The sequence below is a fragment of the Coregonus lavaretus genome (genome assembly GCF_964263955.1).
Source record: "Coregonus lavaretus genome assembly, chromosome: 19".
Taxonomy (NCBI): domain Eukaryota; kingdom Metazoa; phylum Chordata; class Actinopteri; order Salmoniformes; family Salmonidae; genus Coregonus; species Coregonus lavaretus.
In genome coordinates this window covers 19,264,309-19,376,318 of record NC_140006.1, presented here as the reverse complement: position 1 = coordinate 19,376,318, position 112,010 = coordinate 19,264,309, and the positions used below count along the sequence as shown (strand labels likewise).

At 42.3% G+C, this 112,010-nt stretch overlaps 1 protein-coding gene and 1 pseudogene across 2 annotated transcripts; both read right to left on the bottom strand.

The window, feature by feature from the left end:
• Nucleotides 1-752: 752 nt before the first annotated feature.
• Nucleotides 753-58,905, bottom strand: LOC311147237 (kelch-like protein 14; the record flags this gene model as incomplete). Its single annotated transcript, XM_084183899.1, has 8 exons — nucleotides 753-893; nucleotides 2,499-2,656; nucleotides 7,316-7,474; nucleotides 7,815-8,005; nucleotides 21,285-21,363; nucleotides 21,535-21,624; nucleotides 54,112-54,233; nucleotides 58,025-58,905. The coding sequence occupies 8 exons, from the start codon at nucleotides 58,903-58,905 to the stop codon at nucleotides 753-755; spliced, it is 1,821 nt and encodes a 606-aa protein (XP_084040025.1).
• Nucleotides 58,906-96,404: 37,499 nt separating this feature from the next.
• LOC311146994 lies at nucleotides 96,405-109,238 on the bottom strand (annotated as a pseudogene). Its single transcript has 7 exons — nucleotides 109,176-109,238; nucleotides 103,253-103,348; nucleotides 103,014-103,150; nucleotides 102,619-102,802; nucleotides 102,216-102,273; nucleotides 101,902-102,054; nucleotides 96,405-96,563 (listed from the first exon to the last, which is right to left on the bottom strand). The product of its transcript is annotated as an uncharacterized misc_RNA (transcript).
• Nucleotides 109,239-112,010: the final 2,772 nt, after the last annotated feature.

The following is a 112,010-nucleotide window of genomic DNA, read 5'->3' as shown; positions in this document are numbered from 1 at the left end:
AAAATTGCTACCCATGTATACCAATGGCTAGCAATGAATAATAATCATTTGATTGTACCATCCTTAAATAATCATATCAGTTTTTAGTGCCGTTTTTACAAAGATCAGAATCGATGTTGAATGTAAAAATTGTTCTAGCTTGCAGCTTAAAGAATGATTAATTTGCTGCAGATGAACAGTTAGTCTCTGGTTAATAATATACTGTACACAGAATCATGATTTGGTTGAAAAAAGATGAGCATATTAACCAGAGCTCAGTTTCAGTGTGATTTGGTCGACAGACAGGTTGTTTCCAGTGTCAATTATTTTTAACAGCACTGCGTTCTGTTTTGATTGATGTCTCCTACTAATAACAAGATACAAATTGATTTTTTTAAAGCTATAACAATTCAGTTCAACACTATGCGTGCTATATCAAGATAAGCCAAAAACACTTACTATCGATTAAAGAAAAAATCTGATATGAAATGTGACTATTGTCTGGAAGAAGTTCAACACAGATGGGGGTTTAAATACATGAAATACATGATTACTCACTTTTTCAAACCTTCAGTAGGCAATAATAACGAAAGTGCTCTTTTGTCAAACCTGTAAAAAAATAATTTATACACATCCCATCGGCTGATTGGAGTACTTCATCACAAAATTGGTTTACAAATGTTCGTTTATCGATGGTCCTTTTCCCCATCACTCCATCCCCCCATCCTCTTCCTCACCTATTTTCCTCATCCTCATCTGTACCTAGTGATGTGTTATTTGTTGAAGGGCAGACAGGCAGGCAGTGTGACAGTGGAGCAGGATGGGCCTGCTAAGGGCTCGGCCACCTCTCCCTCCAGCTCTGTCCAGGTCCCCTTCTCTGGGCTGTAGCAGATTGTGGAAGACTTGTAGGCTCCCTGCAATATAATAATATTAACAATAATAATTTATTCACTGTTGATAGCGATATTCATTACATAAAGATATCTCAAAGCGCTGTTAAGCAACAACAACAACAACATCATTAATCTTTATGATTAGATCAACGGTCATGAGACTGAAGGTTGAGAAAGTTCATGGCTTGATTTTATACAGTACCAGTCAAAAGTTTGGACACATCTACTCAATCCAGGGTTTTTCTTTATTTTTACTATTTTCTACATTGTAGAATAATAGGGAAGACATCAAAACTATGAAATATGGCAAGAACAGCTCAAATAAGCAAAGAGAAACGACAGTCCATCATTAATTTAAGACATGAAGGTCAGTCAATCCGGCAAATTTCAAGAACTTTGAAAGTTTCTTAAATTGCAGTCGTAAAAACCATCAAGCGCTATGATGAAATTGGCTCTCATGAGGACCGCCACAGGAAAGGAAGACCCAGATTTACCTCCGCTGCAGAGGATAAGTTCATTAGTTACCAGCCTCAGAAATTGCAGCCCAAATAAATGCTTCACAGAGTTCAAGTAACAGACACATCTCAACATCAACTGTTCAGAGGAGACTGCGTAAATCAGGCCTTCATGGTCGAATTGCTGCAAAGAAACCACTACTAAAGGACACCAATAAGAAGAAGAGACTTGCTTGGCCCAAGAAACACGAGCAATGGACATTAGACCGGTGGAAATCTGTCCTTTGGTCTGATGAGTTCAAATGTGAGATTATTGGTTCCAACCGCCATGGCTTTGTGAGACGCAGAGTAGGTGAATGGATGATCTCCGCATGTGTGGTTCCCACCGTGAAGCATGGAGGAGGAGGTGTGATGGTGTGGGGGTGCTTTGCTGGGGACACTGTCAGTGATTTATTTAGAATTCAAGGCACACTTAACCAGCATGGCTACCACAGCATTCTGCAGCGATACGTAAATGAATCACTAAACACATGAAATTAATAATAATCTTCAAAAAACAAGTTTGTCAAAGCAACAAAATAACTAAGGCTTTACAATGATGGTGAAACTTGGAGACATTTTTGTATTAAGTGGGTTGAAAACTTCCCTTTAAGTGATACAGGGTTGATGGAGGGACATGTCAAAATGCAAAAAAATTAATCAGATTTATTGAATTATCCATGTGGTCTATATTAAAGGGCACTTAATTTAAATGGATACTTTGGGATTTTGGCAATGACGCCCTTTATCTACTTCCTCAGAGTCAGTTTAACTCATGGATACCATTTTTATGTCTCTGTGTCCAGTATGAAGGAAGTTAAAGGTAGTTTCTCGACCCAATGCTAACTAGCGTTTGCACAATGACTGGAAGTCTATGGGTATCTACTAGCAGATACCCATGGACTTCCAGTCATTGTGCTAACGTTAGGGAAGTAGATAAAGGACCTCATTGCCAAAATCCCAAAGTATCCCACTAATATAGCAGGTTTTTAAAATGCAATATTGCTGCACAATTTCTACTTAAAATATTAAAGGGACGCAAAAGGCACTCTTTTCGTGAAACGACCTACCTAGGATTGCCGTGAATGTAGTGAATGAATAACATCAAGCTGATAGTGAGATGCGTCTTTACCATGCTCCAGCTGTATCCACCCACTAGGAAGATACTGTCGTCCAGGATGCAACAGCCGGGGCCACTGCGGCCCTCCAGGATGGGCGTCTGGAGGATGTTCCACTGGTCTGCTTTGGGGTCATAACACTCCACCAGCATCACATCCAAGTGAGAGAACCCTGAGCACAAAATAACAGTTAATGATACATGTGATTGTAAAGGGGATTTTCAAGGTGAATAAAAAAGAAGAGCATTCGCAGATAAAGTCAATCAAAATCGATTTGGTTTAATACAAGTTGCAACCTCAGCACAGAAGAAATGTCTAACGGGCCTTTTCTGAGAAGGCACTTATATTAATCACACCGCACTTAATGTTCTGTAAACACCAGCCCGAGAGGCTTGTAGGAAGTCACAACATCAGCTGCTACAGAATCACTTAGTGTCACAGATATATTATCAGTGTGCCCTCGACTCAACATGGCATCAAACTTCAACCATAACATTCAACACCAGCAGACATTTGATACTGGCAGTTAAACAGGTCAAAGGTAGGAACATCAGTACTTAGTTACAACAGATAATTGTAGACTAAGAAGAGAAAAATCAAATACAATTTGATTTGTCACATGCTTCGTAAACAACAGTGAAATGCTTACTTATGATATGTACTTTCTAACACTGCAGAGAGAAAAATAGAAAAATAATAGAAAGATAATAACACAAGGAATAAATACACAATGAGTAACGATAACTTGGCTATATACACTGGGTACCAGTACCGAGTTGATGTGTATGGGGTATGTGGTAATTGAGGTAGATATGTACAGTGGGGGAAAAAAAAGTATTTAGTCAGCCACCAATTGTGCAAGTTCTCCCACTTAAAAAGATGAGAGAGGCCTGTAATTTTCATCATAGGTACACGTCAACTATGACAGACAAACTGAGGAAAAAAATCCAGAAAATCACATTGTAGGATTTTTTATGAATTTATTTGCAAATTATGGTGGAAAATAAGTATTTGATCAATAACAAAAGTTTCTCAATACTTTGTTACATACCATTTGTTGGCAATGACACAGGTCAAACGTTTTCTGTAAGTCTTCACAAGGTTTTCACACACTGTTGCTGGTATTTTGGCCCATTCCTCCATGCAGATCTCCTCTAGAGCAGTGATGTTTTGGGGCTGTCGCTGGGCAACACGGACTTTCAACTCCCTCCAAAGATTTTCTATGGGGTTGAGATCTGGAGACTGGCTAGGCCACTCCAGGACCTTGAAATGCTTCTTACGAAGCCACTCCTTCGTTGCCCGGGCGGTGTGTTTGGGATCATTGTCATGCTGAAAGACCCAGCCACGTTTCATCTTCAATGCCCTTGCTGATGGAAGGAGGTTTTCACTCAAAATCTCACGATACATGGCCCCATTAATTCTTTCCTTTACACGGATCAGTCGTCCTGGTCCCTTTGCAGAAAAACAGCCCCAAAGCATGATGTTTCCACCCCCATGCTTCACAGTAGGTATGGTGTTCTTTGGATGCAACTCAGCATTCTTTATCCTCCAAACACGACGAGTTGAGTTTTTACCAAAAAGTTATATTTTGGTTTCATCTGACCAAATGACATTCTCCCAATCCTCTTCTGGATCATCCAAATGCACTCTAGCAAACTTCAGATGGGCCTGGACATGTACTGGCTTAAGCAGGGGGACATGGCTGGCACTGCAGGATTTGAGTCCCTGGCGGCGTAGTGTGTTACTGATGGTAGGCTTTGTTACTTTGGTCCCAGCTCTCTGCAGGTCATTCACTAGGTCCCCCCGTGTGGTTCTGGGATTTTTGCTCACCGTTCTTGTGATCATTTTGACCCCACGGGGTGAGATCTTGCGTGGAGCCCCAGATCGAGGGAGATTATCAGTGGTCTTGTATGTCTTCCATTTCCTAATAATTGCTCCAACATTTGATTTCTTCAAACCAAGCTGCTTACCTATTGCAGATTCAGTCTTCCCAGCCTGGTGCAGGTCTACAATTTTGTTTCTGGTGTCCTTTGACAGCTCTTTGGTCTTGGCCATAGTGGAGTTTGGAGTGTGACTGTTTGAGGTTGTGGACAGGTGTCTTTTATACTGATAACAAGTTCAAACAGGTGCCATTAATACAGGTAACGAGTGGAGGACAGAGGAGCCTCTTAAAGAAGAAGTTACAGGTCTGTGAGAGCCAGAAATCTTGCTTGTTTGTAGGTGACCAAATACTTATTTTCCACCATAATTTGCAAATAAATTCATTAAAAATCCTACAATGTGATTTTCTGGAGAAAAAAAATCTCAATTTGTCTGTCATAGTTGACGTGTACAGTGGGGAAAAAAAGTATTTAGTCAGCCACCAATTGTGCAAGTTCTCCCACTTAAAAAGATGAGAGAGGCCTGTAATTTTCATCATAGGTACACGTCAACTATGACAGACAAAATGAGAAAAAAAAATCCAGAAAATCACATTGTAGGATTTTTTATGAATTTATTGGCATATGATGGTGGAAAATAAGTATTTGGTCAATAACAAAAGTTTCTCAATACTTTGTTATTTACCCTTTGTTGGAAATGACACAGGTCAAACGTTTTCTGTAAGTCTTCACAAGGTTTTCACACACTGTTGCTGGTATTTTGGCCCATTCCTCCATGCAGATCTCCTCTAGAGCAGTGATGTTTTGGGGCTGTCGCTGGGCAACACAGACTTTCAACTCCCTCCAAAGATTTTCTATGGGGTTGAGATCTGGTGACTGGCTAGGCCACTCCAGGACCTTGAAATGCTTCTTACGAAGCCACTCCTTCGTTGCCCGGGCGGTGTGTTTGGGATCATTGTCATGCTGAAAGACCCAGCCACGTTTCATCTTCAATGCCCTTGCTGATGGAAGGAGGTTTTCTCTCAAAATCTCACGATACATGGCCCCATTCATTCTTTCCTTTACACGGATCAGTCGTCCTGGTCCCTTTGCAGAAAAACAGCCCCAAAGCATGATGTTTCCAACCCCATGCTTCACAGTAGGTATGGTGTTCTTTGGATGCAACTCAGCATTCTTTGTCCTCCAAACATGACGAGTTGAGTTTTTACCAAAATATAATATATTTTGGTTTCATCTGACCATATGACATTCTCCCAATCCTCTTCTGGATCATCCAAATGCATTTCAGACGGGCCTGGACATGTACTGGCTTAAGCAGGGGGACACGTCTCGCACTGCAGGATTTGAGTCCCTGGCGGCGTAGTGTGTTACTGATGGTTGGCTTTGTTACTTTGGTCCCAGCTCTCTGCAGGTCATTCACTAGGTCCCCCCGTGTGGTTCTGGGATTTTTGCTCACCGTTCTTGTGATCATTTTGACCCCACGGGGTGAGATCTTGCGTGGAGCCCCAGATCGAGGGAGATTATCAGTGGTCTTGTATGTCTTCCATTTCCTAATAATTGCTCCCACAGTTGATTTCTTCAAACCAAGCTGCTTACCTATTGCATATTCAGTCTTCCCAGCCTGGTGCAGGTCTACAATTTTGTTTTTGGTGTCCTTTGACAGCTATTTGGTCTTGGCCATAGTGGAGTTTGGAGTGTGACTGTTTGAGGTTGTGGACAGGTGTCTTTTATGCTGATAACAAGTTCAAACAGGTGCCATTAATACAGGTAACGAGTGGAGGACAGAGGAGCCTCTTAAAGAAGAAGTTACAGGTCCGTGAGAGCCAGAAATCTTGCTTGTTTGTAGTTGACCAAATACTTATTTTCCACCATAATTTGCAAATAAATTCATTAAAAATCCTACAATGGGATTTTCTGGATTTTTTTTTCTCAATTTGTCTGTCATAGTTGACGTGTACCTATGATGAAAATTACAGGCCTCTCTCATCTTTTTAAGTGGGAGAACTTGCACAATTGGTGGCTGACTAAATACTTTTTTCCCCCACTGTACCTATGATGAAAATTACAGGCCTCTCTCATCTTTTTAAGTGGGAGAACTTGCACAATTGGTGGCTGACTAAATACTTTTTTCCCCCACTGTACATTATCTCCCAGACTCATGGATAGAAAGTTTGGAGCATAGCATAAGGTAACCAGTCCATCCAGTATGCATAATAATACAGTCCACATTCAAAGGCGATTACTAGAATTAGTTTAATTTTGGAGTATAGGCTAAACTAATTATGTACCAAAGTTATCTTAAAAAATTTTTTTAAAATGTTTTTCTGCCATGCGTAACATGTGGTAGGCTATGTATTGTATAACGGCACAATCATTATTTTAATTCCGTATTTTTTTCGGGCTTGGGTTCATATATAGGCCTATGCCTATGCATAATATGCATATAGGTGTTTTGAATTAATAATCATCATAGAAAGCACTGTCCATTTAGTTGTGTTAGGCTTTGAAACAACATCCACAACGACTATGTTTCCCACTCAGTTTCAACCTGTTGTTGAACTTCTTTCTTCAAATTGATCAATCACAGTGAGGTGAGTTTTAAAAGCACATACTGTTTTGATGCTGTGTTTGATGTGATTTTCGATTGCATTTGCATTGATGTCAGAGTGGTTAGCGGGACAATAGAGCCTTAGGTACCAGGCCATTAGCGACCTGATGATCGTTAGCGAGTTGGGTACCACCAACGCATGTCCAGAGTGCATAAAAGGAGATTACCTTGACTCAACGGTCACATAGAACTTTAATGCAGTCATGACTCCTGACTGCCGTTGTGGCGGTAATATGCTCACCGCAACAGCCCTAAGTACAACTATTCAAAAAAATATATCTTGTATTCCACATAGTCTATTCTGCACAGTAAAGTAGAGTAGCTGAGACATGCCAGTCCTTACCTTTCAGATGGTTGCCCCCGATAGCGTAGAGGCGGTCGTTCATCCCAGCCAGGGCATGAATAGCTCTCTTTGTGTTCATATCCTGTTTCCTGGCCCATACATCCATGATGGGGTCGTAGCAATACAGCCAGGATACGTACTCTCCATTGTGGACTCCTCCTATAGTGGTATGGCAGATACACACATAAAGACCTGTTATTATTAGCTGTGAATGGCAGGATCAGGATCCATAGACACATCACTCTGCTTTTGGAAAGTCTGTGTATGAAATGATAGGTGATATTTAGCAGTCCTGCACTCATCACAATACTACAGATCAGTAGATTTTGTACTTTCATTTTTACTGTCTGAGTGAGTAATTTTTCAGCTTTTAATTTCCAACATGAACTCATTTTCCATTAATAAGATGATCAGTGGGTCTCCCTTGAAAAATAGGTATTTTGACCTCAATGGGACAACCTTGTAAAATAAAGGTTATATAAAATGAGTGAGGTCTGACCTGAGATGTATATTTTCCCATTGTGCACTGCTCCAGCATGTGCGGCCAGAGGTTGGGGCAGGGAGGACACGTAGTTCCACTCGTTAGTCTCTAGGTTGTAGGACTCCACGCTGGAGAGGTAGCCTGACTCGTTCCTCCCGCCAATCACATACAGGTGCTTATCCAGGCAGCAGGCGAAGAAACTGGCTCTCCTGAGCAGGAGGTGTCAACCAGACAACATAATTAAAACAAGCAGGACAGTGTGTGTGTGTGTCAGTGGCGCAGCGCAGTTTCGCGGGTCCCATTTTTATAAGTTTTTTGCCATGTGGCAGAGAGAAAAATGTGCAGTTTTATAGCTAATCTCATGCTATTTTACACATTTTGCCATGAGGCTGAGAGAAAATGTTGGTGTTATATAGCACATTTCCTGCTATTCTACACATTTTGCCGTGAGGATGAGAGAACATTTTGCAGTTCTAAAGCAAATTTCCTGTAATAAAAAACATTTGACAGTACCAGTCAAAAGATTGGACACACCTACTCACTCAAGGGTTTTTCTATATTTTTACTATATTCTACATTGTAGAATAATAGTGAAGACATCAAAACTATGAAATAACACATATGGAATCATGTAGTAACCAAAAAAGTGTTAAACAATCGATCAATAATATAATAATACTTTTAGCAAAGATGTTTTTTTTCAATTCACAAACTGTAGAAACAATGAGAATAGAAAGGTTCAGAACTTTTGTAAAACATCACAGTACAGTTGAAAAAATGTATGGCAAGTATGGATGGTGTTGGGAGATAGATGGGAGGTGTTGAATGGAGCTGAAGGATGGGACTAATGGCAACAACTAATAACAACAAGATAACTAGTGTAAGACATGCTGTGTCCATAATAAGTATATAGGTTATATATTGTGAGCTTTTGTGAAAGAGCACAGTTAGAAAGATATGGCATACAGAAGCATACCAGATGGACATCATGAAAATGATCGGAGGAAGTTCAGGAGTAAAAACAAACAAAATATAATTAGTGACTTGTGTCCATAAAATGTACACTGCTCAAAAAAATAAAGGGAACACTTAAACAACACAATGTAACTCCAAGTCAATCACACTTCTGTGAAATCAAACTGTCCACTTAGGAAGCAACACTGATTGACAATACATTTCACATGCTGTTGTGCAAATGGAATAGACAACAGGTGGAAATTATAGGCAATTAGCAAGACACCCCCAATAAAGGACTGGTTTTGCAGGTGGTGACCACAGACCACTTCTCAGTTCCTATGCTTCCTGGCTGATGTTTTGGTCACTTTTGAATGCTGGCGGTGCTTTCACTCTAGTGGTAGCATGAGACGGAGTCTACAACCCACACAAGTGGCTCAGGTAGTGCAGCTCATCCAGGATGGCACATCAATGCGAGCTGTGGCAAGAAGGTTTGCTGTGTCCGTCAGCGTAGTGTCCAGAGCATGGAGGCGCTACCAGGAGACAGGCCAGTACATCAGGAGACGTGGAGGAGGCCGTAGGAGGGCAACAACCCAGCAGCAGGACTGCTACCTCCGCCTTTGTGCAAGGAGGAGCAGGAGGAGCACTGCCAGAGCCCTGCAAAATGACCTCCAGCAGGCCACAAATGTGCATGTGTCTGCTCAAACGGTCAGAAACAGACTCCATGAGGGTGGTATGAGGGCCCGACGTCCACAGGTGGGGGTTGTGCTTACAGCCCAACACCGTGCAGGACATTTGGCATTTGCCAGAGAACACCAAGATTGGCAAATTCGCCACTGGCGCCCTGTGCTCTTCACAGATGAAAGCAGGTTCACACTGAGCACGTGACAGACATGACAGAGTCTGGAGACGCCGTGGAGAACGTTCTGCTGCCTGCAACATCCTCCAGCATGACCAGTTTGGCGGTGGGTCAGTCATGGTGTGGGGTGGCATTTCTTTGGGGGGCCGCACAGCCCTCCATGTGCTCGCCAGAGGTAGCCTGACTGCCATTAGGTACCGAGATGAGATCCTCAGACCCCTTGTGAGACCATATGCTGGTGCGGTTGGCCTTGGGTTCCTCCTAATGCAAGACAATGCTAGACCTCATGTGGCTGGAGTGTGTCAGCAGTTCCTGCAAGAGGAAGGCATTGATGCTATGGACTGGCCCGCCCGTTCCCCAGACCTGAATCCAATTGAGCACATCTGGGACATCATGTCTCGCTCCATCCACCAATGTCACGTTGCACCACAGACTGTCCAGGAGTTGGCGGATGCTTTAGTCCAGGTCTGGGAGGAGATCCCTCAGGAGACCATCCGCCACCTCATCAGGAGCATGCCCAGGCGTTGTAGGGAGGTCATACAGGCACGTGGAGGCCACACACACTACTGAGCCTCATTTTGACTTGTTTTAAGGACATTACATCAAAGTTGGATCAGCCTGTAGTGTGGTTTTCCACTTTAATTTTGAGGGTGACTCCAAATCCAGACCTCCATGGGTTGATACATTTGATTTCCATTGATAATTTTTGTGTGATTTTGTTGTCAGCACATTCAACTATGTTGTCACGGATTCTGCCGAGGCTGCTCCTCCTCCTAGTTCGGGCAGGCTTCGGCGTTCGTCGTCCCCGGAGTACTAGCTGCCACCGTTGAATGTTTCTATGTTTGATTGCTTTTGTCTGTCTATTACACCTGTGTCCGTTTGTGTCTGATTACGTGTTCTATAAGTTGCCTGTTTTGTATTGGTTAGGTTGTGTGTTGTTTTTCGCCTGTCCGTAGTGCTGCGTGTTTTTTCTCTGTTTTGTTGTTTTATTGTTTTACGCATAGTTTGCGTAATTGCTCGCCTCTGTTTTGTTTTGAGGCCGATCATTGTATCTTTGCCTTGTGGTTCACAAGTAAACTTTGTTGGACTAAGCTTCGGTGTCCTGCGCCTGACTCCCACACCACATACACCTCAGCCTTGACAGAACAACACACCAGTATGGAGTCAGCAGGAGCAGCAGCGGCACCCAAGTCGCTGGAGGATCGGATCAGCGACCAAGACACCATGATCCGGCAACTTGGGGCCGCCATGAACGAGGTGTCCAACACTCTGCGCCGGTTGGTTACGGGAGAGGTGCCCACGCCTTCTCACACCATACCATCACCAACGGCCAGTCCTCCTCTCCCAGCACCGGAACCCAGTGGCATTCGGCTCTCGCTCCCGAGGGCATATGATGGTTCTGCAGCCGGGTGTCAGGGGTTCCTCCTGCAGGTGGAACTCTACCTGGCCACCATACACCCAGCGCCCTCGGGATACGAGAGCGTCTCCGCCCTCATCTCCTGTCTATCCGGCAAATGGAGGGGAATAGACGCCGCTACTATCACCTACGCGGAGTTCTCCCGCCGCTTCAAGGCTGTGTTCGATCATCCACCTGAGGGAAAGGCGGCGGGGGAGCGTCTGTTCCACCTCCGACAGGGGAAGACGAGCGCACAGGAGTTCGCCCTGGAGTTCCGGACTCTAGCGGCGGATGCGGGGTGGAATGAGAGGGCCCTCATCGACCATTACCGGTGTAGCCTACGAGAGGACGTTCGTCGTGAGCTGGCCTGCAGGGACACCAACCTATCCTTCGACCAGTTGGTGGACATCTCCATCCGTCTCGACACCCTGCTGGCTACCCGCGGACGACCCGAGTGGGGGTCGTCCATTCCACCCTCCAGCACCTCCGAGCCGATTCCCATGGAGCTCGGAGGTGCTGGCGCTAGAGAGAGGAGGAGAGAGAACCCGAGGGGGGCCATCCCCTGCACCAACTGTGGCCGTGGAGGACACACTGCGGCCAGGTGCTGGGGAGGGTCTCCTGGGAGAGGGGACAACAGGTCACGCACTGGGGAGTCATTTCAGGTGAGTAGGCGCCCCACTTACCCAGAGCTCTCTGTTGGTCACATGTGTATACCTGTGAGATTTCCACAGGTGGCACCTCATTCCCAGCATAAGGCGCTAGTAGATTCAGGCGCAGCTGGGAATTTTGTTGATCGTGAATTTTGTTATAGGTTAGGAATTCCCCTTCGGCCGGTAGAAGCCCCCTTTCCTGTTCATGCCCTAGACAGCCGGCCGTTGGGGTCGGGATTGATCAGAGATGTCACAGCACCACTTAAGATGACGACGCAGGGGGGTCATGAGGAGATCATTCAGTTTTATCTGATTGACTCTCCTGCGTATCCCGTGGTGCTGGGGCTTTCCTGGTTAAGCGCCCATGATCCTACCATAGCGTGGCAACAGAGGGCTCTTATGGAGTGGTCTGCCCAGTGTGTAGGGAGATGTCTAGGTGTTTCCTTAGGGGCGACCTCGGTAGAGAGTCCAAACCAAGTGCCCGCAATGCGCATTCCCCCTGAATATGAGGATTTAGCACTTGTGTTCAGCAAAACGAGGGCAACACGGCTACCACCTCATAGACAGGGGGATTGTGCGATAGATCTCCAAACAGGAGCGGCACTTCCGCGGAGCCGTGTGTATCCCCTGTCTCAAGAGGAGACAGCGGCTATGGAGACTTACATAGCCGAGTCCTTGGCACAGGGATACATACGGTCCTCCACTTCCCCGGTTTCCTCGAGTTTCTTCTTTGTGAAGAAGAAGGACGGGGGTTTGCACCCGTGTATTGATTACCGTAGTCTCAATCAGATCGCGGTTAAGTACAGTTACCCTCTTCCACTGATTGCGACTATGACAGAGTCATTACGCGGAGCGCGGTTCTTCACAAAGTTGGATCTCAGGAGCGCGTACAATCTGGTGCGCATTAGGGAGGGGGATGAATGGAAAACAGCATTTAGCACCACCTCGGGTCATTACGAGTATCTCGTCATGCCATACGGGTTAATGAATGCTCCTTCAGTCTTCCAATCCTTTGTTGACGAGATTTTCCGGGACATGCATGGGCAGGGTGTGGTAGTATACATCGACGACATCCTAGTGTACTCTTCTACACGAGCCGAGCATGTAGCCCTGGTGCGCCGAGTGTTGAGGAGACTGTTGGAGCATGACTTGTATGTCAAGGCAGAAAAATGCTTGTTCTTCCAGGAGTCCGTCTCCTTTTTGGGTTATCGGTTGTCCGCGTCTGGTGTGAAGATAGAGTTTGACCGTGTGTCGGCCGTGCGTAATTGGCAAACTCCAACCACTGTAATAGAGGTGCAGCAGTTTTTGGGTTTTGCTAATTACTACCGGAGGTTTATCCGGGGCTTTGGACAGGTTGCAGCTCCCATTACGTCCCTGCTAAAGGGGGGTCTGGTTCGTTTGCAGTGGTCAGCTGAGGCGGACAGGGCATTTGTCAAACTGAAGAACCTGTTCACCTCGGCTCCGGTGCTGGCGCATCCGGATCCCTCTTTACCATTCCAAGTAGAGGTAGACGCGTCCGAGGCCGGTATTGGGGCAGTCCTGTCGCAACGGTCCGGCACGCCACCTAAGCTCCGCCCCTGTGCGTTCTATTCTAAGAAGCTCAACTCGGCGGAGCGTAATTATGACGTAGGGGACAGGGAGCTGTTAGCTGTAGTCCAGGCCCTAAAGGTGTGGAGGCATTGGCTTGAGGGGGCTCAACACCCTTTCCTCATTCTGACTGACCATCGTAACCTGGAGTACATCCGGGCAGCTAGGAGATTGAGCCCTCGTCAGGCTAGGTGGAACATGTTCCTGACCCGGTTTGTTTTTAAGATCACATACATCCCAGGGTCCCAGAACGGTAAGGCAGACGCCCTGTCCCGGCGGTATGACACAGAGGAGAGGTCCATTGAGCCTACTCCCATACTGCCGGAGTCTTGTCTGGTGGCTCCGGTGGTGTGGGAGGTCGATGCGGAGATCGAGCGGGCACTGCGTACCGACCCTACTCCCCCCGAGTGTCCTGTGGGGCGGACGTACGTTCCGCTCGAGGTTCGTGACCGCCTTATTTATTGGGCTCATACATCACCCTCCTCTGGACATCCAGGTATTGGCCGGACAGTGCACTGCCTTAGCGTGAAATACTGGTGGCCAACGTTAGCTAGGGATGTGAGGGTTTATGTCTCCTCCTGCTCGGTGTGCGCCCAGTGTAAGGCGCCTAGACATTTGCCCAGGGGAAAGTTACATCCCCTGCCCGTTCCACAACGACCATGGTCCCACCTCTCGGTGGATTTTGTGACCGACCTACCCCCCTCCCAGGGGAATACCACCATTTTGGTCGTTGTGGATCGGTTTTCCAAGGCCTGTTGTCTCCTCCCAATGCCGGGTCTCCCTACTGCCCTACAGACCGCTGAGGCCCTATTTACCCACGTGTTCTGGCACTATGGGGTCCCCGAGGATATTGTGTCTGACCGAGGTCCCCAGTTCACCTCCAGAGTCTGGGGGGCGTTCATGGAACGCTTGGGGGTCTCGGTGAGCCTTACCTCGGGGTACCACCCAGAGAGTAATGGGCAAGTTGAACGAGTCAACCAGGATGTGGGTAGGTTTCTAAGGTCCTATTGCCAGGTATATCCCCTGGGCAGAGATGGCCCAGAACTCTCTCCACCACTCCTCCACCAATTTAACACATTTCCAGTGTGTTTTAGGGTATCAGCCGGTCCTGGCACCATGGCACGAGAGCCAGATCGAGGCCCCTGCGGTGGATGAGTGGATTCGGCGCTCGGAGGAGATGTGGGACGCTGCCCATGTCCATCTGCAGCGGGCCATCCGTCGACAAAAGGCGAGCGCCGATCGCCACCGCAGTGAGGGACCGGTATACGCACCGGGAGATCGAGTCTGGCTCTCGACTCGAAACCTGCCCCTCCGCCTGCCCTGCCGGAAGCTGGGTCGGCGGTTTGTGGGGCCCTTTAAAGTCCTGAGAAGATTGAACGAGGTGTGTTACAGGTTACAACTGCCTATTGATTACAAGAATATTAACCCCTCGTTCCATGTGTCTCTTCTCAGGCCGGTGGTAGCTGGCCCACTCCAAGAAGATGAGATAGGAGAGACCCCTCCGCCCCCTTTGGACATCGAGGGGGCCCCGGCGTACAGGGTCCGGACCATCTTGGACTCGCCGGATGAGTGGTCTCCAGTATCTCGTGGAGTGGGAGGGGTACGGTCCGGAGGAACGGTGCTGGGTGCCTAGTAGGGACATCCTAGATCCATCCCTCCTGACTGAGTTCCACCGTGGGCATCCCACGCGCCCGGGTCCGCGTCCTCCTGGCCGTCCCCGAGGCCGGGGTCGGCGCACGGCTGGAGCCGCGCGTCAAGGGGGGGGTACTGTCACGGATTCTGCCGAGGCTGCTCCTCCTCCTAGTTCGGGCAGGCTTCGGCGTTCGTCGTCCCCGGAGTACTAGCTGCCACCGTTGAATGTTTCTATGTTTGATTGCTTTTGTCTGTCTATTACACCTGTGTCCGTTTGTGTCTGATTACGTGTTCTATAAGTTGCCTGTTTTGTATTGGTTAGGTTGTGTGTTGTTTTTCGCCTGTCCGTAGTGCTGCGTGTTTTTTCTCTGTTTTGTTGTTTTATTGTTTTACGCATAGTTTGCGTAATTGCTCGCCTCTGTTTTGTTTTGAGGCCGATCATTGTATCTTTGCCTTGTGGTTCACAAGTAAACTTTGTTGGACTAAGCTTCGGTGTCCCGCGCTTGACTCCCACACCACATACACCTCAGCCTTGACATATGTAAAGAAAAAAGTATTTAATAAGATTATTTCATTCATTCAGATCTAGGATGTGTTATTTTAGTGTTCCCTTTATTTTTTTGAGCAGTGTATATAGTATGTATAAGCATGAAGTAGAGGCCTAAGCATTGTTGTTCACTAGTTTACTCCAATTAGGGAGGGGATGGTGGGGTTGGAAAGTAATAAAGGGAAATAGATATATTTTTAAAGGATATGTATGTATGTATATATGTATGTATGTGTGTATATATATATATATGTGTATGTATATATATATATATATATATATATATATATATATATATGTGAGAAAATTACATATGCAGACAATTACATTGATGGAAGTTACAATCTATCTGCAATATTAAAACTGATCTACCCCCTAAAAAAATAAAAAATGAGAGGATTGCTTTATATATTCTGCACAGGAATGCATGCTTATGATTGGACAAAACAGATGAAAAGGGGTTTCATGTCAAATGGAATGACCATTAGTCTCACGTGGAATTCTCATCTCGTTACCTTTTCATAAACTAAAATGAAAAGTAATTGGTAATAGTTATCTATTTTTCAGGGCATCTTGTCTCGTTATCGTCATTAGTTTTCGTCAGGAAAAATAGTTTGTTGAAAAGTATTTTTCATCATAGTTATTGTTGACGACATTAACACTGATGTGTGTGTGTGAGTGTGTGCATGTGTGTAGGGCTGTTACGGTGACCGTATTACCGCCACACAGGCAGTCACGAGTCATCCGCATTCAAATTCCACGTGACCGTTTAGTCACGGTAATTAGGCTTCTCCAAGCTCTGATGTTGCTGATGGCCATTAGTAGTCTACCAAACTTGCTAACTGCCTGGTACTCAGCACTCTATTGTCCCTCTAATCACTCTGACATCAATGCAAATGTAATCGAAAATCTAATCAAACACTTAATGACAGCCCATGAGCTCATGTTGCACAACTTTTCTATTGGCTATGCGATTGCTATAGGCTATGCAATTGCATGAGAAAACAGAGTGATGGCCTCTATTAAAAAGGATCCCATCAGCTTTCTATAGGCTTACTATATATATTTCTCAACTTTCCTAATATTAAGCACATTGCTTCTCTTTACAACAGGTGTACACCCTACCTGGCTGGCATGAAAATGAACCACGGGAAAAGCGTCCTACATTCGCTATTTAAGTGCATAGATGACATGTATTTTTTTCTGCTGCCCCTGTTCCGAGACAGGTGCACGATAATGGTCCATTCTAAAACAAAACTAATTTCACACATATATTATTTAGTATATGTAAAGACAAGATTAAATCAAGAATAGTCTGATGGGTGACAATATTAGCCAATCACTTGTGAATTATATATTATCACTTGTGAATTATGCAAATAAGTGCAAATAGCGCATGCTTTTTTTTCCGACTTTGTATCACAACTAAAGTGGCCAAATAACTTCTTAAAATGAAGCACATTAATCCGCTTCACAACGGGTGTAGAGCCTAACTGGCATACATACGTAGCACATGAGTTTTAAGTTTGGGGAAGATCATTTTCACCATAAAAATGCACCTTTATAATAAAAGCATTACACGCATAATCGCATTTGTGGTCACTTTTGATAATGGTGTTTTCCTGCAAATGGAACATTCGAGCTTATAGCTTACTGCCATGTGCACATTGCTGCGCTTATAATGTGAAGAAATAGCCTAATAGTTTATCAACATTTTAAGCTCAATGTTCTCATCTGTTGCGTCAGGTTCATTGCTTAAAACAGGTTTTTTGATGCTAGTGGTTGTATTAATTTGGGATCTATCGCATCCCACAACTGTCCCAGACTATGTTTGGAATATTTATTTCTCGTACAAAATAGATGAAGTTAACTTTTGTACTATGGAGGATAGTAGATTGACATAGGGTAGTGCTTTGATGTTCGTTAGGCCTACTCATCTTGTTGGATGACGAAAAGTAAATGTGGACAATATGGGCCTCGGAATTGGATAAGTACACGCGCAGTTGCGTCCCCAATGTCTCTGTCTTCACTTGTAGCCTGTGAGAAAGACCCGATCACGTGACTGAGAGCCATGTGAGTGAGAGGTGCCTTGGCACGCAGCCGGGAGAAGGGAAGTATAATTATTATATTCAGCCCAAGGGCACAACGGCATGCAAAAGCATGGATTTTTTTAGGGAGCATTACGGCCACACAAAGGGGATGCAGCCGGGAAATTCGAGGCATTATCAAGTGCTTGTCAAAATGTGAATGAGAGACTGATAAAGTGTGTACAGCCTGCGCAAAAAACTATGCAGAGCTCATGCCATTCAAGCGACTTTTTTCAAATCAACATGCAGCCTTAGAATGTATTAAAAATCTAAACATATAGCCCAACGTTTGTAGAACAACTAAAGTTACATAAATAACTCTAAATTAAGCATATAGGAGTACCTGTTTCTTTGTTAACCGCTCAACACAGAATAGCCACATGTGCGCACTCCCTCAAATCGTTTGGAGAAAATATCCTTTCTATTTTATTCAGCTATGTTCAATTATATTCTTCATACTATTAAATAATATAAACTAAGGCCACTGAATTCTAAGCAAATCTTATATGTTAAATGAACTAGTGTAGCCCAGAGCTATATGGCACAGCTAGATCAGGGCCTAACATTTACATAAGGACACCTCAGGGAATGGTATTCTGTTCTTCTGAAATATACTACATTTTCTTCATATAATTTTTCTTTAGACCGGTTTTATTGTGATGGTGTAGGCTATATTTCATGGATTTATTCGACTTTTTAAAATGTAGATGTTCCAAAGGTCTGCATCAGTAGCTTGTAGGCTATGCGTTGAAGCCAGGATATGTTAAATGTGTTTATGTTCATTAATGGTCAATTACCGTGAGACCGGTAGTTATTTGCTTGACAATCACTGGCTGACAAAATGTTATGACCACCACAGCCCTACGTGTGTGTGCACCTTGGTGGAAGCCATGGTGGACAAAGTTATAACCTCTGTATTTACACTGTAAAAATAGAAAGACTCAAAACACCATGATTGTGTAACGAAACCATGAAAAGTAGTGCACCTAACCTGAGATCTGGCGTTTGAATGCCTTCGGAAAGTTTTCAGACCCTTTGACTTTTTCCACATTTTGTTAGATTACAGCCTTATTCTAAAATGGATTAAAAAATCTACACAAAATACCCCATAATAACAAAGCGAAAACAGGTTTTAATAAATTTTTGCAAATTTATATCAACAAAAAAAAGTATTCAGACCCTTTGCTATGAGACTCGAAATTGACCTCAGGTCGAAGGAATTGTCTGTAGAGCTCCGAGATAGGATTGTGTTGAGGCACAGATCTGGGGAACGGTACCAAAACTTTTCTGCAGCATTGAAGGTCCCCAAGGACACAGTGGCCACCATCATTATTAAATGGAAGAAGTTTGGAACCACCAAGACTCTTCCTAGAGCTGGCTGCCCGGCCAGACTGAGCAATCGGGGGAGAAGGGCCTTGGTCAGGGAGGTGACCAAGAACCCGATGGTCACTTTGACAGAGCTCTAGAGTTCCTCTGTGGAGATGGGAGAACCTTGCAGAAGGACAACCATCTCTGCAACGCTCCACCAATCAGGCCTTTATGGTAGAGTGGCCAGACGGAAGCCACTCCTCAGTAAAAGGAACATGACAGCCCGCTTGGAGTTTGCCAAAAGGCACCTAAAGACTCTCAGACCATGAGAAACAAGATACTCTGGTCTGATGAAACCAAGATTGAACTCTTTGGCCTGAATGCCAAGTGCCCCGTCTGGAGGAAACCTGGCACCATCCCTACGGTGAAGCATGGTGGTGGCAGCATAATTTTGTGGGGATGTTTTCAGCTGCAGGGACTGGGAGACTAGTCAGGATCGAGGCAAAGATAAACTGAGCAAAGTACAGAAAGATCCTTGATGAAAACCTGCTCCAGAGAGCTCAGGACCTCAGACTGGGGCAAAGGTTCACCTTCCAACAGGACAATGACCCTAAGCACACAGCCAAGACAACGCAGGAGTGGCTACGGGACAAGTCTCTGAATGTCCTTGAGTGGCCCAGCCAGAGCTCGAACATCTCTGGAGAGACCTGAAAATAGCTGTGCAGCAATGCTCCCCATCCAACCTGACAGAGCTTGAGAGGATCTGCAGAGAAGAATGGGAGAAACTCCCCAAATAAATAATAATAATAATAATATGCCATTTAGCAGACGCTTTTATCCAAAGCGACTTACAGTCATGCGTGCATACATTTTTTTGTGTATGGGTGGTCCCGGGGATCGAACCCACTACCTTTGGCGTTACAAGCGCCGTGCTCTACCAGCTGAGCTACAGAGGACCACAAATACAGGTGCGCCAAGCTTGTAGCGTCATACCCAAGAAGACTCAAGGCTGTAATCGCTGCCAAAGGTGCTTCAACAAAGTACTGAGTAAAGGGTCTGAATACTTACATAAATGTGATATTTCAGATATATATTTTTTTATACATTTTCAAAAATGTCTAAAAAACAGTTTTTGCTTTGTCATTATACGGTATTGTGTGTAGTTTGTTGAGAAAAAAACAAACAATTTAATCCATTTTAGAATAAGGATGTAACGTAACAAAATGTGGAAAATGTCAAGGGGTCTGAATACTTTCCGAATGCACTGTATAGCTAATGTAAGTGTTATGATACACAGAAAGTGTTTTAAAACAGAATAGAAGTACTCTGAAACACCCAAAGTGGTTATTCAATCTGAATATTGGTGTTTTTAAGAGAGCTGAACCCCTGACTTCTGGGACCGTAAAATGGTATATTTCATTGGAATTTTACACACTCAACCACACAGCTACACTCTAAAAAAAAAAAAAATCTGGGGTGAATTGAAATTGACTCAGAAAAAACCCTAAAAAACGAATGCTTAATAAAAATGTATGCCGTTAGAATTATTGTTAATTTCATTTTACCCCAAAAATTCGGAATCAATTCAACCTAATACGTTGCTCAAAATGTAAGTATCTTTTATGAGGATAACCAAAGATTGAGAACATTATGTGATTTAACTAATTGGAAGTCTGATTTTAATCTCCTTGCACTTCCTATCTTGCCACGTGGCTCTGTTTTTAGAGGATTGTGGGTAATTCAATTTTTTTAGACTTCATGATTCTTTTACACAATGTATGCATGTTTTTAAAAATAAAAGTGTACTTCTATATTAGTATTAAGCAGCTTGTCATGAGGTGTAATGGCCATGAGGTGTAATGGATCATGATGAACGGTCAATGATGAGACGACCCATTCCCACATATCCAACTTCTAATGGTAGAGGCAAATACAGTATCCTGCAACGCTTGCTGTAAAACCTCTGCTGGTGGATTGAGCACTGTGCTCATCAATGCCTGCCAAAATGCGTTAAACTGGCAAATAATCAGATACATGTAAATCAATATTAAATATGAAAATACTGCAGAACAAGTGATCTAATTCTGCACTAGACAGGATTTGAAACACCATTATAGTGTTTAGGAGCTTTAGAGAGGAAACGACAGCAAAAGAGAAAGTATCTAACTCTGCATTAAACAGAACTCGAAACACCAAAATAGTGTTTTCAACCTTTTGCAGTAACGTTCCCAGTCCCTGGCAAGGTGTTGCACAACACTTCATTAAGTGGTGTTACAACACACCATGTAATGTTTCAAAACGTCTCAGGATGATGTGTTTCTATACTCCAGAAAAGTTAAGATTTCTTCTCCTTAGCAGTGTAATGGTCACATACAGACACTGCAATCATTCAGTGTTAATAATTAGTGCAATAATTCACAAATCTATTGTATTGCATTACTTTGTCAATCTTGTTCGCATTGACTTACCTTTCCTGCATAGGCGGAAGTTGTATCCAACTGTTGAATCGTGGATCATAACGGCTGACATGATTGGTGCTGTGCTTTCCTGCAAAATACATCTCAGAATCAAGATCCATAAACAGTTAATATGGCCACACTTATCCAATCAAACAATGTTGATTGGAAATAAAGTGTGAATTATGAATATAAATACTAAACATTTATACTTGTTTTGTATTAGTACTAGTATTAGTAGTAGTATCAGTAGTGATGTTACCATTGGGGTTCCACTGGTCCTCTCCACCCAGCAGTAGTATGAAGTTTTCTACCTCCACCACACAGTGATGGGCACTGTTATAAGGCATTACTGGAAGACACAAGACAACATAGTGGAGGATGTCAGAAACTGGTTATGAGAGGACACAGAATGGTGCAGGACATGAGTCAGCAACTTAATAAGAAAACCTGGGATAATTGATAAATCATATGTTCGTAAACTGAGCATGCTCTTGCAGTTGAAATTCCAACATTAGCACAAAATCAACCAAAAGATCCAAAACAATTCATTGCTGTAACTTGTTCTGACATTGGTGTGTTGGAGTTCTTTATGAAAAGTCAACTGACATAGAATCTTGATACATTGAAGTGTTGCGCCCTCTATAGCCATCATGGTTATTATCTGACTCTGCTGGTCATCTATGAATGTTTGAACGTCTTGAAATGCCACATGTACTCATAAAATCTCTATCCGGTAAAGCCAGAAGAGGACTTCCTCTCTACAGCGCCTTGCAAAAGTATTCATCCCCCTTGGCGTTTTTTTCTATTTTGTTGCATTACAACCTGTAATTTAAATTGATTTTTTGGGGATTTCATGTAATGGACATACACAAAATTCTATAATATAAATAACGGAAAAGTGGTGCGTGCATATGTATTCACCCACTTTTCTATGAAGCCCCTAAATAAGATCTGGTGCAACCAATTACCTTCAGAAGTCACATAATGAGTTAAATGAAGTCCACCTGTGTGCAATCTAAGTGTCACATGATCTGTCACATGATCTCAGTATATATACACCTGTTCTGAAAGGCCCCAGAGTCTGCAACACCACTAAGCAAGGGGCACCACCAAGCAAGCGGCACCATGAAGACCAAGGAGCTCTCCAAACAGGTCATGGACAAAGTTGTGGAGAAGTACAGATCAGTGTTGGGTTATAAAAAAATATCAGAAACTTTGAACATCCCACGGAGCACCATTAAATCCATTATTAAAAAATTGAAAGACTATCGTACCACAACAAACCTGCAAAGAGTGGGCCGTCCACCAAAACTCACGGATCAGGCAAGGAGGGCATTAATCGGAGAGGCAACAAAGAGACCAAAGATAACCCTGAAGGAGCTGCAAAGCTCCACAGCGGAGATTGGAGTATCTGTCCATAGGACCACTTTAAGCCGTACACTCCACAGAGCTGGACTTTACGGAAGAGTGGCCAGAAAAAAGCCATTGCTTAAAGAAAAAAATAAGCAAACACGGTTTGGTGTTCGCCAAAAGGCATGTGGGAGACTCCCCAAACATATGGAAGAAGGTACTCTGGTCAGATTAGACTAAAATTGAGCTTTTTGGCCATCAAGGAAAACGCTATGTCTGGCGCAAACCCAACACCTCTCATCCCCCCGAGAACACCATCCCCACAGTGAAGCATGGTGGAGGCAGCATCATGCTGGGGGGATGTTTTTCATCGGCAGGGACTGGGAAACTGGTCAGAATTGAAGGAATGATGGATGGCGCTAAATACAGGGAAATACTTACATTTTACATTTTAGTCATTTAGCAGACGCTCTTATCCAGAGCGACTTACAGTTAGTGCATACATTTTTCATACTGTCCCCTTGTGGGAATCGAACCCACAACCCTGGCGTTGCAAGCGCCATGCTCTACCAACTGAGCTACATACTTGAGGGAAACATGTTTCAGTCTTCCAGAGATTTGAGACTGGGACGGAGGTTCACCTTCCAGCAGGACAACGACCCTAAGCATACTGCTAAAGCAACACTTGTGTGGTTTAAGTGGAAACATTTAAATGTCTTGGAATGGCCTAGTCAAAGCCCAGACCTCAATCCAATTGTTCTCTACCAATCAGACCTACAAATGACTGTAACGCAAGTACAGAGTCTGACTTTATTTGAATGCCTAGCGCCAAAAACAACTGCTCCTCATTCTGATATACAGGCCTCTCAAATCCTCCCTGTCTTACTCTCTGAGTTATCTGAAGTATTAACATTTTCTTGTTCCACATGCCCTGCCACAGTGCTGCTTGGGGACTTAAAGGGTTTTTATATATATAGAGTTGAAGTCGGAAGTTTACATACACTTAGGTTGGAGTCATTAAAACTCGTTATTCAACCACTCCACACATTTCTTGTTAACAAACTATAGTTTTGGCAAGTCGGTTAGGACATCTACTTTGTGCATGACACAAGTCATTTTTCCAACAATTGTTTAAAGACAGATTATTTCACTTATAATTCACTGTATCACAATTCCAGTGGGTCAGACGTTTACATACACTAAGTTGACTGTGCCTTTAAACAGCTTGGAAAATTCCAGAAAACGATGTCATGGCTTTAGAAGCTTCTGATAGGCTAATTGACATCATTTGAGTCAATTGGAGGTGTACCTGTGGATGTATTTCAAGGCCTACCTTCAAACTCAGTGCCTCTTTGCTTGACATCATGGGAAAATCAAAAGAAATCAGCCAAGACCTCCGAAAAAAATTGTAGGCCTCCACAAGTCTGGTTCATCCTTGTGAGCAATTTCCAAATGCCTGAAGGTACCACGTTCATCTATACAAACAATAGTACACAAGTATAAACACCATGGGACCACGCAGCCGTCATACCGCTCAGGAAGGAGACGCATTCTGTCTCCTAGAGATGAACGTACTTTGGTGCGAAAAGTGCAAATCAATCCCAGAACAACAGCAAAGGACCTTGTGAAGATGCTGGAGGAAACAGGTACAAAAGTATCTATATCCACAGTAAAACGAGTCCTATATCGGCCGCTCAGCCAGGAAGAAGCCACTGCTCCAAAACCGCCATAAAAAATCCAGACTACGGTTTGCAACTGCACATGGGGACAAAGATCGTACTTTTTGGAGAAATGTCCTCTGAAACACATATAGAACTGTTTGGCCATAATGACCATCGTTATGTTTGGAGGAAAAAGGGGGCCCTTGTAAGCCGAAGAAAACCATCCCAACCATGAAGCACGGGGGTGGCAGCATCATGCTGTGGGGGTGCTTTGCTGCAGGAGGGACTGGTGCACTTCACAAAATAGATGGTATCATGAGGAAGGAAAATTATGTGGATATATTGAAGCAACATCTCAAGACATCAGTCAGGAAGTTAAACCTTGGTTGCAAATGGGTCTTCCAAATGGACAATGACCCCAAGCATACTTCCAAAGTTGTGGCAAAATGGCTTAAGGACAGCAAAGTCAAGGTATTGGAGTGGCCACAAAGCCCTGACCTCAATCCTATAGAAAATGTGTGGGCAGAACTGAAAAAGCGTGTGCGAGCAAGGAGGCCTACACACCTACATTTTGCACACCTGACTCAGTTATACCAGCTCTGTCAGGAGGAATGGGCCAAAACTCACCCAACTTATTGTGGGAAGCTTGTGGAAGGCTACCCGAAACGTTTGACCCAAGTTAACCAATTTAAAGGCAACGCTACCAAATACTAATTGAGTGTATGTACATTTCTGACCCACTGGGAATGTGATGAAAGAAATAAAAGCTGAAATTAATCATTTTCTCTACTATTATTCTGACATTTCACATTCTTAAAATAAAGTGGTGATCCTAACTGACCTAAGACAGGGAATCTTTCCTAGGATTAAATGTCAGGAATTGTGAAAAACTGAGTTTAAATGTATTTGGCTAAGGTGTATGTAAACTTCCGACTTCAACTGTATATCCACATTATGAAGTTGGAATAATACTGTAAAATTGTGAAAATTATGATAATGCTCTTTTAGTGTAAGAGCTGTTTGAAAAGGCCGCCTGAATTTTCAGCCTGTTTTGGTTTGAAGGAGTTTTGGCCTGCCTGGTGACATCACCAGGTGGTAAATTAGACCAATTAGAAAGATAGTTCCGAATCTCTCTGCCAATAACAGCTAGTTTTCAGTTATCCCCTCCCCACTCAAGCCACTCCCAGACAGTCCTAGCAAAATTCTTGCTTGAGAAATTGCTCGTTGCTAAGAAGCTATTTATATTTTTTTAACCATTTTAATTGAAAAGAATCACAGTAAGGTACTTAAATATTACCCAGAAATGATTTGATATTCAGTTAAAAATGGCTGCATTGGACCTTTAAAGTGGAACTGACAGCATTTTAACTACTTTGCAGATATTAAACAAACAGACAATCATAATATCAGTCAAAAATATCAAATTCCTAGTTTATGCTTCAAAACCAACTTCATGAGAGGTTTTAAAAATAGGTTATATTTGACTCAAAATTCCATTGTTGGCAGAATAGATGGATGCAGTTCAATGCATGATTAATATAATTCACAAATACATTTCTTGGTAGTCCCAAAAATATTGCTATCAGGTTGTAAATCACAGCTGGCCTGGTACATTGTTTGCTACCTCCACCCATTCGGGATGCACTGTTTCAGTTTCAATGGCTCAATATTTTGGACAAAAACTGACGAATGTAACTAAGGCTGGGAATGACATTACAATCAAACTAGCAAGGGCATTGATCTAAAGTCACTCATAACGTGGCTAATAGGCTAGCGCACATGTGTCAAACACAAGGCCCGCGGGCCAAATAGGACACACAAGTGAGTATAAATTAGTCAACAGTTGAGTCATCTACTTTGTGAAATTACAGCCTGATGCACCAGTGAATTCAACTTCAATTGCGCTGCTTTTGTGTGTCCCGTTTACAGCGTGCAGCGGAGGGAAAGTGTACAGACACATGCCACAGTCCTAGCTAGGCTACTAAAATGTTGCAGTCTGGCTTCGGTTTTTAAAGCTTGACAATCAATAACAAAAACAAAACCTGGAACAAAACAACATGCAAAGGAGAAACATGTAGGCATATTACAGCAACATTTGAGCAAGTAGCCTAGGCTGGCTACCAGTGGTGGAAAAGGTACCCAATTGTCATACTTGAGTAAAAGTAAAGATACCTTAATAGAAAATGACTTAAGTAAAAGTGAAAGTCACCCAGTAAAATACTACTTGAGTAAAAGTCTAAAAGTATTTGGTTTAAATATACTTAAGTATCAAAAGTAAAAATATTTTCAAATTCCTTATATTAAGCAAACCAGACGGCACAATTTTATAGTTTTTTATTTATTTACGGATAGCCAGGGACACACTCCAACAATCAGACATCATTTACAAACGAAGCATTTGTGTTTAGTGAGTGTTTAGTGAGTACACCAGATCAGAGGCAGTAGGGATGACCAGGGATGTTCTCTTGATAAGTGTGTGAATTGGACAATTTTCTTGACCAAATGTAACTAGTACTTTTTGGTGTCAGGGAAAATATATGAAGTAAAAAGTACATTATTTTCTTTAGGAATGTAGTGAAGTAAAAGTAAAAGTTGGCAAAAATATACATAGTAAAGTAAAGTACAGATACCAAAAAAATTACTTAAGTAGTACTTTAAAGCATTTTTAGTTGCTGGCTACTTAACTACAATACATTTTGAGTGCACCATACAGCAATGCTGCATTCAATCGCACCGGTGATCCATGCAGTGCAAATTTTTTTTAAACATGTTTTAAGTTTAAATGTTACAACAACCTATAGCTAAGTTTTTGTTATTTGTAGTTATTAAGTACTTTTTGATTAGGGTATTATGCACATCTGCAAGCATAGCAGCAAAGGCTGGACAAATATTATTTATCTCTTCTTTTTTTATACGTAAAAATGCTATATACAGCATCCTGTACATAAGTGGACATTATTAAGGGCCATATTTTTTCAAACAATGGCCAGTTTGGGTCGCAGTTGCACATGGTTGTTTGATCAATAGGACTGTGAATTTCCCAAATGTAAGAGGACTCCCATGGTATTTACATATTTGCAGAAATCCATTCAGGTGTATTTTGTGGCTTTTGGCGAATGCGTTCTAATGATCTAAAGTTGTGTTGTTGCTACTGCCTGTAAACACACAGTCCAGTTCAAAGTGAATGATGGCAGGCCTGTGTGGCAAATGGCTTATTTGAATATAGGCCTACTGTAGCTCTGATTGGTAGACTCCGGTCCTGGACAAGACAGATGTTTTTTTGTTGGTTTTATTTACTGCAGTGTCTATTAATTGTACAAATGCACGGCCGCTTTCCCACTCTATATTGCTATAGAATTTGCACAAATGTCTTACTATACGTCATTCCCAAACATTCTATGAACTGATGAAAAGGTGAAAATGACCATATCTAAGTGCTCGCTTGTCAGAAAATGTAAAAAATTTGTCATATCCGTCCTGGGGGTGTATATGAACAGATTTTTATTAGGTTTCACGTTGCTAAAACGCTGTCAGTTCCACTTTAAACATCCATGTGGACTCCAGCACTTGTGAGTTTGTGGCAGATTTCGTTTCCCTGTTGGACTGTTTCAATTTCAATTTTAAGGCCACACCCTCGACCTGGTGTGCTCCACTGGCATAGCTCTCGCTGACCTGTATGGCCTGGACCGCACCATTTCTGACCACATAGCCGTCCTATTTAATCTTTCCATCCCCCTCCCCAAGCCCCTTACCAAATGCTCCATCACCCTCATAAACATCAAACCTGTCAACCCCCCCCCCCCCCCCCACACACCCTAATTGAACTGATTCAGTCCCATGAGAACCCCGAACCTCTCCTGACCCCTGTTGGTGACCTGGTTTCCAACAACAACAGAGTTCTCTCCTCTAATCTGGATCTACTGGCCCCTGTCAAATCCTGCATCTTCACCCTGGGATACACCCGAACCACGTACTAAGAAGGCTGCCAGCCGCTGTGTAAGAAAACAGAGCTCACAGTACATGCTGAGGCATATAAGGAACATGTCTCAAACTACAATGATGCTCTCCACAAGGCCAAGTCTACCCACTACTCAAACATCATCAGTAAAGGTCATAATAACCAGAGAGCTCTCTTCTCCACGATCAACAAGTTACAACAGCCACGTAACGACTCCCCCCTCACTGCTTCAGCTGACCTCAGTGATCAGTATCTGGACTTCTTCCAAAACAAAATAGACACAATATACTCACAGCTCCAACAAACCCACTCCCCCTCCCCCACCACAGCTCGACTCAGCAATCCTTTCCTCCCTCTCCGCCTCCTCCCCTGTTAATGCTGCATGTATCTCTGGTGTAGTCACCAAACCCAAAGCCTCAACCTGCTCACTTTGACCTTATGCCCACCTCCCTAGTTAAGACATGTCTTCCTGCACTCTCTCTCCTCATGGTTGACATTTTCAATGTGTCCCTCTGCTCTGGCACTTTACCCCTTGAATTCAAACTGGCTGCAATCACACCCATTCTAAAAAAGCAAGGACTTGACCCAGTTAACCTCAACAACTACAGGCCCATATCCAACCTTCCCTTCCTATCTAAAGTCATTGAGCTTCCCAACTCCAGCAGCACATGACTCCCATGACCTCTTTGAGCCTCTTCAAGCAGGGTTTAGGGCCAATCACAGCACGGAAACGACTCTCGTCAAAGTGGTCAATGAACTACTTCTAGCGGCTGATTTAGGCAATCTCAACCTCCTCATTCTACTGGACCTACTGTATCAGCTGCATTTGACACTGTTTGCCATTCCATCCTCCTTGAAAGAATGGAGAGGACCCTGGGAATCACTTGAACAGCCCTGGCCTGGTTCAGGTCCTACCTGTTGGACAGGCAGCAGTTTGTGACCCTGGGGTACTTCAAATCTGCCCACGCTCCTGTCTGCCAGGGGGTCCCCCAAGGCTCAATCCTAGGGCCTCTCCTTTTCATTACATCCTACCCCTCGGCCAAATCATCCGTCAACACGGTCTCCAAGTCCACTGCTACGCTGATGACACAGAAATCTATGTTCAGTCCAAACTCACCTCTGACCTCTCCCATCATCACTCATCAATTGCCTAAAATAAATAAAATCATGAATGAGGTCAAACTTTCTGAAGCTCAATGGCAATAAGACACAGGCCATGTTGGTGGCCCCCAGATCTCTCTTGAAGAAGGTGGAGCAGTTTGACCTCAGTTTCCACACTCTACTTTGATGCCCACATTAAAACCTTCACTAAATATGCCTTCTTCCATCTCAAGAACATTGCAGACTCAGCTGCTGAAACCCTTATACATGCCTTTATTACCTCACGCCTGGACTATTGCAATGTTCTTCTGTATGGACTCCCTGCCAGCTCCCTCAACAAATTTCAGTACATCCAAAACTCAGCTGCGAGACTCCTCACCCGCACCAAACCCTGGGAGCACATCACACCCACACTCCTCCACTGGTTTCCAATCAAATTCTAGATCAACTTTAAACTCATTCCGACAAATCCCTGCAAGGCTTGGCTCCCTCCTATCTCTCAGACATGCTACACCCCCACCCGCAGCATTCGATCCTCTGACTCTGGCCTACTGGTCACCCCCCTCACCAGACTACGCTCCATGGGGGATCGTGTCTTCATCTTTGCTGTGGGTATAACTGACGGTGGCTACCGATAAATACATTTAAAAAACTGTGAAAAGTCCGGACATATAATTTAAACATTCTAGAAATTATAAATTAACTCGGTAGGTTTAGCACTATACTGTCATTTGTGCATGGCTAGAGAAGCCTATAACTTGGGTCTCCAAATTTCATCCCAAGTTATAAGGCCAGCATTTCATAAACTTCACTGTGGAAAAGGTGATATGTTGATATGCTTCAGTTTGCTGCCATATGACTGGTTTCACAATTGTCATTTACAATCCCCTTATCCAAACGGCTTACTCATTTACCTAGCTTTTATCAATAGCTCTTATCAGTTTTAAAATGACAGTGCATGGAGAATGGTGTTATTTCTATCCGAAAAAAAGAAAGTAGATTTTGTTCCACTTGGAACCGACAGGTTGCTCGACCTTATTGATAATTTCATAGAGCGTAAAGGTGGTGGAATTATGAGGGAATTGAGTCAAGGTCAGAAAACGGCGTATCAGCAGACACACCTCCGCCACACCTTCATTTCTCTGATCTCCACCCCCAATGAATAGAGGGTGAATAGCGTGCTATTCTCATGCTTAAGTTCAAGGTCAGAATACGCGTAGAGAGAAAGGTGCATAAAAAGCTATTTACGTTCCATTTACAGTATGCGCGCTTAACTCTGGTCTCAATCGGGCCCTTTGCTGTTAGTATTGCCATGTTTATATTTGCTATTTTATGTTTTACTCTGTAAGTGTCCTTGTATATCTTGAAAGGCGCAAAAAAATGTATTATTATTATTATTATTAGGTTCCTGACTTCTAGGGAGTTTTTCCTAGCCACTGTGCTTCTGCTTTTGCCTCCGCATTTCTTGTACTTGGTGTTTAGGCTGGGTATCTGTAAAGTGCTGATGTAAAAAGGGCTTTATAAAATACATTTGATTGATTGTTGTTTTATATTTGACAACACTCGGCAGCTCACAGGGCCAAAAGACACCCCCCAACCTCCCTGCCTGTACACTGTCTATATGTTTCGGTTGTCTATATGTTTCGGTTGTCTATATGTTTCGGTTGTCTATATGTTTCGGTTGTCTATATGTTTAGGTTGTCCTCCCTATCCCTCTAATGCTCTCCTCTCCATCTTCCCCTGCTAAAGTGACCCACGTTGAGATGGAGAGAAATGGTCTTAGGTGACAGTCATAATGAACATGATCATGTTCACTCAATAAATCTAGGGGCCAGTGCCGTGCTTTTCAGCTTAAATCAGTGGAATGGTAAAGCCCACCTGTCTGTCTCCATCCGTCATTTCCACTGTCACCTCCCCGCTAGTCTGATGGATCGCAGTTGCTGTAAAATTAGACAGCCTTGAATCTAATTTATTTTCTTCTCTCCTCAGCTGCAATCTCAATAGCTGTGGCTGGCTGACATGCGGAAGTCTTCCATTCATTGAGGGGAGTCTAGCTCAGACAGATAGGGACTGACTAACACAGCTTTATCTTCTGTCTGTGTGTGTGTGTGTGTGTGTGTGTCTGTGTGTGTGTCTGTGTGTGTGTCTGTGTGTGTGTGTACTTGACATGCGGAGGTCTTCCATTGAGCCTCAGATAGATAGGGGAACTAACACAGCTTTATCTTGAATGAGGAAAAGGGATTATAGTCCCTGACTTCAGTGCATCACAATGGCAGGAGCGTGTAGGTGTCAGATTTCCTTAAATGCCTTAATATTTAACATTCAGTTGATGTTTAATGATTTGAACGAGTGATTATTTTAGTTAAAATCAAATCAAATTTTATTGATCGCATACACCGTTTAGCAGGTGTTATGGCGGGTGCAGCGAAATGCTTATGTTCCTAAACTCAGCAAAAAAAGAAACGTCCTGTCACGGTTTCGGCCGAGGCTGCTCCTCCTCCTTGTTCGGGCAGGCTTCGGCGGTCGTCGTCCCCAGAGTACTAGCTGCCACCGTTCGATGTTTCATGTTTGTTTGGTTTTGTCTGTTTGTACACCTGTCCCTTGTTAGTGTTTGATTTTGTTTCCTATTTAGTTATCGTGTGTTGGGTCAGGTGTTATGTGTGATTGTTATGTCAGCTGTTACTGTTGATGGGTTTTCTCTCTCGTATTGTTTGTTGTCGAGAGTCCGCACTGCGTGCGCCTTTTCTTGTTTTTACGCACTGTTGTGTGTGTGCGTAATTTGTTCTTGCCTCCCGGTTGGGTTGGCTATTTCACTTGTTTGGAGTTCTATTTTGGATTACTAAAGTCTGTTGACGAACACCTTTGTTCCTGCGCTTGATTCCCTGCACCACATCCACACTCAGCGTTCTGACACGTCCCTTTTTCAGGACCCTGTCTTTCAAAGATAATTAGTAAAAATCAAAATAACTTCACATATCTTCATTGTAAAGGGTTTCAACACTGTTTCCCATGCTTGTTCAATGAACCATAAACATTAATGAACATGCACCCGTAGAACGATCGTTAAGACACTAACAGCTTACAGATGGTAGGCAATTAAGGTCACAGTTATGAAAACTTAGGACACTAAAGGGGCCTTTCTACTGACTCTGAAAAACACCAAAAGAAAGATGCCCAGGGTCCCTGCTCATCTGCGTGAACGTGCCTTAGGCATGCTGCAAGGAGGCATGAGGACTGCAGATGTGGCCAGGGCAATAAATTGCAATGTCCGTACTGTGAGACCCCTAAGACAGCGCTACAGGGAGACAGGACGGACAGCTGATCGTCCTCGCAGTGGCACACCACGTGTAACAACACCTGCAAAGGATCGGTACATCCGAACATCACACCTGCGGGACAGGTACAGGATGGCAACAACAACTGCCCGAGTTACACCAGGAATGCACAATCCCTCCATCAGTGCTCAGACTGTCCGCAATAGGCTGAGAGGGGCTGGACTGAGGGCTTGTAGGCCTGTTGTAAGGCAGGTCCTGACCAGACATCATAGGCAACAACGTCGCCTATGGGCACAAACCCACCGTCGCTGGACCAGACAGGACTGGCAAAATGCTCTTCACTGAGGGGTGATGGTCGGATTCGCGTTTATCGTCGAAGGAATGAGCGTTACACCAAGGCCTGTACTCTGGAGAGGGATCGATTTGGAGGTGGCGGGTCCGTCATGGTCTGGGGCGGTGTGTCACAGCATCATCGGACTGAGCTTGTTGTCATTGCAGGCAATCTCAACGCTGTGCGTTACAGGGAAGACATCCTCCTCCCTCATGTGGTACCCTTCCTGCAGGCTCATCCTGACATGACCCTCCAGCATGACAATGCCACCAGCCATACTGCTCGTTCTGTGCGTGATTTCCTGCAAGACAGGAATGTCAGTGTTCTGCCATGGCCAGCGAAGAGCCCAGATCTCAATCCCAATGAGCACGTCTGGGACCTGTTGGATCGGAGGATGAGGGCTAGGGCCATTCCCCCCAGAAATGTCTGGGAACTTGCAGGTGCCTTGGTGGAAGAGTGGGGTAACATCTCACAGCAAGAACTGGCAAATCTGGTGCAGTCCATGAGGAGGAGATGCACTGCAGTACTTAATGCAGCTGGTGGCCACACCAGATACTGACTGTTACTTTTGATTTTGACCCCCCCTTTGTTCAGGGACACATTATTCCATTTCCGTTTGTCATATGTCTGTGGAACTTGTTCAGTTTATGTTTCAGTTGTTGAATCTGGTTATGTTCATACAAATATTTACACATGTTAAAAAAGTTTGCTGAAAATAAACGCAGTTGACAGTGAGAGGACGTTTCTTTTTTTGCTGACAGTAAATGTCAACAAGCACACAATAATCCAACATTTTAAAATAATAAAACATTTTGTACAGCAGTAGATATATAAATAGTATGTAAACATTATTAAAGTGACTAGTGTTCAATGACTATGTACATAGGGCAGAAGTCCCTAAGGTGCAGGGTATAGTACCCGGTGGTATCCGGCTAGTGACAGTGACTGAGGGGCATAGTAGGGTACAAGGCAGGGTATTGGGCGGAGGCCATCTAGTGGTGGCTGTTTAACAGTCTGATGGCTTGGGGATAGAAGCTGTTTATCAGTCTCTCTGCCCAGCTTTGATGCACTTGTACTGTCTCTGCCTTCTTCATATCATGGTAGTGGGGTGAACAGGCCGTGGCTCGGATGGCTGAGGTTCTTGGTGATCTTCTTGGGCTTCCTGTGACACCGGGTGCTGTAGATGTCCAGTAGGGCAGGCAGTGTGCCCCCGATGGTGCGTTGGGCTGACTGCACCACCCTCTGGAGAGCCCTGTGGTTGCGAACAGTACAATTGCCGTACAGCCTGACATGATGCTCTCAATGGTGCATCTGTAGAAGTTTGTGAAAGTTGTAGGGGCCAAATTTCTTCAGCCTCCTGTGGTTGAAGAGGCGCTGTTGCGCCTTCTTCACCACACTGTCAATGTGAAGGGACCATTTCACGCAGTCATGGGTAGTACAGGAGGGGACTACGCACGCACCCCTGTGGGGCCCCCATGTTGAGGATCAGCGTGGCGGAGGTGTTGTTACCTACCTTCACCACCTGGGGTCAGCCCGTCAGGAAGTCCAGGACCCAGTTGCACAGGGAGGGGTTCAAACCTAGGGCCCTATGGCTGAGCTGTAGTTGATGAACAGCATTCTAACATAGGTATTCCTCTTGTCCAGGTGGGATAGGGCAGTGTGCGTCATTCGTGGATCTATTGGGGCGGTATGCAAATTGTACTGGGTCTAGGGTGTCAGGTAAAATGGAGGCGATATAGTCCTTAACTAGCCTCTTAAAGCACTAAATGATTAGAGAAGTGAGTGCTACAGGGCAATAGTCATTTAGTTAAGTTACCTTCGCTTTCTTGGGTACAGGAACGATGGTGGACATCGGTGTCCGCGACGTGGCTGCCTTTCCCTTTATAATCCGTGATTGTCAGGATTCCCTGCCACATGCGTCTCGTGTCTGATCCGTTGAATTGTGACTCCACTTTGTCTCTGTACTAACGTTTTACCTCTTTGATTGCCTTACGGAGGTGATAGTTGGTTTGTTTGTACACACCCATGTTCCCAGTCGCCTTGCCGTGGTTAAGTGCAGTGATATACGCTTTCAGTTTTGCATGAACGCTGCCATATATCCACGGTTTCTGGTTTTGGGTAATGTCATAATTCCACTGTCCCGCAGACCATGCAGGAAATTCATAAACTTAATCTCCCTCGGGAAAAAAGTACCTACACATTATTTTTTCCATACTACTATTTGGTTTACAACAGTTGGGGGTTGTATAAACCTACCTGTCTGCCTCTACAACCTTGGCAGCAATGTATCATTTTACAAATGTGATCTCTCCCATGCTAGTAGGCTAGCTAGCCCAATAATGAACTTGAAACGAATAATTCACCATGGAAACCGTAAACAATTAGAATTGCATTAATTCATTAACCAGTGCAGTGCGGCCTATGTAGGCCTATTGGATATTTATGAAATCATTATTTATTGAAGTTCTTGTCTCTCATCATCATTGAATCTATGCTAGCTAGCTACATGCCAATGATTTGTTTAGCATAGCAACGTAGAATTAACAAATGGGTCAAAACATGAGAAAATAACTAACGACCAGCTCGCTTAGGTAGCAACTTCAGAATGCAAAAGTTATCCGATGCGGCCTTTAGGCAAGGGAAATAATGCCTGTGAGTGGTCATCGGTGTGAGAGCTCCCTCAATAGTTATTGGCAGCTCCTAACAAGGAGAACAGAAAGTGCTGGAGTGCCATTTTAGCTGCCAATGATGTGAGTAGGACGTCCCATTCTCTGCCAAAGAAGAGGCAAGCACTGGCTGTCACCAACCAGTGCCAGGACCATAAACAGTTCTTCCACTCATGTGCCCTCAACGGAAACGTCACTATTAACATCACCAACTAACTTGGTTAGCTCGGTCTCGCCAATGTGGCACCGTCATAGGATGCCACCTTTCCAACAAGTCAGTTCGTCAAATTTCTGCCCTGAGATAGCGGACTGAAGATGGACTGAAGATTGCAGTGCAGAGTGCCTCATGAGAAATCGCAATATTCAATTTCTCTAAAATGGACTAAATAGTAGCACTACACTGATTTAGAAGTTTATTAATAAATATTACGAACGCAACACTGTCGACAAAATAAAACTCGAACGTGTACACTGTTTCGGAAAGAAAGGACAGCGATACGAGCGCCCAATCGTTGCAAATTTTGCATTCTTTAAAGATAAAATAATGGTTAAAAGCCTAGGCAAAATACTTGCACGAGAATAGCATTAGAAGAAAGGATAATTATTGAATTACAGTTTTTTTCGATTGCTAACAAGCATTGTTCAATACTGCGGATACATGTGCAAAACTCTAAATACAGTTATCAAAACAACATGCAACTTGGCAATGCACATCCTACATGTCTCAAAAGCAAATATTTCTACCAATATATTACTACCAAATATTTCACGACATGCACACTTTGTCATTCATAGTATCATGACCTACAAAACTCTAAAAACAGCTACCACTTGAACATTTGTAAGTGTCTTTAATATCATAATATCAAACAGATATACAGTGGGGGAAAAAAGTATTTAGTCAGCCACCAATTGTGCAAGTTCTCCCACTTAAAAAGATGAGAGAGGCCTGTAATTTTCATCATAGGTACACGTCAACTATGACAGACAAAATGAGAAAAAAATCCAGAAAATCACATTGTAGGATTTTTTATGAATTGATTTGCAAATTATGGTGGAAAATAAGTATTTGGTCAGTAACAAAAGTTTCTCAATACTTTGTTATATACCCTTTGTTGGCAATGACACAGGTCAAACGTTTTCTGTAAGTCTTCACAAGGTTTTCACACACTGTTGCTGGTATTTTGGCCCATTCCTCCATGCAGATCTCCTCTAGAGCAGTGATGTTTTGGGGCTGTCGCTGGGCAACACGGACTTTCCACTCCCTCCAAAGATGTTCTATGGGGTTGAGATCTGGAGACTGGCTAGGCCACTACAGGACCTTGAAATGCTTCTTACGAAGCCACTCCTTCGTTGCCCGGGCGGTGTGTTTGGGATCATTGTCATGCTGAAAGACCCAGCCACGTTTCATCTTCAATGCCCTTGCTGATGGAAGGAGGTTTTCACTCAAAATCTCACAATACATGGCCCCATTCATTCTTTCCTTTACACGGATCAGTCGTCCTGGTCCCTTTGCAGAAAAACAGCCCCAAAGCATGATGTTTCCACCCCCATGCTTCACAGTAGGTATGGTGTTCTTTGGATGCAACTCAGCATTCTTTGTCCTCCAAACACGACGAGTTGAGTTTTTACCAAAAAGGTCTATTTTGGTTTCATCTGACCATATGACATTCTCCCAATCCTCTTCTGGATCTTCCAAATGCACTCTAGCAAACTTCAGACGGGCCTGGACATGTACTGGCTTAAGCAGGGGGACACGTCTGGCACTGCAGGATTTGAGTCCCTGGCGGCGTAGTGTGTTACTGATGGTAGGCTTTGTTACTTTGGTCCCAGCTCTCTGCAGGTCATTCACTAGGTCCCCCCATGTGGTTCTGGGATTTTTGCTCACCGTTCTTGTGATCATTTTGACCCCACGGGGTGAGATCTTGCGTGGAGCCCCAGATCGAGGGAGATTATCAGTGGTCTTGTATGTCTTCCATTTCCTAATAATTGCTCCCACAGTTGATTTCTTCAAACCAAGCTGCTTACCTATTGCAGATTCAGTCTTCCCAGCCTGGTGCAGGTCTACAATTTTGTTTCTGGTGTCCTTTGACAGCTCTTTGGTCTTGGCCATAGTGGAGTTTGGAGTGTGACTGTTTGAGGTTGTGGACAGGTGTCTTTTATACTGATAACAAGTTCAAACAGGTTCCATTAATACAGGTAACGAGTGGAGGACAGAGGAGCCTCTTAAAGAAGAAGTTACAGGTCTGTGAGAGCCAGAAATCTTGCTTGTTTGTAGGTGACCAAATACTTATTTTCCACCATAATTTGCAAATAAATTCATTAAAAATCCTACAATGTGATTTTCTGGGGAAAAAAATCTCAATTTGTCTGTCATAGTTGACGTGTACCTATGATGAAAATTACAGGCCTCTCTCATCTTTTTAAGTGGGAGAACTTGCACAATTGGTGGCAGACTAAATACTTTTTCCCCCCACTGTATAACAATGCTAGTCAACCCTGTCTGTTGCATTGGGCCACAAGTTATCATACACATCACACCGTATGGCCTCTCGCGCGATACACCTAGGAAATAATCTCTTTGCATGCCTGATCCATCCCTGGCAATCTTCTGCAGAGATATCCAGGCATCCTGCATTCATTGCATCCAAGAGTGACATTTCATCATGTGGATGGTGGACATAAACTTTCCACCTCCATGAGGAAAATAATTATTCTATGGGGTTGAGGAAGGGAAAGTAAGGGGGAGGAAAAGTGACACCATCCCGGGATGGGCTGCAAACCACTCTGTGACTGCATGGGAGTGGTGAAATGCCACATTGTCCCATACAATCACCCAGGTTTCCATATTCCTTCTGACTTGCCCTCGTTCTTCACCTGGCAAACGCCTTCCATAGAGGTCATCCATGAATGAAATGAGGCGCTCTGTGTTGTATGGCCCAATTAGTGGTTTATCTAACAGCAATCCTTCAGAGGATATTGCGGCACACATTGTGATGTTGGCACCCCTCTGGCTCGGGACATTCACTGTTGCTCTTTTCCCAATCACATTCCTTCCACGTCGGCGTGTTTTGGTCATGTTAAAACCAGTCTCATCCACAAAGACAAACATGTGGGGTGTTGGCTTCAAGCTCCATGACATTCTAAAATATTGTAAATCCACAGGGCAACATAACAATTATTCTATAACAGTAGTTTACATTACAGTATACTGTAACTGAAATCACTGCTGAGTGTGCAGCGCTCTGGTGGGTTTTGTTTACAGTAAAAACAGTACTGTATTACAGGATATAGACATCTTACCTGGACATATTGGTACCGGAGTTCCTTGACACGATCAGAGTTCCTCTCAAAGGAAACAGTGTACCCCTGCTTCATGCTGAAATGATGCTTTGTCAAGACTCTAGCAATGGTTGTCGTGCTTACACTTTCAACATTTTGAAATGTATTATTGTCTGCCAACACTCTCTCTTGAGTTTTATGGCATTGTTGCTAATGTCTACTCAGCTTCCTGCTGAGTAGAGAAAATCCTACCTCTCCCCCCTCCATTTGGTAACTGTTGGGTCCTAAAACAGAAATAAAATTACACATAAGCGGTTCAGAGAGCTTTTGTTCGATTTACTACTCTACAGTAATATTCAGTACAGCTAGATGCCCATGCAGAATGCGTATCTTACTTGTTAGTTTGCTGGAAGGTTCTTATAATAGATGACACAGTTGAGCGTTGCACATTTGGCTGCACTCTGAGACCAGCATCTCTCATTGATAGACCATGATTGACAACATGATCAATGATTGTAGCCCTAATCTCATCTGACACTACAACTCTGGGTCTTCTCCTCAGTCGTTTCCACCACAGACACGTAATCCTCTGCCTCTCCCGGCAACTCTTCCACCTCTGTTATCCACTACACGATCTCTGGCTGGGTCCATGTTTATGTAAAATATATTCCAAAGATGTCCCCTTTTGTAAAGATGGTAATGACATAAAAATGGAAAACACCTGGGTAGGTCTTCAGTTACGTAATGTAGAATGAAAATCAGCTGTGAATAATTAAGAGTTATTATTATTATTTTAATTGCAGTCTAATTCAATTTTCACTAGCTTTTGAACTTGAGTTTAACAGTTTTGATAAGGGTATCTTAACATTTGCAAAATGGTCTGTAGATACATAGAGTTTTGTTGGTGAATGTGTTTTTGTGAGACAAGTATTTATGTAATTTGAAAGATGTTGTCATTGAATGCATTTTGTGTCAAAGCAATGACAAATGATCCACAGGTTGCCACAGAGTGTTGTTGTGATAACTGTATTTAGAGTTTTGCACATGTATCCGCAGTATTGAACAATGCTTATTAGCAATCGAAAAAAACTGTAATACATCTTCAAATATAAGTAACTGGAACACAAAAGGACTTAAAAGCCAGAAATTAGGTAGGAATCAACATGGTAGGGATATAAACACAGCAAACCGAGGACATAAAAGGCACAGTATGTGGGTATGTGCAGGTGTATTGTGATGGAAGGTGGGATTAAGTGAGTGAAAAATGAAAATGGTTGCAAATGCCAGAGCCCACATCTGTGTGCAAAGCTGACATCAAGGCAAAGGGTGGCTATTTGAAGAATCTCAAATATAAAGTATATTTTGATTTGTTTAACACTTTTTTGGTTACTACATGATTCCATATGTGTTATTTCATAGTTTCTTCACTATTATTCTACAATATAAATTATTGTAAAAATAAAGAAAAACCATTGGATGAGCAGGTGTGTCCAAACTTTTTACTGGTACTGTAAGTATTCAGACCCTTTACTCAGTACTTTGTTGAAGAACATTTTGCAGCGATTACAGCTGTGAGTCTTCTTGGGTATGACGCTACAAGCTTGGCACACCTGTATTTGGGGAGTTTCTCCCATCCTTCTCTGCAGATCCTCTCAAGATCTGTTAGGTTGGATGGGGAGTGTCGCTGCACAGCTATTTTCAAGTCTATCCAGAGATGTTTGATCAGGTTCAAGGCCGCTCCTGCGTTGTCTTGGCTGTGAGCTTAGGGTCGTTGTCCTGTTGGAAGGTGAACCTTCACCTCAGTCTGAGGTCCTGAGCGCTCTGGAGCAGGTTTTCATCAAGGATCTCTCTCTACTTTGCTCTGTTAATCTTTCCCTCGATCCTGACTAGTCTCCCAGTCCCTGCTGCTGAAAAGCATTCCCACTGCATGATGCTGCCACCACCATGCTTCACCGTAGGGATGGTGCCAGGTTTCCTCCAGACGTGACGGTTGGCATTCAGGCCAAAGAGTTCAATCTTGGTTTCATCAGACCAGAGAATCTTGTGTCTCATGGTCTGAGAGTCCTTTAGGTGCCTTTTGGCAAACTCCAAGCGGGCTGTCATGTACCTTTTACTAAGGATGGCTTCCGTCTGGCCTCTCTACCATAGAGGCCTTATTGGTGGAGTGCTGCAGAGATGTTTGTCCTTCTGGAAGGTTCTCCCATTTCCACAGAGGAACTCTGGAGCTCTGTCACAGTGACCATCAGGTTCTTGGTCACCTCCCTGACCAAGGACCTTCTCCCCCGATTGCTCAGTTTGGCCGGGCGGCCAGCTCTCGGAAGAGCCTTGGTGGTTCCAAACTTCTTCCATTTAAGAATGATGGAGGCCACTGTGTTCTTGGGGACCTTCAATGCTGCAGAAATTTTTTGGCACCCTTCCCCAGATCTGTGCCCCGACACAATCCTGTCTCGGAACTCTACGGACAATTCCTTCAACCTTATGGCTTGGTTTTTGCTCTGACATGCACTGTCAACTGTGGGACCTTAAATAGACAGGTGTGTGCCTTTCCAAATCATGTCCAATCAATTGAATTTACCACAAGTGAACTCCAATCAAGTTGTAGAAACATCTCAAGGATGATCCATGAAAACAGGATGCACCTGAGCTCAATTTCGAGTCTCATAGCAAAGGGTCTGAATACTTATGTAAATAAAGTATTTCTGTTTTTTATTTTTATGAATTTGCAAACATTTCTAAAAACCTGTTTAAACTTTGTCATTATGGGGTATTGTGTGTAGATTAATAAGGGGAAAAAAGTATTTAATCAATTTTAGAATAAGGCTGTAACATAACAAAATGTGGAAAAAGTCAAGGGCTGAAAACTTTCCGAATGCACTGTATATATACAGTACCATTCAAAAGTTTGGACACACTGTCACAGATCCCCCTTGTACTGCTGCTCATTCCGTTCACCAGCTCTGGAGGTCTACGTCACCGGTCTTCAAGGCGTCACTGACCTGGATCATTACCACCAACCCCGGACTGTTTTGTCTCATTACGCACACCTGGTTCCCATTTCCCCTGATTAGTATGTGTATATATGTGCCCTCTGTTCCCCATTGTCCTTGTCGATTATTATCCCATGTCCGTTGGTCTCGTGAGTACCGTGTATTGTGCTCTTGTTATTACGGGTCTCGTCCCGTGTATTGTTTAGAGGTTTACACATCGCTCTTTGTTTTGGAACCATCCCTGTGTTATATATATACACGTGTTTGTTTCGGGCTTCGTCGCCGTCATTTTGTATGACGTACCTTGTGTTGGGTGGAGTAATAAAACCACCTAATATGTATTCTTGCGCCTGTCTTCTAATCATTATACAACATGACACACACCTACTCATTCAAGGGTTTTTCTTTATTTTTACTATTTTCTACATTGTAGAATAATAGTGAAGACATCAAAACTATGGAATAACACATCTGGAATCATGTAGTAACCAAAAAAGCATTCAACAAATCAAAATATATTTTATATTTGAGATTCTTCAAATAGCTACCCTTTGCCTTGATGACAGCTTTGCACACTCTTGGCATTCTCTCAACCAGCTTCACCTGGAATGCTTTTCCAACAGACCAGGCAAGGAGGGCATTAATCAGAGAGGCAACAAAGAGACCAAAGATAACCCTGAAGGAGCTGCAAAGCTCCACAGCGGAGATTGGAGTATCTGTCCATAGGACCACTTTAAGCCATACACTCCACAGAGCTGGACTTTACGGAAGAGTGGCCAGAAAAAAGCCATTGCTTAAAGAAAAAAATAAGTAAACACGTTTGGTGTTCGCCAAAAGCCATGTGGGAGACTCCCCAAACATATGGAAGAAGGTGCTCTGGTCAGATGAGACTAAAATTAAGCTTTTTGGCCATCAAGGAAAACACAAAGTCTGGCGCAAACCCAACACCTCTCATCACCCCAAGAACATCATCCCCACAGTGAAACATGGTGGTGGCAGCATCATGCTGTGGGGATGTTTTTCATCGGCAGAGACTGAGAAACTGGTCAGAATTGAAGGAATGATGGATGGCGCTAAATACAGGGAAATTCGTGAGGGAAACCTGTTTCAGTCTTCCAGAGATTTGAGACTGGGACGGAGGTTCACCTTCCAGCAGGACAATGACCCTAAGCATACTGCTAAAGCAACGCTTGAGTGGTTTAAGCTGAAACATTTAAATGTCTTGGAATGGCCTAGTCAAAGCCAGGACCTCAATCCAATTGAGAATCTGTGGTATGACTTAAAGATTGCTGTACACAAGCGGAACCCATCCAACTTGAAGGAGCTGGAGCAGTTTTGCCTTGAAGAATGGGCAAAAATCCCAGTTGCTAGATGTGCCAAGCTTATAGAGACATACCCCAAGAGACCTGCAGCTGTAATTGCTGCAAAAGGTGGCTCTACAAAGTATTGACTTTGGGGGGGGGGGGGGGTTCAGTTTTTTTGTCTTATTTCTTGTTTGTTTCACAAAAAAATTATTTTGCATCTTCAAAGTGGTAGGCATGTTGTGTAAATCAAATGATACAAACCCCCAAAAAATCTATTTTAATTCCAGGTTGTAAGGCAACAAAATAGGAAAAATGCCAAGGGGGGTGAATACTTTCGCAAGCCACTGTAGGTACAGCAGATGCCCTTATTGTATGTGACACTTTTAAATGTGCCTTTAGAGCCCATGCAATTCAATACTCATCTTTGAAAACAAAAGCAATTTAGGTCTAAATAATTCATATTAACAAAGTAAATAGAGTGACTAACTACTGATAGATAGCAATAAAAACTGTACCACAGAGGCACAGAATACATTAAAGGAAAAACTAAAAGAAATGGAGGAACTTTTTAAAGCGAACTGGATGGAATATGGGGGAAAATGCACCAAATTATTTTTTTATCTTCAACATAGAAATGCTACCAAAAAGAATTTGCTGAAACTTGTTACAAATGAAGGAGTCACCCGTGATTCACCAAACAATGTTTTGAAAGAGGAAGCAAAGTAGCATATGTTTTCGTTTCAGTCTCCTCCATCTCCACTAACCAAAGTTTTCTGTTAATAATGTTTCAGTTTACAGCTGTACAGAAAGACTCATGTGAAGGCCAAATCACATAGAAGGAACTTCTTGATGCAATTAAAGCCTTTAAGTCCGGGAAAACTCCAGGGCTGGATGGTATACCAGTTGAGGTATACCAAACCTTTTTTAATGTACTCAGAGGACCGTTATTAGCATGTTTTAACCACTCCTATAAAAATGGTCTGATTTCATTATTCCAGCACAGGACCCAAGTGGTAAAAATAAAAATCCAGACCCCTTACACTTCAGTGTTGTGATGCAGAAATTCGGATAGCGCATAGAATTAAAAAGGTATTGTCGGATATTATTCATACTAATCAGACAGGTTTTGTACATGGACGATACATTGGAGATAATATAAGACAAGTACTGGAAACAATAGAACACTATGAAAATCTGAGAAACCAGGCCTAGTATTCATAGCTGACTTTGAAAAGGCTTTTGATAAAGTACGACTGGAATTTATATATAAATGCCTGGAATATTTCAATTTTGAAGAATCTCTTATACAATGGGTTAATGTTATGTATAGTAACCCTAGGTGTAAAATAGTTTTAAAAAATGGCTACTTCTCAGAAAGTATTAAATGGTCAAGAGGAGTAAAACAAGGTTATCCACTATCGGCATATCAATTTATTATGGCCATCGAAACGTTAGCTATTAAAATCAGATGCAACAATAATATCAAGGGGCTAGAAATCCAGGGCTTAAAAACAAAGGTGTCATTGTACGCTGATTATTCATGTTTTCTTTTAAATCCACAATTTGGATCCTTCCACAGCCTCATAGAGGATCTAGATAATTTTTCTAACCTCTCTGGATTACAACGAAATTATGATCAGTGTACTATATTACGTATTGGATCACTAAAAAATACAACTTTTACATTATCGTGTAGTTTACCAATAAAATGGGCTGAAGGTGAAGTGGACAAACTCGGTATTCATATCCCGAAAGAAAGAAATGATCTCACTACATTTTTTTTTATAGAAAGTTAGCAAAAATAGATAAGATCTTGCTACCATGGAAAGGAAAATACAGTTGAAGTCGGAAGTTTACATACACCTTAGCCAAATACATTTAAACTCAGTTTTTCACAATTCCTGACATTTAATCCTAGTAAATATTCCCTGTCTTAGGTCAGTTAGGATCACCACTTTATTTTAAGAATGTGAATAATAGTAGAGAGAATGATTTATTTCAGCTTTATTTATTTCATAACATTCCCAGTGAGTCAGAAGTTTACATACACTCAATTAGTATTTGGTAGCATTGCCTTTAAATTGTTTAACTTGGGTCAAACGTTTCGGGTAGCCTTCCACAAGATTCCCACAATAAGTTGGGTGAATTTTGGACAATTCCTACTGACAGAGCTGGTGTAACTGAGTCAGGTTTGTAGGCCTCCTTGCTCGCACATGCTTTTTCAGTTCTGCCCACAAATGTTCTATAGGATTGAGGTCAGGGCTTTGTGATGGCCACTCCAATACCTTGACTTTGTTGTCCTTAAGCCATTTTGCTACAACTTTGGAAGTATGATTGGGGTCATTGTCCATTTACATTTACATTTTACATTTAAGTCATTTAGCAGACGCTCTTATCCAGAGCGACTTACATCAGCAATTAGGGTTAAGTGCCTTGCTTAAGGGCACATCGACAGATTTTTCACCTAGTCGGCTCGGGGATTAGAACCAGCGACCTTTCGGTTACTGGCACAACGCTCTTACCCACTAAGCTACCTGCCGCCCATTTGGAAGACCCATTTACGACCAAGCTTTAACTTCCTGACTGATGTCTTGTGATGTTTTCCTTCCGCATGATGCCATCAATATTGTGAAGTGCACCAGTCCCTCCTGCAGCAAAGCACCCCCACAGCATGATGCTGCCACCCCCGTGCTTCACGGTTGGGATGGTGTTCTTCGGCTTGCAAGGAACCCCCTTTTTCCTCCAAACATAACGATGGTCATTATGGCCAAACAGTTATATTTTTGTTTCATCAGACCAGAGGACATTTTCCATGAAGTACGATCTTTGTCCCCATGTGCAGTTGCAAACCGGAGTCTGGCTTTTTTATGGCGGTTTTGGAGCAGTGGCTTCTTCCTTGCTGAGCGGCCTTTCAGGTTATGTCGATATAGGACTCGTTTTACTGTGGATATAGATACTTTTGTACCTGTTTCCTCCAGCATCTTCACAAGGTCCTTTGCTGTTGTTCTGGGATTGATTTGCACTTTTCACACCAAAGTACGTTCCTCTCTAGGAGACAGAACGCGTCTCCTTCCTGAGCGGTATGACGGCTGTGTGGTCCCATGGTGTTTATACTTGCGTACTATTGTTTGTACAGATGAACGTGGTACCTTCAGGCGCTTGGAAATGGATGAACCAGACTTGTGGAGGTCTACAATTTATTTCCTGAGGTCTTGGCTGATTTCTTTTGATTTTCCCATGATGTCAAGCAAAGAGGCACTGAGTTTGAAGGTAGGCCTTGAAATACATCCACAGGTACACCTCCAATTGACTCAAATGATGTCAATTAGCCTATCAGAAGCTTCTAAAGCCATGACATAATTTTCTGGAATTTTCCAAGCTGTTTAAAGGCACAGTCAACTTAGTGTATGTAAACTTCTGACCCACTGGAATTGTGATACAGTGAATTATAAGTAAAATAATCTGTCTGTAAACAATTGTTGGAAAAATTACTTGTGTCATGCACAAAGTAGATGTCCTAACCGACTTGCCAAAACTATAGTTTGTTAACAAGACATTTGTGGAGTGGTTGAAAAACAAGTATTAATGACTCCAACTTAAGTGTATGTAAACTTCCGATTTCAACTGTACCTGTCTATTTGTGGAAAAATCACCCTGATTATCTCTTTAGTCATATCCCAGTATACCTATTTACTTATGGCCTTGCCTACACCTAGCGACTTGTTTTTTAGATGAGCAAAACATATTCCATTTTATTTGGAACCGCAAGCCAGACAAAATTTAACGGGCCTATTTATATAATGAACATGAATTCGGAGGGCAGAACTTATTAAATATTAAAGCATTAGACCTCTCACTAAAGGCTTCAATCATACAAAAGTTATACTTAAATCCAAACTGGTTCTCTAGAAGATTAGTAAGAATGTCTCACCCCATGTTCAAGAATTGCCTTTTTCCCTTTATTCAGATTACAACCTCTCACTTTCGGTTATTTGAAAATGAAATAATCTCCAAAATATCGCTATTTTAAAACAAGCCATAGAAGGTTGCAATTTCAGTTTAATCCACCAGAAAAGACAGAACAAATATTACAACAATTATTATGGTTAAACTCAAATATACTAATTGATAAAATAAAATAAATTAAACAGTATAATCTTTGTAAATTATATCATAAATAGGGCTGGTGGAGTTATGTCACACATGCAGCTAACAAAAATATATGGAAATGTCTGCTCTACTCAAAATTACAATCAACTAATTGCAGCATTACTGCAAAAATGAAAGAGGCAAGTGGAAGGGGGAGAAAGTAAGGAACCTTTCTGTCGGCCATGCATTAAAGAACATAATTGGTTAAAGAAAATTGTGATATATAGAAAAGTATACCAGTTTCATTTAAGGACCGAAAAATTGACAGATGAGCCATATAGATTGCAAAATAGTTGGGAAAATATTTTCGATGTACCGATTCCATGGCACATGGTTTATGAACTGATACACAAAACAACGCTTGATTCAAAACCTAGAGTTTTCTATACACAATTCTTGCAACCTATAGAATGTTATGTATATGGGGGATACAACCATCCCAGCTCTGCAGGTTTTGCTGCGAAGAGACAGAACCATTAGATCATTTGTTTTGGTACTGTCCATATGTAGCTTGATTTTGGTCACAGGTTCAGGAATGGCTGAAGAATTGCAACATTTACCTGGAGCTAACTCTGCAAATAGTACTAATGGGTGATTTAAAAAGTCATAGTCAATCGATCAATAATATAATAATACTCTTAGGAAAAAATAAAATAATTTACAATCTGTAAAAACTATGAGAATAGAAAGGTTCAGAACTTGTGAAACATCACAGCACAGTTGGAAAATACATGGCAAACAGAAATCAAAACTGGATGGTGTTCAGAGATAGATGGGAGGGGTTGAGTGGAGCTGAAGGATGGGACAAAAAATAACAAGATAACTAATGTAAAATATACTGTGTCTGTAAAATGTATATACTGTAGGTTCAGAACTTTTGTGAAACACCACAGTTGAAAAATATATGGCAAATAGAAATCAAAACTGGATGGTCTTCAGAGATAGATGGGAGAGTTTGAGGGTAGAAGAAGGATGGGACTAAAAACAAACAATAGATAACTATTGTAAAATATACTGTGTCCGTAACATTTATATAGTATGTATAAGCTGGAAGTAGAAGCCTAAATGTTGTTTTCCATTAGTTTACTCCAATTAGGGGAGGGGTGGTAGGGTTAGGGGAAAATAATAAAGTAAAATATATAAAACAATATACAGTTACAGCTTTATTCTAAAATGGATTACATAATTTTTCCCCATCATGAATCTACACACAATACCCCATAATGTCAAAGCGAAAATAGGTTTTTAGAAATTGTTGCTAATTTATTTATAAACAAAATCAGAAATACGTTATTTACATAAGTATTCAGACCCTTTGCTATGAGACTCCATTGATCATCCTTGAGATGTTTCTACAACTTGATTGGAGTCCACCTGTGGTCAATTCAATTGATTAGACATTATTTGGACAGGCACACACCTGTCTATATAAGGTTGACAGTGCATGTCAGAGCAAAAGCCAAGCCATGAGGTCAAAGGAATTGTCCGTAGAGCTCCAAGACAGGATTGTGTCGAGGCACAGATCTGGCGAAGGGTACCAAAAACAGTGACCTCCATCATTCTTAAATGGAAGAAGTTTGGAACCACCAGGACTCTTCCTAGAGCTGGCCGCCCGGGCAAACTGAGCAATCGGGGGAGATGGGCCTTGGTCAGGGAGGTGACCAAGAACCCGATGGTCACTCTGACAGAGCTCCAGAGTTCCTCTGTGGAGATGGGAGAACCTTCCAGAAAGACAACCATCTCTGCAGCACTCCACCAGTCAGGCCTTTATGGTAGTGGCCAGACAGAAGACACTCCTCAGTAAAAGGCACATGACAGCCCGCTTGGAATTTGCCAAAAGGCACCTAAAGGACTCTCAGACCATGAGAAACAAGATTCTCTGGTCTGATGAAACCAAGATATAACTCTTTGGCCTGAATGCAAGCGTCACGTATTGAGGAAACCTGGCACCATCCCTACGGTGAAGCATGGTGGTGGCAGCATCATGCTGTGAGAGATCCTTGATGAAAACCTACTCCAGAGCACTCAGGACCTCAGACTGGGGCGAAGGTTCACCTTCCAACAGGACAACGACCCTAAGCTCACAGCCAAGACAACGCAGGAGCGGCTTCAGGACAAGTCTCTGAATGTCCTTGAGTGGCCCAGCCAGAGCCCGGACCTGAACCTGATCTAACATTTCTGGAGAGACCTGAAAATATCTGTGCAGCAACGCTACCCATCCAATCTAACAGAGCTTGAGAGGATCTGCAGAGAAGGATGGGAGAAACTCCACAAATACAGGTGTGCCAAGCTTGTAGCGTCATACCCAAGAAGACTCGAGGCAGTAATCGCTGCCAAAGGTGCTTCAACAAAGTACTCAGTAAAGGGTCTGAATACATACGTAAATGTAATATTTCAGTTTATTATTATTAAGAAATTCCCCAAATTAACTTTTAAGAGGGCACACCTGTTAATTGAAATGCATTCCAGGTGAAGCTGGTTGAGAGAATGCCAAGAGTGTGCAAAGCTGTCATCAAGGCAAAGGGTGGCTATTTGAAGAATCTCAAATAGAAAATATATTTTGATTTGTTTAACACCTTTTTGGTTACTACATGATTCCATAAGTGTTATTTCATAGTTTTGATGTCTTCACTATTATTCTACAATGTAGAAAATAGTAAAAAAAATAAAGAAAGAAAAACCCTTGAATGAGTAGGTGTGTCCAAACTTTTGACTGGTACTGTATATTTACAACAAAAATATATGGGGGATTGGAAATGATGCAGACAATTACATTGATGGAAGCCACAATATATCTGCAATATTAAAGCTGATTTATGAGAAAATAACTAACGACCAGCCCGCTTGAGTAGCAATTTAAGAATGCAAAAAAACGAATTGACAAATTATTTGTATTCTGTCCCCAATTTCAATCTTGTCTCATCTCCATCCCCAACAGGCTTGGGAGGTGAAGGTCGAGTCATGCGTCCTCCGAAACATGACCCGCCAAACCACGCTTCTTAACACCCTCCCGCCTGCAGGCGCCCAGCTCGCCACAAGGAGTCACTATAGCACGATGTTCCAAGTAAAGCCCCCCCCCCGGCCAAACCCTCCCCTAACCCGGACGACGCTGGGCCAATTGTGCGCTGCACTATGGGACTCCCAATTGCGTCCGGTTGTGATACAGGCCGGGATCAAACCCGGGTCTGTAGTGACGCCTCTAGCACTGGCAATGCAGTGCCTTAGACAGCTGCGCCACTCGAGAGGCCACAAATTTACTTTAAAAATTATTATTATAATAATTTAATGAAAAAATGACAATATTTTTATAAATATGTTGGCAACCGTATTATAAAAGCAATAAGGCCCTCGAAGCCGTGGATTATCGTGTGATAACTCCCTCCTAAGCGCTGTTTCCCCGGCCCTCGGCTTAGTCGGGAGTTATCACACGATAATCCCCGGGTTCTCATGCCTTATTGCTTAAGTATACGTAGATTTTATTCCCAGTGGCGACCCAGAACATATCCCAGTCCGCGTGATCAAAACAATCTTGAAGCATAGATTCCTGCTTAAATTTCTTCCTATAGTTGTCTAGTGAGTTCTGCTCATAGTAAAAAAAACACCTGATACTGTAAAAAAACAAAAAAACAGTAATACATTGAGGGTAAATTAGACGGTACTTTGATGTGAAAGTGAGGATATCTTTACTGCCTCCATTAAGGGGTAAAGGTAATAACATACTCAAAACAGTGGTTTTACTATCCATAACACATGTTCAAGTTGGCTAATTAATTTGATCAGGGATCATGATGTTGATAGATGTTGATATCAAATTATTTTTCAATTAATTGTCCCCTAACTTACCACTGGAGCCTAAACAGTAAGACCACTATGGGGCAGAAACCCAGTCCCTTAGAATTGGCCTTGCCTTAGCTTTACAGTAAGCTCTCAGACTCACTAGAGGGAGTTAGATACCTCGCATAGAAACACGCTTGGTCGGGGTCGACTGAATAACTCAACGGCAACTGCATCAACCAACGTTGCGTTACTACTGCCATCTAACATCATTAGTGTTGCATCCCACCGAATTGCATTCTTTTGTTCAGTACTGTGCTTAGATAAATACTCATTTTTGAAGCCATGAGGTGTTAATGCAAGGTTGACTCAGGTACTGTAGAATCAGGCCGTGGACAGACAGTCACTACTTTAACTGAGCCACTGTCTTTGTCTTACTTTCTCTCCCTGCTTCTTCATGGTGCTATAGGTACACTAGATGGCAAGCAAGTGATCCTCTAGTTTCTAGAACAGACGAGCTGCAGTGATCTGACCCGATGAGAGGGATCAGATTCTCCTTAAATTGTGTTGATAAATGTCTTAATCAAACGCTGTCCTTCTCAGGCTTTGCCTTATTGAAAAGTTATGATTGAATGTTAATAATCCTCTTATTCCACATCCAATGTGTAGCAGCTCCATCAGGTGGCCATCGATGTGTTACGTTAAGGGGATGATTTTGCAGTTTTGTCCTTCACTCGGACATGGACCATTTGAGTGTTAACTTTTAGTTTTGAATAATGGTAATCCCCATTGACCTTTTAGTTGTTTTACACTGTTTTACATATCGATGAGTTTTAATGAAAAAAAAATGTAAACAGTGAAATATCAATTGGGCTGTAAGTCATTGTGTATGCATACCTGTTTTTCGATAACACGTATGACAAAATCAAAGGCAAATGTTAAAATACCATTAATATAACACTTAATAGAGCAGACATTTAACTTGTTGAGTATTGACAGACAGTAGACAGGTGGGTAATATTTGGAAACACTACTACAATTCTATCTAGCTACAGATGGTATGTGTTAAAATGGTATCATGTTACATGATCCTCGCACCACCAAACCAGGACCAGAAATAACTATGGGCACAAAGTGAGTGTTGTTTGTGTGTTGTCTGGGAAGGGAACCCAGAGAGCAGTTGTGACAAATAGACAATAAAGTTGTATTGTATTGTGAGAATAGAGAGTATACAGGGTCTGTGACAGCATAGGCCAGTTAATATATATGAATGGAGAGACATTAGTGAGAGATGCTCCCCGCCAGACAAGAGGACAACAACTCAATAGACACCGAAGATGATAATGATTATGATGACGATGATGATGCAAAGGACAGATAAGGTTTTCCATTAGCACTTGTTTGATCTTTGGAATGTAGCAAGAATATAGTGGTGTATCTCAAAAGGTCAACATAGTCAGGTGAGACAGAGCATATAACACTATATCTTGAGTCAAGTACTGTAATAGAAAGCTTGTTCTTTGTATTTGCAGAAAATCATTTGTTTGTGTTCTGTGCACATTATATATTCTGGTAGAGTTCTATCATCAACTATATGCCATAAAATCGATATAATTATGAATTGTCAATTATGAAATTCATTGTCAACGCTGCGGGAAATTTTTTATTAAAACATATTATTGGGCAAAAAATACCCACAAAATAATATTTTGCCTTTGCAAGGTTTTTCAAGATGTTCATGCATGTCCAACTACCAAATTGTTTTATCAGCTTGGAGGGATGTTTTCTCTTTCCATCTCTCTACTATCTATCAGGCATATTCAATATTTCATAATTATATATTATAACTTAATATTATTGTATTTTAAAGCAGCTGGACAGTGACATGTAATTCTATCATGTTAAATCTACACCCCACTAGATTATTAGATTAATATAAATCTGGCCATGCATCTTTGCCAAGAGATTTCAGCAAAAACAAGGGAACCCAGGCATGGTGGTGTGACTGTAAAGCCACGCTCTGTTTTAAAACCGTACATTAAAAGTGATAGTGATACATCATTACCTCTAGGATTTAAGGAACTCCTTTCTTCTTTCCCTCATTTTACCTGGAAATTAACCTGTGCTAAAGGCAAAACCTCAGGAACGTTCAACTTGAAATAAACCACTTCTTAAAATCTTGTCATTGATTTGTAGTTGAAATCTGGTTAACTTATTATGTTGATTACTTTTTGTGAATTCAACCCAAAAATCGATTAAAGGGACATTTCACAATTAAACAACTTAATGTTCATTATCGCCAGCACCACCACAACATCAACATATGTGAAAACTGTGTATTTCTATGTTTTGTTGTCAAAAAGATGCACATCAGATTATGTTAAAAAAAATACAAAAAATAAAAAAATTAGAAACATTTTTGATATAATCTGGTGTGCATCATGTGACTTTAACCAACTATAGGCAGGCAAAGGTTAGTAAAGTAAAAAGCATGAGCTTTTTTTGTAGAGGTTCTGACTAACAGAGAGTAAACAGTATAGAAGTAAAGAAAGAAAGTCGCAGTCTACAGCAGGGCTCTTCAACTCCGGTCCTGGAGGACTGAAACACTTCATCCTCTCCTAATTAGGGCTTGATTCAGACCAGGGACACCAGGTTAGTTAAATTAACTACCAGGTAGAAACAAAACACAAAAGTGTTTCGGCCCTCCAGGACAGGAGTTGAAGAGCCCTGCTCTACAGTATATATGCTCCCAACAATTTAATGGGTAAACCTAACCAACGCTGATGATGTCATCAGAAACACTTATCTTCCTCTATAATTTTGAATACAAAACATAGAAACCCTCCGTTTTCAAATATGTTAATGATGGGGTGGTGCTGGAGATGATGAATATGAAGTAGAAAAATGTGTATGTTGACACGTTGGTATGTTGATTCCTCTTTATTAAATAAGCTTATAACGGAAGGAGCATTGGGTAAAAGATAGGGTTCCTACTCACTTGTGAGGATCTTCCATGTCTTCTTCTCGTCATCGTAGTATTGGACCAGATTACTGGGGAGTCGATCGGGTCCAGGGGGCAAGCCACCCACCAACAACAGCATCCTCTTATTGGAACGAATCCTGGAGTAAAGTGGGTGTGGAGGTGTTGAGGGTTTGGGGTGTGGAGGGGGTTGGGGTGTGGAGGTGTTGGGGTATGGAGGGGGTGGAGGGGTTGTGGTGTGGAGGTGGGTTAGGGTATGGAGTGGGTTGGGTTGGGTTGGGGGGGACAAGAGCCGGGAAACAGATTACATAACAGATATAGAATAAATAAAACAACCACTTGCAAACATAAACACAGAGAGAACCCTTTTTGTTTAGTAGTAAGCCAACTGTAACTACTCCCAACAACTTCATTGTGTTGGTAGTCATTGAATTGTAGCCCATGTACAGTGCATTCGGAAAGTATTCAGACCCCTTCCATTTTTCCACATTTTGTTACGTTACAGCCTTATTTTGAAATTGATTCAATAAAAAAAGTCCTAATTAATCTACACACAATACCCCATAATGACAAAGCGAAAACACGTTTTTAGAAATGTTTGCAAATGTATTCAAAAGAAAAAACATTAATATTTTATTTACATAAGTATTCAGACCCTTTGCTATGAGACTCGAAATTGAGCTCAGGTGCATCCTGTTTCCATTGATCATCCTTGAGATGTTTCTACAACTTCATTGGAGTCCACCTATTGTAAATTCAATTGATTGTACAGGCACACACCTGTCTATATAAGGTCCCACAGTTGACATTGCATGTCAGAGCAAAAACCAAGCCATGAGGTCAAAATAATTGTCCATAGAACTCCGAGAGGATTGTGTCGAGGCACAGTTCTAGGGAAGGGTACCAAAAAATGTCTGCAGCATTAAAGGTCCCCAAGAACACAGTGGCCTCCATCATTCTTAAATGGAATAAGTTTGGAACCACCAAGACTCTTCCTAGAGCTGGCTGCCCGGCCAAACTGAGCAATCGGGGGAGAAGGGCCTTGGTCAGGGAGGTGACCAAGAACCCGATGGTCACTCTCACAGAGCTCCAGCGTTCCTTTGTGGAGATGGGAGAACCTTCCAGAAGGACAACCATCTCTGCAGCACTCCACCAATCAGGCCTTTATGGTAGAGTGGCCAGACGGAAGCCACTCCTTAGTAAAAGGCACATGAAAGCCCGCTTGGAGTTTGCCAAAATTCACCTAAAGGACCCTCAGACCATGAGAAACAAGATTCTCTGGTCTGATAAAACCAGGACTGAACTCTTTGGCCTGAATGCCAAGCGTCACGTCTGGAGGAAACCTGGCACCATCCCTACGGTGAAGCATGGTGGTGGCAGCATCATGCTGTGGGGATGTTTTTCAGCGGCAGGAACTGGGAGAATAGTCAGGATCGAGGGAAAGATAAACGGAGCAAAGTACAGAGAAATCCTTGATGAAAACCTGCTCCAGAGGGCTCAGGACCTCAGACTGGGGCGAAGGTTCACCTTCCAACAGGACAACGACCCTAAGCACACAGACAACGCAGGAGTGGCTTCTGGACAAGTCTCTGAATGTCCTTGAGTGGCCCAGCCAGAGGCCAAATTTGAACCCGATCGAACATCTCTGGAGAGACCTGAAAATAGCTTTGCAGCGACGCTCCCCCTCCAACCTGACAGAGCTTGAGAGGATCTGCAGAGAAGAATGGGAGAAACTCCCCAAATACAGGTGTGCCAAGCTTGTAGCGTCATACCCAAGAAGACTCGAGGCTGTAATCGCTGCCAAAGGTGCTTCAACAATGTACTGAGTAAAGGGTCTGAATACTTATGTAAATGTCATTATGCTTTGTCATTATGGGGTATTGTGTGTAGATTGATGAGGGGAAAAAATGATTTAATCAATTTTAGAATTAGGCTGTAACGTAACAAAATGTGGAAAAAGTCAAGGGGTCTGAATACTTTCCGAATGCCCTGTAACTGTATTCTATTTGGAAGATTTAGATAACAAAATAATGTTCCACATCATGGAGAAAAGTCCATATTGGCCAACACTATATGAGCTATATAGATCATAGCTGTAACATCTTAACGATCATGTGAATTTACATGATAATACTTCCTATGTATTTGGTAATAACATTGTTATTAATATTGTAACCTCTAAATACAGAAAATCGGCTTTGTAATATCACAGCTGTTTCTTATCTGAATTTATGATAAAGCTTTCAATGGCTTGTTTTTCATACGGTTTCTTTCTAAAGGGGGTTTACAGCTTAAAAATATCTGTTCAATTAGGTGTGAACTCATCAGAACTTTTCTACAGGGTGCCATACAGTGAGGCAAATAATATTATGACTGGGCAATACACAGTAGATCAACTACTACATAAAATGTTGCTATTCCATTGGCAAAGACTCTCCATGTGACAGTTCTGAGCCAATTGTGCAGCATATTCTTGAGCTGTGGGGTTGGTTTGTGAAACACGATTTCAGGGCCACATACTTTACTGTACATTGAGTCCAGTCATCTAATTAAGTTCAATGCAATTAAACAACTAACCACAAAGTAACAGTCGTTTTAACAACATGCCCATTAATTCCAGGCATTTGCATCATTCTCGTTTTACGATTGACTAAATGACCGCCCTCTCATGCATCCATTTGGATACTGGCCGACTCGTGTTTTGGGGGTTATTCTCATATGCAAATGGCCACTAGACATAGATAAGGCTAATTAATTGAGCGGAGAGAAACAGTGGATTGTGATATTAATGAGCAGTCTAGATCCTAGATCTGTGCTGTATCTGGACCCATCTATGGGTATCTCACTCTACTAGGCAATGGTTACATGCTACAGCACATGCAGGCCCTCTCCATTGCACATAACATTTTATTGGATTTCCACTTTATGTGCTCCATAAAGATATTGTGAGAAAGAAATAGTGAAATTACCCATGCCGTAAATTACACTGGTAAATAAATAATACCCCACAAGTGCAAGATAATTGTTGATTTCTATTTTCTACAATACTGTGAGAATATTTTTCCAATCATATAGCCTACTGTTTCTGAATGAAGCAGATAATGTTAGACAAATATAAAAGTCAAAATTGCTCCATAATATTTTAGACTTATAATAACTAAGTTGTTTTCTGTAAACAACAGCAGCATAAAGCCCTACCAATCAATCATCTTCCTGTCAACTCCTGTCCATTAACTATCTCTGAAAATGCTCATCATGACAAACAGACCATGACAAGCATCCCTGGCCATGCAGTACTGTATGTCCCATGGTTGTGTACTGTAGGTGAGGCAGACCAAGCAACTATCCTGAGTATGGATCACTCAGAACTATAACTCTATAACCCATGAGTTGTTTTCCTGTCCTTGCTAATAAATAAATATACCTACTGGTTGTGTATAAATAGGTTATACGTTATAGGTGATATCTACCCAGGTTATGTCAATAAAAATGTTCATGTGCTCTTATGTCATATTTTTATAAGTGTGCCTATGTTTAGTTATGAGTGACCTATATATTTTTGGAATAATGTGATAACTGTTATTTCAGAAGAAATGCCTGAATGTACTGTACAACTATCTGCCTATTGACTAAATGTATGTACCTCCATCTTTTCAGCACTTAAAACCTTTACAGAGAAAAAAACATTTTACAGAGAGTTAACTAAATTCTATAGTGTAGCGTTGGAATTGAGATGGTATGCAAAATAAGGTAGACCATTCTAAAGCATCCTCACTAACCCTAACCTTATGCAAGTATGCAGTATGTAGTACCTTTACTAACCTTTGTCCTATTCCAATGACTTCTTACACACCGCTCCTAACCCTTATTTGTGTGTGTGTGTGTGTGTGTGTGTGCGCGCGTGTGTGCGTGTGTGTGTGCGTGTCCTCACCTGCTGGCTGTGGTCTGCCTGCAGTGCTGTCTGAAGGGCATCAGGTGGTAGTTCATGGCGTCCATCAGCAACTTCTGGCACACCGGGTCACTCCTCATGAAGTCAACCGACTGCACCCTCTCCACCAGCTCTGGGGCCGGGATGAGGGCGAAGCGCAGCCTCTTCATCAGGTCCGGGGCGTAGTGCATGCGAGTCTCCCGGTCATGCTCCAGCCAGAGGACCGACATCTGGAAGAGGGCCAGCTCCGACTCCACCGGGGGCGGCAGAGCATCCAGCATGGCGCACATCTCCTCAAAGTTCAGCAGCAGCACATCTTCCACCAGGTACTTGTTGGCCAGCTTCTTGGTCTCGTCCAAGCCGTGCAGAGCCGCGATCTTGCAGATCTGCTTGTAGTTCTGCACAGAGATCTGGTCGTTGAGGAACTGCACGCTGAGCTTGGTGATCTGGGGGACATTGAGGATCTTGCTGACCGAGAGCACCTCTTCCACAGTGTCCAGGGAGAGAGTGACATTGGCAGTGTACAGGTACTCCAGCACTAGCCGTAGTCCGATGGAGGAGCAGCCCTGAAGGACCAGGTTGTTGATGGGCCGGGGGCTGGCCATCAGCTTGTCATCGGGGGAGGAAGACGGGGTACCACTGCTCCCCTGGTCTTTGTTGTTGTTGGTCCCCTCGTTGTTGAGCATATGACTGCTGGAGAAGAGAGACCTGAAATACTGAGAGCAGGACGCCAGCACGGCTTTGTGGCAGTAGAACTGCTGTCCCTGGGCAGTGAGAGTCACATCACAGAAAAGCTGTTTCCTCCATAGTAGGTTGAGCCCGTGCAGCAGGGTGTCACTGTGTGTAGGGTCAAAGGTGGAGGTTCTATCGCCAGATCTGGACATGACTTCCTGACTGTTAACGCCACCTAGGCAACAAATACACCACGCAAGCCATTTAGCCTACCTCTAGCCCATGTATTTGTGAATAACATAACATTATATAATCATTGCAATCAGGATGGAATTGTCTCTAATACCTTCACGTTACACCGAGCATTTTGGTTAAATGGTGGATATGCATACGACTGAACCAGTAAACCGTCATGCTGCTCCCTCCGATATTATTCTACAGTGAACAATATGGTTCAGTCCGGTATCATTTGAACTTTGGCTCAGGTCGGAAGAGAAAACAAAACGTATAGTCCCAATAATGTGCCATTCCTTTGCTATGTTCAGTCTTTCAAGACAAGATCATTTTAAATGGACGCTGCTGTTTGAAGCGCACTGTCAAAACAAAATATGATAGGAGATGCTGCAGCGCCTTATTCTCTTCGATAACGCAACTTAAGTTGTTGGATAAGAGGAAAAGGCAACCCCTATGGTGCCGTGCACGGATTCTATGCAGCATTCAGCTAACACTTATCGTTCTCCTCTTATCTTGCTGCACTCCCACAATGAGGACATTTACACATCCACAAATGCACGCACGGAGTGATACAAAAGCAATTAGTTTGTCCCTCACACAGCCGACATCATCACTGTGCGTGTGCGTTTTCCCTTATACCTGAGTTACGACTATTCAGACGTGAGTATCGGAAATTATTCATTCAATGCAGATATCCAACAAATATAAATGAAACACGCACATGTGTATGTTGTTGTACAACGCTAAACATGCATTTACTATATGAAATGTGTTTGTAAACTTGATATAAGCGTCCTGTACTACCTTGTTTCGTAGTCGCCACATTCTCTAAAGCGCCTGTCACAACTAAATGATGTGAGCAGCTTGCTTGAGAACAAGCCAAACTTACCTGACTTATGGTCTTGACAAAAAAGAAAGTAAAGCTTTAGGTTCCCAATATTCTCACTTGGCTTTCCTTTGTTCTCCTTTCCTTTAGATGTATTCCTTTCCTTTAAAAGTCTATGATCGTTGCCTCAAAATAATCATTGACTCCAACTCATAAAGTCACTATTTCAGGTTATTTGTTGACGTTGATCATTTGTTCTTCTGAATTAACAAGAAGTGTGTGAGTGTGTGAGAGGGAGCTGTGCTTTCTGCAAGAGAAGAAGAAGAAGAAATATACGTGTGACAAATTATGCTACCAAGAAACAACACATCATTATCCTTGGGCCTGGGGCTCAGTGAGTCGTAACGAGAGTAATAGGAAATCCACGGTTGGGGAGAGAAACGGTCGTGCATGGCCGGTGGAGAGAGACCATGCAGGGGTATGGATGCTGGAGAGACTCGCAAAATTATGGCTCAAGGCTATTGTAAAAACTGCCGAGCGTAAATGACTGCGATTTCAAACATCTATGGAAGAAAGAAAAGAGAAAGGGGGAGAAAAACCGAGTCTTTCCCTTGCTGTTATAGAGAGAACCGTCAAGTTTTAGTGCGCATTGCTAATTAGTCAATTTCTCTCTGCCTTCACAGCCCGACGACTTTGCTGCTGAGCTGAAACTGCTAATTTCTGGGACCAGCCTTTTTTTGGCTGTGAACTGGATGGATGAATGGCTTGTCTCGCACAAATGACAAAAAGGCTGCCTTAATCTCCATCGCCAAAATAACCCCTCATCTCATTCTGCTCCTGCTAGTCCTTCAAAAGATGCTCTATACAAACTTTAGTGGTTTATATGCATCACATTTGGACATAGAGTATCATATGACATATATAATATTATAAATTATAAATTATAAAACATATTTTTCTATGTTTGACAAAATCATGTTCTGGGAGCATAAGGTCATCATTCCAATAACCAGCCACATTGTATCAACTTAAGTTGCTATGCATAAAAACAGCCATTATATTACTATTTTATCATCTAAAAGCAGAACTTAACTATCAGATACTTGTAGCTTGATAGACTAATTAATGTGGCATGAACATAGTCAAACTGTAGGCCTACACAATAGAAAGGAATGAGTGTAATATGAACCGGACCCACATGATCATCGTGTGTGGATAGGCTTGATGTAGATAGATACTCTTTCTATATATTCCTCCTACACATCACTACAAATAAGCCCATACAAAGTAGGCCTCAACCTATTTTGACAGCATTTGTAAATAATTTCACCTTATAGTAGGTGTACAGATGCACTGTCAACTTTAATTAAGACACACTACATATCTGTCTGGTATTTGGTCTTTTATAACTCATATTCAGGTGGGTCAATTAGTCAACCATCTTCAAGGCCACAATAAAGGAGCTCCTGATCATATCCACTGTTATAAACATCTTACATATAAATATCTTAAAAAGCCATACATAATTCTGTTTTGAAAGTATTGTTATAACACTACACGTATCTTGGGAGGTAACATCTTATGTCCAGAACTGTCTGGTCCAACTTTTTGGTGTTACCATTATGTGGTTTTAGTGTCACTCAATACATGTGGTACCATATCTTATCACATACAATTGCCTATACTATCTTATCACATACAATGAAATTGTCATTCTTAATTGACTATTTTTTATTTTATTTTTTTATTTCACCTTTATTTAACCAGGTAAGCCAGTTGAGAACAGGTTCTCATTTACAACTGCGACCTGGCCAAGATAAAGCAAAGTAGTGCAATAAAAACAACACAGAGTTACATATGGGGTAAAAAAAAACATAAAGTCAGAAATACAACAGAAAATATATATACAGTGTGTGCAAATGTAGCAAGTTATGGATGTCTCATCACAATTGTCATATTGAGGGGCTATACGTAACAAAGCAAGTCAATCAAACATGTCTTTCACACAAAGTAAACGGTGAAAACAAAGCATTCAAGCAAATCAATTTCAAATCTGTTAAAGCATTTATTAGGTTGGACTGAACTGTCAATTAAATAAAGAGCTCAATTGGAGCAAAAACCTGCACATCCAGGGGTCCCCTGGGACCAGAACTGACAGATACCTCCTCACAAGTTCTAAAATGACAGATAGGGATAAATAGGCTTGTTCACATACTATGAAATAGAGTAACACCACAGGCAACCATCAGATAATAGCAGGCCACACAAACAGTGGGTTATAACGTTGATCAAATTCAAGCCTTCTTGATGCCTTTTGATGGTTGAATGTTTGACAACAGGACAGTACCACTTCTCAACCAAGTGTGGTGTATAGATCATGTTATTACCAGAGCCATTTGGTCTTGTAAAATGTAACAGACCATCTGAGCATCCTGTGTACTCATCTGGTGCTTTGGCTCTACATGTTTCAAGCAAAGTCCATCACTAGATATTGTTAAATGAATTTGTGTTTTATCAAGTTAAAACACAATCGTTTTGATTATACTTCAACCTTTCCAAAGGACTTAACATACAGTATAATTGCATTCTAGTACCTAGCTATAATCCATTTTGTGGTATGTCTGGGACTGTAATGTTTGCAAAAGATAATACAACAGTCAATTAGGATGGCATTACCCAAGTCTCCGGCGAGCCATTCTAGTGCTATGAAATGACAATTTCGAACTCTTTCAGCTATTTGTAGAAACTCAGTCTCCTGAGGCCACTGGTCTTCAAATTGCAGGGCATTTATATGGTGGTAGGTTGTTGCAGTGTGGCTAGGGGGAGGGAGGGGGGTCGGTCATCAGATAAGAGAAGAGTTTCTGGACTAATTAAACCCGTTGAGACAGAGAATCACAGTACAGTGATTTACAACTCTCTCTATACCAGTTAACCCAACTCATATTTATCTGTCACATTCACATTAGATACACTGTACCGTATGTATTCCTTGAAGAGGAAATTACAATATATTTTATGGAACGTAATTAAAAAATATGATTGAACACTAATTCTACTCTGTTATCAAACAAAAGCAAAATGCTTATACAACCACCTCAAGACATAAATACAATATATACTTACTTCTGTTGACCGGAGTTGACTTGCTTATGTACTGCTTATGTATGGACTATGAATGTGTTTTGAGTTTAGTGTGAGGTCTAAGGCTAGGGTTAAGGTTAAGGTTAGGACTAACCATAGTAGTGGTTTCCAGTCCTGGTCATTGAGAACCACGGGGTGTGCAGGCTTTTGTTCCAGCTCAGCTCACCTGATTGAAATAATCAACTAATTATCAAGACCTTGATTTGTGGAATATATTCTGTTTGTGCTAGGCTGAAAGAAAAGCTGACACCCTGTAGCTGTCAAAGACCAGGGTTGGTGCCCACTGCCCTACTACATAGAGTATATGCAAAGAAAGAAAACATATTTAGTGTGAAATATGTAGGAATAGTTAAGAAATGTGAATACGATACGCTTTGTGCATTTCTACAAAATGTGAACTAAGCTATTTATTTTTGTTAAAGATATCACTAAATATATTGACATGCAATGTCAATAATTGAAATAACATTGTAGTGATAGGCATATCAACAACAATACAGGGAACTGCTAAATGATTTCAGCCTAGAATAAACAGATAAAAGATTAGAGCATTTAATCTAATCAATCCAATGAAACAAAACATGGAGAATCTATCTGGAAGTTATAGCATAGCAAAGTCTACCAAGCATAATTCATTTTGCTGGCTGCAGTAGCAGCAGAGGGTATGCTAAGATAGAAAGTATTATTTTCCTAAATGGAAGGTGTCAGATGGTCACGGAAATGTGATCGGCTGTTCAAGATCACTGCTTCCCATCTGCAATTTGTGACGTGTGAAAGATTCAGCCCAAATGTGCTCACAAACCGGAAATCCTCAGCACTTTCTCTTATCATGGAAAAGCAAGATAACCAGCTGTTTACAGATCACAGAACATATCATATTAATATCATGGAGAGGGTGATATCATCTTGTTTGTAAAAAATATTTTGTTAACTAAGTGTGGTGGTATGGCAACCTTGGATCAGAGGGAAAGTTCTAATTTATAGATTTTACATGTAAGTGTTTTAGGTTAAATACTTTATATTCCTTTCTCCAAAAATCTTTGGAAAATGAATAAAATATGAAGATATTGCCATGCGAAGCACATTTCTAATATCTCATTATGTGGCAAAATGTATGTACACCATTTTTTTGTGTTTGATCACCAACGCTATCCCTTTTAACGTGCACAAATTATACACATCAAATAGTAATTTCATACAGAATATCTGCTGTACATAACATGTGTACAATTAATTTTTTATGATCAGTTACTAATGATTTAACAGCTTTCACTGACAATACGATAGCAACTGCAGTCTTTCCCAAGTGTAACCTCAAATTACCTCTGCACCTGATGTCTGTCTACTGTAAACTCAAGCACTTTTCCTCTTCATTTAATCACTGTAGGCTTTCATTTTATCTGATAAGAGTTTCACTACTGTTGGAGTGATATTGTTAGTGTGAGTAAAGGAAATTAAAGATATAGTGGGGGACAAATACAGTTCATGGTCAAATTCACTGCTCCAGAACCTTATACATTGTTAACTGTCTCCGACACCAGTTTTACCAGTTTAATCATCTCCACTCTGCACAGTCTAGTCACAAAAACAGCAGGTGGAATTTGCTGGAGACAAAACTATTCCAGTTATAAAAAAGTCAGTTATTGGCCTGCTCCGTTATTGAAAATATCCATAACCATGGGAAGGAAGTCCATCATTTACAGAGTGAAAGGTTCTGTTGTCTGTACAGCACCAGCTGCTAATTCTTCACTGTAAGGAGAAAGTAAAGCTGTGATCTATATAAAATGATAAACTCCTCTAATATGTGAACAACTACAGTACAGGTTTTATATCAGTGCAAAGTTAGTGTTAGTACTCATCCAAAGTCTACTGTGTATTAATTCTAGTGCTGTCATTGGTAATTCTGGGACCATGGAGAGGGCCTGCTGCTGCTTTTTGAAACCCCCAGATCCTCACACATGGCGGAGTGTAGGCACCACAGACACAGACACGGCTCACAGAGTCAGCCAGCAGCCGGGAGGTGAGCAGAGAGAACAGGCGGTGTCCCCTCCAGAGTGAGCACAGGAGCGTACGTGTGTGTGTATGTGAGAGAGAGAGCGAGGCATTCTCAAATGACAAAAGGAGAGTGGATGAGCGATAGAGGAGGGAAAGAGGGAGGGGAACGGGAAGTGACACGGAGGGAGGAAGGACTCACCTAGGGAGAGGCTACTGGGACAGGAAAAGGTATGGTGGAGACTGGAGAGGACACCAAGGTGTGGAGGACAGGGCACAAAATGTGCCAACCAAAGCCACGGTGGTGTAGACTAGAGTGGTGTGTGGGGGCTGGAGGGTGGGGGAAGTAAGGGGGTGCCAATGTGCAGTCTCCCCCGCGTGATGCATCTACCTTCAGGGTGGCAGCAGGCGTGGAGTGGGGTGCGGTGGAGCGAGCACAGGCTCAGTGGCGCGGTCACCTAGGGACGCTGGAGCTGCTGTTGCACGACTGATAGTTATTCCTTGGGAGAGTTGTAAGATGAGCCCCATTGTATTAGCAAACCCCTCACTACCCCACCCAAAATTGTATCAATGCTGTTGAGCTATGAAAGTCTTTTTTTAAGGGGTGCAAAGAAAATGTGGTATCTGCAAAACAAATGTTGTATTTTTTTAACCAAATGATATAATCAATAACTTTAATGGAAAATACAGTCCAGTCCATACAGTATGAATGTAAATTAAAACCATAGCAGTATGAAAGGGGATGTATAGCATAATTTGCTATCCTAAAGCAAAGTTTGGCTGTGATACAGAACAGAACTGATGTAGTCATATAAAATATAACACCCATAGTAAATGCTCTTGGCACCGAGGACCTTACACATGATTCCATATTGATTCGAAAAATTCTCAGACATTAAGCCTTTTAATCTTTTTTCTCTCGCAGTTCTATCTTTTAGAATATTCTCTGTGTCTAATATGGTCAGCACTTCCAATTATTCACTCCACTGACAAGTGAAACAAATGGGGACCAACCAGTGCATTCTGTATTATCTACACCCCTTGGATTCCCCAACAATAATTAATACAATGGAAACCACGGTTACCAACCCCGATGACATAAGCTAAACAACATAAGCTCTCCCATTTAGAAGAGCTCTTGAAAGAGAGGAAACTACTACTTCCAGCTACATGTGAGGTCATAGCTGAGGATGTAGTCACCACACAGTCCATGAGGTCATCCTAGCTGATGATGTAGTCACCACAGTCCACAGCACGGATGGACAGGCATGCTCAGTCTGGTTTCCGATAATTAGAATGGATATACAGTGCCTTCGGAAAGTATTCAGACCCCTTTACTTTTCTACATTTTGTTACGTTACAGCCTTATTCTAAAATGGATTCAATAAAAAAAAAACTCTTAGCAATCTACAAACAATACCCCATAATGACAAAGCAAAAAACAGGTTTTTAGAAATTTTTCCAAATGTATTAAAAATCAAAAACAGAAATATCTTATTTACATAAGTATTCAGACCCTTTGCTATGAGACTCAAAATTGAGCCCAGGTGCATCCTGTTTCCATTGATCATCCTTAAGATGTTTCTACAACTTCATTGGAGTCCACCTGTGGTAAATTCAATTGATTGCACATGATTTGGAAAGGCACACAACTGTCTACATAAGGTCCCACAGTTGACAGTGCATGTCAGAGCAAAAACCAAGCCATGAGGTCGAAGGAATTGTCCGTAGAGCTCTGAGACAGGATTGTGTCGAGGCACAGATCTGGGGAAGGGTACCAAAAAATGTCTGCAGCATTGAATGTCCCCAAGAACACAGTGGCCTCCATCATTCTTAAATGGAAGAAGTTCGGAACCACTCTTCCTAGAGGTGGCAGCCCGGGCCAAACTGAGCAATCGGGGGAGAAGGGCCTTGGTCAGGGAGGTGACCAAGAACCCGATGGTCACTCTGACAGAGCTCTAGAGTTCCTCTGTGGAGATAGGAGAACCTTCCAGAAGGACAACCATCTCTGCAGCACTCCACTAATCAGGCCTTTATGGTAGAGTGGCCAGACGGAAGCCACTCCTTAGTAAAAGGCACATGACAGCCCACTTGGAATTTGCCAAAAGGCACCTAAAGACTCTCAGACCATGAGAAACAAGATTCTCTGGTCTTACGAAACCAAGATTGAACTCTTTGGCCTGAATGCCAAGCATCACGTCTGGAAGAAACCTGGCACCATCCCTAAGGTGAAGCATGGTGGTGGCAGCATCATGCTGTGGGGATGTTTTTCAGCGGCAGGGACTGGGAGACTAGTCAGGATCGAGGGAAAGATGAACGGAGCAAAGTACAGAGAGATCCTTGATGAAAACCTGCTCCAGAGCGCTCAGGACCTCAGACTGGGGCGAAGGTTCACCTTCCAACAGGACTATGACCCTAAGCACACAGCCAAGACAACGCAGGAGTGGCTACGGGACAAGTCTCTGAATGTCCTTGAGTGGCCCAGCCAGTGCCCGGAATTGAACCCGGTTGAACATCTCTGGAGAGACCTGAAAATAGCTGTGCAGCAACGCTCCCCATCCAACCTGACAGAGCTTGAGAGGATCTGCAGAGAAGAATGGGAGAAACTCCCCAAATACAGATGTGCTAAGCTTGTAGCGTCATACCCAATAAGAATTGAGGCTGTCATCGCTGCCAAAGGTGCTTCAACAAAGTACTGAGTAAAGGGTCTGAATACTTATGTAAATGTGATATTTCCGTTTTTATTTGTAATAAATTAGCAAAAAATTCAGAAAACCTGATTTTGCTTTGTCATTATGGGGTATTGTGTGTAGATTGATAAGGGGAAAAACAATTACATCCATTTTAGAATAAGGCTGTAAAAGTCAAGGGGTCTGAATACTTTCTGAAGGCACTGTAGGTCCCATTGCAAGACCTTATTAATATCATCAGGTTATTACCAGGTTATTACTCACACCATTACATTGATAACGCTGTGGCTCTGGTGGATGGCAAGAACAATATGAATACAGCCTAACCATAAATATACAGTACAGTACATACAGTGCCCTTTCATAGCACAGACCGTCCTGTCCTGTACATCATGGACATGCATCAATGTCTTAGCAACTCAAGCAAGGTCACCACTGACCAGCACAGAGGCATGGTACAGGCGCATAGGTAGCACAATCACACATAAAGGGCACAGCATAGACAGACGGACACACAGGACATAAATATAACACAAGCACAAAATCACAATGTCAACACACAAGACAAAGTTTGAGGGGTTGTGGTAAGAGTTGCCATTACACTTCATGCAGATAAAGTTGTTCCTTTATAAAAGGAATACGTGTAATGTATTGAATTCATCAATCAACCAAACAATTTAGTGACTCTCTTACACTGACTCTATGCACACTCACTGGACTCTACCCACATGCTCACACATACACTACCGGTCAAATGTTTTAGAACACCTACTCATTCAAGGGTTTTTCTTTATTTTTACTATTTTCTACATTGTAGAATAATATTGAAGACATCAAAACTATGAAATAACACATATGGAATCATGTAGTAACCCAAAAAGTGTTAAACAAATCAAAATATATTTTCAAATATAGCCACCCAAAAGTACTTGCTACATTTTAAATGCTTAGCAGGACAGGAAAATTGTTCAATTCACGCACTTATCAAGAGAACATCCCTGGTCATCCCTACTGCCTCTGATCTGGCGTACTCACTAAACACAAATGCTTCATTTGTAAATTATGTTGGAGTGTTGGAGTGTGCCCCTGGCTATCCGTAAATTAAAATAACAAGAAAATTGTGCCGTCTGGCTTTCTTAATATAAGGAATGTGAAATGAGTGGGGCGGCAGGTAGCTTAGTGGTTAAGAGCATTGTGCCAGTAACAGAAAGGTTGCTGGTTCTAATCCCCGAGCCAACTAGGTGAAAAATCTGTCGATGTGCCCTTGAGCAAGGCACTTAATCCTAGTCGCTCTGGATAAGAGTGTCTGCTAAATAAAAATGATTTATACTTTTGATACTTAAGTATATTTTAGCAATTACATTTACTTTTGATACTTAAGTATATTTCAAAACAAATACTTTTAGACTTTTACTCAAGTAGTATTTTACTGGGTGACTTTCACTTTTACTTGAGTCATCTTTTATACTTTTACTCAAGTATGACAATTGGGTACTTTTTCCACCACTGTCCAACACACTCACACACACACAAACACACACACACATATCGACGCCACACACACACACACACACATAAACATACTTTCACACTCCACATATGCTGCTGCTACTCTGTTTATTATATATCCTGATTGCCTATTCACTTTTACCCCTACCTACATATTACCTCAACTATGTCGTACCCCTGCACATTGACTCTGTACTGGTACTCCTTGGATATAGTCTCGTTATTGTTATTTATTGTGTTAGTATTTTCTATTTTAATTTGCTAATTTTCTTACTTTTTAACTCTACATTGTTGGAAAAGGGCTCGAATGTAAACATTTCATGGTAAAGTCTACACCTGTTGTATTCGGCGCATGTGACAAATACAATTTGATGTGATGATTTGACAATATTGGCATGCAGTTTTACCATGGGATATGACAGGTTTTAAATGATTGTGGATCACTTTTTCCCTCCCTTCTAACATCCATTAAAAGAATGTCACACCATGTTTAAATCCTCACAGCAGGACTTGACATCAACAGAAAGAGGAGTGGGTGGCTTTTTCTTTAACAGCTGTAATTTGTGTTTTCCAATCACCATGCTGATTTCTGCTCATTATACTTTGGTTTCACACCGGTAAGTGAGCAAAGTTTGGATTGATTGACTCTAATTAAAAATTCGAGCCATGGATTTATTATCATGCTAGCTAGCCACAAATGTCACAGACTTTCACAAATTATTATCCTGTTAAGATAAATGTCTTGGACATCAAAGGAGTGTGGAAACACAGGGAACATGTAGTATTATTTTCGCAATACATTTTGTTTGGCATGTTTTTTACGTGTTGTTGGTCACACATTGGAAAAGTAGCCTACAAAGCTTATGTGCAGATTTCTAATTTCTGACTGAGAATCAACAACATTCATATATTGGTAGGCATGCAAGATTGGTATTGGTATGTACTATCCAAACTTCAGTTGTCTACTCTAAGAAACAACAAATGACAACTCATAAACGGTTTTCCACTGAGACGGTGGAAAGACAGAAATTAGAGGCGTGTTAGTTACTTTAGATGTTTTATTGTCACACTGGATTGGTGCCATTTTAAAGAGTTAGCCACAGTAGTACAGCACCCCTGAAGCAAATTAAGGTTAAGTGCCTTGCTCAAGGGCACGTCGACAGATTTTTCACCTTGTCAGCTCGGGTATTTGAACCAGCAACCTTTCAGACACTGGCCCTACACTCTAACCGCTAGTCTACCTGCCACCCTTCTAGATAACCTTCTTGAATATAGGTTTGTAGAGGAAAGGTATATTACTGGAACCTTTAGAAGTTTACCAGTAAACTACCAGAATGTTGGTATCTTTCAAGGATTTTATGTAATCTATCACAAGACATCTAGTGGCCCTTTTGGGTACTTCAGATTATCACAGGTGTCTGTAATACTCTCTGGCCCTCTGTATGGCCTTGAATAAGATTATTTTAAAATAAAGAATAGAATGACAAAGCTGGAAAAGATATGTATATATATATATACATACATACATACATACATACATACATATATACATACACATAAACATACATACACTGTATATATATTTTCTGTTGTATTTTTGACTTTATGTTTTGTTTACCCCATATGTAACTCTGTGTTGTTGTTTTTATCGCATTGCTTTGCTTTATCTTGGCCAGGTCGCAGTTGTAAATGAGAACTTGTTCTCAACTGGCTTACCTGGTTAAATAAAGGTGAAATAAAAAAATAAAAAAACATATACATACATATACATACATACTGTATATATACACATATCCTTTTTAAAAATATATTTCCCTTTATTACTTTCCAACCCCACCACCCCTTCCCTAATTGGAGTAAACTAGTGAACAACCATGCTTAGGCTTCTACTTCCAGCTAATACATACTATATACATTTCATGGACACAGTCAATTTTACAATAATTCTATTTTGTTTGTTTTTACTCCTGAACTTCCTCTACCCCCAACCTCTCCGATCATTTTCATGATGTCCATCCGTTTTGCTTCTACTAAAACATGGCAGCATCTCCCTACTTGATATGTTAGACACAGGTGCAACTCCACTCTATTATTTCCTTGCCTCCATGAGCTTCATGGCTCAACTCTCTACTGCTCTTAACTCTAGCCATTTTGAAACCAGCTTGGTCTCATAGACTAGACATAACATAGTAAAGTAAATCCGGGACGCTCAAATTAGCATGATATGTTACGTTTGGCATGGTTACATACAGTGAGGGAAAAAAGTATTTGATCCCCTGCTGATTTTGTAGGTTTGCCAACTGACAGAGAAATGATCAGTCTATAATTTTAATGGTAGGTTTATTTGAACAGTGAGAGACAGAATAACAACAACAAAATCCAGAAAAACGCATGTCAAAAGTGTTATAAATTGATATGCATTTTAATGAGGGAAATAAGTATTTGACCCCTCTGCAAAACGTGACTTAGTACTTGGTGGCAAAACCCTTGTTGGCAATCACAGAGGTCAGACGTTTCTTGTAGTTGGCCACCAGGTTTGCACACATCTCAGGAGGGATTTTGTCCCACTCCTCTTTGCAGATCTTCTCCAAGTCATTAAGGTTTTGAGGCTGACGTTTGGCAACTCGAACCTTCAGCTCCCTCCACAGATTTTCTATGGGATTAAGGTCTGGAGACTGGCTAGGCCACTCCAGGACCTTAATGTGCTTCTTCTTGAGCCACTCCTTTGTTGCCTTGGCCGTGTGTTTTGGGTCATTGTCATGCTGGAATACCCATCCACGACCCATTTTCAATGCCCTGGCTGAAGGAAGGAGGTTCTCACCCAAGATTTGACAGTACATGGCCCCGTCCATCGTCCCTTTGATGCGGTGAAGTTGTCCTGTCCCCTTAGCAGAAAAACATCCCCAGAGCATAATGTTTCCACCTTTAGGTGCCTCCTCCTCCAAACACGGCGAGTTGAGTTGATGCCAAAGAGCTCCATTTTGGTCTCATCTGACCACAACACTTTCACCCAGTTCTCCTCTGAATCATTCAGATGTTCATTGGCAAACTTCAGACGGCCCTGTATATGTGCTTTCTTGAGCAGGGGGACCTTGCGGGCGCTGCAGGATTTCAGTCCTTCACGGCGTAATGTGTTACCAATTGTTTTCTTGTTGACTATGGTCCCAGCTGCCTTGAGATCATTGACAAGATCCTCCCGTGTAGTTCTGGGCTGATTCCTCACCGTTCTCATGATCATTGCAAATCCACGAGGTGAGATCTTGCATGGAGCCCCAGGCCGAGGGAGACTGACAGTTATTTTGTGTTTCTTCCATTTGCGAATAATCGTACCAACTGTTGTCACCTTCTCACCAAGCTGCTTGGCGATGGTCTTGTAGTCCATTCCAGCTTTGTGTAGGTCTACAATCTTGTCCCTGACATCCTTGGAGAGCTCTTTGGTCTTGGCCATGGTGGAGAGTTTGGAATCTGATTGATTGATTGCTTCTGTGGACAGGTGTCTTTTATACAGGTAACAAGCTGAGATTAGGAGCACTCCCTTTAAGAGTGTGCTCCTAATCTCAGCTCGTTACCTGTATAAAAGACACCTGGGAGCCAGAAATCTTTCTGATTGAGAGGGGGTCAAATACTTATTTCACTCATTAAAATGCTAATCAATTTATTACATTTTTGACATGCGTTTTTCTGGATTTTCTTGTTGTTATTCTGTCTCTCATTGTTCAAATAAACCTACCATTAAAATTATAGACTGATCATTTCTTTGTCAGTGGGCAAACGTACAAAATCAGCAGGGGATCAAATAATGTTTTCCCTCACTGTAAGACAGAAGGTTACTTACAGTAAGTTAAGGCAAAAAAGAAAGTAGGGTGGTTGGTCGGGGTGGATGGATAGTCATAGAACGCGTACCTCTAGCAACCCAAAGATTGAGTGTTCGAATATCATCATGGACAACTTTAGCATTTTAGCTAATAAGCAACTTTGGAACTACTTACTACTTTTTAGCTACTTTGCAACTATTTAGCATGTTACCTAACCCTTCCCCTAACCTGCTAACCTAACTCCTAACCCTAACCTTAGCCCTAACTTTAACACCTAACCCCTAGCCTAGTTAAAATTAGCCACCTAGCTAACGTCAGCGTTAGCCACATAGCTAACATTAGCCACAACAAATTGGAAGTCTTAACACATCATACTTTTTGTTAAATGTTTTGATATTGTACAAGTTGCAATTTGTAATATATTGTACGAATTGCAATTCATAACATATCATACGAATTGTAAATCATAACATACAGTGGGGAAAAAAAGTATTTAGTCAGCCACCAATTGTGCAAGTTCTCCCACTTAAAAAAGATGAGAGAGGCCTGTAATTTTCATCATAGGTACACGTCAACTATGACAGACAAATTGAGAAAAAAAAATCCAGAAAATCACATTGTAGGATTTCTAATGAATTTATTTGCAAATTATGGTGGAAAATAAGTATTTGGTCACACTCCAAACTCCACTATGGCCAAGACCAAAGAGCTGTCAAAGGATACCAGAAACAAAATTTTAGACCTGCACCAGGCTGGGAAGACTGAATCTGCAATAGGTAAGCAGCTTGGTTTGAAGAAATCAACTGTGGGAGCAATTATTAGGAAATGGAAGACATACAAGACCACTGATAATCTCCCTCGATCTGGGGCTCCACGCAAGATCTCACCCCGTGGGGTCAAAATGATCACAAGAACGGTGAGCAAAAATCCCAGAACCATACGGGGGGACCTAGTGAATGACCTGCAGAGAGCTGGGACCAAAGTAACAAAGCCTACCATCAGTAACACACTACGCCGCCAGAGACTCAAATCCTGCAGTGCCAGACGTGTCCCCCTGCTTAAGCCAGTACATGTCCAGGCCCGTCTGAAGTTTGCTAGAGTGCATTTGGATGATCCAGAAGAGGATTGGGAGAATGTCATATGGTCAGATGAAACCAAAATATAACTTTTTGGTAAAAACTCAACTCGTCGTGTTTGGAGGACAAAGAATGCTGAGTTGCATCCAAAGAACACCATACCTACTGTGAAGCATGGGGGTGGAAACATCATGCTTTGGGGCTGTTTTTCTGCAAAGGGACCAGGACGACTGATCCGTGTAAAGGAAAGAATGAATGGGGCCATGTATTGTGAGATTTTGAGTGAAAACCTCCTTCCATCAGCAAGGGCATTGAAGATGAAACGTGGCTGGGTCTTTCAGCATGACAATGATCCCAAACACACCGCCCGGGCAACGAAGGAGTGGCTTCGTAAGAAGCATTTCAAGGTCCTGGAGTGGCCTAGCCAGTCTCCAGATCTCAACCCCATAGAAAATCTTTGGAGGGAGTTGAAAGTCCGTGTTGCCCAGCGACAGCCCCAAAACATCACTGCTCTAGAGGAGATCTGCATGGAGGAATGGGCCAAAATACCAGCAACAGTGTGTGAAAACCTTGTGAAGACTTACAGAAAACGTTTGACCTGTGTCATTGCTAACAAAGGGTATATAACAAAATATTGAGAAACTTTTGTTATTGACCAAATACTTATTTTCCACCATTATTTGCAAATAAATTCATAAAAAATCCTACAATGTGATTTTCTGGATTTTTTTTCTCATTTTGTCTGTCATAGTTGACGTGTACCTATGATGAAAATTACAGGCCTCTCTCATCTTTTTAAGTGGGAGAACTTGCACAATTGGTGGCTGACTAAATACTTTTTTTCCCCACTGTATCATACGAAAATGGATGATGTACATCGACAAATTAATACATACCATACAAAATGTAACATATTATACTAATTGGAGTGTCCCGGATTTACATTTACTATGTTACGTCTACCCCTGAGTCCAGGTTGTTGAAACATGTAACCACTTTTTCTTCTTCCTGTAAAACGTAGTAATTACCCTGATGGCAAGCACCGAAACAACTGCTCTCTCATGAACAACCAGAGAGGAAGGCTTTACGGGACAAGGAGCAAACCGACCCCCATTTACCTTGATCCCAAACAGACAGACAGTATTAGACTACCTGTAAATCAGTTCCCCCCACCATATCTTTACAACCTGTCTGTTTGATATAGTGAAAGCCCCTTCACTGACTGTGACATGTCACAAATTATTACACCAATAAAATACCACAGGTACTGTGTGCTGTGTTATGTTTGCGAGACATGTTCTGAATTTTGTTTACTCATCATAGACTTTACATAATAATACCAGTGTGTATATACAGCGGCTTGCGAAAGTATTCACCCCCCTTGGCATTTTTCCTATTTTGTTGCCTTACAACATGGAAATAAAATGGATTTTTTGGGGGTTTGTATCATTTGATTTACACAACATGCCTACCACTTTGAAGATGCAAAATATTTTTTATTGTGAAGCAAACAAGAAATAAGACAAAAAAACAGAACATTTGAGCGTGCATAACTATTCACCCCCCCCCCCCCCCCCCCCAAAGTCAATACTTTGTAGAGCCACCTTTTGCAGCAATTACAGCTGCAAGTCTCTTGGGGTATGTCTCTATAAGCTTGGCACATCTGGCCGCTGGGATTTTTGTCCATTCTTCAAGGCAAAACTGCTCCAGCTCCTTCAAGTTGGATGGGTTCCGCTTGTGTACAGCAATCTTTAAGTCATACCACAGATTGTCAATTGGATTGAGGTCTGGGCTTTGACTAGGCCATTCCAAGACATTTAAATGTTTCCTCTTAAACCACTCGAGTGTTGCTTTAGCTGTATGCTTAGGGTTATTGTCCTGCTGGAAGGTCAACCTCCGTCCCAGTCTCAAATCTCTGGAAGACTGAAAAAGGTTTCCCTCAAGAATTTCCATGTATTTAGCGCCATCCATCATTCCTTCCATTCTGACCAGTTTCCCAGTCCCTGCTGATGAAAAACATCCCCACAGCATGATGCTGCCACCACCATGCTTCACTGTGAGGATGGTGTTCTCAGGGTGATGAGAGGTGTTGGGTTTGCGCCAGACATAGCGTTTTACTTGATGGCCAAAAAGCTCAATTTTAGTCTCATCTGACCAGAGTACCTTCTTCCATATGTTTGGGGAGTCTCCCACATGGCTTTTGGCGAACACCAAACGTGCTTGCTTATTTATTTCTTAAAGCAATGGCTTTTTTCTGGACACTCTTCCGTATACGGCTTAAAGTGGTCCTATGGACAGATACTCCAATCTCTGCTGTGGAGCTTTGCAGCTCCTTCAGGTTTATCTTTGGTCTCTTTGTTGCCTCTCTGATTAATGCCCTCCTTGTGTGGTCTGTGAGTTTTGGTGGGCAGCCCTCTCTTGGCAGGTTTGTTGGGGTGCCATATTCTTTCCATTTTTTTATAATTCATTTAATGGTGCTCCGTGGGATGTTCAAAGTTTCTGATATTTTTTTATAACCCAACCCTGATCTGTACTTCTCCACAACTTTGTCCATGACCTGTTTGGAGAGCTCCTTGGTCTTCATGGTGCCGCTTGCTTGGTGGTGCCCCTTGCTTAGTGGTGTTGCAGACTCTGGGGCCTTTCAGAACAAGTGTATATATACTGAGATCATTTGACAGATCATGTGACACTTAGATTGCACACAGTGTTTATTTAAGTAATTATGTGACTTCTGAAGGTAATTGGTTGCACCAGATCTTATTTAGGGGCTTCATAGCAAATGGGGTGAATACATATGCACGCACCACTTTTCCATTATTTATTTTTTTGAATTTTCTGAAACAAGTTATTTTTTTCATTTCACGTCACCAATTTGCGTCACCAATTTGCTGCTTCAGTGTTTTTAGATATTTTTGTCAGATGTTACTATGGTATACTGAAGTATAATTACAAGCATTCCATAAGTGTCAAAAGCTTTTATTGACAATTACATTAAGTTTATGCAAAGAGTCAATATTTGCAGTGTTGACCCTTCTTTTTCAAAACCTCTGCAATCCGCCCTGGCAGGCTGTCAATTAACTTCTGGGCCACATCCTGACTGATGGCAGTCCATTCTTGCATAATCAATGCTTGGAGTTTGTCAGAATTTGTGGGTTTTTGTTTGTCCACCCGCCTCTTGAGGATTGACCACAAGTTCTCAATGGGATTAAGGTCTGGGGAGTTTCCTGGCCATGGACCCAAAATGTTGATGTTTTGTTCCCCGAGCCACTTAGTTATCACTTTTGCCTTATGGCAAGGTGCTCCACCATGCTGGAAAAGGCATTGTTCGTCACCAAACTGTTCTTGGATGGTTGGGAGAAGTTGCTCTTGGAGGATGTGTTGGTACCATTCTTTATTCATGGCTGTGTTCTTAGGCAAAATTGTGAGTGAGCCCACTCCCTTGGCTGAGAAGAAACCCCACACACGAATGGTCTCAGGATGCTTTACTGTTGGCATGACACAGGACTGATGGTAGCGCTCACCTTGTCTTCTCCGGACAAGTTTTTTTCCGGATGCCCCAAACAATCGGAAAGGGGATTCATCAGAGAAAATGACTTTACCCCAGTCCTCAGCAGTCCAATCCCTGTACCTTTTGCAGAATATCAGTCTGTCCCAGTCGCTCTGGATAAGAGCGTCTGCTAAATGACTAAAATGTAAAATGTAAATGTAATGTTTTTCCTGGAGAGAAGTGGCTTCCTCGCTGCCCTTCTTGACACCAGGCCATCCTCCAAAGGTCTTCGCCTCACTGTGTGTGCAGATGCACTCACACCTGCCTGCTGCCATTCCTGAGCAAGCTCTTCACTGGTGGTGCCCCGATCCCGCAGCTGAATCAACTTTAGGTGACGGTCCTGGCGCTTGCTGGACTTTCTTGGGCGCCCTGAAGCCTTCTTCACAACAATTGAATCTCTCTCCTTGAAGTTCTTGATGATCCGATAAATGGTTGATTTAGGTGCAATCTTACTAGCAGCAATATCCTTGCCTGTGAAGTCCTTTTTGTGCAAAGCAATGATGATGGCACGTGTTTCCTTGCAGGTAACCATGGTTAACAGAGGAAGAACAATGATTTCAAGCACCACCCTCCTTTTAAAGCTTCCAGTCTGTTATTCTAACTCAATCAGCATGACAGAGTGATCTCCAGCCTTGTCCTCATTAACACTCTCACCTGTGTTAACGAGAGAATCACTGACATGATGTCAGCTGGTCCTTTTGTGGCAGGGCTGAAATGCAGTAGAAATGTTTTTTGGGGATTAAGTTCATTTTCATGGCAAAGAGGGACTTTGCAATTAATTGTAATTCATCTGATCACTCTTCATAACATTCTGGAGTATATGCAAATTGCCATCATAAAAACTGAGGCAGCAGACTGTGAAAATTAATATTTGTGTCATTCTCAAAACTTTTGACCACGACTGTACAGTAGGCCTACATGTGTATATCTCAGTTGAATGTGTTGGGGAGGTGCCTTCATTTGATATATTGCTATATAATGTTTAAGAGAAAGCAGGTGATTTTATTTGGCCCCCCAAGTTTTTTTAAATTGTGGGGGCAATTTCAGCAGAAATGTTGCAGATGGGAAGGTTCAAGTCCCTAGTGAGACACCATGGAAAAATGGAGGGGTGTATTGCGAGAGGAAATGGTAGAATGATGATTTATTGGGGAAGATGGATTGATCTGTGGCTGTCTGAAGGGTGGAATTGATGAGTGTTGGAATAATTATATACACAAATGCACAGTGTAAATGTCTGAGGTCCTCCGATCAGGGGTGAGGGTGGGGATGTGATTATTGTATGTTCTGCTTTTCGTTATTTATGTTTTGTGGTTTGGCTTCATGCTGTGAGCGGTGTGTGTGCTGGTCCTGGTAGTTATGGGTGCGCTTGCTTCCATGCCTTCCCGCCTGTGGAAAATCCCTTTGGGCCATGGGTGGGGCCTTGCCTTGCCTTGCTGGCATCTTGGGGAGGGTGGGGGCGAGCACACCCTCTGACCAGAACACCCACTGTGGGAGCGGCCATTTGTATTTTCTGTATTTATTGTATTGTTGTTTTAAATCAAAAAAAATTAAAAATGTTATAGTCAAATACAGTATTATATCAGTTTGGGCTTCTTGCGGTCAATTTGCAGTCTACAAATTATTTGTTATTATGTTTTAGGCCCCCTGACCATCCGCTCAAGAAAAAAACGGCCCACGGCTGAATGTAGTTGATGATCCCTGATCTATAGTAAATTGAATTGTTACCCTTTACATGTGATGAAAATAACACAACTTAGTAGTATTAGAGTGCGTCATTCCCCAAACAGAAACATCTTTAAAGGTCCAACGCAGCCGTTTTTAACTCAATATTTAATCATTTCTGGGTAACAATTCAAAATCTAATCAAATCAAATTGTATTTGTCACATGCGCCGAAAACAACAGGTGTAGACCTTACCGTGAAATGCTTACTTACTAGCCCTTAACCAACAATGCAGTTTTAAGAAAAAAATGAGTTAAGAAAATGTTTACTAAATAAACTAAAGTTTTTAAAAATAAAAGAGCAACAATAAAATAACAATAACGGGGCTATATACAGTGGGTACCGGTACCAAGTCCATGTGCGGGGGCACAGGTTAGTTGAGGTAATTGAGGTAATATGTACATGTAGGTAGAGTTATTAAAGTGACTATGCATAGATAATAAACAGCGATTAGCAGCAGCGTGCAAATAGTCCGGGTAGCCATTTGATTAGCTGTTCAGTAGTCTTATGGCTTGGGGATAGAAGCTGTTAAGGAGCCTTTTGGACCTAGACTTGGTGCTCCGGTACCGCTTACCGTGCGATAGCAGAGAGAACAGTCTATGACTAAGGTGGCTGGAGTCTTTGGCAATTTTTAGGGCCTTCCTCTGACACTGCCTGGTATAGAGGTCCTGGATGGCAGGAATCTTGGCCCAAGTGATGTACTGAGCCGTACACACTACCCTCTGTAGTGCCTTGCGGTCGGAGGCCGAGCAGTTGCCATACCAGGCGGTGATGCAACCAGTCAGAATGCTCTCGATGGTGCAGCTGTATAACTTTTTGAGGATCAGAAGACCCATGCCAAATCTTTTCAGTCTCATGAGGGGGAATAGGCATTTTTGTGCCCTCTTCACGACTGTCTTGGTGTGTTTGGACCATGTTAATTTGTTTGGGATGTGGAATTCCAACACAGGCACACCTCATTCTACTGAATTGGTACTGATTAGGTGATCACCTGAACCTAATCTTATTTAACGAGGAAAAGTATAAAAACCACTGCTGTGGTCATCACGATCCTCTTCCAATAGGACCAGCTGGATGGCAAAAACAGTGCTAATAGTACCTCAAAAGTAATATTAATCAAAAAATAACTATTGACCATGCCAAAAGAGTTGAAAAGGAAAGTTTTGAGTGAGGAAAAGAAGGGTTCAATTCTGGCTTTACTGAGCGTCAGGTTGCTTCCATCCTTAAAATTTCAAAGACGTCGGTTCATAAGAACAAGGTCAAGCAGCAGACATTGGGGACAACAAAGCTACAGACCGGCAGAGGGCGAAAACGACTCTCTACTGACCGGGATGACAACCAACTCATTCGAATGTCACTCAACAACCATAGGATGACATCAAGTAACCTACATAAAGAATGGCAAACAACAGCTGGGGTGAAGTGCACGGCGAGGACAGTTCGAAACAGGCTCCTACGGGCAGGGCTGAAGTCTTGCAAAGCTAGAAAAAAGCCCTTCTTCAACGAGAAGCAAAGAAGAGCCAGGCTGAGGTTTGCAAAAGACCATAAGGATTGGACCGTAGAGGACTGGAGTAAGGTCATCTTCTCTGATGAGTCCAGTTTTCAGCTTTGCCCAACACCTGGTCGTCTAATGGTTAGACGGAGACCTGAAGAGGCCTACAAGCCACAGTGTCTCGCACCCACTGTGAAATTTGATGGAGGATCGGTGATGAACAAATCTGGCAGATTTGTCTTTGTGAAGGACGCATGAATCAAGCCACGTACAAGGTTGTCCTGGAAGAAAACTTGCTTCCTTTTGCCCTGACATTGTTCCCCAACTCTGAGGATTGGTTTTTCCAGCAGGACAATGCGCCATGCCACAAAGCCAGGTCAATCAAGGTGTGGATGGAGGACCACCAGATCAAGACCCTGTCATGGCCAGCCCAATTTCCAGACCTGAACCCCATTGAAAACTTCTGGAATGTGATCAAGAGGAAGATGGATGGTCACAAGCCATCAAACAAAGCCGAGCTGCTTGAATTTTTGCGCCAGGAGTGGCATAAAGTCACCCAACATCAATGTGAAAGACTGGTGGAGAGCTTGCCAAGACACATGAAAGCTGTGAAAATCAGGGTTATTCCACCAAATATTGATTTCTGAACTCTTCCTAAGTTAAAACATCAGTATTGTGTTGTTTAAAAATGAACATGAACTTATTTTTTGTTATTTTGACCAGTTGTCATTTTCTGCAAATAAATGCTCTAAATTACAATATTTTTATTTGGAATTTGGGAGAAATGTGGTCAGTAGTTTATAGAATAAAACAAAAATGTTATTTTTACCCAAACACATACCTATAAATGGTAAAACCAGAGAAACTGATAATTTTGCAGTGGTCTCTTAATTTTTTCAACAGCTGTATATAAAACACAGGAAAATCACGTTTGACTGCACTGGGCCTTTAACTTTAACTCTAAATTTAAAAAGTGCCAGGGTTGTGGGTTCGTTTCCCATGGGGGGCCAGTATGAAAATGTATGCACTCACTAACTGTAAGTCTCTCTGGATAAGAGCGTCTGCTAAATGACTAAAAAATAAAAAATAAAACATAGCATGGCCGTGGACATGCTAAGGAGGAAACGGAGCTTGTGTTGCTAAAGTCAATGGTGATATCAATGTCTTCCTCCCTCTCTCAGCATGTTGTTTCATACTGCCCCCCTGGCTGGCAGGCAGGGAGGGGAGAGAGGCATCAGTGCCATCAACAAACAAACAACGTCTCTATCAACCACACAGAGAACCAGAAGACAGCAGACCTGCATGGACCAACAGTATCTATCACCTGGCTGAGTGACCTAATAGGAAATCACAGTGTCACTAGTACTTCAGGTGAGTTCAAGAACATCTTGATTAGATAATATCATACATAAATCCAATGGCCATCTCCATAGCCTAATAGCTCATTTCAGCCATAGTTTGAAATTGTGTCAGCACAATAATCTAAATATAAACAATGTTGTCGTACTAAGATTTGTATCACTAATGTTTATCAAACAGAAAAAGAAAAACTTTTAAAAGTTTGTTCAATAAATATTAATGTGCCACATCTTTAGTAAGCCTATAAAGCAATGGGAAAATATGCTTGATGAAATAATACAAATACATTTTCTCTTCCAAATAAATACTATGTGTGATTCAGGTGAGCTAAATTGAAAGCAGGGTTACCTGGGGGTTCTTCAGTTAGAAAGCCAGTAGGATACTGCACCCACTACACAACATTATTTTGTAATGTGCACACTATTTACCCCTAAATTGCTCCAGGCTAATGTCTCAATAATTTCTACTCCTTTCTCAGGTCCTTCACACAAAGGACTTAACTAATGATCCATGGACAAAATGAAGCATTTAAATTTATTCATTAATCATTCATATCCAGCTCATTGAAAATGCTAAACTTCCACAAAATGAAGATTGAACATTGAGAAGTGATTGAGGGAGACAGCTTTCTAGAAGAGCACAGAGGGAGAGAGAATGAAACAACAGAAACAGGGCTGCATGTCTACTGAGAGGAAGTGTTTTGCTCGGGCATTGGTCAGGGTGGTCGAGGTGGTGTACTAAGTGCTAGTTAAGGTCACGGAGGGTTCTAGTAGTCGTAATTAGATCTCGAAATCTGGAGAAGCGTAGAGTTTCTGTCAACACTGCCTGTAATTATTCTCTTTTCCAATTAATGGTGACATAGATTAATTATCTGATGAGGCAAAGCCAATTGCAATCATTCACCCAGCTAAAATTAGATCAGTCCTGACAGCAGCATGAAAGTCACCTGTTTCATTGTTATGGATCTGCTGCTGGTAAGAGAGAGAGGGGGGGGATAGTGAGTTAGTGAAGCGTACTGGGGTAAGTAAGTTGTCTGGGACCAGGTGAATGTCCAATTACACTGTTATCTGAACTGTAGGCATCTTCTTCTTGTTCAATCCAATGGCATCCGGACCCGCTTGTTTGTTCTCTGCTGCTGTCTCTATTGTCACAGCATGATCACTGGTACTGTAGTTGAGTCATCTGCCATAGAGTGCAGGAAAGCAGAGATGCGCTGGATTGCTTCTGACAACTCCTCCTGTTTGAATGAGGGAGCAAACAGAATCAATGAATACCAGCTAATTAAGAAAACAGAGTGAAGACAGTCGATGGACGACGTTGAGTCGAGGAGGCTAGAGAGGAGAGCAGCAGCCGCTTTGGCGACAGACACACAGACAACTCTAGTGTTGATGTGATGCTCTTTCGATTCTCAGTCTATCTGTTTCACTACTTGCTGTTCGCTCATCATGCTGTCTAGAGATAGCGAGAGTAGGTTACACCCAACGTCTTGAAGGAGAGAGCGAGAGTGAGAACAAAAGAGAGGCTCCTGGTTGAACCATGGTAAAGGTTCAGTGCGCCTCTGTTTTCAAAACCTCAGAATCCAGTTTGTCTATTAAACTGTCTGGCACTGTCAACCAGCTTGGGAATCTGAACCGGCCTAGCCATGCAGACATTTTCTGACTAACAATTATATCAGAAACAGGATTTTGGATTACTGTCCCTGGAGACCAGGGCTAGTGCTCGTCTGCTGCTATCATTACTGGCCATTCAACAAGCATTCTGCACTGTGAGCCTCGCCGCTGTTAGCCATTGTCAATTATGCCATCCCTGGTGTAAACTGGCAGAACACTAAAATGTAACTGCCAGTTCTGGCAGCAGTGATACAGGATGACAGCGCCCCCACCACCACACAAAAACACACCCACCATCCCACACCCCATGGGTTCCCCATCTCACCGCCCACTGCCTCCTCATCTATCCCCTGAAGCTACTTCAAAGCAAGCAAATAAGTAATATTTGGGATCATAATGGAAGTGTGCCTTGTTGGTGGAAGTGTAAACCTGACCTCTCTGATGTTCTGCTCAGGAGATTAAGTGGACATGATAGATTACTATAGTACCCTGCAGGATTCTATCCATACTGGTACATTTGTTTCAGTATTATTGGTTCTGTTGTTGCAGAACCATGAGGGAACGGCTGTGAGGCCATCACGATCAGTATATAAAGTATGCAGTGCATACTGTAGGGCAGGGATTTTCAATAATGGTACTTAAGGCCGCGATAAAAAATAATAATAATAATATATATATACAAAATAAAACAAAATGTGAAAAATATTTATTTTAGGAATATCGCTAGCTGCAACAGAATACCATCGTGGATACAATTATTATGTCTCTGCGCCCAGTATGAAGGAAGTTAAGAGGTAGTTTCACAAGCCAATGCTAACTAGTGTTAGCGCAATGACTGGAAGTCAAGATAAATGGTTTCATTGCCAAAATCTCAAAATATCCCTTTAATATGGAGGAAATTACAGTCATTGGAGGGGTTTTTTCTATATAGAAAATTCTTAGGTTGGCCATCTAAGTGGTAATTTTCGGGATAGAAAAACTGTTTAGAATCCAAATCAAAATGTATTGGTCGCGTACACAGATTTGCAGATGTTATCGCAGGCACAGCGAAATGCTTGTGTTTTTATCTCCAACAGTGCAGTTATAATACCTAGCAATACAAAACAAAATTCACATAATTCCCCCCCCCCCCCCAAAAAAAAAAAAAACGTAAGAATCCGGAATATATATATACAGCTCTGGAAAAAACTAAGAGACCACTGCACATTTTTCTTAAATCAGCATCTCTATATGTATGACAGCCATTCCATTCCAGTGTCTGTTGAATTCCAACACAGACACACCTCATTCTACTGAATTAGGTACTGATTAGGTGATCACCTGAACCAAATCTTATTTAACGAGGAAAAGTATAAAAACCACTGCTGTGGTCATCACTATCCTCTTGCAATAGGACCAGCTGGATGGCAAAAAACAGTGCTAATAGTACCTCAAAAGTAATATTAATCAAAAAATAACTATTGACCATGCCAAAAGAGTTGAAAAGGAAAGTTTTGAGTGAGGAAAAGAAAGGTTCAATTCTGGCTTTACTGGCAGAGAGATACAGTGAGCGTCAGGTTGCTTCCATCCTTAAAATTTCAAAGACGGCAGTTCATAAGAACAAGGTCAAGAAGCAGACATTGGGGACAACAATGCTACAGACCGGCAGAGGGCGAAAACGACTCTCTACTGACCGGGATGACCGCTAACTCATTCGAATGTCACTCAACAACCATAGGATGACATCAAGTGAACTACAAAAAGAATGGCAAACGGCAGCTGGGGGGAAGTGCATGGCGAGGACGGTTCGAAACAGGCTCCTAGGGGCAGGGCTGAAGTCGTGCAAAGCTAGAAAAAAGCCCTTCATCAATGAGAAGCAAAGAAGAGCCAGGCTGAGGTTTGCAAAAGACCATAAGGATTGGACCGTAGAGGACTGGAGTAAGGTCATCTTCTCTGATGAGTCCAATTTTCAGCTTTGCCCAACACCTGGTCATCTAATGGTTAGACGGAGACCTGGAGAGGCCTACAAGCCACAGTGTCTCACACCCACTGTGAAATTTGGTGGAGGATCGGTGATGATCTGGGGGTGCTTCAGCAAGGCTGGAATGGGGCAGATTTGTATATAATAATATAATATGCCATTTAGCAGACGCTTTTATCCAAAGCGACTTACAGTCATGCGTGCATAAAAATTTTTTTTGTGTGTATGGGTGGTCCCGGGATTTGTCTTTGTGAAGGACGCATGAATCAAGCCACGTACAAGGTTGTCCTGGAAGAAAACTTGCTTCCTTTTGCTCTGACATTGTTCCCCAACTCTGAGGATTGGTTTTTCCAGCAGGACAATGCGCCATGCCACACAGCCAGGTCAATCAAGGTGTGGATGGAGGACCACCAGATCAAGACCCTGTCATGGCCAGCCCAATCTCCAGACCTGAACCTGAATATATATAGACAGTATGGACAGTATATAAATAGAAAAGGTGTGTACAGCAGTAGTTATATAGGATGAGCCATGACTAGAATAAAGTATACTGTATACATACACTACATGGCCAAAAGTAGTATATGGACACCTGTTAATCAAACATCTCATTCCAAAAACATGGGTATTAATATGGAGTTGGTCCCCCCTTTGCTGCTATAACAGCCTCCACTCTTCTGGGAAGGCTTTCCACTAGATGTTGGAACATTGTTGGAACGTGGTCCTCTGTAGCTCAACTGGTAGAGCACGGCGCTTGTATCGCCAGGGTAGTGGGTTCGATCCCCGGGACCACCCATACGTAAAAATGTATGTACACATGACTGTAAGTCGCTTTGGATAAAAGCGTCTGCTAAACGGCATATTATTATTATTATTGCTGCGGGGACTTGCTTCCATTCAGCCACAAGAGCATTAGTGAGGTCGGGCACTGATGTTGGGCGATTAGGCCTGGCTCACAGTCGGCGTTCCAATTCATCCCATAGGTGTTCGATGGGGTTGAGGTCAGGGCTCTGTGCAGGCCAGTCAAGTTCTTCCACACCGATTTTGACAAACCATTTCTGTATGGACCTCGCTTTGTGCATGGGAGCATTGTCATGCTGAAACAGGAAAGGACCTTCCCCAAACTGTTGCCTCAAAGTTGGAAGCACAGAATCGTCTAGAATGTCATTGTATGCTGTAGCGTTAAGATTTCCCTTCACTGGATCTAAGGGACCTAGTCCGAACCATGAAAAACAGCCCCAGACCATTATTCCTCCTCTACCGAACTTTACAGTTCTCCTGGCATCCGCTAAACCCAGATTCGTCCGTCGGACTTCCAGATGGTGAAGCGGGATTCATCACTCCAAAGAACGCGTTTCCACTGCTCCAGAGTCCAAGGGCGGCGATCTTTACACCACTCCGCTTGGCATTGCGCATGGTGATCTTAGGCTTGTGTGCGGAGGCTCAGCCATGGAAACCAATTTCATGAAGCTCCCGACGAACAGTTATTGTGCTGAAGTTGCTTCCAGAGGCTGTTTGGAACTCGGTTGCAACCGAGAACAAATGATTTTTACGCGATTCAGCACTCGGCGGCTCCCTTCTGTTGTTGCTCCTAGACATTTCCACTTGACAATAACAGCACTTACAGTTGACAGGGGCAGCTCTAGCAGGGCAGAAATTTGACGAACTCACTTGTTGGAAAGGTGGCATCCTATGACGGTGCCACGTTGAAAGTCACTGAGCTTTTCAGTACAGGCCATTCTACTGCCAATGTTTGTCTATGGAGATTGCATGGCTGTGTGCTTGACTTGACACACCTGTCAGCAACGGGTGTGGCTGAAATAGCCAAATCCACTATTTTTAAGGGGTGTACACATACTTTTGGCCATGTAGTTCACATAAAGTGAGTAAAACAGTATGTAAACATTATTAAAGTGACTAGTGTTCAATGACTATGGCAAAGCAGTCTCTAAGGTGCAGGGTAGAATATCGGGTGATAGTCGGCTAGTAAACAGTGACTAAGTTTCAGGGCAGGGTACTGGGCGGAGACTGGCTAGTGGTATCTGTTTAACAGTCTGATGGCCTGGATAGAAGCTGTTTATTAGTCTCTCAGTCCCAGCTTTGATGAACCTGTACTGTCTCCTCCTTCTAGATGGTAGCAGGTTGAACAGTCCGTGGCTCGGGTGGCTGAGGTCCTTGATGATCTTCTTGGCCTTCCTATCACACCGGGTGCTATATATGTCCTGGAGGGCAGGCAGAGTGCCTCCAATGATGCATTGGGCTGACCACAGCACCCTCTGGAGAGACCTGCGGTTGCGGACGGTGCAATTGCCGTATAAGGATTCTCTCAATAGTGTATCTGTAGAAGTTTGTGAGGGTCTTAGGGGCCAAGCCAACTTTCTTCAGCCTCTTGAGGTTGAAGAGGCGCTGTTGTGCCTTTTTCACCACACTGTCTGTGTGAAGGGACCATTTCAGGTCATCAGTGATGTGCACGCCGAGGAACTTGAAGCTTTTGACCCTCTCCACTGCGGCCCCATCGATGTGGATGGGGGCCTGCTCTCTATGCTGTCTCCTATAGTCCACGATCAGCTCTTTTGTTTTGTTGACATTGAGGTAGAGGTTATTTTCCTGGCACCACGCCGCCAGGGCTCTTACCTCCTCCCTGTAGGCTTTCTCGTCATTGTTGGTAATCAGGCCTAGCACTGTTATGTCGTCAGCAAACTTGATGATTGAGTTGGAGACGTGCCTGGCAACGCAGTAATGGGTGAACAGGGAGTACAGGAGGGGGCTAAGCCCACACCACTGTGGGGCCCCCGTGTTGAGGATCAGTGTGGCGAAGGTGTTGTTGCCTATCTTCACCACTTGGGGTATGCCCGTCAGGAGATCTTGGACCCAGTTGCACAGGGAGGGGTTCAGAACCAGGTCCAGGACCCAGTTGCACAAGGAGGGGTTTAGACCCAAGGCCCTGAGCTTAGTGATGAGCTTGGAAGGCACTATGGTGTTGAAGGCTGAGCTGTGGTCGATGAACAGCATTCTTACATAGGTATTTCTCTTGTCCAGGTGGGATAGGGCAGTGTGCAGTGCAATGGCGATTGCGTCGTCCGTGGATCTGTTGGGGCGGTATGCGAATTGTAGTGGATCTAGGTTGTCGGGTAAGGTGGAGGTGATAAGGTCCTTAACTAGCCTCTCAAAGCACATCATGATGACAGAAGTGAGTGCTAGTTCAGTTACCTTCGCTTTCTTGGGACAGGAACAATGGTAGACATCTTGAAGCAAGTGGGGACAACAGACTGAGATATGGAGAGATTGAATATGTCCATAAACACTCCAGCCAGCTGGTCTCCACATGCTCTGAGGAAGCAGCTTGGGATGCCGTCTGGGCTGGCAGCCTTGCGAAGTTTAACACGCTTAAATTACTTACTCACTTCGGCCACGGAGAACGAGAGCACACAGTCCTCGTGAACAGAGGGGGCCCGCATTGACGGCTCAATGTTTTTTTATTCGAAGCGGGCAAAGAAGGTGTTTAGCTTATCCGGGAGCGAGGCGTCGGTCTCCGCGACGTGGCTGGCTTTCCCTTTATAATCCATGATTGTCTGGAGTCCCTGCCACGTACAGTACGTCTCGTTAAATTGCGACTCCACTTTTTCTCTGTACTGTCGCTTTGCCTCTTTGCCTTACAGAGGTCATAGCTGGTTTGTTTGTATACATCTATGGTTAAATGGGGTGGTTCGCCCTTTCAGTTTTGCAAGAATGCTGCCATCTATCCACAGTTTTTGGTTTGTATAAGTTCTAATTGTCACAGTGGGAACAACATCCTCTATGCACTTCCTGATGAACCCAGTCATCGATTCATTGTATACGTAGATACTATTCTCAGACGCGACCCGGAACATTTCCCACTGCGTGTGATCAAAACAATTTTGAAGCATAGATTCTGATTGGTCAGACCAACGTTGAATAGTCCTTACCAAGGGTGCTTCCTGTTTAGGTTTCTGCCTATAGGTGGAGAGGAGCAGAATGGTGACTTGATCTGATTTGCTGAAGTGAGGGCGGGGGATGGCCTTGTAGCCGTTCCGGAAGGTAGGGTAGCAATGACCAAGAGTTTGTGATGCACGTGTAGCACAGGAGATGTGTTGATAGAATTCTGGGAGTGTTTTCCTCAGATTTCCTTTATTAAAGTCGGCTTGGGGGGGGGGAATGTACACGGCAGTGTCGATGACCCTGAGTCTGACTAGGGCCCCACTTCTTCTTCCTCTTCATCGGCATCTGCGTTTTGGTGCAGCCCCCAGGATGAATAGATCTGCCTCGGCAAGCTCAAACAAAGGATCCAGGTTATGGAAGTCGAATTTCTGCTTGAATTTCTGTGGAGTGACCGCCAATCTAATGTCCAAAAGTAATTTTTGGCTGTAGGTAATAATACAAGAAATGTTCTGAACAAATAATGTAAGAAATAACACCCCCCAAAAATTTAAATACTGCAAAGTTGGCTAGGATCTAGAAACAGGACGACCGTGTCTGTCGGCGCCATCTTGTTTTCAGTATCAACTTAAATGACCAAAATCAGATAGAAAGCATGCAGAAAATATATTTAACTATATGTATTTTTAAATAATACCATCTTTGAGAACTAACAATCAAATAAAAGCTAGACAATCTGGGAGAATCGAGAAAAAAATTTATAAACGGAATTCAGGGCACATGCCCATTGATTTTGTTATGAAGTTTGAGCAGAGGAACACAGCATTAGCCATAGCACAATGCATAGAATTGCAGGAAATTAGATATAAAACAGCAAAATTGTCTCTCAGCTCCATGCCAAACTGTGTAGAATTGCCGGAAATTAGCTTTAAAACTGCTAAATGTTCTCTCAGTTCAATGGAAACATTTGCTGAACAGCAACATTTTCTCTACGCCACCAAGATACCTTTACCTTTCTATGTTAGTTTACACTCCTCTTCAATTGAACTGTTGGGAGGTCAAAATAATGAAACTGTCTACCAAATCTATTCATTGAAAAATGTGATTACTTCTACTTGCCATTATTATTCACCTGATGATAAGACAATACATTATTTTATTTTTTTTATTTTTTTTGCTAACATACGATGTGGGTCCCTGGGTCGCCGATTTGCCTGGGCGGGGGTCCCTGGAAAAGAAAAGTTTGAAAACCCCTGTGGAAGGGTGTTTGGGTATAAAGTATGCGCTTCTCTGAGGGGATTTGGTTTTAAAGTGTACACTTCTCTGAGGGTCTTTGTGTTAAAAGTATGCATTGCATAGGGTCTTTATTTTTAAGGGTACACTACTCATGCACAACTCGGAGTGTCTCTTTGTTAAAGTGTGGACTATTCTTAGTAAGGACCCTGAGTCTAAGCTGTGCGTAGTGCGTAGTAAAGTCTGCTCTAGTCTGGAGGAGCCGGGTTGGGGGTTTAAAGTGAGTAGCTGCTCTGCTCTGCTCTGGGGGACCCTGTGCTGGGCTGTGACGGGTGACGGTGCGCTGCGCTTCAATACACCAGCTCTTTTGTCCTTCACACTCTGCAGCTCCCTGATAGCTCCTCCCTCCTTCCCCTCCTCCTTTTCCTCATCCTCCATGCTCCACACCTCGCTACTCTGCTCTCCCCTCTGCTCTGCTCTGTGTTCAGCTGCCTAGGGCCTCCCCTCAGCCTCCCCTCTGCTCCTTGGGGCTAGGCCTGGGAGACATGACTGCACTCTTCCTCCCTGACTGACTGACTGGCTGTAATGTCTGGCTGGACAAGACCCATCAAAAAGCATGTCGGCAATAAAAAGGGGGAAGGAATGGATGGAGAGGAAAATAATCACTAAATGTGTTATTGCTCACTGTAGTAGAGAAGACTAGAGACAGAGGGTCTGAAATTATGTTGAATGAAATCAATTCTATCTGTGAAGAAGTCTGATCGAATCAAATCAGTTGAATTATATTTAAATCGCATGAAGACCTAGCCAAAACGTGTATATTTAAGTCTGTGGGACTGTGACATTGGTAATAGTAGTGCTAGATTGGGAACAGCCGATAGACATGGCTGGTTGTAACACCCGGAGAGCAGGCGGAAGGAAACAATGCTAACTGTAAACACCTCTGTATAAAATATATAATGGCTATGAGAAAATGTGAATGGTTCCATGGTTGAATGGCACCTGCCTGCTACAGTATGACGGTCGGTGAGGGTGCTACAGGACAGGACATTTGATAAAGATTCATCACTCTCCTTCTGTCCGCTTTGACCTCCTCTCACGTCCCACCACATATTAGCCACCCATTATCCAGTAATTGAAGATCTCCACTTCTCTATGCACCCCTGCAGATTCAGAATACGTGCCTACTACTTTTTCAGCAAAACATGAGAAAGGTAGCTCGGGGTAATTCAACCAATGAACAAAGGAGGGATTGTAGTTGTACCATAGATAGGTATCCAGTAGTAACACCCAACACAGCCAAAGCCTGAATGAGAAATGAGGTAAACTCATAATGTAGCCTATACACAATAAACAGAAGGTAGCTAGCTACACAGCCAAAAGTAATGTAGTGAATAAATAGGCGACCTAACGTAGTGAATGTATAGATATAGTTATCTGGAGAGGAGCCAGAGCTAGCCTGACACCGGGTCACTGCATGCCATTGGCGCTCTCGCCGACACATCATCAATCACGTCACTGTGCTGGCGTTGTGACGACTGGATGTATTGAGGGAAGGGTGGCGGTGGCGTCTTTAACTCTAGTGTGATGACACTACAGACAGCCATGGTGACCGGTGAATGTTTTACTGTGGGTTATTGGACTGGTTAGTTCCTTGCAAATGGAGGCATAATGCTCAGCTCACCATGTTTTAAATTTGGGATGCCACACATGCTCAGCATTATATGAAGTTATTATACTGTTATAAATTATTATACTCCCATTTAATTAAAATATCTACTCAACCCATGGATCTTCCCAACCCTTTATACTGTAGGACTAGGCAGGCGGATTGAAGAATTGAAGAAAAACACATTAAACTGAATGGTTGTAATGTTGTCTGGGTGTGGATCCACATGGGAAAGTCCTATGAAACACGTACATACCTGGATGGTTTTTATTTTATGGTTGTTCTCGTTAGAGAGGTTCTGGAAGCGGGCCAGTTCAGCCAGGCTGTAGAGGCTGCGTTGTCTGAAGTATTTCACCACAGCTTTGTGCATCCTCTTCGGCAACAAAGAAAGCTAGGAGGGTGGGGGAGACAGGGAGAAAGAAGGAAAGGAAAGGAAAAGAGAGAAAAAGGAATTGGGAAGGCAGGAGAGGAAATTAATGGCAGTGTTCAAGAAGAATGATGGAGGGGAATAGAGAAAGCAGTCAATAGCCCATTCTGCAGTACACGGGCCTGACAGGAATTTCACAGTCTCTTGGTTTCTCTGCTCACTCGTGTGCAGTCATCAGAATCCAGTCACATCTGGCTGCCAGGATGGGGGGTTAATTTTCTCTAAATGCTTCAGCAGTTTTGTTCTAGCCGAGGCAAACTCTGTGACTGCAAAGCTGATGAGTAAAATATTTCTACTTCACCCAGTTTAACTTTATACCAATCCCCTCAAGACATATTTTACACATACACACAGTCATGAACCCCCCACCGAAACTAGAAATTATTCCTAGTCTATTGGAAAGACATGCTGCTCGCTTTATTATTTGAACACAGTTTCAAGCAAAGAGGTTTCTTTCAATTCTGATAGATGCCATTGCTTTTTCTTCCTCCCTCCATGTCTCTTCTCTTCCTACAAAGCTTATCATTGCTTGGCAATGTGTTCCCCAGTGCATAGAGAAACTAAAGCAAATTAGCTCAGCCATCAACTGCTGAAGGAAAGACAATAACAGGAATGCTCTTTATGGTGTGCCCTGTTAAAAACCTGTGCTGAGAGCTCCATCCACATAAACAAAACAATACTTAAATGCAGTGATAAGAGGACACTTACATGAACCATAAAGTAACTGATGCTATTGGAGGAGAAATAACACAAACCATTTTTAGGTTAGCACTTGAGGAAAGTGTTGGGTTGGAGCATTGAAGCATTTAGCTATTTGCAGGTGATTCAAAAATAAACCAAGCGCTAACATGAACTTACTATATATGTAAACTAATTACAAATGCCTACATTCAGAATGTGTGAGGTATCTTAAGAATGTGTGAGGTATCTGTGTGAGTACAATGTCTTATTACCATGGGGCTACATATGTTTGTATTATAACAGGCCAAAGCCTGTAAACCATGGTTTGATGAGTCAGATAGACATTAGAGAGCCTTAGTAGGAGCTTCCATTGGCTCCCTCTGCTGAATATCAAACATTTTACAGGCTCTTCAAACAACTGAGAACTTGTAGCATGTTTGGAGTGAGCCATGTCATTCCTGTACACAGTATTGCTATGGGCTGTCAAACAATGTATGCTATGATATGATCCCACCAGTGTGCTGTGTCCTTGGCAACTAGTCTTTCTTCTCTGTTAGCCAGCTAGCCACTATGAAAAACATTGTGTATTGAGAATGGCAACTGATAGAAATTAGATCGGCAGAGGGATATGAAAATCAGCAAATCAATCAAAAACCAACAATTCAGTTCATTAACTTAAATCTGTTTCTATTTTTTATGAGAAAATGAGAGATGTTGGTTACCTAGGTAATAACAGGAAGAAGTCTAGATTAGATTTTTAAAAACAACACTGAGAAACATTGTCTATTCTATAATGATAGTCAATTTAAGTAAATGACAGGCATATTATCAAGCTTAATTTGGGTAGAGAACGTGATTGATAGGACGGTGGTGCTGTACTAAACCTGTCTAGAGTTGAAACAAACAGAAATGGTTGAGGGAGGCTGAATCCAGAGTAAAAGAAAATCAGGCTTTGATCATGAGCGTGGAGAATCCTGTCCACAGGATTTTATTTCTGCATGCATTTCTCACTTGATAACATTCATGCAGTCAGATGAGGAATTGCTCAAGTAAAGGTATTAGTCATTTTGGGAAACAAATGATGTCTATTGCTTATTGCCAGTGCAGTGCCGAGCAGTGCATTTTATTTCCTGGTTAGGCTATAGGATATGGTTGTCATCTGCAATTCCTCTCAAGATCAAAGTTAAATTGCGTCCCGGACCATAAAGACCAAAACGGTTCTGTAGTCTCTCACAACTATTCAACACCTTTGGGAGTATAAGTTCTTCTGTAGTTTCTCATTTAAGACCTTTGGGAGTATTAGCATTGCAAGTGCATTCTCTTTTTCTATTCTTTACCTGTGCTTGCTATGGTTCTCTCTCCCATTGACCACCCAGTGAACAGAAGCTAATGTGTAACATAAACATAATGAAACATGTCACCTTGGAACACCTTGAAAGAAACGTATTATGCATCCCAAATGGCACCCTATTTAGGTCTCTGAATAAGGATGTGTCCAAAATAGCACCCTATTCCCTTTATTGTGCACTACTTTTGACTAGAGCCCTATGGGCCCTGGTGAAAAAGTAGCGCACTATAAAGGGAATAGGGTGCTATTTTGGACGCATCCTTATTCAGAGACCCATTCAAGACTGCATAGTGAACTTAGTCTTTATGCGTTTGCATGAATTCCATCCACCTATCGCCTCTCTCAACTCCCCCTGGGCAGAAATACTACTATATGACATCCATAATCCTCCTACACTAAAGTTATCTAATTAAAATCAGATTACTGCAGTAACCTTCTCATTGGTTGCCCAACTAAAACCATCCGAAAATAACTGACCATGCAAAGAAACATTCCAATCAACTGGCAAACTGAATATAATATACACTCAACGGCCAGTTTATTAGGTATACCACCCAATCACGAAAATGGATCGCTCCTACAGACAGTGAGTCACGTGGCTTGCTATATAAAGCAGACAGACAGGCATCGAGGCATTCAGTTACTGTTCGATTGAACGTTAGAATGGGCAAAACGAGTGACCTAAACGACTTTGAGCATGGTATGATTGTCAGTGCAAGGCACGCCGGATCCAGTATCTCATAAACATCCGTCCTCCTGGGCTTTTCACGAATGACAGTGTCTAGAGTTTCCCGAGAATGGTGCGACAGACAAAAAACATCCAGTCAGCGGCAGTCCTGTGGGTAAAAACAGTTTGTTGATGAGAGAGGTAGAAGGAGAATGGTAAGAATCGTGCAAGCTAACAAACAGACAAATAACGGCGCAGTACAACTGTGGTGTGCAGAACGGCATCTCGGAATGCACAACTCATCGATCCTTGTCACGGATGGGCTATTGCAGCAGATGACCACACCAGGTTCCACTCCTATCAGCTAAAAACAAAGCGGCTCCAGTGTGCATGTGATCACCAACACTGGACAACTGAAGAGTGGAGAAACATCGCCTGGTATGACGAATCCCGGTTCCTGTTGCGTCATGCTGATGGCAGAGTCAGGATTTGGCGTAAGCAGCATGAGTCCATGGACCCATCCTGCCTGGTGTCAAGGGTACAGGCTGGTGGCGGTGGTGTACCACCATGCAATCTGCAGTAACTGTGTCAGCATGGATAAAACATCCCTGTGGAGTGTTTCCATCTTGTAGAATCCATGCCCAAAGAATTCAGGCTATTCTGGAGACAAAGGGGGGTCCGACCCAGTACTAGATGAGTGTACCTAATAAACTGGCCGGTGAGTGTAATTTCATATAATATAATATCATGATTTAAATGTATGATTCAATGACTGTGATTATGATTCAAAATGTAAAGCTCCATAATTGAATAACATTAGGAAGTAGACACGTGGTCATAAAAAGATGCCTCCGCTCGGTTCATCTCGTCGAACACACACACAGCCTCCTGCTTGGCGATCATCAAGGCATTCTTAAGGTCTCTATACTCATGGGCCAACTCAACCTTCTCTTTAAGGGCTACCTTTAAGTCAGCCTACAACACACACAGAGAAACGCAAGTTCAGTTATACTTTTTAAAAACACAGTTCCACATATCTTGATAACAAGGTGTCCTGTCACATCAAGCAGTTGACAGGCTTATGAGAATGGTCCAAAGTCACAGAGAGTATTGAGGAGACATGGCAGGTTGCAGTTCTCTAAGTGGGTACAGTATGACTGAGGAGTTCCATCATGGTGGTTGGTTCCATCAAGCCCTAGCGGAGGAGAGCTGCTACAGTTCTACCAAAGAACAATACATGCTGAAGCAGCAGTTATACTGCACTTAATACTGTACATGTTGGATGTCAGATACTATATGAGTGATCAAAGATATGGATCACTGTCCCAGGCTGGGACTACAGAAACGAGAGATACGCATTCTTATGATCCCATAGGCCTGGGAGTGAAGCCATAGATGTATGTATTTAGGAAATACTGTATACTCAGCATTATGACGAGCTTAAAATTGATTTCCAATAACATATTTTATCATAGGTTGTTTAGGAGGTGGTGCATGTACATGTCTGTGAGACTATCTGTATGTGCTTGTAAGTGTACACTAGTGTACATGTGAGTCTTACAAACTAGGGCACACAGGGACAAACACAGACACTTAAACTGGACACTATTCGGGGGAATGAAGCAAATAAATAACAATGAGTCTCTCTCTCTCTCTCTTTCCTCTCCTCTCCTCCCCCCCACCCCCCCCCCCCCCCCTCCCCCCACCCCACCCTTACTGTATCCTGGTGCCTATCTCGACTGCAGTGTACTATACTGTACCTGCAAAACGAAATAACATAATGAAGTGTGTCTCTGCAGTAAAACACAACAGCAGCAGCACTAAAGTGACGAGTTTAACCCAGCAGAAAGAGAGCGAGAGAGACGGGCCGTAAACATGACAAATGCCTGCTATTGATTTCAGGTTTAATTACAGCAGGCAAGGCATGCAGCACTACTGACAAAGCCCATCTGATGTGTGCTGTTGTCTGAAGTGTAAATTGAACAAATTACACTTCATTGCCCATAAGAAACTGATGGCGTCTGCAGTTTGTGTACGTTGTTTACTTTATCCACAGTGACTACGTCAAACGTCAGCTAGCCGCTTGATTAAATTAACGAAGGAAGACACCATGTTGATGGTGGAAACGCTTCGGAAATGTTTGGGTTTGGAAATTGGAGATGGCAGCCAGTTTACCTGCAGGACAACAAGACAAGCTGATTTCATTTCATTTAATCTAAATTGACTCAGTGTTACTCTTTGTTAATGTGTCTATATACAGACAACAGAGGTAAATTCTGTTTGTGGATGCTGTGGAAAGCCGATGAGCATGCCATCAAAAACACACACACACACACGAACACACACACACTCCTCCTCTGAGCTGATAGCCATGCTAATTGGCTCTACCCGACAGTTAACATCCCAACAGTCAACATCCATAGTGACCTCCAGGGCCTTCCAATGATATGAGGTCAGCATCTTTCTTCTGTGTAATTTTATATCTCAAATGTGTCGAGCCATTAGTGTGTACGCCGTTCTCTGAGTGACGCACGCCGGTTCCCAAATGCTTAGTGTGCTTATTATGTTATGCTAATGTGGACATTATGTGCGTGCTTTATATTGAACCTAATGATCAAAGTAACCCATTTCCTTATAACTTAACACTCTCTCTAACTCTTGATCTTTTCATTTGGTGAGAGGGGCTATAGGCCTATTGTTGTTTCCATTAGATTTTTTCAAGTTAAAAAGGCTAAAGCTCTTTTTGCATGACTGCCTTTTATCAGGCTAATGACACTTGTGTCTATAAGGAAGACTTCCTCATTCTTAAATTGTCTCACGCCAACAACTTCTTTAAAGTTGCTACGCTCGCGGATGCATGGCGGCCTAAGCTCCATTGCCTTTTCTTGTTTTGAACTAATGCATTCTTGATCACCGTTTAATGAAACTCCATACCACATGGCGATTTCACATTAGATAAGCCATGTGAGACTCCCATCATCCTATCCTGCATGCTGTAGATGAAATCCTTACAATATATAAGGCTTTAAAACAAAGCATTTAAATATCCAATAATGTACAAGACAGAAAATCTAGTATTTTTTTCCCCACTCATATCCTTTTTGAGGTGAATACCAAAACATATCAGAATGATGAAAAGGTGTTTTATCACTGTGCTGTCCATGGTGTGAGGTTGGAAACAATAGCCTTGTCTTGAAATCAATATGATGATTAAACATACAGGTAACTGAATACGGCAAATGTCTAACCAAGAAAGATTCACCAATACAGGAGAGACCTAAAATGTTTCATCAGTTACTTGTGACTCCTTTAAAAAACAACAAGATTGACCTTGGCTTGTCATTTTAATTGCTTATACGCTGTTGTTGTCTTCTCACAACGGATTGTGGTGAGTAATTCTACTGACACTAATCCACAAATAACTACATAATAAGGTGAGGACTCTTTCAGACATCCTCTTGTGTTTGTTACCAATATACAGTACCACTATGAAAACAAATGCCAATGGGCATGTTTGAAAACTGAACATTGTTTGTTTCAAGCACTTAGCCTACCTGAGGTTAAAACAAATGGCAAGTCAACATTTCAGGTGAATCTAAATTGTACATAGTCTCAAGAGATAAAATCCACAATTCCAGCAAATTTTGCTGTATGAGGAATACCAGTGATACTAAAGTCAGTGAGTACAACATAAACCAAACCACTTTGTATTCAACCAAATGACCCATTTTCTGCTGTCTGGTTGTGAACAGAGTAGTATGAGTTTCCACTGTTTGCTCCATCCGTTATTGAAAGTTGGTGACATCACGTTCCAAGGTGTTCATGATCAACATAGCTGTTTGGTTTTTTAACTCTACGGCATCAAAGACTAACCTGATAAATGTGAAAAACAGGTGAACGGCAATCAATTGATTTGGAATAATGCCAAGCTGATTCCTGTGGTAATATCAATGATGGAAAAGCCAAGACTTCAAAGTTAATGGTGACGCTTCATGTTCTGAGCACAGCATGAATCAAACTAATACTTTCAAGCTTTCCAGGGTCTCTGGTGCAACAGGCTTACAATGATAATAAATTCCAAATACACTAGATAGGGTAGAAGGCCTATTATATTATATTGGCAGAACAGAGGGTGGTTGTGAGGAGAGGAGAGATTCTTACTGTAGTCCCACCCACCTTCTGATTCAAAATACAGTGAGGGAAAAAAGTATTTGATCCCCTGCTGATTTTGTACGTTTGCCCACTGACAAAGAAATGATCAGTCTATAATTTTAATGGTAGGTTTATTTGAACAGTGAGAGACAGAATAACAACAACAAAATCCAGAAAAACGCATGTCAAAAATGTTATAAATTTATTTTCATTTTAATGAGGGAAATAAGTATTTGACCCCCTCTCAATCAGAAAGATTTCTGGCTCCCAGGTGTCTTTTATACAGGTAACGAGCTGAGATTAGGAGCACACTCTTAAAGGGAGTGCTCCTAATCTCAGCTTGTTACCTGTATAAAAGACACCTGTCCACAGAAGCAATCAATCAATCAGATTCCAAACTCTCCACCATGGCCAAGACCAAAGAGCTCTCCAAGGATGTCAGGGATAAGATTGTAGACCTACACAAGGCTGGAATGGGCTACAAGACCATCGCCAAGCAGCTTGGTGAGAAGGTGACAACAGTTGGTGCGATTATTCGCAAATGGAAGAAACACAAAAGAACTGTCAATCTCCCTAGGCCTGGGGCTCCATGCAAGATCTCACCTCGTGGAGTTGCAATGATCATGAGAACGGTGAGGAATCAGTCCAGAAATACACGGGAGGATGTTGTCAATGATCTCAAGGCAGCTGGGACCATAGTCACCAAGAAAACAATTGGTAACACACTATACCGTGAAGGACTGAAATCCTGCAGCGCCCGCAAGGTCCCCCTGCTCAAGAAAGCACATATACAGGCCCGTCTGAAGTTTGCCAATGAACATCTGAATTATTCAGAGGAGAACTGGGTGAAAGTGTTGTGGTCAGATGAGACCAAAATCGAGCTCTTTGGCATCAACTCAACTCGCCATGTTAGGAGGAGGAGGAATGCTGCCTATGACCCCAAGAACACCATCCACACCATCAAACATGGAGGTGGAAACATTATGCTTTGGGGGTGTTTTTCTGCTAAGGGGACAGGACAACTTCACCGCATCAAAGGGACGATGGACGGCGCCATGTACCGTCAAATCTTGGGGGAGAACCTCCTTCCCTTAGCCAGGGCATTGAAAATGGGTCGTGGATGGGTATTCCAGCATGACAATGACCCAAAACACACGGCCAAGGCAACAAAGGAGTGGCTCAAGAAGAAGCACATTAAGGTCCTGGAGTGGCCTAGCCAGTCTCCAGACCTTAATCCCATAGAAAATCTGTGGAGTGAGCTGAAGGTTCGAGTTGCCAAACGTCAGGCTCGAAACCTTAATGACTTGGAGAAGATCTGCAAAGAGGAGTGGGACAAAATCCCTCCTGAGATGTGTCCAAACCTGGTGGCCAACTACAAGAAACGTCTGACCTCTGTGATTGCCAACAAGGGTTTTGCCACCAAGTACTAAGTCATGTTTTGCAGAGGGGTCAAATACTTATTTCCCTCATTAAAATGCAAATCAATTTATAACATTTTTGACATGCGTTTTTCTGGATTTTTTTGTTGTTATTCTGTCTCTCACTGTTCAAATAAACCTACCATTAAAATTATAGACTGATTATGTCTTTGTCAGTGGACAAACGTACAAAATCAGCAGGGGATCAAATACTTTTTTCCCTCACTGTACATGACCTTATAACTTACATATTTAGCAGACGCTCTTATCCAGAGCGACTTACAGTTAGGGACTGCATACATATTTTTTAAAACATTAAATATATATATATATTTTATACTGGCCCCCCGTGGGAATCGAACCCACAACCCTGGCGTTGCAAGCGCCATGCTCTACCAACTGAGCTACACGGGGCCCAACTTGGAAATTATGCGTGTGTATTAGATGTAATGCATGATGTTATGAAATGTGTTGTGCTAATATCCCTTACATTTCACACTATTCTGAAAATTAAACACAGTGGTAAGTGACTGTGTGTAAACCCTTGCTTTATCGTACCTTGACAGTATTTAGATGGAAAAGTTTAATGTTCCGTTCCTTTTACAGACAAACTGAAATGTTGTTGTGTTTTGTTAGAATATCACTGAGTTGCTTAAACTTAATATTTTCTGAAACAGAGAAATGAATAATCAATTGCATTTGAAATACTCAACATCTCTCACTAAAATTCAAATACAGTAAACTGAACATAAAATCTTTCTCAGTTTTTCTGTTTCAATTTCCAGTTGTTTTGTAGCTGATGACGCCTCCTCAAATTCCTTATGAAGTTCCCATCTGGCGTTTTCTGTGTTGGTTTTCTCCTGGTGTAATTCTGCTTCAATAGTTGTTATTTTACCCTGAAATACAGTTTAAAACTGAACAAAACTGTTCTACACAAGGAATCATATCAGTCTCTTATCATATTACTGTTTTTATAACACACCTGAAAGTAAAAAGATACTCGACAGAACCAACCGTGAAACTCGAAACTGTACAGAAAACGTGCCTTCAGATTTACCTTCAGAATGACCAGGGCTTTCATCTCGCTCGTCTTTCTTCAGATTCTCAGTCACTTTCTGAGGAGATATTGATGTGTTGCATCAGTAACACTAGTAAAGAAGCCCATTCCATCATGGTACATGGATCTACTAGTGCATATCTGAACGTCTATCTGCAGGTGCTCCTTTCACAAACCCACCTTGGTAGTGAGGTTCCATGCATGGATGAATCTCTAAAAGTATGTGCTTATTTCACTGACAAATAGTGCAGATTATGTGATTGACAATATCTAATGGTCAAAGGGCTGAATCTAAACATTAGACGTGTCAATAAGGATATGCAACCTCCATATCTAGGATTAATTTACTACAGGTTAGAGTGCATGGATGTCTAGCTAAGTGCATGGCTCTTTTCACACAGACTCTCATCCTCTGCTCCACCATGAAGGTCTTCTGCTCCAGCTCCTCCAAGTTGACCTTGGTGTTGGCGTGCAGCGTTGCTATCTGGGACAGCTCCTCCTTAGCCTCTGCTATCTGGTCCTCGTTCACACTGATCTTCTGCAGCATGCGCTTCCTGTTCTTCTGAAGCTGCTTCACTGCTTGTTCACTGATGGACACACACAGACACACACTCGTACGTAGGTACACACACATACACACTGGTATGTACGCACACACACACGTCAGACGGACCCATCATCAGAGTAACACTGACCAAGTACTTGATACTACAATGTATAATCGTGTTACGGATCCCTTTCCTAAGTGATTAGTATTAGATAAATATAAAATATTGTAATTTGATTGAAGTGATATACCCCTCATAGATCTTTTTGCTGTAGTCCTCAATCTCCAGTTCATATACTTTGTTTTCCTCATGGAGATCCAAGGTGTCCTGATGTTTCTTACGGAACACCTCCTCGGAGTGAGAGACCGCCGCTTCACCTGCAAGTCTCTGGAATATGCCCGGACACAACGTTAGGAGGATATCGTATGCAATAAATTAAATATTGTGAAAAATATGATATGTCAACATAACTATGATGACATCACTTACAGTTGCATGGACTTCTTTTTGCAGCTCTGAAATCTCTTCCTTTAATTGGGAAATGTTTTTACCTTCTACCTCGATTAATATTTTCAACTCTACAACCTGTGACCAAAAAATGTATATACATTGTACTCGCAAAGAGTAAGGAACTTATGTGCATGGCCTTTACTGGTTCTAACAGCAGACTTGCTGCCAGCTCTTAGCAAACTGTTGGAAAAAAATGTGTTTGACCAAATACAATGCTATTTCTCTGTAAACAATGGACGACATGGTTCCAGTAATGCCTGGCGAAAACCAAACACTGCATTCCACAGTAAGAACATCATACCAAAGTTCAAGCATGGTGGTGGTGTGATGGTTTGGGGATGCTTTGCTGCCTCAGGACCTGGACGACTTGCCTTAATAGAAGGAACCATGAATTCTGCTCTGTATCAGAGAATTCTACAGGAGAATGTCAGACCATCCGTCTGTGAGCTGAAGCTGAAGCGCAGCTGGGTCATGCAGCAAGACAATGATCCAAAACACACAATCAAGTCTACATTAAAATTGCTAAAAAGCAACAAATTGGAAGTTTTGGAATGGCCTAGTCCAGACCTAATCCCAATTGAGATGTTGTGGCAGGACTTGAAACGAGCAGTTCATGCTTGAAAACCCACACGTCACTGAGTTAAAGCAGTTCTGCATGGAAGAGTGGGCCAAAATTCCTCCACAGCGACGTGAGAGACTGATCAACAACTACAGGAAGCATTTGGTTGGAGTCATTGCAGCTAAATGTGGCACAACCAGTTATTGAGTGTAAGGGGGCAATTACTTTTTCACACAGGGGAATTGGGTGTTGCATAACTTTGTTTATGAAATAAATGAAATAAATATGTAATTGTTGTGTTATTTGTTCACTTATGTTCCCTTTATCTAATATTAGGTTTTGGTTGAAGATCTGATAACATTCAGTATCACAAATATGCAAAAGTAGAGAAAATTAGAAAGGGGGCAAATAGTTTTTCATAGCACTGTAAGAAGATTGTGGGAGCTGTACTGTTAGATTTCAGTGTAGCCTTTGATATTATTGGCCATAATCTGTTGTTAAAAAAACGTATGTTTTATGGCTTTTCAACCTCTGCCATATCGTGTACCGCAGGGCAGCTCTCTAGGCCCTCTACTCTTTTCTATTTTTACCAATGACCTGCCACTGGCATTAAACAAAGCATGTGTGTCCATGTATGCTGCTGATTCAACCATATATACATCAGCAACCACAGCTAATGAAGTCACTGAAACCCTTAACAAAGAGTTGCAGTTAGTTTTGGAATGGGTGGCATGTAATAAACTGGTCCTGAACATCTCTAAAACTAAGAGCATTGTGTTTGGTACAAATCATTCCCTAAGTTCTAGACCTCAGCTGAATCTGGTAGTGAATGGTGTGGCTGTTGATCAAGTTGAGGATACTAAATTACTTGTTGTTACCTTAGATTGTAAACTGTCATGGTCAAAACATATAGATTCAATGGTTGTAAAGATGGGGAGAGGTATGTCCGTAATAAAGAGATGACCTGCTTTTTTGACACCACACTCCACAAAGCAAGTCCTGCAGGCTCTAGTTCTATCTTATCTTGATTGTCCAGTCATATAGTCAAGTGCTGCAAAGAAAGACCTAGTTAAGCTGCAGCTGGCCCAGAACCGAGTGGCACGTCTTGCTCTTCATTGTAATCAGAGGGCTAATTTTAATACTATGCATGCCAGTCTCTCTTGGCTAAGAGTTGAGGAAAGACTGACTGGGTCACTTCTTGTTTTTGTGTTGGAAATTCCAAATTGTTTGCATAGTCAACTTACACACAGTACTGACACACACACTTACCCCACCAGACATGCCACCAGGGGTCTTTCACAGTCCCCAGGTCAAGAACAAATTCAAGGAAACGTACAGTATTATATAGCACAAGTGAACAGCAAACCTGGTTTAAAAAAACGAATAAAGCAACACCTCACGGCACAACGCCTCTCCCCCATGTGAACTACTTGTTGTGTGTATGTACTGACATTTATGTGTAACTGATAGATGCACACATATGTATGTACATTTGTCTGTAATTTCTTTTTCATTATGTGTCAGACCCCAGTAAGACTAGCTGTCGCCATTGGCGTCGGCTAATGGAGATCCTAATATATCAAATCAAATATACACTGAGTGTACAAATCATTAGGAACTCCTGCTCTTTCCATGACATACACTACGTGACCAAAAGTAGACGGACACCTGCCTGTCGAACATCTCATTACAAAATCATGGGCATTAATATGGAGTTGGTCCCCCCTTTGCTGCTATAACAGCCTCCACTCTTCTGGGAAGGCTTTCCACTAGATGTTGGAACATTGCTGCGGGGACTTGCATCCATTCAGCCACAAGAGCATTAGTGAGGTTGGGCACTGATGTTGGGCGATTAGGCCTGGCTCGCAGTCGGTTTTCCAATTCATCCCAAAGGTGTTCGATGGGGTTGAGGTCAGGGCTCTGTGCAGGCCAGTCAAGTTCTTCCACACCAATCTCAACAAACTATTTCTGAATGGACCTCGCTTTATGCAAGGGGGCATTGTCATGCTGAAACAGGAAAGGGCCTTCCCCAAACTGTTGCCACAAAGTTGGAAGCACAGAATCATCTAGAATTTCATCATATGCTGTATGTCACGTCTCCTCCCACTCCGGCACTCAATGTCGCTGGTCTACTAACTACCGGTCCTGGCAACCCATCATTACGCACACCTGGCAAACATCATTACCTACTTTCTGACTCCCGGCATATACGTTACACTGTAGCGTTAAGATTTCCCTTCACTGAAACTAAGGGGCCTAGCCAGAACCATGGCATTGCGCATGGTGATCTTAGGCTGCTCAGCCATGGTTCCCGACGAACAGTTATTGTGCTGACGTTGCTTCCAGAGGCAGTTTGGAACTTGGTAGTGAGTGTTGCAACTGAGAACAGGTGATTTTCACATGCTACGCGCTTCAGCACTCGTCAGTCCCGTTCTGTGAGCTTGTGTGACCTACCACTTCACGGCTGAGCCGTTGTTGCTCTTAGACATTTCCACTTCACAATAACAGCACTTACAGTTGACCGGGGCAGCTCTAGCAGGGCATACATTTGACAAACTGACTTGTTGGAAAGGTGGCCTCTTATGACGGTGCCACGTTGAAAGTCACTGAGCTCTTAAGTAAGGTAATTCTACTGCCAATGTTTGTCTGTGGAGATTGCATGGCTGTGTGCTCGATTTTATACTCCTGTCAGCAACAGGTGTGGCTGAACTAGCCGAATCCACTAATTTGAAGGGGTGTCCACATACTTTTGTGTATATATATTTTGTATAGACTGACCAGGTGAATCCGGGTGAAAGCTATGATCACTTATTGATGTCACCTTCAATCAGTGTAGATGAATGGGAGGAGACAGGTTAAAGAAGGATTTTTAAGCCTTGAGACAATTGAGACATGGATTGTGTATTTGTGCCATTCAGTGGATGAATAGGCAAGACAAAATATTTAAGTGACTTTGAACGGGGTATAGTAATATGTGCCAGATGCATCGGTTTGAGTGTGTCAAAAACTGCAACACTGCTGGGTTTTTCATGGTCAACAGTTTCCCATGTGTCTCAAGAATGATCCACCACCCAAAGGACATCCAGCCAGCTTGACACAACTGTGGGAAGCATTAGAGTCAACATGGGCCAGCATCCCTGTGGAACGCTTTTGACACCTTGTAGAGTACCTGCCGCGACAAATTGAGGCTGTTCTGAGGGAAAAAAGGGGGTGCAACTCAATATTAGGAAGGTGTTCCTAATGTGGCTAGCGAAAGTATTCACCCCCCTTGGCATTTTTCCTATTTTGTTGCCTTACAACCTGGAATTCAAATGGATTTTTGGGGGGTTTGTATCATTTGATTTACACAACATGCCTATCACTTTGAAGATGCAAAACATGTTTTATTGTGAAACAAACAAGAAATAAAACAAAAAAACCTGAGCGTGCACAACTATTCACCCCCCCCCCCAAAGTCAATACTTTGTAGAGCCACCTTTTGCAGCAATTACAGCTGCAATTATCTTGGGGTATGTCTCTATAAGCTTGGCACATCTAGCCACTGGGATTTTTGCCCATTCTTCTGGGATTTTTGCCCATTCTGCAAAACTGCTCCAGCACCTTCAAGTTGGATGGGTTCCGCTGGTGTACAGCAATCTTTAAGTCATACCACAGATTGTCAATTGGTATGTCATTCCGAGACATTTAAATGTTTCCCCTTAAACCACTCAAGTGTTGCTTTAGCAGTATGCTTAGGGTCATTGTCCTGCTGGAAGGTGAACCTCCGTCCCAGTCTCAAATCTCTGGAAGACTGAAACAGGTTTCCCTCAAGAATTTTACATTTTAGTCATTTAGCAGACGCTCTTATCCAGAGTTACTTACAGTTAGTGAGTGCATACATTTTTCATACTGGCCCCCCGTGGGAATCGAACCCACAACCCTGGCGTTGCAAGCACCATGCTCTACCATCTGCGCTACAGGAGGCCTGAATTTCCCTGTATTTAGCACCATCCATCATTCCTTCCATTCTGACCAGTTTCCCAGTCCCTGCTGATGAAAAACATCCCCACAGCATGATGCTGCCACCACCATGCTTCACTGTGAGGATGGTGTTCTCGGGGTGATGAGAGGTGTTGGGTTTGCGCCAGACATAGCGTTTTCCTTGATGGCCAAAAAGCGTAATTTTAGTCTCCTCTGACCAGAGTACCTTCTTCTATATGTTTGGGGAGTCTCCCACATGGCTTTTGGCGAACACCAAACGTGTTTGCTTATTTTCTTCTTTAAGCAATGGCGTTTTTTCTGGCCACTCTTCCCTAAAGCCCAGCTCTGTGGAGTGTACAGCTTAAAGTGGTCCTATGGACAGATACTCCAATGTCTGCTGTGGAGCTTTGCAGCTCCTTCAGGGTTATCTTTGGTCTCTTTGTTGCCTCTCTGATTAATGCCCTCCTTGCCTGGTCCATGAGTTTTGGTGCCATATTCTTTCAATTTTTTAATAATGGATTTAATGGTGCTCTGTGGGATGTTCAAAGTTTCTGATATTTTTTTATAACCCAACCCTGATCTGTACTTCTCCACAACTTTGTCCCTGACCTGTTTGGAGAGCTCCTTGGTCTTCATGGTGCCGCTTGCTTGGTGGTGCCCTTTGCTTAGTGGTGTTGCAGACTTTGGGGCATTTCAGAACAGGTGTATATATACTGAGAAGTTATTTTTTTCATTTCACTTCACCAATTTTGACTATTTTGTGTATGTCCATTACATGAAATCCAAATAAAAATCCATTTAAATTACAGGTTGTAATGCAACAAAATAGGAAAAACGCCAAGGGGGATGAATACTTTTGCAAGGCACTGTATGTCTAATTGTGCAAACTGTAAACATGACGCTACAGTTGTAAGTACATTATAAGAACACTGTTAGGTTACCACGTAAATAAGGAGATATTCAACACCTAACAGGAAAGAGTCCTTGAACAACTATTGCTTTGGTTCCTTCTATGCAGTTGCAGTACAAGTGGCATGTTTAAGTTGAAAACAATACATTTGAGAGACTCAAACTTTATCCCCCAAAACACTTTGTGTAACTATCAGATACTGTAATACTATTTATTATGCTGTGTACTGTACCCACAGTCTGTCATTAAGCAGATTCCTGATGCCCTTAAGTTCATGGAACATAAATCCTCTCTCCTCATCAGCTTTCAGTTCTTCCTTACTTATCGCTTCTTGAAATCTCTTGAGTTCATTGAAGGTCTTTGAAAATGTCTCATGGGCCTAAAATAACAACAAAATAGAAATATATGCAATACATGTGTGACAATAACAATGTAGAAACAAATAAATAAACACAATTTATTGTGAACAGTACCTCACGTTGAGCCGTATTAATTTGGTTCATGAAATCACTCTCCAGCTGCAGTTTGTCCTTCATGAGAGGCCCATTTTTCTTGACGAAATCAATGTCCTCATTTAACAGCTGGTTCAGAACCTCTGGTCTTGATCATTCTATCCTTCCCTTGGTAAAGTTTATCTCTTCTCAATTTCAGATGCCATTTCAATTCACTGATGTCTCTGGTACAGACCTTATGCTCTGGAGAGAAACAGTACATATCTAGGTTTCAGGTAAAGCAGCACCGTAAGGAATATATAGAGAACTTACGAAACATAATAGGTGAATGTTTTTTTTTTCTTCAACAAGAACTGTTACAGAATAATCCTCATAATGAAAGAGTGATAATAACATGAATTACATATTTTTAAGGGATTTTTATCTTTATGTAGCCAGGTGGTAAAAGCACATAGCTGTATTCATTGATATCCACTAGATGGCACTGTCCCTTTAAGAGAACCATAAATAATGTCTGCAACCAGAGTTGTATAAGCTTTATGGAGTCAAGAAAACCTGCACGACCCCCCATCACCCTGAGGGAAACGCTCAGTGTGAGAGGTTTAATAGAACGCTCCATGATCTCCTGCGCACACTGCCTCCAGAAAAGAAGCGCTGTTGGCCTGAGCAGTTACCTGACTTGGTGTATGCCTACAATGTGACACCCCATTACACCGCTGGGTACTCGCCGTACTACCTGCTTTTCGGGGTCCATCCACACTTTCCTGTTGATGCTTTGTTAGGTCAAGAGCAGATGCTTTACAAGAAACATGACTGGTTGGTTGTTCACCAGGAGCGTTTGAACGAGGCACATGCAAGAGCAAGAGAGTACACAGAACAAAAAGCAGCAGAGGAAGTTGAACTTCACAAAGACAAAGTGTACTGTCCACCCATTGATGTAGGCCAGCTGGTTTACTTACGCCACAGACCTAAGAGTAGAAACAAGATTCAGGATGCTTAGGGTCCTACTGTGTACAGAGTGATCGAGGTACAGGGTACTACACATGCAGTATAGCCGTTAGAGGGTGGGCCTATAAAAAAGGTTCATAAGGTTAATTTAAGGCCATGTGTGAGAGACCATCCTGTCCCTGCTCCTAGGCTAGTGAAAAACAGTGCGCCAGTAACCCCCATTGCCCCTCCTGTTAAGTCTTTGCCTTCTGATCCTGAGTTTGTAGTGTAGGAAGTCTCCTATCCAGAGGAAGTCTCCTATCCAAAGGTAACGCGAGAGGGAAACACAGAACCTGTGGGTAACGCTGATAGTGACAGTTATTTTTCCGGTAAAGTGGAACATGACAATGCTACTGAGGAACAAGATGTTTCTGAGCCAGTTATTGCAGATGATTATGTGAATGAACCAGAGGTTGAAGTGCCCGTTCCTGCTCTGCACAAAAGTACCAGTGCGAATGCTGGGGTAAACTCAAACCCGTATAACGTTCCTAAATCAGCTTGTAATAATGCAGTTTCACTCAGTCCCGAAGTGTTGTCCCAGGTTATAACCAGTCTGGGTACTGTATTCTTCAGAGAAGATGTAAGAGAAGTTAGAAACTTGTGCTAAGTCACTGAGGACGTTGACTTTGTAGCAGGGGAAAATGTAGCCAGGTGGCAAAAGCACATAGCTGTATTCCTTTATATCCACTAGATGGCACTGTCCGATTATGAGATCCATAAATAATGTGTGCAAGCCATTATGGGATTGCACATGCGCAGTGTGTAAGAGTAAGAGCAAGCAATTACACTGGAGAGCTGTTGAAATCCATCGTGGGTCCAACGTTACTTTAGATGAGTAAATAATATTTGTACCGGAATATATCATATTTTGCATCATCTGCAGTATATAAGAGTTGGTAGTAAGGTAGAAGGATTACTTTACAATGTAGAAAATAGTAAAAATAAAGAAAAACCCTTGAATGAGTAGGTGTTCTAAAACTTTTGACCGGTAGTGTATGTGCTTTCCTTACACAGCGGAGACAACAGGCCAACTTCTGTATGAATGAAGAAAGATGTTTGTACAGTGTATGTATACCAATAGCCTTATCTATTTAAAAATATTGGTAATTGTCAGTTAAACTAAGCTAAACGAAAATACACTACAAGTGGACTCATTGTATGGAAAGCATCTGCAAACAATAGGGGATGTACTGTATATGGATGATTCAGAATAATGTGCACATTATAGATGCCATTACACTGGACATTTTTGTTACTAGAAATATTCTGTTGTGTTCATGGACATCAATATGACACAAGGCTGTGTACTGTATCCCTCTCATTTGAGAAAAATTATTCACTTCTTTCAGCTCTTGCACTTAGCCCAATGCCTTCCATGTATAACTATGTAGACATAATTTAAGACTCGGATTGACTGGAATGAAATCTGGAAAAGATGGAACACATTTCTTCACATACCTGAAGAAATAGGCGCATTAAAGGGATAGTTCACACAAATTCCAAAATTACATATTGCTTTCCTTACCCTGTAAGCAGTATGAGGACAAGGTAAGAGGGCTATCCATACCTTGATTTAGTTTCCCTGGGCACAGATTCCAAATGCTAACGTTTTAGCATTTGTGGCACAAATCCCATTCAAGTGATGGGACAGATATTAGCATTTTTTGGCATCATGTTTAAATAATCTATAGATGGGTTAGCTGACAACATCACAAAAACAATGCGCACACTTCAATGGGGCAGAAGTCTGTGTGTTGTTGTGATTCTGGATGGCCAGATAGCTAGCAACAATGACAAGAAGCTGCCATGTGGGGAATCGTAAGTGGCTCGTTTCAGCTAGTTTTCTCTTGTTCTTCATACCATGTCTTG